Genomic DNA, 125797 nt, shown 5'->3' with positions numbered 1-125797 from the left:
AGTCAACAGTGTTGTCGGTGTTCCTTTAAAATCAAAAATGATGCAACAGGAAGCTGGAAGGTAGTCTTTGTGTTCATTAGGCAATCCTTTTCCAGTTGTTCAGTCTTTATGTATGGTGGTGAAAAGTGACTAAATGCTCTATCACCCTTTTCTGTGTCAAGCTTATGAGCGTCACCCCTTTCTCTGTCCGGTGTCACTCTCTGTCTTCGGTACTCCTCCCCTCTCCTCCCTTTGGCAGACTTCAAGCTTGCATTTGCATAACCATGCTCATCTTTGCAAGAGTTGAAGTCTCAGACAAAGACAGACAGATCTGTGTCAGGAAGTAGCTACCTGAGGAGTGACAAGAGCAGAAACTTTGCATTCAAAAGGCTGGCCTACACCTGACCACTACTTTCTTAAAAAAATAATAATCTCAAGGTATAAATTGTTTTACTTTACAACTAAAACAAATGACTGCGAGACAAGGGCTATTTCTGTCTGGTCTTTGATACTGTATGCTCTGCCAGTTCTGGGAATACGAGGTATCATATGATGATGATGTATGGAATGAAATACTGTTCCCGTTAGAGGGCAGATCAATAGGATGTATTTATAGTGGGGTGGGATATGTTACATGTATTCTTTTACCTTGGTTTGGGGAATTGATCATTACTTCAGCTCCATATTTCAAGATTTTCTCCCTTCAAGTAACTCAGAAATAGCCTAAACTGGTTGAAAATAACACCAATCCTACTGCATTTACCAGTGGACACAGACACCAAGAGAAATGTTAACCGTCGGAAAGGAAAGTCCTTTGCCCATGGCAAAAAAAAGGCAGGTGCTCTAAATAAATGCCACAAAGCACAAACACACAATCTCACACAGCCACTGTAGCAGACATAAACAACACCTTCTGAAAATACATATTCCACACAGCCAAGGTCGAATTGCCACTACAGGCTATCAAGGTCATAACTACATGTAAACATACTGTACATGTGTCCTCCAACAGGGAAGGGTTGTGTGTATGCGTGTACCGTGTCACTCCATTGTTTTGCATCAAAGCAGACACTTCTAAGGCAAGGGCCCAAGCACCTCTGAGAGTATTTGCTGTGATCTGTTTGAACAAGACCAATCTTGGCACAGAGTTGTTTGTCCAGAGTAATCCACCATAATCCCCGTGCAGCCTTCACTCTTGGGTCCACACACACACACTAACCTGATCTTTTTCTCTCTTTTTTTGCCATAAAACACCAGGCCACGTCAAGATATTATAAACTCACACACAGCCGTCACGGGACACTCCGGTACAAACAAGCAAATACACGTTTCGGCGTGTGAAGCAAGTATGCAGGAAGGAGCAGCTGTTCGTGTGATATCAACTATTCAACAGTGTTGATCCGTGAATGATCTGCGAAAACACAGCCAACGAACTGATATCTTGTTTTCATGACCTGCGCAGTTCAACACCAAAGGACAAAAAGCGTGCAGAACCTAAATCGGGTTTAATATAAATATATGAATGGCACATGGAAAGAAAAAACAACAACTTTGCAGCCTAGAGAGACAAAAGATGGATCTCCTACCTCCCATTGGATGAGTTTCCTCCGTTTCTGTTATCTTGCTCGGCCTCAAAAACAAGCCGAGCTACGGTGCGGGAGGTAATGTTAAAATCCACTTTTTCACAGGAACACATCAACATTCTCAGCTGCGTAAAAACAGCATCTGCCCGGCTGTGAGCCTCTCGCCTGCTAACGCGAAACACAACCGAGTTTAGCCTCTGAAGGCCGACGGCTCATAAAAGATGGCTAGCAGGCTTCAACTTCCAGCACATAAAGTACTGCGCCGACGTCTTCCATTTTCACTCTAAAACCACTCCGATATAAAACGCCGTTATTACACTAAATTCAAAGCTAACGACCGAAGTTAGGTTGGCGTTAAAAGCGCACCAAGTTGGTGTTAAAGTTACACAAGATACTTTTTTTTTGTCGAAAAATGAAAAGGAACGCCAGTTAGTCGGCTGGTTGACTTAGTACGTAGGGTGGGGGGGTCGGTGTACGATCAGTCTCATCAAAAGAAACATTGTCCCTGCAACACGAATGTCTGATCTTACGCAAAGCCACCAGCTCTATCACTGTTCTTATTCTGTCATTAAAAAAGTAAAACCAGTATTATGTTATTAAATGTACACAGCCACCAGCAAAAGAAGACGAATACCCCTCCGACCAACTTTATGGTACAGTCCGGAAAAATAACTGTCCAGAGGATGTGGCGAAAGAAGAAGACGAGTCAGTGTTTACATCACACAAACCACGCCATTTGGAATTAGTTGTATCCTTCAACAACTTTAACCTCACGATTAAGTTAAAACAAAGCATCCACGTTGCAGGCGTGAATTGGGCGTGTTTAGGTTGTTTATTCTGCAGACAACCCCATGCAGTAGTCCCATACAGTGTCAATCATCGGATTTCTACAGAATAAACATGAAGTCACCTCAACAGGTTTTCTCAGTAACCTACACAATAAGCAACGAGTAGATCTACAGGTAACACCACAGTTTAAACATGATTTCTGAACTAATTTGAAGGGAGCTGTCTTATGAGCGAAATCAATGGGCATAAAGATTGCGACCCCTTGTGTCTATCACGGTTCTGTGCAGGCATTAGGCTATTTGTAACCTGATCACTTGCCTCATCATTACCTCACTAAATTGGTTTAAAACTGTATGTGAGGATTTCATATGAAGCAGACATTTTCCTAAAAATAAAAAGAAGGCAATTGATTATGGAAGTTGTTTGGTTGCAGCAACCAAACGGCAGTGTGGCATGTAGGCACATTCATCTCACCCCTCGCCTCCTGCAGCAGCATGGTGTCATAGACTATTATAGGTAGGATGCAGCCTGTAAGAGATTGGATATCCTCTCCTCCAGGACACATACAGTAAACAGGGCCAATGACAATTCACCTTGTCTGAAGCTGAAAACAAAAGAACATACATTGACAATACTTTTTCAGATGAACTCTGAGATTTTAACATGGGTTTAAAATACATCCTTAGATTTTACAGAAACACTGAAATGTGGCCTATTTTAAGGTGATTCTTTTTTATTATTGATTAATTTTCCAAATATATCGAGAAAGTAATGTTTAAAATAATGTGTTATTGTTAAAAACATTTAATTTTAGTCTCCTGAAGTCCAAATTAAGGTCTTCGATTTACTGGTTTTGTCTGACCAACAATCCACAACCCAAACATGTTCAGCTTTTTATCAAATAAGAAAACAAATCTTAAAAATATTTATAAGCTTAGATTTGTGTTGGCCAGCTAATTTATTTGTTGTCTAATAATTTCAGCTCTTGTGGATTTAAAAGAACCCAACAGTTTTACTGTTTCACTTCAACTTTATCTAATTCTGGTGCGCACACCCCATCCTGTTTCCACACTTGTTTCAGTCTTATTTCCATAATGCTGCACTCAATGTACCAGACATAAAAACAAACAAAAATACACATTATGGCAGAAATCCTCACATTTTAACAACTAAACTTCAGAAGCTACAGAACAGAGACATAGTCTAAATAAAGTCAGAGTTATCATCAACATTTTTAAAGGTATAAACAGTATATTTAACAATATGTATCCTGAAAATATGCTATTGTAATTGCCTTTACCTGCCTCTCAGTTTTGATTTTCAGCCAGCAGTTTGCCTCTGTATCCTTTCAAATCAATGGCAGAGCATCACAATGACTTTGCAATTTCACATTTTCCATAGGTTCACCGGGCATCTTCTGTCTTCTCACGCCGTGTGACCGCCTCCTGCGATCAACACGTCACCGGCTCAGAGAACCAACGTCTGTGTTACCCATTTAGCTAAGCGGGCAAGAAGCTGCTGCAGGATACAGGGAGTTGTGTTGCTGAGCACCTCAGGCTGCTGAATCGTGGGACTGGAAACTCGATCTGTGCTAAAAATAAAGAAACACCGCCAGCATAGCGAGAAAGGAGGTGTGTCACTCACTGTGTGTATACGTGTGTGGGGTCACAAAGGTGTAGCCCACCCCCCATATACATAACACACCTTATCATATGTCAACATTTCCTTGAAGTTTACTCCCTTCGTGTGCGTGTGTGCCAATCCAAGGTCTTTCTCTCACCCGCTTTGGTCACGTGCGGAATTTCCAAGATTGATCCGGCTGATTTTTTTATTGTCATTATCATTCACAGGCTACCACAAGGTTAAAAGAGGCGAGGACCCTGATCAAGTGTTCACTGTGTCATCTGGTTACAGCACATGACCTCCAGTGCAGCCAACACAAACACACACAAGCACATAGACCCAGCCTGGCTGGCCGAAACACAGCTTATGTTCTACCCACGTTCACTGTACATCTGTTTTTTTAATGTTTGTACGACCTCAAAGGGGGACATGTTTAATTTGATCTGACATGCGACAAGGGTATACCCCAATAAAAAAAAGAAAGAAACACAGCTCATTCCATTCGTAACGTCAACTCTGTTGACTGTACTGACCACGTGAATCTCTTTGTCACTGTAGTCAGCAGGCACGTTGAGGCCTTCAGTCAATGTCTGTTTTGTCAGCCTTGACTTCAGTGGCCTTGTTTTTCTGACCGGCAGACTGGCATTGACCTGTCAGACCCTTTGACGGCAGATATCAAAACTGACAAGAAGACAAGCTATGTAATTACAAGATGGGACCTTTTGAGGTTTTAGTAACTGAACCAGAAGAAAATTAAATGAGTGAATGATTTATTGATATACTTATTGAATACAGTTTGCAGCAGCCTCCGCAGAGGAAAATCTTGTTTTACTTATTGATATTAAACTCTTGGTTTGGTGATTCACCAAACAAGACGGGAATTGAAGGAATAATAAAGAGTGTTAATTGTCAGTTTAGCACATTCAAATAGGTAATATACATTAACAACATACTATGAGTGTATTGGCTAGAGAGCAACAAGTAAACAATAAAAACAGAAGATAAAATTAAGCTTGAATTATTATAGTTTCCGTAACACAAAATAAGTTGCTACAGGACACATTGAATGTGTTTTGCTCATGCTTAATGTTCAATACACAATCCCTAGCACTCACTTTATTTGAAAGGAAAGAGGATTTTGATTACAAAAATAGATAGGGAAGAGTAATATTGCAATCTTAAAGAGATACCTTTTGAATTTGGGATTGTGCAACTTTTCCAGTGAGATCTGTGGGTCAGAAAACAAGTCTGGAAAGAGTCTCAATTTTGAAACAACCCAAGCACACTTTGAAATGAAATGCAAGATAAACTGACAAAGTCCCACTCATCAGATTGTTCCTGGACAGCAAGCAACTCAACATCCGTCACATCCGTGACTGCATCTAGTTTTTGGTCTTCAACAGGGAGAGATTTGGACCGAAGACACCAGGTGAAGTCAGTTCACTGCATGGAATTATAGAGAACTAAATAGCATTAGCATAGACTTGTTGAATCCCCGAGATGCTAACATGCACGTCTAATCTAATAACATTGAAAACATTGGAGCAAACGCTTCTGTCCTTGAGCGAAGAACTGAATCCCTGCCAGCTGCAGGGTTCTATAGCTGACCATGACCTCTGACCTGTGGAGAGGGACAGCAGATCAGAGCATTTACAGACAAAATAAAAGCACTATGTTGCATTGTTAAAGCTAGCTATTCCTTTACGCCCTGCATGGTTAAGCATGTGTTTGTCTGAAAGGATTTGTTTAACAAAACCTGTAGGGAATATTTTTGCATGCCAGACCTGCTGCTTCTGTTTTTTACTAAGTAACAAATACAAAAGTATGAATACATGTTGGCAAAAGTTAAAATTAAGGAAAGCAAAGGTAAGGCATCACTGAAAAAGAAAAACAAAGACTTTTTAGGGGATGTTGGAAAGTTTCCCTGAGAGAACTTACCGAAAATCAGAAAAAAAACATGCTTGTAGTCCAGCTTTAGACGGTCAAGCCATAGCCGTGTCAACATCTCAGGTTTCCTGATGGCTTTCAACACTCACAACGTCCAACTCTCCTAGATTCACACACTCTAATTATAGCTGGCTTAAAGTCAGAAGGGACTGCAGGGGAGACTTAAAACTACTGCAAAGAAACACGGACACTCAAGTCTTTTTCAGTAAACATTTTCTGTGTTCAGTCATTTTTTGGCTCTTTTGAAAACGCAAGATTGCTGAACTAATGGACTGACACTGGAATAAAGGGTGAACTGTCATGAAGACAACGGAATTAATCAGGGATCAAGAGACATCATGTCAGTAATGTGATCTTAAACGCCACAGATATTCCTCCAGTTCTTCACAGGTTTATGTCAAGGAAAGTTCAACATTTCGTCCAACAGCTGGCCATAAGCTCCTCCAGCAGAAATGATTTGCCTCTTGACTCTTTTAGTTGTCTTCAATCTTTTTGGTAAGTCGTATATCATTAATGTCCTATCCTGTAATTATGAGATGTTGAAGTTGTATGTTTTTCAGTGAGTTTCTTTCTTTTCAGGGTCCTCAGATAAAATATTTAAACATGTTTTAAAAATGGGCTACATTGTAATCACTGCAATCAGGATATTAAGATACTATGCATTTATATTAAAACAGTTTGTTTGAGCATGATTGGTCAAATCTCAAGCAATGCAGTCACTGAAAATGAATAAATAAATGAGCAATAGATAAATGAATCTGTCTTCATTCTTTTGGACAATTTAAAATAAATCATATACATTCCTAATTGATTGGTATTTCCACTGAACGTGCCTTTTGTGAAGCATTAAAAACGTGAGACTGAGACGTTCCTCCATTTTATTTTGCTGTTAAATAAAACTCTCAATCAGCTTGATCATAAAATCTTATACTTTTGGACTATTTGCTCATGTCGATTACTGTTTTTGTATATGTTCTATTTTATTTTAACCATGGTTAAATCATAATGTGTATATATGTGTCTTTGCATATTGCTGTGTTTCTTCTACATTTTTCCTTTTTATGTCTTATGCAAGCACTTTGCTTTGTCGTAGAAAGGTGCAACACAAATAAACAGAAAACTTAAAAGTCCAGCATCAATTTATAGACAGGTATACAATGTTGTATCTGAATATATATATATATATATATATATATATATATATATATATATATATATATATATATATCTAAAAAATAAATTATTGCTTCAACATATTACCCTATCAAGTAAGATAAAGTTTCTGATGATTGTCACTGATCCTCCCCTCGTCTCCTTGACCTCTGCTTTTTGTTTTTACATAATTTTTTACTTCTGTGTCTTCATCTCTTCTTCCTCTCTGTCTTTAGTGTCTCAGTGCCATGGCGGCTGTGCGGAGGTGGACTCCATGACTGAAGCCGTGGCAGGAGAAGGTTTCCTGCTGGGCTGCATCTCCTGCAAGAGAAGAGAAGAGGTGTCTGCCCGAACCACTGTGGACTGGCACTTCAAACCGCTGGGAGAGGAGGAGTTCAGGCATGTGAGTTCACCAACGTCTTTGAGAGAGAGCTTTCACATCTGGTTTGGAGTGTGTGAATGAAAAGGGCTCTCTCAAAGATGGAAGTACATTTTGTTAGGCTCTTTGTTTTATTACTTTTCTTTTCTTAATCTAAGTCTTTCATGTACTCCTCTACGTTTGTACTATGTCAGCTTTCTGTGAACTTTGGAAACTGGACAGCTGTCGACTGCACATTTTTTAAGTCGGTCATTAAATACAAAAAAATCCAGATGTAATATACGGTATATTATATTGTAAATATATATATAACGTTCAAACATTTTCATGTTAATTGAGCTTTTGCATTGAACCAAGTAGATCTTTAAAACACTTTTTACATACATATTAATACAATATTTGTAGTTCTTCTGTTTTAAGACATGCTACATTGTCCACCATTTTATTGACTATATTTATACAGTAGGCACATGCAGTATATAGCCTATATTTAGAGCTGGGAATCAAAAAGAGGGTATGCTCATCCCCAACCCTTCCTTTATTTACAGGAATATTTAGAAAATGATATCCATTCTTTTCCATTACTCAGATTTTCCACTATGATCACCCCAGTGCCAACATCGTCCATGATGATTTCAGCGACCGTCTGGAGTGGCATGGGACAAAAAACAGAGACATTCAGATAGGAGCCATTTACATTCATAACGTCATCTTCAATGACACAGGGACATACCGCTGCACAATCAATCGCACCCTCTTCCTGCCGCAGTATGATGAGCACGTCATTGTGGAGAAGGAGGTGGAGCTCAACGTGGTGGCCATAGGTAAGGTGGGGTGTACCTGTGTAAGTGTAAAGTGTAAGGCTGGCTGTCATCAATGCACAAGTAGCATTATATTGTCGGAGCTTTGTGGTGAAGATCATTCTAGCCCATGTACAGTTTAATCTAGTGGTTCCAAAACCACTGGTTTAATTATTTTTTTTTAAAACACCTTGTCTTTGCAAAATATCAATCCAAAAAGTAACTAACTCAAGTAAAAAAGTTTAAAAAAAATACAATATGTTCCTGTGAAATGGAGTGGAGTTGCAGAAAGAGACATTACACGTAGACTCAAGTAAAGAACAAGCAACTCTACTTCAGTACCTTCGTAAATATACTGTACAGTCCAGCACTAGCTGTAAGTTTTCTTCTCTGTGTATTATCTCTTTAAAAAGTGCATTAACAAATGTTACACCAATTAATCAGTGTGTGGATCCGGAGAACTTTCTGCGTAACATTAGACGATAACCCGGTGAAAAAGGTCCAAGGTCAACTGTGCTTTCATTCCACTGCTTATCAAACAGCCAATCTCGCCGGAGAAGGACATTTCCACAGGAAAGACACAGCGGAGAGTGTCAAGGACAATTTCTCACTACTTCATCAGTCAGGCCTTTACTATTTGTGTGTGGTCATGTGAATCCTTCCCAAAGACTTTACAAAAATGACTAAGAGTCAACAGCCCTCTTGAGGCCACAATCCTTATTGTAAAGGAAGCCAGCACATTCATGAACATTTTAATTTTGACCTGATAAAAAGTCAGGGGACCCTCGAAGCTCCCAAACAGTGTGCGAAATACCCCCTGAAACCCCTTTATTAACCCGTCAGACCCCGACAGCCTCAATAGCACAATTTCGGTGAGGTCACTTGTCACTTACAATTGGCACTAAAATGTCTTAGCTTACTAATTCTCGGCAGTTTTTATTATTCAAACCGCAACAACTAGTTTACCAAAGCGAGCCCGTCTTCACGTCTGTTTGTGGACCTGAAAGAAACCCCTTTGGACAAATTTGATCCAGTGCCTTGCGTGAGAACCTGGATTAGAGCAGGACCTTGTCCCTCCTCTTCTTGGATACCAGGACAGCAACAACAACAAACCGAGCCAGGGTGTGTGTGTGTGTGTCGGGTTCAGGCGTGAGCATGTGTGTCCGGTTAGCAAGAGAGAGGCGAGTGTGTTGTTGCAGGCCAGAGGTGCAGCATTGTGGGATTGGTTTTATTGGGTTGGGGTTCCAGCCTACTTGCTTTGACTTGTGTTAAGTCTTTATATGAACAGGTATTTCACACACTATTCACAAAGACCATGAACGAGCTGCACCAAATTGTATTGTATTAACTCTCTATGATTCATCCTCTGGGGAACATGAGAACCAACCATTTGGCCAATCTACCGTGTAGATGTTGAGATATTTCTCTGGCTAAATACATTTTAGGCAGAAGAAAAGTCAGAGGATCACCAACACAATTTAATCATTCAGTCATTCTGTACATCATGAATGTCCCAAAAAATATTACTTGTTTTATTTCTGAAATGTTGTTCTGACACGGATTTGGGATAAACATTTTTTGCATTCTTGGTTTGTTATTAGTAAGGCAAAAAGGGGAGCCTGGATGAAGATGATGAGGGACAAACAAGGAGCAGTTACTACATTTGCACGCACGTAAACTTGATCAAAAACACAATACAGTGACTGGAATTAGCTATTGAGAGCCGAAGACGGGGAAAACAATACTGACTTTGGTTTTCAAGAAATACGTTGAACTTCAAATTCCACCAAGTTAACTTTAGGAACATAAGACCAAACCAAACAGAGGCAGCCAAAGTCTTTGTGCATGCTATGCTATTTTACCACCCAACATACTGTTTTTACAAGCTGGTCAAAAGCAAGCATGACAACTCTGAAACCTATTGAGTCTCTTTACAAACGGACACTAAAAGGACCGAAAGGCCGAAAGCTATCTCCTTTGCAATATAGTTCAAAAGTACAATCTATTTACCTTTGATAGTTTTAAACATTTTGCAGATGCTTGCCTATTTTCTACATGGGCTTGCACCTCCCACACTGAATCAGTTTATAATGCAGAAGGATGGTAGTGCCATGGTGACAAGGGAGAATGTCATGAGGACTGTGTTGTACAATACAGAAGTAGCAAGTTTGGGCAAACAGTCTTCTCAGTCAGAGCCACCCTCGATTGGAAAAGTCTTCCGCTTGAGTTAAGAGAGAGCATGAATTACCAAACATTTGAACAGAAACTGAAGAGATGGCTTAAAGCAAACCAAACCTGCAATCACGAGTAGTCATATCACCTCATCTGTGGCACTGCCATGATATACTCTCAATGATTTTACAAATCTGCTACTTTTGTAATTTATTTATGTATTTTATTGTATTGTTGTGTGTGTTATTGTTCTGTACAATGTTGAATTGATAATGTTAGGCCACTAAATTGTAATAACCTGCGTAGGGACTACAGACGAAAATGTGCTCTCTGGCACATTTTCATTGAGGTGGGAGTCCGCCTCTAGTGGCCGTTTGAGGAAATGCATCTCTTCACTGTTGGTTCCTCTTTCCCAGCCAATCGGGAGCTGACAGTGGTGATCTCGGAGATTATGATGTACGTGCTGATCGTGGTTCTGCAGCTGTGGCTCGTTCTGGTTCTGGTCTACTGTTACAAGAAGATTTCGGAGGAGCACGAAGCTCGGGATGCCCGTAAAGCTCTCAAGGATCAGGCAGAGTGAGTATAATTTGTCTTAATGTGATGTATTACTAAAGTGATTAATTTCAAATCAATTGTTAAGCCTTTAGTCAATATACTGGTATCAGGGGTCTTAATAGATGCCATGCATTTCAATACAGTATATATACAGGGTTGGGCAGTAACTGCATATCAGATTACCAAAAATATGAAACTATAATCAGCAAAATATGTAATCAGATAGTTTCATTGTCTACTTGATTGCGTCTTCAAAATATAGGTTTACTCCAACATGTTTTTATGAGGGTAATTCGAGCTGACCAATTCTAAATTAATATATTCTATATCAAAGTAAATTGCCATTTTTTTTCAACAAAAACAGCATCCCACATGTTGTAGAATATACACAGTGCACCAGTAATCATTTGTATTTGACTACCTGTAAATGCTGAATAAGCTAAATGCATTTTATTTGCATTGAAAATATTTTGAGATGTTTAAAAATAAAAAAAAAGAATATTTGTGGAACTTTAAAGGTGCTATATATGTTTGAACTAATCAAAAAAATAATCAAATTAGATTTTTTAAAATTGTAATCCAACAGATTGTTTGAAATTGCAAGAACTGCGTACTTTGTAATCAGTAAACGACTACAGTTCAAAGTAATCTGGCCCAACCCTGACTTTATATATAGACGGTTTCTAATTTTGAAATCACTACCATCAGCTTGATGTAACAAGAATATTACGCCTATTTTTTTGACAATGATGTTTAAATAAATGTAACTTTCTCACTCCTGTTTCTCACATCTAAATTATTCACCTCTTCTTTTATTCTTATTTCTAGGCTTTTAGAATCAAAAGAGATCTGTGACGATGTGCAGGTAGAGTGACATTACCGGTAAGATAGATTTATCTTTACTGGCTATGGCAACACAGAATGTAGGAAAATGTGATAATATGACTCTTTCAGAGATGATCATTTTACTTGTTTTTGAATAGTAATTTTTTTGTTTGACCGACGTGCAATCTCGAGCCTGTCCGTTTTAAGGGAAAATGCATCTCAAAATATGCATGTACTGTGATTTTTGACAGTAAAGTACAATTTGTACTTGAGCACAGTACTTGAGTAAATATACTTTAGTTACATTCCACCACTGGTTTCCTTACAGTATGAGCCAACATGTGAAAATAATCACCACACTTCCATGATTAACATACAACACATCTTATATTAACCTAATTCTTCTTCTGAAAAGACGTTTTGGCTTCGTAAACCTTCCCAGTGGTAATTCGTTAAAGTGAGGCTCACTCAACAGTTTATTGGTGCAATAAAGTCTCAAAATAAAACAAGTGTAAGGACATTATTAATGAACCTCCATTTCTTTTTATGACCAATAAGTGAAGAGATTTACTACCGTGTTTGACAGGTGCTGTACAATTCTCCTTGTGATTCCAGGGGACATTAGAGCGAGCACACGCACACGCACACACACACACACACACACACACACACACACACACACACACACACACACACAAGGACATTTGGAGGTGATTGTATTGTAACTCTAGTCTGAGCTGTGTTGCAGACAGTCCAAACTACCTCCGGTCTGAATGCAGCTTTGTTCTCCTCCTGCAGCCCGGCATCGGCACCTCCTGCTGCTAAATGTGAACGTGTTTTTGATATGAGACAATATAACCAACCACAGTCACAAACTGGGTTTAAACAGCAGCTGAGCCACAACGGATGATGGAAACTATCTACAAGCAAATCTTTATATGTGTTCGTCCCTAGTTACTTGTAGGCAAAATAAATACATTAAAGCCAATTGTACATATTTGTCCTTTCCATGACTCGTAGCAGATGAACACTTCAAGACTTATGTAAAAACAACATCATAACTCCAAACGTGCTCATTTACACTAAACCTGCTAGACCACTGCCTCACTACACTGAGCTGTTGACCTTGCCCTGTGACCTCCTCATTTCATTAAAGGTGTTGACAAGTTGAACATGCTGCATATCTCTTCCACGTCAAAGCATGAGCACGAAGGAGGGCAAATTAATATGACCAAGACAAGGAGGAGGGGGTAGCTTCTTTTGGAGGTCTAGTTCCAGACCAGCTTCTTCTAGTCCTACTGGAGATACGTGACTTGAAATGGTCGATGTCTGCAGATGCCAATACCAGCAGCAACAGATTCCACATCCTTGAAAGGTAGGCTTTTCTTTCTACTAAATCAAGCTTGAATAATTATGTACACCTCATTTATGGGAGACAATTTCTATATCACATAACCTTCACTCTCCTAACACCACAAGTAAAATAAAGAGTATCCAGCCTTCAAGCTCAGGTTTGTTGGGTAGAGTCAGAATAAATTTCCAATGTCTCATTTTGACATGTGATGACATATCAAAGTGTCACTTAAATACATGTTTATAAATTATGGATAAATGGGTTATATTTAAAAACACTTGTTGTGGGTCATTCTCTCACACTCATTCGATCAAAGTTGATTTGAACAGAAAACTCTTTTAGCAGCTTGTGAGTTTAGTAATCTACAACTCAGAAACCATGATTTGTGTATGTCTGTTGCCTCTTGGGCTGTTGTGAGCAGGTTAGGGGGAATACTTCAGATATTACCAAAACAACAACAACAATAATAATAATAATAATAATAATAATAATAATAAGAGTGAAATATTGAATAATTTCTGCAGAGATCAAGTAGGGGGGTTATCGTACCTGTGAGATCAATCTTTTTCATATGGTCTCCTCTTCCTCCTCAGTTGCAGTTTGCTGATCGTCCAGCAGAGGTCAGGCATGCCATACATCAACACCACCGAGCTGCAGTCGCTCCTGCTCTCTTTCCTGCAGCACTGCCTCAACAGCACAAGTCTACTGTCTCCACAGTTGGATCAGAACTACACTACCCAGCAGGCTGTGCACCACGTGGCTGGAGCCAGGGCCCACGCTCAGTCTCAGGGCATGATGTACATCCTCCTGGTAGTTGGCATGTTCAGCTTCTTCACATTCGGCATCATGTTCAGTTACATTCGCTCCAAGAAGCTAGAGAGCTCTCAGGATCCGTACCACCAGTACATCGCCCACGACTGGACCAAGGTGTCGACTCCGTCCAGCGCCGTCGCTCAGGCGCTTAACAGGGAAGAGCCCGTCGTCATCTGCAACCCTGCAACACTGGAGCAGCTGCCAGACTAAAATGAGACATTCAGCTATTCAACGATGTAAAACTCTGTAAACACAAGAATTTGGATCACCTTTACTTTTAATGTCACACAGCAACCAAAACATACAGCATTAGGTTTGTATTTTTAGATCAGAAATTTCATAGAAACAACTTGCAACAAAATTGTCTTGTGCAATCTACGTTATCAACCCATGCAGTTTCTGACACTTTAGTAGTAGCACCATTGTCTGAGTGTGTAGAAGTAAGCTGATGAACAAGTCTGTCGGCCTTGTGACTATAATGATTGGTTTAAGTGAGATAAAAAATAAATAATTTTCTGTTCACTAAGATTCTGAGATTTAGTTTTTCAATCTGAGCAAATTCTTCATCTAGGACACCAGGCCTTGTTTGGTATTTTTAGGCTTAGTTACTGCGTTGGCTCTTTTCTTCTCCTCCTTCCTCCTCTGCCTCTCCTTTTCTCTCTCTCCCTGCTGCTCCAGTCTGTGTTGGCGGGCTCCTTTCTCAGCGCGGTCAATCTCTCAAACTGAAGTGAAACATTTGCATTTTGAGCATCGGTACGATGAGGTTGTAATTGTCCACCGTCTTGTTAAGTTTCACCAACTCCTTCTCTACAGACGCACACAGCTGCTCCCATTGGTTGTGCTGTTTGGGGGTCATGGGGTCGCTGAGCCTGGCCCTCCCCGCCAGTAACCTATTTTGGATCTGAGCAGCGGCCTCTCGGATGTTGCGTTGTGTGACGACCCACGCTGGCTGGTAACCATTGTCTATGAGGATGCGGTTGAGGTTGTGGGTCATAGGATCAGCGTATGGATTGTACTCAAACTTGTTTAGGGGCTTTCCAGCTCCACTCAGGTTCCTGAAGTCTCCTCGGGCCATGGACTCCTGGATCAGGTCCTCCACAAGCCGTTCCACAGCCTGGGTGATCTTGATCTTTCGGCTGCGCTGACGTATGTCCCGTGCCACCAGCGCCCCCTCTGCAGCGGCTGCCCTCTCGTGCACCCTCTGCCGGTAGTTCAAAACCTGCTCGGATGCCCGGTCGACACGAATCTGCCGATACTGATGCTCACGCTGGCTGGGCGTGCCCAAACCCACACCCTCATAGCTGAGATAGTGTCTGTGTGGAAGTGCTGTACCTCTGGACTTATCCTCATCTTCCACTTCTACCCCTCCATCAGATTGCTTAGTCTTGCTCTGATGTGCCAGCACGGCACGGTAGGCCTCCTCAACCTGAGCAAACAGCATTGCATCGGCAGTCGGAGCCCCCGAAGCTGGGTGATACATTTTGGCGAGGCGCAAGTAGGCCTCTTTCACCTGCACAGGACTGCTGTGTCCCTTGTCAGGCAGTTGCAGAAGCCTGTAGCTCTCTTGCAGGCTACGGCTGATCTGGTGCATGGAGCTGAGTGCCCTGAAAAACAGGGACCCTCGAGACAAGACGAGCAGGGAACGGACATGGTAGAAGTCGCTGCGGGAAACCAGGAGGTGGAAGGTGAAACTCATTGCTGGCACACTCCTGTGGATTTGAAAAGCAACTTAGTTAAAAAGACAACTAGTCATATAAATGATCTCCAAAGAAAGATAGCTCATTCTGTCAGGTGGGAGAGATCTTATGGAAATAACACAGCAAATCTTTTGTCAGGAAGAAATAATGTATCCGAATAGAACAGTAGTACAAACGAATCTGGGTTAATTGGGTTTGGATTCACATTTCAATTTTTTTTTAATTGTGGCTCTGGTTTAATGATAATTGTGTCTCAATGGTATCTGTCTGCAAACCAATTTGGGAGCGATAAAGAAAGATTTATTGATTAAAATAACGGGGGTACCTCACCTTATTAAATAAAACCATATTTGTATAACATTACCAAAGTGGAACGAAATGAAGGTGACAATACAGGTAAATTATTATAAGTAATAAAGTGAAGATATATTTTTTATGTAAATTGTGCTTTGCAATGACAAATATACTGTATGTTGCATGTATTTACCAAGAGTCATTTAAATAAACATAAATGTATGCTACCTTTAACGGAGAGCTTCGAGATTGCACGTCGGTCACACAAATCCACATTAATAACTGCTAATAACGTAACAAGACCAACACAATTGATCTTGAAGTTGCTGCTAATTCGGTAACGGACCGATTTATCTTTCTTCTTCTCTCATTTCTATAAGTTTGTGTTGTTCTATCGCCCCCTGTCGCCCGTTTGACAACATGAAACCGCCCCGTTAAGAAGAACGCAGCCAGATATACCGGTTACACCCAATCTTGCCAACTTGGAGACTTTCTCGCTATATCTGGCGACTTTCTAACCCTCTTGGAGACTTTTTTTGTGAAAAGCGACTAGCGACAAATCTAGAGACTTTTTTGTGTGTAATTGGAGACTTCCTGGTGTCTTGGAGACTGACGAGAAAGCGCCGCAGGTATCGTTCTGCAGTTACTGTCCTGAGCCCCGCCCCCTCCGCCGTCCCAAAGCACTCTCAGGCGGCCTCACAGTTGCCGAGCGAGTCGCGCAGCAGTAAGAGAGGAGAGAGACCCACACGTCTCCGCTTCCAGACTAAACATTAATCGCGCATGCGCAAAGCCGCCGCTGATCCCGCCTTGGCTTACACAGCGGGATGTTTCTTCACTGTTACACTAAAATAAATCACCTCAGTCACCTTGTCCACTTTGTGTGCCTCTGTGACATCAGCTAAACATATAGTCATCATGTCTCAGTCTAACTGTCCACTCAAAAATACAGAAGGAGTGGGAATCAAACCCTGAATTCAAAGGCTGGCTGTAGCCGTTTATTGGAGATGATACACGGCCATACTGCCTGTACTGTGAAGCAGATTTCTGTCAAACTTTGTGTTATAAATAAACACATGACAACTAAAAAACATACTCAAAGGCAAAGCAGCCTTATAACAGTTCCACCCAAAGCAAGCTGCCATTAATTAGTAAAACAATTGCTATATCACTATATTCCTGTCTCCTACAGCTTACGTAAAAAATATGCAAATTAGGTGATGACGTCATTTACCGACTTCTAGCGATTTTTAGGACAGCCAATAGCGATTTTTCTTGCTGAGGAGTTGGCAACACTGGTAAGCCTAGTTTATGGTTCTCCGTCAGGTCGACGGCGTACCTACGCCGTAGCTACGCCGTCGACGCAGACCCCTACGCCGTAGCCTGACGCGCACCTCCAAAAAATCCTAACTACGCGTCGCGTTGATGCGGACCGCAAGCGCTGTGATTGGTCCGCTCAGAACGTAATTTCCGGCAGTTGCTTTTTCCCAGCCTCGACCGGTTTAGTGGTCGTACAGAGCACCTCCGCAAACGTCTTCTCTTTTCAACATTTGCAATATAAGCATTTGCTCTTCAATATTGATGAGCTCCAACTTTAATGTAGCCGCTCCAACTTGGTCGCCATTGTTTACTGTGACCAGAATTCGGCTATAACCCCTGAAACCACACAGACACCCCCCCTGGCGGCATGGTGGTTAATTGCAGGCAACGCATTCCCTCGACGCAGAACTTCGAATGCTCAACGATGGCGTCACGTCGACCCATAAACTAGGCCATAAACTACACCTCAAGGAGGAGCAGGAGGAGGCGGCGGCAGCCACAACGGGAAACGGCAGTTACTGAAGGGAAACACTAACGAGAGACAGGAGCAGAAGTCCTGTCAACGCGACGGTAAATTATTTCCGACAGTGGAAACTACAAGCTGTTTTAAAAAGGTTTGTGAAACCGCGTTTCACCGCTTTTTTCTTACTTTCACTTTCATAGTTTTAACTTTCTGTCGAGGACGTTAATGTGTGAAAACAGAGAGAGACATTATGGGAAATTAATAAGTTTGGGTTTTGCTGCTTTTGTTATGCTCAACTAAACAGGAATCGATTAATCAAAACAATTAATCACGGAATCGATCTATAATGAAAATGATCATTACTTTTAGTCATACTGTTCCTCAATCACTGTGTTGCCGGTAGGCTGAATTAATACAATAGTATAGCTTTAAATACGACCACACACTGCTTTGCCTTTGTACCTTTGTAGTGGATCAAAGCTGTGCATCAGAAGCCCATCATTAGGCTCGTTCGTAAGAGCTGCTTCTCGCCTGGAATCCAGACGAGAGCAGGCGGGAGCAGCAGGAGCCGTTCACAAAAAACTGCAATCAAGTCGGACAGTTTTCAGCTGACTTCAAAGTATACACAGGAAGTCACAGAAAAAAGGACTTCCTGTTAGTTCCGAACTTTTGTCTACTTGTAGTGTACAGATCACGTTTGGATTTATTCATATGTGTTTAAATATATATTTATGGAGAAATGAGTGTGTAGCTGCATCCTTTGTTCTTTTTATGTCTGCCTGTGAAATACTACTGGTTTTATGTGTATTGTATAAATAAGATTTTGTATTAACAACCACACACATATGTTTTTAGATTAAACGTGAGACTAATAGTCAACAATCAAGCGTTAAGTATTACAACTACACATAAAATAAGGATTTTCTACAACAGGTGGTGTTTGCTGTCAGATCTAGGAGCCAATCAGCTCTCTGATAAGGCAACAGCCAGGCGTTTCCCACCATGTACTGTGCCACGCAGTCGGGGGAGAGTGCAGCGCCTGGCTCTAAAATGGACGACTGTCTCGCTCTCGTGCGATTATCATTGACCACTTGTGCATGACGTCAGAGCAAGTCGGGACACAAATCTAACCAGCATGCATTGCGTGCCGATCGCCGGCGATCGATTCTGCGCAGAACTGGCTCATCTCGAACGAGCCTTGTGTCTCGGTTTTGGGTTGTTTCTGGTTTCCTGTTTTACTTTGAAGTCCCCAGTGTAGGAGATGAAGTTGCGACAATTTTTTTTTTTTTAAGAACGTGAAAGGAAACATTTGATTTGTTTTGTGTATTTATGGGATAACAGTAGTATGTATGCATAAACACTAAACTGGTCCATCGTTCAGACATTTCAATTTTCCATGAATTGGTTTCAGCTGCGAGACCCTCAGCTGGAGCAACTGGTGTGAATACCATGGCCGAAGGTGTCTGCTCAGGTAGTATGATGCCCTCTCAATAAATGCATTTTACGCCGTGATCAGTGACAGATTATCTAGAAACCCAGAATATGAATATGAAACCTCTTAATTTAACAGTTTGTCTGCCTCAGTACAAAAATCTACCTTCCAAACATTGGACGGACTAGCTATTCTCCCATGCCTCCAGTCGTTATACTAAGCTAAAAGTCTAAATGTATTGAACAAATTGTAATTATAAAAAAGATGTGAGAGCTTTACAGATTGGCATTTGGAGGAAACATCTCATAACCATGAAATGTAGACCTTATTCTTTCGGATGTAGTTTACATCCCAAATTGTAAATCCGCTATTTGAATAAAAAAAAAAAATGAATGGAAACAGCAAAATGAACACTTGAGTCACTATTATTAAAACACTTCAGTAAATGCAGTACCCAAACGACACTGAAACCTCGAAACAAAACAAACAAACAAACGACACTTAAACCTCTCAGACGAGCCCTCATAACACAGAGCAGGAGACTTGTCTTCTAACTTAAAGCGAAGCACCTCTCACAGTCTGAGGAGTGCAGCTCTCGGCGCAGCAGCGGTTTTATTCCCTGAGGTCAGAATTGACCAGTTTTTGAAAGAAAAGGACTGACCTCTTCATGAGCTGAGTGACACACTTAGGTTGGCAGACCTGGCCTCTAGTTGCTCTTATCATCATCTCACACTGAACAATAGCCTGCAAGGCAATGAGCAGGTAGTACCACAACCTCATGCGCACATGAACCCGTTCTGTGTGAAGCTCCGTCTCTTCGAAACTCAACAACGTAACGACAACGCTGCGCTCTTCCCCACGCTGTCTGAAGTCAGAGCAGCTTTTCCAGAGTTCAGAAATCAGTCAGCGCTTCCAAGATCTTTCTGCCTTTGAGAAAGAAATCAAGTTGTTCTTGACTCCCTTCCTGATGGATGCAGAAGAAGTGGAAGAGAGTCTGAACTAGAACTGATGGAGATGCTACCCGACTTCTACCAGAGCTTGGAAAAGGCCAAGTTTCCTCTGATGCGATTTAAAAAAATATAATATATAAAATATTTAAAAAAAGAATATACACTCACCTAAAGGATTATTAGGAACACCTGTTCAATTTCTCATTAATGTAATTATCTAATCAACCAATCACATGGCAGTTGCTTCAATGCATTTAGTGGTGTGGTCCTGGTCAAGACAATCTCCTGAACTCCAAACTGAATGTCAGAATGGGAAAGAAAGGTGATTTAAGCAATTTTGAGCGTGGCATGGTTGTTGGTGCCAGACGGGCCGGTCTGAGTATTTCACAATCTGCTCAGTTACTGGTATTTTCACGCACAACCATTTCTAGGGTTTACGAAGATTGGTGTGAAAAGGGAAAAACATCCAGTATGCGGCAGTCCTGTGGGCAAAAATGCCTTGTTGATGCTAGAGGTCAGAGGAGCATGGGCCGACTGATTCAAGCTGATAGAAGAGCAACTTTGACTGAAATAACCACTCGTTACAACCGAGGTATGCAGCAAAGCATTTGTGAAGCCACAACTCGCACAACCTTGAGGCGGATGGGCTACAACAGCAGAAGACCCCACCGGGTACCACTCATCTCCACTACAAATAGGAAAAAGAGGCTACAATTTGCAAGAGTTTACCAAAATTGGACAGTTGAAGACTGGAAAAATGTTGCCTGGTCTGATGAGTCTCGATTTCTGTTGAGACATTCAGATGGTAGAGTCAGAATTTGGCGTAAACAGAATGAGAACATGGATCCATCATGCCTTGTTACCACTGTGCAGGCTGGTGGTGGTGTAATGGTGTGGGGGATGTTTTCTTGGCACACTTTAGGCCCCTTAGTGCCAATTGGGCATCGTTTAAATGCCACGGCCTACCTGAGCATTGTTTCTGACCATGTCCATCCCTTTATGGCCACCATGTACCCATCCTCTGATGGCTACTTCCAGCAGGATAATGTACCATGTCACAAAGCTCTAATCATTTCAAATTGGTTTCTTGAACATGACAATGAGTTCACTGTACTAAAATGGCCCCACAGTCACCAGATCTCAACCCAATAGAGCATCTTTGGGATGTGGTGGAATGGGAGCTTCGTGCCCTGGATGTGCATCCCACAAATCTCCATCAACTGCAAGATGCTATCCTATCAATATGGGCCAACATTTCTAAAGAATTTTTTCAGCACCTTGTTGAATCAATGCCACTTAGAATTAAGGCAGTTCTGAAGGTGAAAGGGGGTCAAACACAGTATTAGTATGGTGTTCCTAATAATCCTTTAGGTGAGTGTGTGTATGTATGTATGTATGTATGTATGTATATATATATATATATATATATATATATATATATATATATATATATATATAAAAGCAAGCATAATTTACCTAATTTGATTAATTTTGTGATATACCTCACATGAGTGGCCCAGACTTTTGTATATTTTTCTGTTTGTGGCCCTCGGTGAAAAAGTTTGGACGCTCCTGGTCTATACAATCTCACTACCTATTTTGAACACTCACCTTTTAGACACGCTGCAAAGTTTTCAACCAGGGTTCTTACCTTAAGTTCCTCTGGCAACGTCGGTCGTCACCTCAGTATCACACTTGTTCAGGACAAGGGAAGAAGGTTAGATTGATAAACAACTATAGTCTATAGTTTAAGTTCCAGCTTACTAAATGGTAAGACTGTGTTTTTATTTCAGTTTTATACTTTTTTTCTTTTCCTCTATAAATCACCAACTCTTTCAATTCAATGAAACAGTTACATTTTCACATGCAAAAGGTTATAAGTGTTCAGTGATTTTCTACATATTTGGTCCCCGAGTCAAGCTTGATCCTCTTCAGGGCAAAGGAGCTTGTCAAGTCAAGCCTGATCCTCTGACAGTTAAGTGGCTTGTTTAGTCCAGTTTGTTGTTGTAATAACAAATATTATTCATTGAACTTGAAGAAACCTGTTTTCTCTTTAATTTACATTTTAGTCTATGAACCTTGACCACAGTGTTTGATAGAGTTCATCAGGTGAGACCGGTAGTTTATTTTTATGATAACATATGATGTTATTCAGTAGATTTTCTGTTAATTTTGTAATTAATCCTCAACATTATAGTTCTTGTAGTCTGACGGTGTGTCATGATATAACCTGGTGTTAAATAAATCATCTTTATTTCCTTTCTCCTCAGAGAAACACTCTGTGGATGTTGCATGTTAACAATATTTATTATCAGTCGTTAGATCAATCACTCATGACTTTTACCACTTTTCTCCTCAGAGAAACTCTCAGATGAACACCGATCTGCACTGATCCAGAAAGTGAGTAATGTCACATCTCTGACTTCATACAACACAGCTTTTATTCAACCAATTCAAAGATGTTGTCATCTTAAAAAAAAAAAAAAATGATAAGACTTTTATGATTTATGATTTTATGATTGACTTATTTCTGTTTTTTTATTAATGTACTTTTATTTTTATCAGGTAGCAACACAATCTGCTGTTAAACAGCAGATTTTGGAAACCATGAAGGAATTTAAGCATTTTGAGTTAGGGAAATTCCTTAAATTCCTGCAGTTGATCGTCTCACAGAAGAACCTCCCAGACATCTCATTGAAGTTGAGACAAACGGAAGACAGAGCAGGGACAGTGGATCTGATGATGCAGACCTACGGCTATCAGTCTGTGAATTTAACCAGGAAGGTGGTTTACAGAATGAAAAGGGACGATCGGATGCGCCACTCAGGATTCAAAGGTCAGACAAAGATAGAAAAACGTGTCATACTCGTCCAAATTGAAAGTTCAAAGGTATAATATGCAGTGGCGGGCCGTGCGTTTTTGACTTAGGCCTTCAATGCCGTATTGTCCACATCAGGGGGGGAAGTGTCCCGGGAGTTACTGTCAGACACTCAATGCACGGCGCATGTAGGGAGCTCACACAGGGCGTGGAGACTGACCCGCGGAGCCACTCCACCACTTTGAGAGGGAAAAAAAGAGAAACAGCGGACACTCCAGTCATTCTGGGCTCGGGGGTTCACACGCGCCCCGTGGACCGACCCACAAAGCCACTTCAACCACCAGCGGACAGCCCCGCCGAGCAACGTGCATTTACGCAGCGCCTTTCGGTCGTCCTGACCAGCCCACCTGACCAGCCCAACCCCGTCAGCCCACCGGGAATTTCTCTGCATCAACAAGAACCACACTTAGTTATAACATGACAAAACAATCCATGATAAAAAACAGCAACATAGATACATCAACAGAACGCCACCGCAGATGCAAAAACATAAAAAGCAGGCAACTTACCAGAATCAGAATCAGAAACCGTTTATTTGCCAGGAATGTTTACACAAACGAGGAATTTTTCGTGGCGGAAGGTGCATAAACATGAGACATTAGACGAGACAAACAACAATCAACAACAACAGTGCAATGGGTATTAAATTAAGTATATGATGAAGTACTCAGACAAACAGATAAAATGAATGTAAGTGTATGTTAAAGTGACGTGTGTTTAAGTTAAAGTGTATGTTAAAGTGACATGAGTGTTTAAATATGAAGTGTGCAGGGGAGTGACCGGTAAGAAGAAAGAATAAATAGTCGTGGGGGTGATAGACTCACTCAGTGGGGGACTCTGTTGATGTGCCCGACTGCCGGCGGGAAGAAACTGTTAGTGTGGGGTGAGGTCTTGGTCCTGATGGACCTCATCCTCCTGCCAGAGGGAAGGGACTCAAACAGTTTGTGTCTAGGGTGAGAGGGGTCGGCGACAATCTTTCGTGCCCGCTTCAGAGTCCTTGAAGCGAACAAGTCCTAGAGGGACGGCAGATTGCAGCCAATTACACTCTCAGCAGAGCGAATGATGCGCTGCAGCCTGGCCTTGTCCTTGGTAGTGGCTGCAGCGTGCCAGACAGTGATGGAGGAGCATAGGATGGACTCAACGATGGCAGTGTAGAACTGCACCATCATTTTCTTTGGCAGGTTGACGGATGGTACAGAGGCGTGAGCCCCTGATGGAGCTGTAGGGGATGGCGTCAGGACTGCTCCATTGTCTTTCAAATCTACAGTAGAACTCGTTCAGCTCTTCTGCCAGGCGGAGGTCATTCATGGCGTGGGGGGGTTTTCGGCTTGTAGTTGGTGATCTGTCTGAGCCCTCTCCAAACAGAATCACAAATTTAGTCGGAAACGGGCTTAGCACTGTGGCTGGCTGGAGCCGGTGCCGCTTTTGTTTTTTTTTGGCGGTTGCACCGGGACCAGATCTAAATTGTGTTTTCTTTTTTTTAAGTGGCGACCCCGGGCTGTTTGAGGTGTGGTCTGACTTGGTGCGAGGCCCTGCAAAGCATCAACACACGTCTGCTCAGGCTCCAATGCCTTCAAGCTGGAGGCGGAGGGGAACTATCACACCAGGCAGCTCCAATCGCCCCCCATTATAGATGATGAGTCACTTGCTGAGAGCTGTTGTTGCAGTTTCTCAGAGTACAGTCGTTTAGCATCTCTCACCGCCTTGCTAAACCTGTATTTTGACTCTGTGTACAATCCTTGTCGCCACTCCTGTAAAGTAATGCGATAGAGGCTTCTTAGTTTGCTCAACTGGGTTTAATGGATCACCGTGTGTCGCCATTACATGCATAACGTTCACTTCCCATATAACTTCTGGTATATGCGCAAGCGCATTAGATTACCGTATATGACATCTCCCCCTCTTTTTAGTGTTATGTCAATAACATCAAAGGAACACTTTAACTTAAAATGGCTATTCAAACCAGTGACGTGCGGTCAGGGGAGGCAGGTGAGGCAGTGCCTCACCTGAGGCAGTGCCTTGTTTGTAGACGCAGGGATCCCCTCTACTACACTAGCCACATAGCATGCCACCTCACTGTGTGTGTGTGTCTGTCTCTGCGCACGTGCTGGCCAGTGGACTGCGTGACAGGGTGTCCGCAACGACCAGAGTTTTCCCTGGAGCATACTCTGCCACTGAATTGAATCTCATGAGCCTCATGAGGAGACGCTGACATCGTATAGGTACATTGTCCAGGCTGCGACTGTTAATGAGATGCACAAGCGGCTTGTGGTCAGTGATTAGCTTGAACTGCTCTAGTCCATTGAGGTATCTGTCGAACTTCTCGCATGCCCACACACCAGCCAGAGTTTCCTTTTCTATTTGGGCGTGGTGTGTTTCTGCGTCTGTGAGGCGTCTGGAGCAATATGCCACAGGTTTCCACTGCTCCCCGTGGAGCTGAAGGAGTACACCCCCTAGTCCATAACTACTTACGTCCGCTGACACAGCCGTGGGCTTGCTTAAGTCATAGAAAACGAGTACTGGTGCAGTTGTCAACAGCTCCTTGATGTGTTCAAAGGCTGTTTGTTGTGCGTGGCTCCATGTCCATGTATTCTTGTCATTCAGGAGCTCGTACAGCGGCTGTCCTACCGTTGAGAGTTTGGGGATGTATTTTCCCAGATAATTCACCATTCCCAGAATCCTTCCCAACTCTTGCACGTCTGCTGGTGGTGACAGCTGCCGAATAGCTTCCACTTTGTCTGGGTCAGGCCGGATTCCGGACCGGTCAATGAGATGCCCGAGGAACCACAGCTGACTCTGCCTGATGGAGCACTTCTCACGATTTAGCTTCAGACCAACTGTCTCTATGCGCTGCATTACCTTCTCCAGGCGACCATCATGCTCCTCCTTAGTGGACCCATAGACCAGAATGTCGTCCATGAAGACCTCGACACCCTCTAGCCCCTGCAGGGTCTCCATCATCTTCCTCTGGAAGATTTCTGGTGCGCTCGTTATTCTGAACGGTAGCCGCTTAAAGTTGAATCTGCCAAATGGCGTAATGAAGGTAGTGAGCTTACAGCTGTCTGGATGCAACGGTATCTGGAAGAACCCACTGGCAGCATCGAGCGAAGAGAAGACAGTGGCCCCACTCAGCTTTGCTGTAATCTCATCAGTAGTAGGCAGGATATACTGTTCTCTTTTCACCGCCTCATTCAGCCTCTTGAGATCAACACAGATGCGGGCTTTACCTGTGCTCTTCTTCAAGACTGGCACCATGGGTGCACACCAGTGCGTGGGCTGTATTACCTTCTCGATTATGCCATTTCTCTACATCCTCTGGAGCTCCTCCTTTACCTTGTTCAGCATAGTGAGAGGTACGTGTCGTGCTGTTTATACAGCATATGGCTCAGCGTTGTCTTTCAACCGTATTCGCACCGGTTCAGTCTTTAATGTCCCATGCTCGCCATATGCCTGTGGATGTCCTCTGTCGCACACCGTTTCATCCACTCTCCTCACCAGATTCATTTCCACAGACAACGGCCTGCTGAGTAGGTTGTTTACAGTACGTCCGCGGATGACATATGCTGTGAGTGGGTGAGTTTTTCCTTTGTAGGTTACAGTGCTCTGGATCTGTCCTATGCACTGCAGCTCGCCGCCTGGGCTGTCCAGGGGCTTATCTGCAGGCTCCAGTGGTCTTTTGGGGATGAGTGAGTGGTAGGTCTCCTCGTGGATGATGTTAACATCTGCCCCTGTGTCGATTTTGAAGTCAACTGGTGTAGAGCCCACCAACAACTCGACGGCCCATTGCTCTGGTGACCCGCCTACTTTACACACAGCCCCAAGAAAGTATGACTGCGGTTGCTCTGCTTGCTCTGTAACCTCACTCACTGCCTTCATGCTCCTACATACTCTACTCCAATGGCCAACTTTGTTGCATGTATTGCATGTGGATTTTCTAGCTGGGCAATTTTCATCTTTACTGTGCCACGCTTTCCCACACAGTCCACATTGTCCTTTATTTCCCCCATCTGGGCTTACCGTAGTGGCTTGGGTATTTGCTGCGCTCGTGAGTGACTTCCTGTATCACCCCCATTGTCTCTCCTTGCATGCTGACTTGCGAAGCAACCTCCTCTGACTGTCTCTATAGTCAGCGGTAGCGTCAGGTCCTTCGTCAGCTGCAACTTCCGTGACGTGTCTTTGTCAAGTATTCCCACGACGATCCGGTTGCGGATATTCTCATCTCTGCTCGCGCCGAATTCGCAATGCTCCGCCAGCTCGTACAAAGCCCTGATAAAAGTCTCAGCTTTCTCTCCCGGTCTTTGCGTGCGCAGATGGAAACATGCACGTTCGTGTATTACGTTCCTTCTCGGCACAAAGTACTTGTCAAACTTTGCAAGCACCCGAACAAAATCATCTACGTGTCCCTCTTCGGCAAACGCAAACAAACAGAAGATGTTCTCCGACTCGCTTCCCATTGCGTATATCAGGCTGCACGGCGCCATCTTCTTTGTCCAGTTTAGTGGCGGTTCTGAATGTTACAAAACGCTGCTTCCACTCCGGCCATTCTCCTGGCTTATCGAAGGAAAGGTTCGTCGGGGGATTGAACTTTGCCATGACTCCGCTTTTACTTCTGACACCATGTAAAGTAATGCGATAGAGGCTCCTTAGTTTGCTCAACTGGGTTTAATGGATCACCGTGTGTCGCCATTACATGCATAACGTTCACTTCCCATATAACTTCCGGTATATGCGCAAGCGCATTAGATTACCGTATATGACAACTCCTAAATGCCTGATCCTTGTGCAGCCTTAGCTTTCTGAGTTCTGCTGTGAACCACGGTTTGTCCTTGTTATAACTCACCCTGGAGCTGTTTTGAACACAGCTGTCCTCACAGAAGCTGATGTAGGAAGTTACAGCCTCTGTGTATTCATCCAGACTGTTAGTAGCAGTCCTGAAGACATCCCAGTCTGTACAGTCCAAGCACGTCCAAAGATCCTCCAGAACGTGAGGTACAGTGCTGTGAAAATCACTGTAACAGCGTTACACCAGCCGTTGTTGAGGTAGAAGCAGATTCCTCCGCCCTTAGTTTTACCGGAGAGCTCCGTGTCATGGTCTGCTCTGAACAGCTGGAAGCCAGCCAGCTGGAAGCCAGCCAGCTGGAACGCGGAGTCCGGAATCGACCCACAGAGCCAGGTCTCCGTGAAGCACAAAACGGAGGATGAGGAAAAGTCTCTGTCTCTCCCCACCAACAGCTGGAGTTCATCCAGTTTGTTTGAACAAGAAGGAGCTGTTTCGTCTGCAGTTAGTGCAAAACTCTGCAGTGAGAATTCTGACCCGCTCTAATAGGTGGACACACATCTCCCCTATTCTTAAAGCTCTTCATTGGCTGCCAGTTTCCTTTAGGATCAATTTTAAAATTCTGGTTTTAACTTTCAGAGCTTTGCATGGTCAGGCTCCATCTTACATCAGTGATCTGATCCAGCCTTACACCCCAGCTCGGGGTCTGAGGTCTGTGGGTCAGAATCTGCTGATGGTTCCGCACACTCGTTTCCGGACCAGAGGAGACCGATCTTTCCAGGCTGTTGCTCCCAGGCTTTGGAACGATCTTCCGCTCTCTCTGCGTTCAGTGGAGTCTGTTGACTCCTTCAAAAGGAAACTTAAGACCTATTTATTTGTTCAAGCTTTTGCTTAATTGCCTTGGGGCTGTTATGATTGTCATTGAGTTGTCTTGGCCTTTTTTAAGTTAAATGTGTATGTACTTCTTAACTGTGTATTGTTTTGTTATAATTATAAAGCGCCTTCTGCGAAAGGCGCTGTACAAATAAATCATACTTACTTACTTGTTGCACAGTGATCGGACATTGGAGAGAAATATGCCCGGCAGCGCTGTACGGAATCCCCGTTTACGGAGACTCACAAGCGCGCCGGCACGTTTCCCTCTCCTGCGGCGTTTCACTGCGTGAGCCAAGGTGAGCACACCTTTGAGGAGAATGTCCAGTAATTCCACTGAAGGTAACAAAAAAGTTGGAAATAAGTCCGCTTGTGTTGTTCCCCTGATGTTCGTGGGCTCATCTCTGGTGAAGGAGCTCCGGGGAATCACAGCAGAAAACCAAAGTCCATCCGCTTCTACAAAAAGTTCAGCGACGCTTTGTACAGTTTATCAGTGCGCTTCAGTTCCAGCAATCAACAGGTGGCCATGTACGCTGGTGAGGACAGCCGCGCCTCCCCGCCGCGCTCCCGGAACACCTTCACACCTCTAGGGCAGAACATATCAGCTCGACAGCGGCAGTCGACACCCGGGTCATCATCGCAAACATGCGTTGTCACCAAATCCGCTTCGCTTCCTCCTTCAGCCACACAGTGCCAAAACATGCAAAACACTAAATCACAACTTCTATCGCTTCAGCCGCCGAACCATTCCAGCTCCAACTGAGCGGCGACCTTTTGACACACTGGCCAATCACAGTGCATGTTAATGGTCACGCTGGGCCACTGACCAATCATACGTCCACGCCATTTTGCAGGCCTGGTACGTCAAAGAATACACCCAGCTTGTCAAACTAAAGATCTGATTTGTTGAAGTCCATGATAATCAACCACAGCATCCACTCTCTGTGTACTTTAATCTGCTAAAGCCTGCTTAAACTGCTTTGCTGACATAGAGACACAGGAGAAAAAAAATCTGATTGGATGAAAGCCTCTCCTTCAAACCAGCTGAAGGCTGGAAGCAGATCAACAGAGGAAGGCAAAGAGCTGTGCAATGAGAAAATAAACTGATAGGGAAAAATAATTATAATACATGTAGTGTATTTGTGAAAAACAATTAAATTATAAAATAGTGAGAATGTATTCTTTAAATCCCGGGTGATCATGGGAAGTAATAGTCCGGAATTCGATGAGGTATAATTAAAAAGTATATTTAATAAAAAATGACAGACAGCTTATGCTCCCGCACGGGCTCTTTAAATCCACGGCGCACCTCAGAACACAGGTCCGAGTGGTTCGCTGGGCGGAATGGAAAGAGGCCGAGCGTTTGCATACCGGTTAGTTTTCAACTCATTCGCGGGACTTAGAGTCCTTCCTATTCGTTTAATGTTTTATTACCTTTATAAACATATTATTGGCCCTGCCGTTTCAGGGGCGGAAATAGACTTCGCCTTCTTCTTCTTCTTCTTCTTCTTCTTCTTCTTCTTCTTCTTCTTCTTCTTCTTCTTCTTCCCCAAAAAGGGTAGTGTCCATTGTCTCAAAAGTCAATATTCGGCTCCGCCCCCTCAGGTGAACAAGAGAACTACAACTCCTTAAGGCGGTAGTCAATATGTCATGCAGCATGCAGTATTTGTCTAACATTCATTCACACATCAATCATTCTACAGTAATAAAAGTGACCTTCATATGCATACAATTACAAATCCCTCATAATATCCCTTATTAATTATCACATTTCATGCATTGTAATGTACACACAAACAACTTATTTTACATAGATGTGCAAGTCCAAATGTGACAAACTAAGCTTAAAAAACACTACAATAGCTATAACTTTGTGATTCTGTTTAGGCCAGGAGTGAGGGCTTAGAAGGCCCTGAAGGCCTACCATTGATAATATGTAGTCACTGTTTTGTAAACACAGCATCCAAAATTCGCCCCTCCAGTTCAACGTGAGAGAGTGAGAGACCACAGCAGTGGTCGAGTGAGCTAGAGAGTGAATGAAGGGACCTTGAGAGGGACTGTTTTATGGGATTTTTATTGAATCAGTCTATACATTGTTTTTGGAAATTGCTGCATATTATACCTTTTTTTTAATGAGTTTAGTTTGTTGCAGAGCCTTTGTGTTGAAGGTGTTTATGATCTGTCATTTGGAGTGAATTGGTTTTATTTCCTTTTTGAAGCATCTCTGCCTTATTAAAGTCAACTTTACTCTCTATGTTGAACTAGGTTTGTATCCCCAGAGAGATTTTAAACAGCTCGTCCCCTCGAAGAAACCCTCTGTGGATGAACAGCAACCTACACTGTCAGAGAGCGTGAGTCTGACTTTACTCATCACAGCTTTCATTTAATAAATGCAGATTAAAAAACATCTTGTTTTTGAACATTATAAATGATGACACAAACCAAACCAAGTGTTTTAAATTGGTTCACACAACATTAAGATTGAGCTCTTAAGAACATCACATCTGCTGTATAAGTGAGGAGAACATGTGATCAGGTCGCTCATTTTTGCTGTTTGTAGCAAAGTGTGAGAGAGAGTTAGAGATGGTCAATAAAGAAAATTACTCATAAATCATATTGTGTTGTGATGATGCGACACAAGTAGCACATATAGTAATCTTAAACTCACAAAATGTGCCATTGTGTCTCATGTGGTAAATATCAATTGTTGCAATACTCTTGACTTGCTTAATGTTCTATTACTACAATTATTACATCAATGCCCTCTGATTACTTTGAATCCACCAGGAAGCAATCATGGCATCAGTGATGGAGGAGCTTTTGGAAACACTGGAAGATTTAAGTTTCAGGGAGCTCGAGGAATATAAGTTGCTCCTGCCGCACACAGGAATGGAGACACGCCTCCGAACATTCTCAGGACACAGATTGGAGACGGCTGGCAGAGTTGGAATAGTGAAGATAATGATGAAGATCTACGGCCAACAGTCTGTGGAGGTGGCCATGGAGGTTTTAAAGAAGATGAACAGGGGAGATCTCGTAGAGAGGTTGTCAAAAACAAGCGTAGGACTCACAGGTAAGACCATGAATACACAAGCGTTCACACTACAATATGTTTCTCATAAAATAGATTGTAGAATTTATATCAATCAATAATAATCAAAGTTATTTATTGCATAATGTGACATATGATAAAATAGAGGGTATGCAGCAATTCAACAATAACACATTCATTACTTGGACTGCAGAAATCATGGACTTGAATCTAGCCTCGTTGAATTATATGAAATCATTACTGACAACATTTTGGTCCAATTTTGCAGCAGTGAATTTGTATTTTCATTTATGTAAAAGCACCTGAGCCTCATTTGGAGCAAAATATCAGGTACCGTTTTCAATATGATAAAGTACATGAAGGCCAAATACTTTGAACCATACAATAACAACTTCAATCAACACTTATATTACATTCTGAATATCTGAATTTGACAGCATTGTAATATTTTGACACAAATTCAACATTATAATCTCGTGCTCGTGCCTCCTCGATCATGGCTCCTCCGAGATCCTCGCTCCTCAGAGCAGAATAAGAGCTTTGGGACGGCCGTCAATATGGCGGCGCAGAACAACTTCTGGTTCAATCGGAACGACAATTAAGAGACTTGGGATGCACTAGGGGTGGGAATCACCAGAGGTCCCACAATTCGATTTTATCACGATACTTGGGTCCCGATTCGATACTATCACGAATCTGCGATATATTGAATATTGCGATTTTATTCCCTTTTTTTCACCGCAAATTGTCCCCAAAGGAAAACGTTGTCAACATTGTATCTAAGAAGATAACGTTTTCAGTCTGTTCATCTCACTTCAATCATTTTTATTGCAGCAAAATGTGATTGTCAAGCAGACAAACTGACCAACACTTTCATAAATGTTGCACCTGACAAACTGAACTGCTTGTGTTACAGTCTGCATTCGCGTCATTCGAGCTGGACGTGCCAGAGAGGGGGCGGGGCTTATCTCTGTGGTTTATCTCCGTGCAAAGAGTTTCCATTTCTGCCATCCACCATGAAAATAACTACTATTTCTGCGTTATACTTGTTGTGGAAATCTCAAAGAGGTCGTAGCATCAAACGCCGCCGTGTCTGGGTTCATAATATTACTTCTCCAGGAACTGCGTCGGGATGACGGTGTTACGGATTAACAGGCGGCCGTGTTAACTGCCGACTTTCGGCCGGAAGTCACCAGTTAACACGGCCGCCTGTTAATCCGTAACACCGGCCGCTTCCAGCACTACGAGAGCACCAGCAGCCAGTTTGATTCATGCTTGAGTTAACGTCTTTGACCAGCGCCATGTCCTGTGCGCCGTGCAACAGCTGTGCAGCAGTGCTGCTACGAGTGACAGGAAGTCCAGACGTCTGATTTACACGCGGACGGCGCATTTCTCATTTCTTTCTCTGATGCCTCCCATAATTGATTACATAAAAAAAGAGATCGATACTTGGCTTCCGTGTATCGATACAATATCGCCAGGCAAACTATCGCGATACTATGCTGAATCGATTTTTTTCCCCCACCCCTAGAATGCACCCATTCTTTCTACCTGTGTGTGTAACACCCGTGTCTTCCCTGTCTTTTGATTGTTCATCCCCTTCACCTGTTCAGACTCTTCGCCCCTCGTGTTCCTCCCCATGTGTGATTACAAGCCTTGCTCTCATTGTTTCCACCTGTGCCTTCCCCTGTGTATTTGGTCTGTCAACTCCTTGTTCAGTGCCAATTTGTCTCTTTACATAGTATGAGCTTACCAGCGATTTCCCCAGTGTGCCTTTGCGTGTTTCGACCAGTTTGTGTTCACCAGTGAGTTTTGCCTTTCTTTCCCATGTGTGTATCGCCTGCGACCAATAATGTTTGTATCGGTCTTCCCCTTGTTTTGTTCCTTTGTTTAGTAAATACCTTGCTTGCCTCACCTCGACTCCTGTCCATTCCTCTGCACCTGAGTCTCTGCCTAACCTCCCCGGAATCCCCAACAATAATCTTTACAAATCTGGGACACCAGTAACTATGAGCAGTTGGTAGTGGTTGCCGTAAACCTTCTCATTGTCAGGGTCGTAAATATTCCGTCTGAATCCACAGTATCATTTATTACCTGTGATATCTCAGCATTGAAAAGTGTTTTGGAAAAAACCTACTAGTCGACTTCTAGAGCACGATATTAGTCATTTCTGTGTTCGCAAGACTACGAGTTGGAAACTGTCAAAGGGAGGCTAACGTTATTAACTTCTGTAATGAAATGGCCCAGCCAAACTTTAAATCCAGGCCTGCGGTACAGTTAACTAACCAAAGAGCATTTACAGTGAGTGAGCTGATGATGATGATGATGACATTACGTTAAGTATGAGGAGTCAAAATTACACGGCAGCTCAAATTATGTTCCTAACCTAACCACCTACTTACTTCCTCCTCTCCATCCCCGATGGAGCATGAGGCTGCACATGAGATCTCTCAAGCACTCATGAATACACATGACGTCTGCATCAGATTTCATATTCATATAAACAGGATCGAATGCCACTTTTTGCTACCACAGCTGTGGTCGAGCAAGCTAGAGAGTGAATGAAGGGACCTGGAGATACTATACTTTGTTTTTGGAAATTGCTGCATACAATACCTTTTTTAATGAGTTTAGTTTGTTGCAGAGCCTTTGTGTTGAAGGTGTTTATGATCTGTCATTTTGTAGTGAATTTGTTTTATTTCCTTTTGAAGCACCTCTGCCTTATTAAAGTCAACTTTACTCTCTACGTTGAACTAGGTTTGTATCCCCAGAGAGATTTTAAACAGCTCTTCCCCTCAAAGGAACCCTCTGTGGATGAACAGCAACCTGCACTGTCAGAGAGCGTGAGTCTGACTTTACTCATCACAGCTTTCATTTAATAAATGCAGATTAAAAACCATCTTGTTCTTGAACATTATAAATGATGACACACACCAAACCAAGTGTTTTAAATTGGTTCTCACGATGTTAAGATTGAGCTCTTCACACTTTTATCCAGTATTGATATTAAGATAGAAAGGCAAATGTCAAGTAGAGAAAACAGATTATTTGAGCCAGTGAAGCAGAAACCAGACGTTATGTTAGATCAGGTGGTAGTAATCAGTTTACTGGAGTTACACAATGAAAGGAATCATCTTTTGCTTTGATGTTGCAAAACAAATAAATGTGTTTATTGTTATGCATCATTCACCGAGCCAAATCCCTTGTATGTGTAATGTACTTGTCAATGAACAGTTTTGATTCTGATTATTTTTGTAAAGAAAACAAGATAAAACAAACAATATAACATGTTAGTGTATCATTGTATTGAGGGATCATGCAGACAAATACAATGAAGCTCATTACATCTATATGATACATCTCACTGACAAAGAAATTAATGTTTCATCACTACAGTGGAGATATCACATAAATGCCCTCTGATTACTTTTAATCCATCAGGCAGCAACTATGACATCAGTTCAAGGGAATCTTTTGGAAACACTGGGAAATTTAAATGAAGAGGAGCTCGAGAAATTCAAACATGTCCTGCAGTACTCTAAAATAAAGAAAGGTCTCCCAAGAATCTCAAGACGGAGATTGGAGACGGCAGACAGAGTTGAAATAGTGAAGCTGATGATGGAGACCTACGAGCAACAGACTGTGGAGGTGACCATGGAGGTTTTAATGGTGATGAACAGGAGAGATCTCGTAGAGAGGTTGTCACAAACAAGCTTAAGACTCACAGGTAAGACCATGAATACACAAACTTTCACACTATACAATATGTTTCTCATAAAATTGAAGAGATCTGGTAAAGACGTTGTCAGACTTCAACTCAGGTTTCAAAAGTAAGTTGTGGGGAAAGGTCTGTCCCATTTTTTTTTTTTAAATGTATTAATGATTAGCTATGTTACTGGCTCAATGAATGGCACATCCAATGGTGGTAGTTCTTCAAGGTTTCAACAGCACAGCAACAACAAAAGAACATTTTGTATTTTTTTTGTAATTTGTTAACTACTGCAAGATTTTTGTGAGAACAATTTAGTCATTAGCAATTTCTGTTGCTGCATCAATAAAAGTAAAAATAATTTACCTTTTGGTTTTTGAAACCCGTTTTAGAACAAAGGACACGGCATTGACCGTATAGTATGACTACATGAACACCCTCTACTCTACATGTGTGATTTCGGCTACTACCACAAGATTAATAACATTCTGTATTTTTATCGTATTATTTTAGCTTTCATGAGGCATCATGAGGTTACTTTTACAGCTACATGTCTGTACTTTGTGGAAAACAGTACACTTCATTCAACAGTATATCCTGCATGACATATTGCTCTCATTAAAGCAGCATATTAAGCACATAGTGCTATATCTGCTAAACATATGAAAAACTACCATATGATTTTATATATCAAAATAACTATTTAAAACATATTCACATGTGTCTTCACAAGGACCTCCTTGCTTGGACCATGAGGATTGTGGAAGCATTATGGTAATCTCCTACATTAATCTATTTGTGATTCATTCATTTGTTCATTTATGTGATTTAAAAAGATGCATCTCCACGTATTTTCCATAAATATTGTCCTCTGTAGCAGGTCTCCAGGGACTGGACTAAACTTAATCCTGAAGTCAACAGTAAAGATGCAGACGAGGCTCAAATTTACAGGTAAAAATAACATCTTAAATACTGCGTCACAGCAAACTGGAGCTATGGGGAAACAATATGACAATTAAAAGCAATACATGTTGAACCTAATAAGCTTCTATAATTTGCCTAATACAGTATTTTTGTGCGTATAAAAAAAATAAAACTCACTTGTTTTCTTTTTTCACGACTTAGCCTCCAGTCTGAAGCAGGAACCTTTGAATGCAGCGTCTCTGGCTTGCGCTGGATCTGTATGGGAAAGGTCAGCTTTAAGTACCAGTTTTGCTCTTTAGAGGAACACATGGAGAGCATAAGAAGCCAACAATACATGCCTGCAGGCCCCCTCATGGACATCACAGTCATTGCTGGGAAGTTGGATGAAGTGCACCTTCCACACTGGATCTGCATCGGTAAGTGGACATGAAGAAACATTAACATATTCCTTTTCTCCTCACTAATTGTTTGCTTTTGTTTCGTCCAGATGACAATCCTACGCTATTAGACAAGTTTGCAGTCCTACACATAGATGACTGTGGAGTTGTTGTGGAAAAAGTGTCTGAGGTCACATCGTCCCATGTGAAGCTGTGTGAACCAGTCTTCTCTCCAAGAGCGGTCCTGATGAGAGTCGGCTTTTCAGTGAAAATAAACTGCAATGTGTTAATCTACAAGACCAACACAGCATTTCTCACACTCCATGTTTATCTGATCCCACGTGATCCTGGTCTACAGCAGGTAATTTCATATCTTGCCAATCATATTTCGGTATAGAATGGCACCAACAATTACTTGATAAATACACTGAGGAAAATGTTGGCTTTTCGTTTTTTTTCTTCCCTGTTTCTACAGGAAATGGACAAGAGGGAAATGTCCTATGGATACAAAGTAATCCGAAAGCCACATCCAGAGAGGTCTCTGAAAATACATGATCGTTTCATCTTAACTGCAGATTTGGAGGATGCAGAAATGAATCCGAAAGTATGTTTTGAACTTCTTTTCAATCTCTGGAGTGAACCGAGATCGATACTAAAGAATATATATTAAAGAAAAGGGAAATCAAGACAAAATGATACAACTTTACTTTCACTGTTTGGTAACATAGTGTAAGTCTCGTGCCAAAGTCAGTGAAAATATTCCATCTTTTATGTGGAAGCCCAGTCAATGCCGATGGTAAATGAATCGGCAACTTTGGTTTGGTCGACTTAAACAACAACTTAAAGGACCTGTATTTAACATTATAAAGATGAATGTAGCAGCAAACAACTGTATACTATGTAACGATACAGTGGAGTAATGTCTACCTGAGCAGAGAATGAAGTCCCTCTCCTGTGTGGTAATTAGAGCTTCTCCCTGTTTTGTTGAAATAGCCAGGCTAGCTGCCTTTTGTTTTTAAGCACGTGAGGTGAGTGTGCACCACTGGCTAGATCACAGATACTGGTCTGCACTGCTCTAATATGGCGGATACAGCTGATAAACCCGTCCAGACTGACGGCGTTGTCGCACAATCTTAACCCCCGCCAGCCTCCGCTTCCCCCCTCAGAGCAACACTGTCAGTTCTGGAAGCACTTTTGCCGTAGTTACGGTGCTGTTGCTGTTAGCCCCGTTAGCTTTGGGCTGCCATCTCGCCGGTGATGTTTTTATTTAATGTTTAACATGATTCATCATTTTCTCCTATGAGTTTTGTATAGATGCACTATCAAAGCATCATGGTAGCTGAAGTTCTTAGAGGATAGGTAATCAAGTTTGCATTTAAATAATACCAACATGCCCAAATGTAGTTGTTCTGTGTAAAAATGTGCAAGTTCAGCGAAAAGAAAATTGAAGGCCTCAGTAATCTGTGTTAGACGAGTCAAGTGGGTATCTTCCAAAATCAGAGTTTCTTTAGTACTAAACTCCCTCTATTTGTGACTTTCCCTCTGCCACAGCTCAGCATGAAACACTGTCTGAGGAAATATAAAGGGGCAGTTTGGATCTATTAAGGTTCACAGGTTCAGTTGCCACGTGACTGATTATATATCCATGCATGATGTGTTCCCACCGCTAAGTCTCCTTATTCAAGACCCTGACATTCCTCACCTGAGCAGCAGTAGCCCTCACCCCTTCCCACCGGTCCCTTGTCACCTGAAGTCGGTTTCACAGATTTTAGATTCCAAAGCTTTTGCTTCCAGTTCAGCTCCCTCTTCACAACCATGGTCTTTTAAAAAGCCTGCTTTACTGCTGACACTACAACAATCCGCCTGTCGATGTCACGCTCCATTTTACTCGTGAATAGTTCTACAAGATACTTTACTTCCTTCACCTAGCAAATCACTCTCAACCCGATGGAGTAATCCACCGTTGAGATTCATAGCTTTCGACCTGGAGGTGCTGACTCTCATCCTGAGCGGCCCAGTGTGTGCTGAAGGTCACAGTCCGATAAGCCAAAACAGCCACATCGTCTGCAAAGAACAGAGGCGCAATCCTGATGTTCAGCTGAACCTCAGTACAACAACAATATAGATGAACAAAACTTTTACTGACTTTACTTACTTTTCCAGAGAGACTTTTACTGTGCTTCAAACCTTAAATCTGTTGGGAATCATCTGTTAGCTTTTGGGCTTTCATGATTGATTCATCATAAATACTTCATTTTTGTATCATTATAATTATCTCACAACCTTCTTATTAAATAAATATCTCTGAACAATATGAGCACTATTTGTTATCTTAATATAATTATATAAGTAAAGAATACATACAATACCCTTGTGTGTTTCCTTCACAGGACTTAAAGCTTCGATATGAAAGCAGAACCCCTAATTTCTTTGAAGTATACACACAAAATCCAGACAGAGACTTTGTGCTTAAGCTCAACCAAAAAAAGGAGCCTCAACAAGTTTGGACCTGTACAATTCGAAAAGGTCAGTTTTAAATGAGACAACAAGAATGTATCTTCACAGCCTATGTACCACTTTCATTTCACTGAATATGGATCATGAGTGAAGCAGATCTCCATCTGTTAAAAAGGTAATAAATCAGCTTCATATCCATATTTTCTTATCCTCTGCATTTTATTTTCAGATGAATACCAAAGCACTGGTCATAAACAAGGTAAGACTTTTCAAATTATTTGTATTTAGAAGAATTGCACTTTGAATGTCAGACTGTGGAAAAGCTCTGCTAAGAATGACACTCCCCAAACCAATTAAAACACAGCATCTTCTACAAAGTTAAAATGTAACACCACACTAACTGACTGTAGAACTAAGTTTGATCCTAATTTATATTTGTCCACACCTTGCGAATGGTAAAATGTATGATAATAATCATATAATGTACAATACCTGAACATTTCGCTGCCCGCCAACCGACCACACCTGAGTGGAGGCCACCAGCAGCTGCAGTACTCAAAACAAAGAAAGACCGAATTAAAAAACGATGTAAAATCAAACCTAAAAATTATCACTGCAACAGTTGAAATCAGAAGGAAGTTTGGGGGTAAGTGCACGACAACGCACTGAATGATCCCACATGCATTTCCAGTGTCTGAACATTTTCCTGGTAAATTATCAAAGTAGCCGTAACCACTGGATCAATTATAAAACACCAATATTAATAATGTTTAAGCCTTTTCTGCTTACAGTATTATTATTGCCTGACTATCAAAACAAAGTTCTGCGGAGCATGCACTCGTTAATATTTCTTGTTATTTATTTCTTGTTATATATATATATATATATATATCTATAACAAGAAGTGGAGTGTACAATCATTTAAGATCAGCAGATGTTTGTGATTTTCATTTTTTTTAAATGGGAAAAAACTGACGTCATCACCTTAATAAGTTATTTCCCCCCTCTTTCCTCAGGGGAACACTTTGTAGATGAACATATGGCCGAGCTGATCAATAGAGTGAGCAACATTGCATCCATTATGGATGTGCTCCTCAATAAAAAAGTCATCTCACAGGAGATGTATGATGAAATCTTGGCTATCCCTAACAACAGGGATAAGATGAGGAAGCTCTACTCTGGTCCCCTGAATGCTGCTGGACGTGACGGCAAAGAAGTCTTCTACAAACATCTTGAGGAAAATGAGAAATATCTCATGGATGAACTCAAGAAGAAGAGATGAATGTACTTCCCGAAGTTCAACCTGCCAAAGACCATGATGGTGCACCATCTACACCTCCATAGTTGAGTCCATCCTGCTCCTCCATCAGCGTTTGGTACGCTGCAGCCACCATCAAGGAGAGAATACTGCAGCGTATCATTCGCTCTGCTCTGGGTGATTGGCTGCAATCTGCCTTCCCTCTATGACTTGTTCGCCTCGAGGACCCAGAAGTGGGAAAGAAAGATTGTAGCCGACCGCTCTCACCCTGGACACAAACTGTTGGAGTTCTGGCAGGAGGCTGCGGTCCATCAGGACCTGGACCTCATGCCACAAGAACAGTTTCTTCCCGTCTGCATTACATTACATTTCATTTAGCTGACGCTTTTATCCAATGCGACTTACAATAAGTGCAATTCAACCATGAGTACAGACTCAGAACAACAGGAGTCATGAAAGTACAATTTCTTCAACAAAGTTAAACCACAAAGTGCTATCAGTAAGTGCCATTTAAGTGCTACTACGGCGCTACCGTTCAGATAAGAAAGACAGTACAGACTAACAATCTAGTAGAACCCAACACAGCAGATACAATAGTTATTTTTGCAGAGAACTCTACAGAGTGTAATCAGGCAGGATTCAGGTAGTTCAGCAGTCTGAAATCTCAGGTAGGTAGAGCTTGCACGCTGCAAGTCGGGTGCAGTCGGGTTCATCAACAAAGCCCGGGCCCCCCACTGACTCAGACTCTTACATCCCCAGGAAAACGTGTCACTGTTGCACACTCTTTTACATATTCTTTTTATTAATTAAAATATAGTTGCCACTTTGATAATACACTTGTTTTAATGTACTGTTATTTGTTTCTTTACCATATTGTTATTGTCATTATTATCATTATTATTATTGTAGATTTTTCTATTGTTCTATTATGCCTCATATTATTTTGTTAATTGTTAAACAGTTATTATTATGATTATCAATACAAGACCCCTGATGTTTGAACAGAATTTGAAGTATTATTGAATATTTTTCCTCTAAAAATAATGTGAAAGCACATTTTTCCCAAATAACTGTTGTAGCATAACCAGGAGGAGCCCATTGATGTATGACACACTTTTTGTTCACACTAGTTTATCACAGTGAAGTTGTTATATATTTCTTCAAATAAAGAACCCTCTACATTTTATACAAAAACACATTTGTATATTATAATTAATAACCAGGAGGAGCTCATTGATGAATGAAGTGATCTTTGTCACGATACACTTTAGCAATTAAGTGTTAATTACTATATATTTTTCTCAATAAAAAATAACCAATCAAAAGTAGCTTTCCTAAATAAGTGTTGGATATCTACGGGGAGACTGTTAATGTATGTGATGTAGGGAGAATGTGTTATTTCTTTTTTGATTGATACTGTAATAAATAATTAATTAAAGTGTTAACTGCTAGTTTTTTTTCAGAAACTCTGAAAAACTCAGTGTTAAATAACAATTTGGCATTTGATGAGTATTTCCATAACATTAGAGGTTAAGATGAAGGAATGGGTTTAAAACCCCATGTTGTAATTGGAGTCTCACCTCAGAGGCAAACTTTGAATTCTCAAACAGTAAAGTGTGCCATATAACACACTCAAATGAGAATAAACTATACAATTATACTAGGATGTGTAAAATTGCTGCAGGCCAAGAATCGGCGATTCGTGCATGTACAAGCGTAGTCAGCAGGCTCATTGTACGGTGCAAGTGCTTGTACTTTGGCTCGTTTCTGCACTTGCACCCGGAGCAGGAGCGCTACTCCTCGCAGGAGAGGGAGTGTTGCCATCTTCACCCTGTGAGCGTTTAACCTGTGTGCGCGCACATGTCTGTGTGTGCGCATCTGGGCGGAACTCCGCCGCGCGCGATACAGAGAAGAGTTGTAAACACGTGACCACGTAGAGACAGAAATGGCATGCCGTCTTGTAGATAAGATCGATAACATATGGCCGTTAAGTTCGTTTAACAAAAGAACAAGGTACCTAAAATGATTTCTGTTGTGATCTGGTGCTATAGAGACAAATGAAAGGGGGGCAGGGCTATAATGGTAGGGGAAACACTTGAGAGCATATGCCTGCTTATATTTTGAGCGTATTTCTTTTAAAAGCATAATTATTTCAAACTCTGCACAAATGAACTACATGAATACATGATCAAATTTCCATGACTTTTCCAAAACTTTTGGGATTTAATTTTTTTTCAAGGACTTTTTCAGGCCTTGACATAACCATTTCAAAATTCCATTACTTTTCCAGGTTTTCCAGGTATGAACCCTGCCAAGTGTTTTCATACCTCTCCTCACATTCACGTCACATACATAAATAGATGTTCAGCTCAATATGATATAATAATAATATGTAAAAAACAACAGGGGTGACTGTGGCTCAGTGGTTAGCATGCCCATCTTTCAATCAGAGGGTCTGTGGTTCGAGTCCCAAATTGCTCCCCGTTGCTGTGTCTACGGTGTTTAGAGCAAACATGTAAGTCGCTTTGGATAAAAGCGTCAGATAAATTAAATGTAATGTAACAGGAGTGGAAGACTCATTTCTAAACTATTATATTTGCTTTATATACTATTTTTAAGACTCCATTCGCTGAAAATTTCACAACCACAAAAGGTAAACATAAGACTTTATTATGAATTTATAAAAATGTCCAAAGAGAAAACATTTCGAATGACCCTCCAAAAGTAAACTTATTCTTATTGGGCAGAATAAAAGTGCTTCATATTACATCAATTAAAGGTTATACCTGCTTTACATGCAAAACATATAATCATTCATGATGTTTTAATTCATATTAAAATAATTAGGTTAAAAACAGACTTTCATTCCATTTGTTCTTTGTTGGATAAAAACATCACGTCTGGTGAGAACCTCCATACATTTTTTTGACATGATTGTCTGATAAAAAGGTTTTGAACCTTGAAGGAAAACTCATCTCATCATGAGCCTCACTGATCAGGCAGAAGAGGCACCACACCAAATACAAACATTACACACATTTATATGTAAGAGGAAACAGCTGTTTAAACATAAAGCTGAAAGGCTTTTTTTTAACTTTTTTTTAGAAAACCCACACAGAGCCATCACATTAACATTGAAATCCCCCGTTGTTATTGTATTAAAACAAATGGGCCCAATTAGACTGTATATTTGGTCTAAAAATGAATTTCACCACAACATTCACTTATTTTTCTTGAGTTCATCCATGAGATATTTCTCATATTTCTCAAGAAGTTTGTAGAAGACGTCTTTGCCGTCACGTCCAGCAGCTTTCAGGGGACCAGAGTAGAGCTTCCTCATCTTAGCACTGTTGGTAGGGATAACCGAGATTTCATCATACATCCCCTGGGTCATGACTTTTTTGTTGAGGAGTTCATCCAAAATGGATGCAATTTCGCTCACTCTAGCGACCAGCTCAGCGAAATGTTTATCCACAAAGTGTTCCCCTGAGGAAAGAAGGAAAACTTACTCCATGATGACATATTAGATTTGGAGATAACACAAAGCTACAACTTGATGACACTTATTGGCTTTCTTGCCGAGAGTAAGATGAAAAGATTGTTTCGATACCGAAACACAAAGCTAGGAGACATTTAGCTTAGCTTAGCATAAAGAGGCCCGGGAGAGCAGCTGGTCGGTCCAAAGTTTGTGTTTTTTGTACCAATTAAACAAACAAGATATAGACCAATGTTTAAACTCTAGACAAACATCACAGAGGTCTTCTCATCCAACTCCAAGACAGAATATTTAAAAAAAGAATATTTCTCCAAAGTGTCAAACTATTCATTTGAATAGTGATAATACCTCGCAGCACTCATCTGTTCCTTTCATTGCTCCTGAGCCTGAGCTGCGTTTGGAGAACAAGTTAGACCTGTTCTAAATATCCAACCATGCAGCAAATCAGGGATATGGCTTCATAGTCAGATTCTGGATTTCTTATTTTCTAAACAATCTGATCAGTGACTGATTTCAGATAGCGTGAATTAAATTAGGTAAGAAGACATCATACTACCTGCGCAGTCACCTTCTGCTCCAGTTTCTCCTGCTGAGGGTCTCACAGCTGAAACAAATTCATGGGAAATTAAAATTGCGTAGTGATAGCACGGTCTAGTGTTCATGCATACCTACATACTACTATTTTTTCCAGGCGCACAGCAAATAAAAAGATAATCTTTCATGACAATAGAAAACAAATAAAAGGCACAGACTTTGTTTCTCAAATGCTCTTCCTGCACTTAATTTGTCCTCAACTTCATCTTCCTGTTTTTAAAACACATTGTGCGAGTTAGTGTCATCATCATAAATGTAGAGGGATGCAGTTTGCCACAGGAAACGTAATCCAGGTGTTGTCGATATTGCTTTAAAATGCCCCTTCACTCATATATCATTAGTCTCTCCCAAAACTGGTCTGCAAACCTGCAAAATCAAACTTGTTTTAATGATTTATACTTTGTTTTTAAGTATTTTATTGACATTTATTATGTCAGTCTTTTATACTCCTATATGTTTTGTTGTCACCACATTTGTTCAATATGTTGCGGTGTATGCGTTCATGTTTTGGCAAGCTAAAGACAAAAATTCCCTCTGCAGGAAGATAAAGTTGTATTATATACTAATCTTCTATTCTACAATACACATAAACTTGTTTGACTTTACTTGTCGAAACTTCTGTTCACTAAATGACCTTCTGAAGTCAAATCCCAAAGCACAGTTTTTCATCTTAATGCGGGAAATACTGTATTATAACTCAATGCAACTCCTTTTTCTACAACAGCTAATCTGTAATGTCTCACGTGAACAAAAAACTGTAAAAAAACAACAACAACAACTCACTGTCAGTGGAACCGGGTTTTGAGGACCATACACCTGTCTCTTGAGCTGCAAAAACAGGAAGACACTATTAGATTCTGATCAAATTAACACACAAAAGAAAAGATAAGCCCGCCCTCGACTCAAGTGAGATCTTCACACACACAGGAGAGAGACCCGGTAGTTGGAAAAAGTCCGTCGTGAGTCAGAGCTCTTTTGATTAACATCAATTGACGCCCGAATAAACTGAATTTGAAGCTGCATGACAATTATTACATTTATTTGTTTCTAAAATAAGAACATTTTAAATGTATTCATTTAAATTATATAGTCACATTTTTCAAAAGCTTTCTGTTTTAAATCCAGCCTTTATTTTCCCTGAAATAAGAGAAGATAATGTATGTATTATTAGAGTATGTATTATTTATAAGTATTTCAGTTAAATTAGAAATCTGTAACAAATATCGTTTAGATGTTAATTAATTAAACTTTATTTATTTTGACAGCAGTTGTTGACATACATACGTTAACACAACTGTTGGCTACTTCAATACATTTGGCACAAAATCATAGAGCACACATTTGACATTATTGTTATGGTCCGGACCTTTGCATGAGGGAATTCTCTCCAAGTGGACGTCGCTGAATGTTAGTTGCATACCTCTGCTTTACGTACAATAAGGTGGTTACGTTTTCTTCAAGTCTGTCTTAACCCTGTGAAGCCTGACACATCAAATAATATTCAGAAAATTCTGATTTTGTTTTATATTGAAATGTTTATTGGACCTGTAGTCCAGAAATGTAATAATTTGTTTTTGTACATATATGCTATATACATATATGCTATATATATATATATATATATATATATATATATATATATATATATATATATATATATATACAGGATATGCTATATATTTTATCACATTTGAAATATCAGGCATATTTATCAATGCATTGATCACAACCATGTTTATTTTAGAAACAATTACAAATGATGTTCACTGCTTTTGGAACATTTCAGTTGGTTTGGTTGGTTCTTATTTTTCCCCAAACACTATTTCACATTGTGGTCAGAAAAACAGTTTCTACCATGCTACCTTTTTGCCATCTAGAAGTAAACAACAAACAAATGATTGATGCCTCTGAATTTTTTTTTGTTAATCAGGTAATATAACAAAAGATTATGATAGCCAAGGATTTTTTATTATCTATAAAAAACATAAATGTCAATTCAATATATCTTACTATGACATTTCTACCTTTAATTAGTTTAATTAAATTAACAGTGTATTTGGCATTGTGAAATGGCATAATCCTGATTGCAAAATGAAATACAATACAATGGCGCTGGCATAATTTAAAGGTGAATTATTACTTTATATACCTGCTGTATCATATGTTTTCAAAACGATTTTACTATAAAATAAGGAACAAAACATTAAGTAATTACAGGTTGCTTCAATACAATAAATATTCATATTGAAATATAAGTAACAATATAAATGTTATTCTTACTGTAACCTTTTCAAAATTAGCAATGATTTCCCTGGAAAAAACAAATGAGTAACTTTGTGACAGCTGCCATTTTGCAAACAACATTTAAATGCCTGCTACTGCCTGCAGTGCATGAAACCTCCACCAGATGGCAGAATACATGTATAAATTGTATGTAACAGGTTTTTCAGTAAAGTATTGCTCACATTAATGACATAGAGGTCTCTGAAACTCATGTAGCAAATATGATACAAATGGCACTACTTAAAATGATAATCACACATTCATATGTATATATGTATTAAAACTGTGCCCAGTTTCATATATCTGGTGCTCTTTTATTTGATGGTTTCTTGCCCGTGGCCCTCAGACAGATGAGTCCGCCACTGCTCCAAAATCGAAAGTAAAAATGAAGCGGGATGGTTCAAACTTCATTAATGTAGAAAATAAGCTACACTGCAAATGACCACCTTTTCAATTCGACGTTAAATTATCTACAAGCCCACTTTAAGAGTGTATTGATGTATCAACTGTATACACTGTTGCAATTGACCACGTAAACACAGCAGCCTGAAGGCGGCTCCTCTCACCAAGTCTCTCCGCCTCGTCGTTGCAGTTAATCTGTCTCAGTATTTCCACGGACACTTGAGCAGCTCTGGGCTCCATGAAAGTGGAAACCAGGACGTCCGCGATTTGTAAACGGGATTTGCCGTCCACCCTGTTGCGTCTGATTGTCGGCTCTTCTCTGCGGTCCAGAAGCTGGTGGCGGAACTTTTCTAAGTTGTCTTCCAATAGGTCATCCAATATGTCCACTATAGCCATCTTAATAGTTTTGGGAGGCATTTCTTAAACCTATTAACTGCGAAGAGATCTGATTATTTATTTGTTTGCCGTTTGGCTTGCAGGCAGTCGATATTTCGCTCCTTCACCCAGATGTATAGATCAACAACCAGTTTGACTTCTCCGAAAAGGATGCGTTCAGTGAGAATCGGAATTATGAGAATCTATCCAGGTGTCCGTTTCAACAAACAAAATATGACAACGCTGCTTGTTTTGTACTGGTTTCACAGACATACACATATCATTGTATATATTATGTGTGTATAAATATGTCATTTAAGTTGGATAATAGGACATTTGATCGAATTTGTTGAACCACGTACGAGGAACGGGTGCAGATGTTGTTACGTAGCAGCTCAGGACCCAAAAGTAAGACAACGAAGACAAAAACATCTTCAAACCATAAAACTGCTACTTCACATGTGTCTCATAAGTTGTGTCATGAGCTTCTTCTCTTTGCATTATGAATAATAGGATTGATAATGTAGAGAAAAGACACTTCCTCTTGTGTACAAAATATGTTGTGTGACTGCTATGAAGTATGCAACATATTTTGGGATTGGAGGCAAAAATGACTGTTGCAGTGGTTTAAGTGTAAATTTGTGTTGTTTACATTTTATAAAAACCTGTATGTTAACAATGTTTATTATCAGTCGTTAGATCAATCACTCATGACTTTAACCACTTTTCTCCTCAGAGAAACTCTCAGATGAACACCGATCTGCACTGATCCAGAAAGTGAGTAATGTCACATCTCTGACTTCATACAACACAGCTTTTATTTAACCAATGCTGCTTCAAACATGTTGTCATCTCTAACATGAAAAAAACTCAAATTCATGATTTACTTATTTATGTTTTTTTATTAATGTACTTAATTTTTTTAGGTAGCAATATATACTATTTAATAGACTATTTTAATAGCCAAAATAGGCTCTTAAACATCTGCTTTTGGAAACCATGAAGGAGTTTAATTATTCAGAGTTAGAGGAAATCGATGAGTTCCTGCAGTTGATCGTCTCACAGAAGAACCTCCCAGACATCTCATTGATGAGACAAAGCAGGGACAGTGGATCTGATGATGCAGACCTACGGCTATCAGTCTGTGGATTTAAAGAGAAAGAGATCACAGCAGTGGTCGAGCGAGCTAGAGAGTGAATGAAGGGACCTTGAGAGGGACTGTCTTTTGGGATTTTTATTGTATCAGTCTATACATTGTTTTTGGAAATTGCTGCATATTATACCTTTTTTAATGAGTTTAGTTTGTTGCAGGGCCTTTGTGTTGAAGGTGTTTATGATCTGTCATTTTGTAGTGAATTTGTTTTATTTCCTTTTGAAGCATCTGCGCCTCCCCGGAGAGATTTAAATTGACTTTTCTCCTCAAAGGAACCCTCTGTGGATGAACAGCAACCTGCACTGTCAGAGAGCGTGAGTCTGACTTTACTCATCACAGCTTTCATTTAATAAATGCAGATTAAAAACCATCTTGTTCTTGAACATTATAAATGATGTCACAAACCAAACCAAGTGTTTTAAAGTGGTTCTCACGACATTAAGATTGAGCTCTTAATACTTTTATCCACCATTGATATTAAGATAGAAATGCAAATGTCAAGTAGAGAAAACATATTCTTTAAGCCACTCAAGCAGAAACCAGACGTTATGTTAGATCAGGTGGTAGTAATCAGTTTACTGGAGTTATACAATGAAAGAGTTGAATGATCGTAGGGTGAATGAAAAGTCTAAAAGTATACTTGTGTACTTGTGTACAATATAACCTGAGTGTCTATAACTCGTCGTGGGAATACTGCATGTATTAGGTTCCTAACCCTTACTAACACTTTGTGGGTAAAACTGTATCTGTTTCATTGAATGTGAACATACTGGTGAAATTATATAGGAAAAGAAAAAAAGTATTAAACCACAGTCTTACCATTTTGTAAGCTGGGACCAAACTACAGAGGACTCTAGTTCTTCAACGATGTAAACCTTCTTCCCCTGTCTGGACAAGTGTGATACGGAGGTGACGACCGAAGCGGCCAGAGGAACTTAAGGTAAGGACCGATGGTTGAAAACTCTGCAGTGTGTCTAAGATGTGAGAGGGTAAAATAAAATAGGCAATAGTAACTTACAGACGAAGTAAATTACTATTAATACTGGGTGTTAGGGCTACATCCTACTGGAAGCGCCTAGGCCCAATAAGCCAAATAAGAGTTCCAGGAAGACAATTAATTCCGAAAATCCTAACGATAAAACTGCGAGGTGAGATAAAAGGCCGAAGCGTTATACCTAAATTGGTGAGCATTATCATTTGCTCCGGGATCACTGGGATAATACAGCTGAGGAGTGACCACCGCGTTAGGTGCAGAACCTGTTCCCCCTAAATCTCTTCCTCTCCTCTTCCTGGAGCAGGACCTCTGCATACGTTACAAAAGGAATCCTCTTTTGCTTTGACGTTGCAAAACAAATAAATGTCTTTTAAAAATAAAATCTTTTGGAAACACTGGAAGATTTAAATGAAGAGGATCTCAAGAAATTTAAACATGTCCTGCAGTACTCTAAAATAAAGAAAGGTCTCTCAACAATCTCAAGACAGAGATTGGAGACGGCAGACAGAGTTGAAATAGTGAAGCTGATGATGGAGACCTACGAGCAACAGACTGTCAAGGTTAACAAGGAGGTTTTAATGGAAACAGTGTCTAAACCAGGAACATCACATCTGCTGTATAAGTGAGGAGAACATGTGATCAGGTGGCTCATTCCTGCTTTTTGTAGCAAAATGTGAGAGAGAGCTAGAGACGGTAAATAAAGAAAATTACTCATACATCATATTGTGTTGTGATGATGCGACAAAAGTAGCACAAACTCACAAAATGTGTCATTGTGTCTCATGTGGTAAACACCAATTGTTACAATACTCTTGACTTAATGTTCTATTACTACAATTATTACATTGATGCCCTCTGATTACTTTGAATCCACCAAGAAGCAACCATGTCATCAGTGAAGAAGGAGCTTTTGGAAACACTGGAAGATTTAAGTTACAGGGAGCTCAAGGAATATAAGTGGCTCCTGCCGCACATGGGAATGAAGACAGGCCTCTGAAGAATCTCAAGATGGAGATTGGAGACGGCAGACAGAGTTGAAATAGTGAAGCTGATGGAGACCTACGACCGAGGTGAACAAGAAGGTTTTAAAGGAGATGAACATGAGAGATCTGGTAGAGAGGTTATCCTACAAACAGCTTAGGACTCACAGGTAAGACCATGAATACACAAACTTTCACACTATACAATATGTTTCTCATAAAATTGAAGAGATCTGGTAAAGACGTTGTCAGACTTCAGCTCAGGTTTCAAAAGTAAGTTGTGGGGAAAGGTCTGTACCTTTTTTCTTATTTTCAATGTATTAATGATTAGCTATGTTACTGGCTCAATGGATGGCACATCCAATGGTGGTAGTTCTTCAAGGTTTCAACGGAACAGCAACAACTATAGAACATTTTATATTTTTTGGTCATTTGTTAACTACTGCAAGATTTTTGTGAGAACAATTTAGTCATTAGCAATTTCTGTTGCGGCATCAATAAATGTAAAAATAATTTACCTTTAGTTTTTGAAACCCGTTTTATAACAAAGGACACGGCATTCAGTATATAGTATGACTACATGAACACCCTCTACTCTACATGTGTGATTTGGGCTACTACCACAACATTAATAACATTCTGTATTTTGATCGTATTATTTTAGCTGTCATGAGGCATCATGAGGTTACTTATACAGCTACAGTCTGTATTTTTTGGAAAACAGTATTCAACAGTATATCCTGCATGACATATTGCTCTCATTAAAGCAGCATATTAATCACATAGTGCTATATCTGCTAAACATATGGAAAACTACCATATGATTGTATATATCAAAATAACTATTTAAAATAAATTCACATGTGTCTTCACAAGGACCTGCTAGAAGCTTGAACCATGAGGATTGTGGAAGCATTATGGTAATCTCCTACATTAATCTATTTGTGATTCATTCATTTGTTCATTCATGTGATGCAAAAAGACACATATTTGCCATAAATATTGTCCTCTGTAGCAGGTCTCCAGGTACTGGACTAAACTTAGTCTGAAGTGAACAGTAAAGATGCAATTTACAGGTAAAAATAATATCCTGAATACTGCGTCACAGCAAACTGGAGCTGTGGGGAAACATTTCAGCGTGGTTCTTTCTCTATGCCGTTACTGATTGGAACAATGCAAAATGACAATTAAAAGCAATACATTTTTAATACAGTCTCTACATTTGATACAAAAACACATTTGTATATTATAAGCAATGTAGTATAACCAGGAGGAGCTCATTGATGTATGTGATCTTTGTCACAATAAACGTTATAACAATTAAGTGTTAATTACTATATATTTTTCTCAATAAAAAATTAGCAATCAAATGCAGTTTTCCTAAATAAGTGTTGCATATGTTACACACTCTGTTACAGTCTCCATGCAGTACCTTCCAGATGTATTTATTGTGCTTATCTTTCCTTTTCTCCTCTGTAAAACACAACAATACAGTTCAAATCAATATATGTATCTTGACATCACTATTTGGCTGATCTAAGTTGTTGGTTTTAGACACAAATATAACATTAACTGTGAACACATATACAACACAGTGCTGTTTATAGCCGTCACGAGACTGACACTACACTGGCGCGAAATCGCTAGTGCGCGAATAGCATCCGTATGCTAATTAGGCTAGCCTCAGTTAGCTGTCTGTGGGGCAAGGTACTAACACAATATAACACAATAACCCTTCTGAAACAATGTTAGCCCTTAAAATGTCCAGGGTGCCACACATATCTAGGGGGAGAATGTTGATGTATGTGATTATGTGTGACTTATTTTTCGATTGACTACTGTAATAAATAATTAATTAAACTGTTACCGGCTACTTTTTTTAAGAAATTCTGAAAAACTCAGTGTTAAATTAAACTATTGTTTGGCATTGAATATTTCCATGACATCTGTCAGAGGTTAAGATGAAGAGATGGGTTTAAAGCCCCAAGTTGTAATTAGAGTGTCACCTCAGAGTGAAACGACAAACTTTGAATTCTCAAACAGTCAAGTATGCCATATAACACACTCAAATGAGAATAAACAATAAAATTATACTAGGATGTGTAAAATCGATGCAGGTCCTCTTTAAAATAGGACTCTGCTCTCAGCCTCCTTCCATCCGGCCAGAGACAGATCCTCTCAGAGTAAAAGAGATAAATCACCAAGTGTTTTCATGCCTCTCCTTACATTCACGTCACATACATGAATAAATGTTAATCTCTATGTGCACTATAAAAAACACAACAGGAGCAGAAGACTCGTTTCTATACTCTATTACGTCATATTTGCTTTATATACTATTTCTAAGACTCCATTCACTGAAAACTTCACAACCACAAAAGGTAAACATAAGACTTTATTATGAATTCATAAAAAAGATTCCAAATAGAAAACATTTCGAATGACCCTCCAAAAGTGAACTTATTCTTATTGGGCAGAATAAAAGTGCTTCATAGCATATAATACATCATTTAAAGGTTAACCCTGCTTTATATGCAACACGTATAGATAATCATTCATGATGTTTTAATTCATATTAAAATAATTAGGTTAAAAACAGACTTTCATTCCATTTGTTCTTTGTTGGATAAAAACATCACATCTGGTGAGAACCTCCATTCATTTTTTTTTTTACATGATTGTCTGATAAACATTTGCTGAATCTGGTTTTGAACCTTGAAGGAAAACTCATCTCATCATGAGCCTCAATGATCAGGCAGAAGAGGCACCACACCAAATACAAAGTTCAACTAATTTATATTTAAGAGGAAACAGCTGTTTAAACCTAAAGCCGAAAGGCTTTTTTTCCTTTTTTAGAAAACCCCCACAGAGACATCACATTAACATTGAAATCCCCCGTTGTTATTGTATTAAAACAAATGGGCCCAATTAGACTGTATATTTGGTCTAAAATGAATTTCACCACAACATTCACTTATTTTTCTTGAGTTCATCCATGAGATATTTCTCATATTTCTCAAGAAGTTTGTAGAAGACGTCTTTGCCGTCACGTCCAGCAGCTTTCAGGGGACCAGAGTAGAGCTTCCTCATCTTAGCACTGTTGGTAGGGATAACCGAGATTTCATCATACATCCCCTGGGTCATGACTTTTTTGTTGAGGAGTTCATCCAAAATGGATGCAATTTCGCTCACTCTAGCGACCAGCTCAGCGAAATGTTTATCCACAAAGTGTTCCCCTGAGGAAAGAAGGAAAACTTACTCCATGATGACATATTAGATTTGGAGATAACACAAAGCTACAACTTGATGACACTTATTGGCTTTCTTGCCGAGAGTAAGATGAAAAGATTGTTTCGATACCGAAACACAAAGCTAGGAGACATTTAGCTTAGCTTAGCATAAAGAGGCCCGGGAGAGCAGCTGGTCGGTCCAAAGTTTGTGTTTTTTGTACCAATTAAACAAACAAGATATAGACCAATGTTTAAACTCTAGACAAACATCACAGAGTTCTTCTCATCCAACTCCAAGACAGAATATTTAAAAAAAGGATATTTCTCCAAAGTGTCAAACTATTCATTTGAATAGTGATAATACCTCGCAGCACTCATCTGTTCCTTTCATTGCTCCTGAGCCTGAGCTGCGTTTGGAGAACAAGTTAGACCTGTTCTAAATATCCAACCATGCAGCAAATCAGGGATATGGCTTCATAGTCAGATTCTGGATTTCTTATTTTCTAAACAATCTGATCAGTGACTGATTTCAGATAGCGTGAATTACATTAGGTAAGAAGACATCATACTACCTGCGCAGTCACCTTCTGCACCAGTTTCTCCTGCTGAGGGTCTCACAGCTGAAACAAATTCATGGGAAATTACACTTGCGTAGTGATGGCCGGTCTAGTGTTCATGCATACATACATACTGCTATTTTTTTCGAGGCGCACAGCAAATGAAAGGATAATCTTTCATGACGACAATAGAAAACCAATAAAAGGCACAGACTTTGTTTCTCAAATGCTCTTCCTGCACTTAATTTGTCCTCAACTTCATCTTCCTGTTTGTTCCTGTTACACATTGTGCGAGTCAGTGTCATCATGATTTATATTTTTAAGTATTTTATTGATATTTTTCTCTTTACAAGTCAGTCTTTTATACTCCTATATGTTTTGTTGTCACCACATTTGCGTTCATGTTTTGGCAAGCTAAAGACAAAAAGTCCCTCTGCAGGAAGATAAAGTTGTATTATATACTAATCTTCTATTCTACAATATATATATAAACTTGTTTGACTTTACTTGTCGAAACTTCTGTTCACTAAATTACCTTCTGGGGTCAAATCCCAAAGCACAGTTTTTCATCGTAATGCGGGAAATACTGTATTATAACTCAATGCAACTCCTTTTTCTACAACAGCTAATCTGTAATGTCTCACGTGAACAAAAAACTAGATTAGATTAGATTCTGATCAAATTAACACACAAAAGAAAAGATAAGCCCGCCCTCAACTCAAGTGAGATCTTCACACACACAGGAGAGAGACCCGGTAGTTGGAAAAAGTCCGTCGTGAGTCAGAGCTCTTTTGATTAACATCAATTGACGCCCGAATAAACTGAATTTGAAGCTGCATGACAATTATTACATTTATTTGTTTCTAAAATAAGAACATTTTAAATGTATTCATTTAAATTATATAGTCACATTTTTCAAAAGCTTTCTGTTTTAAATCCAGCCTTTATTTTACCTGAAATAAACAAACAACTGTAAGAAACAACAACTCACTATCACTGGAACTGGATTTTGTGGTCTCTTGAGCTGCAACAGGAAGACACTATTAGATTCTGATTAAATTAACACACAAAACAAAAACATGATCTAATTACAATTTATGGTACAGAATTAATGTAGGAGACATTCTGTGATTGGCTTTCTAAACTGGGTTTGGGCAGAAGATTACTTATTGCTTTACGTATAATAAGGTGGTTATGTTTTCTTCAAGTCTGGTTTGGTTCTTATCTTTCCCCAAACAGGAACCTTTTTACAATCGTTCTATTTAACATTGTGGTCGGCAAAACACAGTTTCTGTCCTTGTTCGGGCAAAGATGGACTTTACATTTCAACACTGTACCTTTGTGCCATCTAGAAGTAAACAACAAACAAATGATTGTTTACTCTGAATTTCTTTTTTAATTTGGCAATATAACAAAAGATTATGACAGCCAAGGATTTTTTATTATGTCAACTCAATATATCTTACTATGACATTTCTACCTGAAATGATGAATGATGAATGAAATGATCAAAACAGTGTATTTGGCATTGTGAAATGGCATAATCCAGATTGCATAATGGAATTCAATACAATGCTGATGGCATAATTTACAAGTGAATTATTACTTTATATACCTGCTGTATCCTATGTTTTCAAAACGATTTTACTATAAAATAAGAAACGAAACATTAAGTAATTACAGGTTGCTTCAATACAGTAAATATTCATATTGAAATATTAGTAACAATATAAATGTGATTCTTACTGTAACCTTTTCAAAATTAGCAATGATTTCCCAGCTGCCATTTTGCTAACAGCATTTAAATGCCTGCTACTGTCTGCAGTGCATGTATAGATTGTATGCAAAAGGTTTTTCAGGAAAGTATTGCTCACTTTAATGACGTACAGGTCTGTGTAACTCATGTAGAAAATATGATATGATGTTCATATGCATATTAAAACTGTGCCCAGCTTCATACATCTTTTGCTCTTTTATTTGATTCTTTTCTTTCCCCGTGGCCCTCAGACACTGCTCCAAAATCGGAAGTAAAAATGAAGCGGGTTGGTTCAAACTTCATTAATGTAGAAAATAAGATACACTGCAAATGACCACCTTTTCAATTCGACGTTAAATTATCTACAAGCCCACTTTAAGAGTTTATTGATCTTAAGCCGATTGAGTCGGAAAGTTGGAAAAGAGATTCACAGATTCGGAATTCCCGGATCAATAACTCTTTCGCTAAACGGTGTTACAACACAAACGATACCTCTCTGTAATCGTAGTGATGCAGACAACAAGCTACAACCTTCATTTTACAAAGACGGGTCGTTCTCCGAGCTGTACGGATAACATTGGTCTCTATGTGCAGCCGGCTGTGAGACGAGTGCGCACAGGGGCGCAGGGACCGTCTGCAAAGTGCAATACAGAAAATACATACAACAAAAATATTCAATGACTTCACGATTATGAATTGTAGCATTACCAAAATCATGTCCTACATAATTGGGCCCCCCTTGTTGTACTACAGTTGTTATTTTGAAGAAATATGATTTCTATGATTTTCTGTTAATTTTTATTAATATTGAATTAATATTAATATGATATAGCGTCACAGTAATACAGTTTAAAAAGACAAAAATCATGTCCTAGATCAGTGGGCTCCCCCTTGATGTACTACAGTTGTCCTTTTGAAGAAATATCATTTCTATGACTTTGTATTAATATTTAATTAATATGATATAGCGTCACAGTGATACAGTTTAAAAAGACAAAAATCATCTCCTAGATCAGCGGGCTCCCCCTTGTTGTACTACAGTTGTCATTTTAAAGAAATATAATTTATATGTTTTTTTAATAATATGTATTAATATTTAATTAATATTAATATGCAATAGCGTCACAGTAATACAGTTTAAAAGACAAAAATCATGTCATACATCTTTGGGCTCCCCCTTGATGTACTACAGTTGTCCTTTTGAAGAAATATCATTTCTATGTTTTTTTTAATAACATTTATTAATATTTAATTAATATTAATATGCAATAGCGTCACAGTAATAGTTTAAAAAGACAAAAATCATGTCATACATCATTGGGCTCCCCCTTGTTGCACTACAGTTGTTCTTTTGAAGAAATATCATTTCTATGATCTTTTATTAATATTTATTAATATTTAATTAATATTAATATGCAATAGCGTCACAGTAATACAGTTTAAAAAGACAAAAATCATGTCCTAGATCAGTGGGCTCCTCCTTGATGTACTACAGTTGTCCTTTTGAAGAAATATCATTTCTATATTTTTTATGATTTTGTATTAATATTTAATTGCAATTAATATGCTATAGCGTCACAGTAATACAGTTTAAAAAGACAAAAATCATGTCATACATTAATAATTAATAAATATTATTAAAAAAATCATAGAAATTATATTTCTTCAAAAGGACAACTGTAGTACAACAAGGGCGAGCCCAATGATGTAGGACATGATTTTGTCTTTTTAAACTGTATTACTGAGACGCTATTGCATATTAATATTAATTAAATATTAATAAATATTATTTAAAAAATCATAGAAATTATATTTCTTCAAAAGAACAACTGTAGTGCAACAAGGGGGAGCCCAATGATGTATGACATGATTTGTGTCTTTTTAAACTGTATTACTGTGACCGTATTGAATATTAATTGCAATTAAATATTAATAAATATTAATACAAAATCATAGAAAACATATTTCTTCAAAAAAACAACTGCAGTGCAACAAGGTGGAGCCCAATGATGTATGACAAGATTTTTGTCTTTTTAAACTGTATTACTGTGACGCTATAGCATATTAATATTAATTAAATATTAAAAATAATTCATAAAAAATCAAAGAAATCATATTTCTTCAAAAGGACAACTGTAGTACAACAAGGGGGAGCCCAATGATGTAGGAAATTATGTGTGTCTTTTTAAACTGTATTACTGTGACCCTATTGAATATTAATATTAATTAAATATTAATAGAAATTCATAGAAATGATATTTCTTCAAAATAACAACTGTAATACACCAAGGGGAAGCTCATTGGTGTGTGAAATTATTTTGGTAATGCTACAATTCATAATAGTGAAGTCATCGATTATTTTTGTAGTATGTATTTTCTGTATTGCACTTTGCAGACGGTCCCTGCGCTCCTGTGCGCACTCGTCTCACAGCCGGCTGCACATAGAGACCAACGTTATCCGTACAGCTCTGAGAACGACCCGTCTTTGTAAAATGAAGGTTGTAGCTTGTTGTCTGCATCACTACGATTATAGAGAGGTATTGTTTGTGTGTTAACACCGTTTAGCGAAAGAGTTATTGATCCGGGAATTCCGAATCTGTGAATCTCTTTCCAACTTTACCGGACTAGCCGATTGGAGCACTGCGGTCAAGTGAGCCCACATCCGCCGAGTAAGCCGCAGTTGCCATTCTAAATGCACCTCTATTCAAGGTGTTACGGTACGGGGGCCAGCTCAATGTCACAATATTCAAACAGCTATAAAACAGTTCCATAGACTTCTACATAGATATTCCACTGCAGTCTTGTTCAGGATGACCTCTGCTATGCCCATGCACATGGCCTCAAAATATTACTGTACAGTTTTTGAGCAAATTGAATTCAAAGTCTGCTTGAATTTCATAATAATATTCATAATTTCACAATATCGCAATATTCTATGTAGAAGTCTATGGAACTGTTTTTATAGCTGTTTGAATATTGTGACATTGAGCTGGCCCCCGTACCGTAACACCTTGAATAGAGGTGCATTTAGAATGGCAACTGCGGCTCACTCGGCGGATGTGGGCTCACTTGACCGCAGTATTGGAGATTCTGCTCTCACTGCGCGTCAAACCAAGTTACTTACCGAGTTTGTCTGCATCATTGCTGCAGCCAATCTCTATTAACAACTCCACGACGACTCCAGGAGCTTTGGCCTCGTTAAAAGTGTCAACCAAGACATTCCCGACATCTAAGTAGTTTTTACCCTCCACCATGTTGCGATTGACCCGCGGCTCTTCTCTGCGGTCCAAAAGCTCTTCGCAGAAACGGTGAAAGTTATCCTTTGACAGGTTCGCCAGCGCGTCTCTAATCGCTTTTTTTGCGGTTTTGGGGGCCATTTCTTAGTGAAAGATCCCAGACTGCCGAGCAATTGTTCTGATATCAGCCGAAGGAAGACGAGTGTCACGAGTGGCTCTTCTCTTCCTTATCGTGCAGAGAAACTGCTGCTGCCGCGTAAAGAAGACAAATATGATGCCTTCAGGTGCTGCCGGAAAATGTGATGAGCAAGATGTATTGATAATAACATAATTATGTGTTGATAATAATTATTAGAGTTGAATGTAAAAAAAGTTGAATAAATGAATTAATCAGGCGACTAAAAGTGAAATTCACCCTCCTGTTCTGTTCCATGTGTTCACTCTGTCACTGTCCACACTGTCCACAAACAATTACTTTTATGTTGCCGTGGATTAATGCGCATTTGCTGCTAAAGTGCAGGGCTTGTGTTCACCGTAATGAAGAAACTAACCTGGTGGAGAAAACATGTCACCCACTGCAACGATGTGAATCAATTACGTGTTTTAAAAAGTGTAACAATTAAGCTATGTGACGCAGAATAATAAGATAAAAGACGAGCAGGCGTATACACAGCCAATAATAGTTTACTTTGGTCTTTTCATGGGATTAATTGAGTTGAATATTGGCATGCAGCAAATGTGCAAAAGAATATGACAAAGGCTCACTTGACGCACCAATAAGACACAGCTGGAACCTCTGGCCTGCTTACACTGCACTAAATAGAGGGTTTTGCTCCTGCCTCACATACAAAAATAAACAAACATGTGAGGAGGAGACAATCCTTCCACACTGAAAGGTGCAGGTTTGATAACACAACAACACACAGCACGTGCATCTTGCTGTCGAGGTTCAGATCTTCGCTGCTGTATCTAATGTAAAGCATCATAATGTGTTCACTTGTAAGCCTGAAGACAGTCATTTACCCGTAGGCGTATAGACATCGCACTCTATGGTATTTGTGATTTTCCTGTGTTTAGCCGACAAAAAAGTATAATAGCACAATTGCTTTTTTAATAAATGATAATGTAGTAGTAATCGAAATTTTAAAAAGCCAAATATTAATATTTGATTCAAATTCAATCCTGATTTATTTTTTAGTTCATAGAGGTTTTTGAGTGGGATTTAAATTTGATTTCTGAATTATTCCCATTACTATCTACCCAAGATTGAGACTTTGATAGTGTTTTGGTTCTTTTATTAACTCTTAGGCTAATTGTACAAATATAACGCGAAGTGTAACGCTCTGACTGGGAAACAACGAATCCAAAGGTTGATCTGTGTGTACTCATCTCTCTTATCTCATGTACAGTATATGGCCCGTTGCTTGTTACAGTAATGCCGTGTTCACACCAAAACAGTTGCGAATTTTCGCAACGCCACTTCGCCTATATCGCGCCTCAGGTGAAAAATTCGCTCTGTGTGGTTAATCCGTTTTTTCGCAACCATCGCTGGGGAAAGGGGGCGGGGCTTATCTCTGTGTCTTGAAAGCATTTACTATTTCCGCCATTCAGCATTGAAATAACCTCTAGTTCTGCTTTATAGTTGTTGAGGAAGTCCCACACACGTCGGGACATCAACCGCCTCCGTGTCTGGGTTCATAATAGTATCCGTAGTCGCACACAGCTCCGACTCTTCCAGGACGAGTGTCTGAATAATGAAGCCGTTTCCAGCGCTCCTTCAGCGGGCCAGCAGTTTCATTCAGTAACGGCGGTGATGCCGGGCGGAGCTTCTCAACGCTGATTGGCTTTCGCAACTCCGCCTCATGCGAATTATTCGCTGGAGTTGAAATATTTGAACGCCAGCGAAAAAGCGAAAAAGCGAAAAAGCGGCGTTGCAACGCCGTTTCGCTTCTATCGCGACGCCCGGCGAAAAATTCGCTTTTTCGCAACCTAACGCGGCTGTGCATTGACTTAACATGTAATCTGGACGCGCGAATATTTCGCAACTGTTTTGGTGTGAACACGGCATTAGGCTATGATTGGGAGGGGTTTAGCGAACAGCTGGTAATAGTATTTCCGACAGCATTGAAAGCAGCACTTTTTTTTATTATAGGCGGAACATGAATTTTAGGCGCGCAATGATCTAACCTGCACTTGAACTAGCCTCCCAGAAGGATCTAAAATGGTTGGCACAACTATTAAACGCGCAGTGAGACGCGCGCTGGAGAATCTGAGTAAAATAGACGTTCTTAAGTTTTGTCAGGAGCTGAGAGACCGCAGAGAGGAGCCGCGGGTCCTTTACAGCGACGTGGAGGATAAAAATGTTTTGCAGATCACAGACCTTCTGGTTTCTACCTTCACCGAGGTCAAAGCGCGTGAAGTGACTCTGGATGTACTGAGGCTAATCAACTGCAACGAGGTGGCAGAGACTCTTGGTGAGTGAAGATGATGACTGACCGCATTAACCAGTATACTATGTATCCAGGCCGCCTGCAGGGCGCTGTAAGTGTGGTCCATGCTGTAACTTTAGACTACTACTTCCTGCTACAATCCTATTTATAATAACAATGCATCAAATAACATTCTCGATAAAAAAAATCCTCCAAGCACTCGTGTTGTTTTGCATAGTCAGTGTCCGTCACTTCCAACAGGTTTCATGTCAAAGTTACAATAAACACAGATACGTGTTAACTGTCACAGTCAAAGCCCCTGTGAGTATTGGCATGAGGCCAGCTGGCTTGTACCACAACACCTGCTGCTTGTAGGCATGTGGCACTTGAATACATTGGCTCCTAAAAGTTAACTTCAAAATAAAAAGTGACATGTCTCCACTGTCCTGATATGGCTAAGGAGGGTCTATAGATGGGACGCCAAAGGTTAACCTGGATAAATGTTTTACAAGCATTGGGACATGCACTTAACTGTATTATTTGCTTTAAAGTATTGTAAAGTCAATACTGCAGATCAGTATATGGGCTTTATGTCCAGACTGTCTTATATCAGCCATTCATCATATCACCTTTCTCTACAGACTCAACAACCAAAGTCTGTGTGGACGTAAGTTAAACTTGAAAACTCAAATATTCAAAATACTCTCTTTAAAATGGTGGTAGTTAAAATTATCCTGGTGTTGTCATTTTTGCCCCTCTTCTTTAGAAAGGCGACCCCACCTTCCGGAAGACCTCGACCGGGGAGCTGGAGATGAAGCCCTCACAAGAGGCTCTGAACCACCAAGCTGCTGGACCCGGAGGACCTCCGGCGTCGGCGAAGAAGCCAAAGGAAGTGGAGGCAGAAGCAAAGGCGCGCGTTCTCTCGGAGGGCGGAGACCCTCGCAATGGAACGCTGGTTCTGAGCAGGTGTACGATTCAGTTTGGCAAGTACAAAGGTCAAAGCTTCAAATGGCTGTTGGAGAACGACGTGAGCTACACTGCCTGGCTGGTGGCTGATCACCAGAAACAGAAGGACTCAACGTGTCAGAGCCTGCTGACGGTCAACAAGGTACTGCGAAGAAAAGCACATTAGCAAGCCTCCCAAACGTTTTTTGTTTCAAGGTATTATTATATAAAATAAAACACAGATAAAACAAAGCTAAAGATGAATTTGATGGATAGCATTTTTTTTTTTTTTCATAGACACAATTCAATTGTTAAATTCTTTTGGCAGCAATTTATAATGTAGCAAAAAGCTGATATTGTGACGCTACGCCACCACACACCTACTAATCCCACTTTAAAAAAAGTGTTTATGTGTATTTGTCTCAAGTGTCCTTGAGGAACAAATGAAGTGTTTCTAATTTTATTAAATACTAACTGTGTATAGCTTTATTAATAACACAAATTTCATTGCTCATTTCTTGTCATTTGAAGGATTATTTGACCCGATACGCAATTGCTTACCCTGAGGTTTTGAAAGAAGTCACATTTAAGTCAGGCAGAGGAGAGGCCCTTGTTGGATTTGGTTATCACGGATCGGACACGCTGCAGGATCTGTACGAGTCGAAGGACAAGACCAAGATCAGGTGTGGTAGAATGCATTAGTAAATCGCTGTGTTAGCAACACTGGCAGACATTTAAAGCCACCACTCTCCCCTTTTCTACACAGCTACGTCAAATTCCTCAGGACCAAGAAGTCAACCTGCGTACCAGGGTCCAAAATGAACTTCGCTGTCGGATACATCTTGCAGCGTGACCAAAATCTGTCCGTAGCTGCAGCGTCTACCACCAGGCGGACTACCAGGCCGACCAACAGGCCGACCACCAGCTTCAGGGTCCAAAGACGCCAGCCAACCAGTGCCTCAAGGTCTGTGTGTAAAGACTATTTCAGATTAGTGCACTTTGAGTTGTTAAAAACCTCTTTCTCCTGCAGGTTTTCTACATGAATGTCTACTGCAGAAGTAACTTTAAAGAGTCTAGAGACTTGCTTTACATTAAGTACTACCATTCCCCAAATAGTGTTTTTATTTCAAGATGTATCTACTTCTTACTACTTTTTAAATGGGAACTCCGGCAACTTAGTGAAAAAACGATGTATAAAACTATTGTGTTGTGCAAACCACTATTCCCTGTTTATCCATCCAGCTAGATGCCATTTAGTGGGAGGAAATATATGAACCCCCAGAAAACACCGTAAAGCTAAAGAAAACAAATCCCTGCACCGTAGTTCAGTACAATATTGCCCTTGCAATATTATTTTTTTAATGTCATATAATTGAAGCAGCAAAGGTTAAATCCACAGTCACTAGAAAGCTCCTGCAGACACAAGACAGTATACAACATTTTTTATAAAAGAAATACAGCAACTGAACTTGATGTGCTGCTCTTCTAACTCCCCTTCCCTCTGCCTCCCCTCCAGGCTGACACGGAGGAAGCTGAGGGGCTAGAGGAGGACGGCATTCCCCCCGCTGCCCCGTTAGTGACCCTCGTCAGCAGCCTGTCGTCCTGTGGCACGCACCGACTCTTCCGACTAAAATAATGAAGGAGTCACAAGTTGTTTTCACCTCTAATGCATAATTTTTTCTTTTGACAGTGTGGTCTTGTATGCTGTTCAGATTGTAAAGCCCCTTAAGGTACATTTGTGACATTGAGAAATATAAATAAAATGTGCCAAAACATCATTCAATAACATTAATAAATGCCTTTTATGACAACTCTTTTGCCATGAATGGTGCCTTATTTTTTTTGTAACACTATGAACACTCATTGTTATTTATTGAAAAAGCATTTTCTTAAATGCAATCCTTCTTTTTAGATAAAGGTCATGTAAAAACATCCGGCTTAGATGCAGTAAAATGTACACAGAGGCCTTTCATACATGAAGCCTGCTTTGGTCGTGTTTTTTTTTACAATAAAAGGTTAATTTATATAAACTAATATATTGTAGAAATGGGATCAATGTTGATCACTATGGTCTAAAAAACACTGAGGCACAGAGGGAAAAGACTCAAGGAAGATAGTTTATTATGACAAAGTACAAAATATGGATTCGTCTTTCAAGTTGGTTTCTGCTGACATCCATCTTATGGCAACAGTGTTGCTGGATAGTTTGTCCAATATGGTGCCACGCTGTTCATGTCCTGGATGAGCACACGTGGCTCAAGTGATTCCCTGAGGCCAAAGAGAACGACACTCGCTCAGTAATGAACAATGGGAGTTGATAGTTTATGTCTTCTATCAGACTTCATCCGTACATGAATATAGATTTAGAGATCCTGTTGCAGTGGATCATGTTTGCATGTTGTACCTATCTTAATTTAGATGGAAGCATTTGAAACATGTAATTGCTTCTCTTTGCTTTACATGTCAAAAACGTCCATGCATGCAGTATAAAACCATGTTTAAGGTCAACTCACTGTCAAAGCGGGATGTCTACAGTCCCTCTAGTCGCTCTGTCTGTAAAAAAAGAAGAAAAAAACAGAAACAAATGTTACACAAATGTTAAACAGCACTGACAGATTTCCTGCATACTGTTGACTCCTCAGTAAACATTAGCCTGGGTCATTGCCAAATAATTCATTACATGCCCAGATTGTTTCAAGTTCAGTTCAACCGTAAGGAAAGACAGCTCGTCAAGCATTTCGTAATTTCCAGGAAACTACATTTAGCTGCTGTGTGGAAGTGAAGAGCCAGAAACAACGTAACGATGATTCTCTTTTGGTATTTAGACTCTCGCCAGTGTTTCCCAGCCTCTGTGTAATCTACTTGTAACGACATGAAAGCAGACGCTGGGGAAATTAAAATTTAAAAATGAAAGTAAACTCGGAATTCACTGTATTTCTTTTGTTTGTTCATATCGCCCGAGCAGGAATCACGTTGCCGCTTGTTGTGGTGGATTATAGACTAGTGTGGTTTACAAACAGCATCAACAGCATGATATGTTTCATATATGTATATTATATGTATGTATGTATGTATACACTGTTGCAATTGACCACGTAAACACAGCAGCCTGAAGGCGGCTCCTCTCACCAAGTCTCTCCGCCTCGTCGTTGCAGTTAATCTGTCTCAGTATTTCCACGGACACTTGAGCAGCTCTGGGCTCCATGAAAGTGGAAACCAGGACGTCCGCGATTTGTAAACGGGATTTGCCGTCCACCCTGTTGCGTCTGATTAGCGGCTCTTCTCTGCGGTCCAGAAGCTGATGGCGGAACTTTTCTAAGTTGTCTTCCGATAGGTCATCCAATATGTCCACTATAGCCATCTTAATAGTTTTGGGAGGCATTTCTTAAACCTATTAACTGCGAAGAGATCTGATTTTTATTTTATTTGTTGCCGTTTGGCTTGCAGGCAGTCGATATTTCGCTCCTTCGCCCAGATGTATAGATCAACAACCAGTTTGACGTCTCCGAGAATGATGCGTTCAGTGAGTATCGGAATTAGGTCACATCTGCAAATAGGATGTAAATTCAAAAGTGTAAATATTACAATGTAATATGACAGACAGTATAAATACCCTATTATAATTAATATATACCCTGATGTATATATCTCTATATATCTCTCTCTCTCTCTATATATATATATATATATATATATATATATATATATATATATATATATATATATATATATATATATATATATAATACGAGTTCGCACAATAGGTTGTAAACGCACTATACCTCAGACGAGCAGCACTTGAAGGCAGCAATAGATACGGAAGAGCCTGTGGCCTCTTTATGAGATATGGCAGCACTGTGTAAAGCTGTACAGTCAGCCTCGAGCAGGAACCGAATAGCATCTCACTTTAATTCGATTAAAAGCTAAAAAAAAGCTCAATCTGACTACAAAAATTAAAAATTAAAGTATCTTGCCCCCCATTGTCTTTTCTCTAGTGCAGCCCTAACTTCTCATATCAACTTATACATGTCAAATACAAGTCTGAAATATATCAAACTTAAAAATATTATAGCTATTCATCAAAACGTATGAGCGAAAAATGCAATTTAAGAAAACCTGAAAGTCATACTGATACAGATTAAAAAGTGTGTGTGTGTGTGTGTGTGTGTGTGTGTGTGTGTGTGTGTGTGTGTGTGTGTGTGTGTGTGTGTGTGTGTGTGTGTGTATAATGACACTCTTCACACAATTCTATGTTTATATACAGTTTATTTACACAAAAACAATCATCACACAGGCTAAAACATTCACAGTGCGTGCCTGGAAATGATCTTGTTTACGTTATTCTGATTAGCAACAGAGGTAGACATGAGTTTTGTATCAAACAAATAATATTATAAATGCACAAAACTCTACAAGGCGGTCATATAAACACTATTTACAAATCGATTCCCTTTTTCAAATGAAAAAAAATATCCCCTGACGTTGCGAAAGAAGTATCCATTCATCGTGCTTTAAGCGCCCCTGTGCTGCGGTTATTTCGCCCTGAGGTGCTATGTATTCATGGGTCAGGTGTTATGAGACCTACATTTGAGATCATTATTTACGAAAAGACTGAATATGAATTTAGGAGTTTGGGGTTATTTGACTCCCTGAATTTGCATCATCTATAATCCGTCTGTCTGTGACATCATCACCCCATGAGGATACGTAGCAGAGCTCGAGGAGCTCAGCGTTCCCTTTGTAGACTGTCGGCCTAGTACTCCTGGTAGTCCTGGAAACCATTTCCTACTGAGACGCCGCCCATGTGTCGCTGCTGTGCTCAGGTACCCCAGGGCACGACTGCCACGACTCTGTGTTTGTGGGCAGAACGTTCAGACTGGTCAGCACCTCCTGTGCCGTCTTTCCCAGCATGCCCTGTATGTCGCAGACAAAGCGGTAGACGTAGCGTTTGCCCGCCGTCTTGTGGATGATGTTCTTGTGGTAGTAGTAACGCAGGCCACGGCTCAACTTCTCGTAGTTCATCTTGGGTTTGTTCTTGCATTGACCCCAGCGCTTCGCCACCTGCAGATCAACAAAAAACACATGTGTGAATGTGTGTTTGTGTCTCAGAAAAACTATAAATAACCCTTCCATGTAGTAAATGTGGAAGAAGTACTTAGATCCTTTACTTAGGTGGCAATACAACAATGCAAAACATCATGCATTCAAAGTCCTACATAACTAAAAGTAAATGTACTGCTAGTATCAAAGATGAAGCATATTCAGGTTGTAGCTGCCTGAGGTGGAGCTGGTTTTAACTGCTTTATACACTGTTATAATACACGCTAGTTTAGCCCTGTGGTTTCCAATCTCGGGCTCTGGCGTCTTCAAAGGCACAGAAGATAAATGTGAGCAGTCATGAGATGATTCGTGAGCAGTGATGCTGAGTTAAGATACTCTTTAAGGTGAACGACTAAAAAAACAAGACTTATTGTTGTAAACTTGAATAATTTGATATATTTGGGCTTTAAACATGTATCTAACTTGCACCATCTGAGAAGTTTAGAACAGAAATCTGCAAACAACTCAGACATCTGACATGGGACAAGAGGCCCTGAGGAGATGTTGATATTCTGTAATGTCCAAAAAGGCTGGACACCACTGGTTTAATTCTTAACAATGCATTTTTGTTATTGCTTGTTAAAAAAAAAAAAAAAATATATATATATATATAAGTTTAATTCTAAAGCAGCATGAGATAGAAATACTCAAGAAAAGTAACTCCACTACTGTAGTAGTCAAAGACAAGATATTTCCTCACCTCTGAAGGGTCGGACATCTTAAACTCCCAGCCGTCTCCTGTCCAGCAGATGAAGGTGCGACAGGCAGAGTCCAGAAGTAGCTCCAGTAAAAACTGCCACAGCTGGATTGGACCAGAACCTGAATTAATTAATAAAAACAAAGTCATTTATTTGGTTACACAACTGTTGTTACAATGACAATCCATGATTTTAGTTTAACTTGTTATAATCAATCAAGTATTGTGATCCTTTACTTAAGTAAAAGAAGCAATACAGTGGCATAATAAATACTATATTACCAGTTAAACAACAATTTGCATTCAAAATTCCATTTAAGTTAAGGTACACGAATATGTACTAAAAGACTTGAGGCACCTTGGAGTGATTTACTATATATGTAAATGTTGTAGCTGGTCAAAATGGTGCTATTTTATTTAATAATTCATATACTTTTTTTAAAAGCAGCTCAGAAGTGATGAGAGATCAAACCTGGATAAGTGGACATCCCTGTCATCTGGCCCTCCCTGTCGGGCCTCTGTAAGTGGGTGTTTTTGCGTTTGACCACACGAGGGCAGTACTGCTCTGAGGACTGAGGGCCGTGGGTGGAGGGGCAGGGGCCCGGAGGCGGGTGAGGTGGGGGGGCAGTGAAGCTGGGAGAGGAGAACGAGGGCCAGAAGGATGAGGGCTGCCTCTGTCCGTCAGAGTCGTACAGTTCCACCGAGTGACAAGAGTAGCTCGGATCTGTCTCACCTGGAACAAAGAGACAGTATTACACACTGAACTGCAAACATTAGACCAGTCACAGGGTGTTTGTTTAACCTCCACAGGTGAACCATCTTACTTTGTAATGTATTTGATCCTTTTGCAGGTAGAAAGGGGCTGTGGCTGCCCTCCACGGCCGGGCTGAACTGTCCGTTCTGGGCCACCAGGCTCTGGTACGTCTGTGGAGACTCCTGGTATCCGGTTTGTGACTGGTCTACTGTCAGCCCATCTGAACATCAAACAGAGAGTTAGCCACACAAATAAACACAGACAAAAGAAGTATTTTCAAGTACAGTGTGAGTGTGAGCTCACCGTGTGAGTACGAGGTCCACCAGTTGAACTCCTGGTACGAGTCCAGGTTGAAGAGTGTAGTGTCGCCGGTGCTCACTGCGTGGAAGAAGAAAAATCAGCAAGAAAAATAAGTGAGATAAGTCTAAAACATGTGGTTTGTTATTGCAACCATAAGGGGTATGTGTGTTTCTATTTGTATTTTGAGGTTTCACCTTTAGCGTCGTATGGGAGAGAAGCTTTGGGCGGCTCTGGGTAGCTGCTTTCTGCTACATAGTGCTGCTGCTGCAGGAGTGCTTTACTGTCTAACAGAAAAGACAGGTCTTCACCAGGGTAGTCTGGAGGTTAAACACAATACAGACACATGGAGTCAGGAGAGGATGATGAAGGCAGGATGGAGGGAGAGGTCATGCTCGCAAAAAGGACCACACCGATTGTTTTACTCGACATTAAATGAAGTTATTTGATTGATTTCATCCCACTGGGCCAGCTATTGGTTTCCATTTATTTCAGCAGGGTGAGAAAAGTCACTTGCAGAGACTCAAAATAAGTCACACGTCAGCTGGAACAACCTATTGTTGTTGTTTCGTCCAAGACATGTTATCATGCAGCAGGACAGCTGTGGCGATGGCCTATTTATTTGTAATATGTATATAATTAGCATTGAGTTGCTGTGGGGGAAGTCAGACAAGAGAAATACAAGACACTTTTTTAGGATGATCACTGTTTGTCTGATTTTTGGGAATTCAGATGCTGGAACGTCACTGTATGCACCACCGAGCAAGACCTGGTCCGGCTCACGGCTAAGTAACAAGGTAACTTCTACAGCATCTCAAGCATGTGTCAAGTCTCCGCAAGTGGATATACTCACAAATGATACCAGTCTGCCTAAAAATGGAGGATATTCATCTAAAAATGTATACTGTGTAATTAAAAAATGGTATGGCCCTTCAGGCTGGAGGTTTATTACAGCTCAGCTCAGAGAGGCAAGATGGAGTGAATTTGTAAGTTTGTTGGTTTTTATCTTGAAGGTGGGTGTTGACACAAAAAAGGAGCGTGTTTACTATCAAATCAGCACCAGGCACTCAGGTTTTTACAGCTCTATGGATTGAGGCAGCTTGGAGGAACCGAGGGAGGGAGGGGGAGGAAGAGACGGGAGGAAACGCCAGCGGAGGGAGTGTGACAAAGTAGTGATGGAGGTCTGGGGAAGGGGGATACTCTAAATCTGTTGGAGGAGGAAGTCTGGAGGAAAGGATTAGGGAAGACAGAGAGGGGAGTGTCTTTAACCTGACCACCCTGTTTCTGTCCGTCTTTGCCTACCTCAGCCCATTCAAGCGTTAGTCTCACACACACACACACACACACACACACACACACACACACACACACACACACACACACACACACACAGCAGCGCCCCACTATCCTGGGTTTAAGCGAGATCCCCCGGGTGTCAAGGTCTCATCGAGAAAGCTCTGACAGATGTGATGATACAGTCTGCGTAAATATTTCCTCTGTCCTTCAGCTGCTGGTTCAGAGGAAACAGATTGCGCAGATATAAAAAAAAAAAAAATTAATAACTCTGTCAGGGCATCGCTGAGAGTTTAAACCTTGTGCCTTCATAAGTCATGATGCTTCACTTGTGTTGGAGTAAAAGAAAAAAAGAAAGATATCTAGTGCAAGTGATTGTCTGAACTCACCATAAGATGCAAAGTCAAAGCCAGCCGGCACTTCCTGTGTCCTGAAGTCTTCTGTGTAATATCCAGTCTGGCAAATCTCCATCTGTGTTGAAAGAGTCGTGATTACAACTTTCATCATCATGGCAATTCTCCATGTTGATCAATATCTAAAGAACAAGGCAACATGAAAAAGCCTTGCACTTTTTTTGAAAATTAAAAATGTAGTACTTTTATACTTGAAATAAGCAATGCATCAGATTGAACATTCATCCACCGGTTTTTAAATGATCTTTTAGTCAAACCCATGTTATCGTGCAGTAGTACAGCTGCGAGGAGGGTCTATATATATATATATATTTTTTAAACCTTCATTTTTGATGCATGGTCAGACATGGGAAACGTGAGTCACCTGCTGGAAAGACACCTTTTCTTTTGTTAAAGCACTAAAGTGTTGTGGTCTTTGGGTTTTGACAATGATCACCTTTTGTCTTTTTAGTGTGATTCTCCTACAACTTAACTTGAGTGCATTGCTTTTGGCATTGAACGCAGAACCAAAGATGATCACAGATAAAAGACTCATGAATATTTTCATTCTAAAAAAAGAAAAACACATTTCTCTGGTTGTTAGTTTACAAATTGTCAGGAAATAGTTGTTGTTTTTTTAAACCTTTTTTAACCTCCTGCTCTTTCTTTCTGCTTGTCAAATGAACCCAATATTTGCATTTATTGTGACTGTATTGCATGAAATGAAATGCAAAGTGAAAGCCTACCTTTATTTTCGGGTCTTTGCTGTCTGTCTTTCTGTCTCCAGGTTTGATGATAGTGTCCCAGTACATCTCTGTCTTTCTCAGATTTACACAATTTATTTACGGCTGCACGCACAGCAACGAGTGGTCAGTCTCCGGCCGGAATGGTCCCGTTATAAATGCAGCGGAGGTGGGAGGGGCGCGTGCGCGCTCTGCGTCGTGACCAGTTTGTTTAATATATCGTGACGTCAGAACCCCCCCTTCCGAGCAACAAAAAAAAAACACTAATCATTCATTCATAAAATACGTAATCTTCCGGCAAAATATATCACGACGAGTTTTGAATCGATTAGTGGCGGAAGAAGTATTCTAGAACTTAAAGTTAAGTATCAATATCAAACTTTAAAATGCTATATAGTATACAACAAATGACACAAAGTAGATAATGAAAAGTAAAACAGGCAATTAGGTAGCAGCATGCCATTAAATGCTTCCTTGTCGTATCCGATTATTAACATAATTAATGTCCAGCCTGTCCAGCTTCCATACTTTATAAAGTTAAACTACTGGTTGCATTTATGTAGTTATAAGGCCTAAATGTTTTGTGTGTACACTTTTAAATCTGAAAAATAACTAGGCCTAAAACTGTCAGTGGAGTAAGAATATATAATACACAATATGTCCCTGTTACATGTAGAAGTATCTCAAATGAAGAATACTCGCGCAAATACACCAACATGGTGCTTTAGACAACATGGAGTCCAACAGTCCCAAACGAACTTAATAATATCTCTGATTATGTTTACTTATTTGTTCAGTTCATTTGTCAGGGACAATGCTGAGCAACAGATAACAACTTAAATAAACAAACAAAAAACAGAATAAAATAAATAGAGCTGAAACTATTCAGCGATTAACAGTTGAGGGAACATCCTGTTGCCTGACAATCAATAACATGAAAAAGTAAATCCTTTAAACGTTATTTTCAGACTTGTTGTTGAGTAAACGATACAATTGATTAATCGAGAAAATAACATGAATAACATATAATGAAAATAATCGTGACGTGTTTATGAGGCAATATGAAAAACGATGCTTGCTACAGCAATATAGTATCACACGATAGTTATTACAGTTCAGGTAAGTATTTATACATATTGTTTAATAGGCCTATAAATGGATATAAAGGGAATGCATAATTCAGTTAAGCCTAATTATGGTTTAATACAAAAAACCCTAAGAGGAAAACCATAAGAATTGATTACATGGCTGAATAATAGCAGTCAAAACAACCATCGGTGTTATTTTTATTCTCTGAATGGCCTCGACATCTTCCAAAACTTGTGCGGTCACTCTGATTGTCTGACAGGCGGGACTAAATAACCGAGACACAGTTTGGGTGGGGACGAAGTGCAGGCTTTTGAAATCAGAGCAGTCGGTTTCTAATGAGGTGGGAGGAAGAACAAAAAAACTCTGTATCTTTAGAACCATCCGACAAAACAATGGCCCGTAAAAACACACACACACACACACACACACACACACACACTCACACACACACACACACACACACACACACACACACACACACACACACACACACACACTCGCTGAAGAAAGTCTGAAATCACGGCGTGAGTGGCTGCAGCAGATAAGGCCGAGCCCAGGGCCTTGTATAAACAAACAACTCTCACACACACACACACACACACACACACGCACGCACGCACACACACACACACACACACACACACACACACACACACACACACACACACACACACACATCTGGAAAAGTGGAGCCGGCTGACATCGTGCGCGTCGGTGCGAGACGGGAGTCGTGCTTGGAGCCCCACCTCGAGACCTCGAGCCCTCGAGACGAGGACACAACCGGGATAAGGTTACACAACACGAGGTGATTAACAACCGTCTGCAGTCCACGATCAGGAATCCACCTGGGAAAAAGACAGCGAGGGGCACCGAGCTGCAGTTAACAGTCACGGAGCAACACGCCTGCAAGCGGCTTTAAAATAATAAAAGTGTGAATGGCCCTCTCGAGCAGACGGCTCGGGGAAACAGTCGTCGATTAAATAAATGCTTCGGCAGCGTGTATCCCCGGGGTCTAACTTAAATATGTCCTAATGTTCAGTGTCACTGTGCCCAGTGGGGGAGAAACTATTCGGATCATTTACTATAAAGCAAAGTAATGCAACGCTGTAAAAATGAAATGTTTATAGAAAAAGTAAATATGTCAAGTAGTCAGGAAAATGCACACGAAGTATCAGCCGTGTAGAAAAATGTCCCTTGTGACAGTTTTACTATTAAATATTATACACGGTTATATAACTACTGATCGACATAAATGAATAATAGAAAGAATGAACTGAGCAATTCAAGACAAAGTTATGAGGTAGTGATGGCTACATACCAATAGCATACATGCAGCAGTATAAGAATAGCAATGTAGTAGTATATCATATAATATAATATCATTGGATTGTGATGCATTGATGCAAAAGCAGGGTCCTAATGTCAGTTTGTAGAGCTCTATTTTGTATTGAATAAAATGTAGTTTTGAATTGAACTGCAAACTTATTGCTTTTCCATTAATCAGTTGTTTCGTTTGTACAAATGAGAAATGTCAACACATCTATAGTAACACCTTCACAATGTTTATTCTGCCCCACCAACAGTCAAAACCTCAAGATTATTAAGAATAAATCAAACTAATTTAATGGATAAAGAACAAATCTTCAGATTGGTGAAGAACCAGGACATCGCAAACGATTATCAATAGTTTGCCCATTCATTTTCTGTTGAACTAATGGATTCAGCTGTACTTGTATACACTGCTTGGTACTTTAATGTATAACTTAACATCATATTTTATAAGCTCTTCATATGTTTTGTTTTGCAAAAATGTGAATTTGAAAAGAAACTAAAGCTGTAAATGTAGTAAAGTGAAGAGATCAATATTCCCCTCTGAGATGTAATGGAGTAGAAGTATAAAGTGGCATGAAAAGAAAATACTCAAATACCTCAAAGTAAGTAATTTTATATAAACTTACATTCCACCATATGTGTAGTTTTTAAAGCCATTTATTGTGACTCACTTCACAACTTCCTTTGGCCGTTTTTGTATAAAGTTGAGTGTTCCCGAGGCTAAAAAGTGAATAACTTTTTTAGAATTAAAAATTGTTCATCTCAAGCAAATCAGATTGAAAAAACTATATAAGTGCCCAACTGATACTTGACTATTATTTCTGCTGGCTTAAGGACTGAATGTAACAGGAAGTGAGGCTGAAAATGGAAATTACCTGTAACTTTGTGTTAAAGGATCCTTTGGACCGGATGAACTGATCTATTTGTGTCCATGTTCAATAAAAGGATCTTTGGAGAATAAAGTTCCCTGCTTTAAATATCCAGTGCCCTTCTGTTATTTTTATGAACGTTCAGGAAGTTGATTGATATAAAATGTTTGTCTTAAAACCAAAAGTCAGATGCCGAATTAAAATATGCGTTTGTACTGCAGTGATTCTTGTCACCAGTCACTAGTCATGTGGTACAATCTACAGTCCTCGTCAATGTGCTTAAGTTGATCTGAAATAGGCTTCAGCAGTGGGAGTTAGACAAGTGGATATTTTCTAAAGTTTGTTTTTAGTAAAACAAAACGCCAAGTTTTTACACCTGTTCCCAGTAATATATGGTGAGCTGTTCCATTGAAGGATTTAGATCCTCAAGCACCATTTTTATGTATTTTCACCTTATGCTGCTAATGTGCCATTTTAGACCGACGTGTATGGCATGTCTGCAAAAGCACAGGTCTTGTAGAGATTGTCTTTTGTTTTACCACAAAAAGCTATTTTTTACACTGAATCCAGTAGTCAGAGGCCTCCTTTAGTTTTCACTGCGGTTAAACTATTGCAAAAAAAACAAGAAATACGTGATTTTATACGATCTTCTTATGCCTTCAATATGATTCTACACATAAACAAACAAACAAACAAACAAGTGTTGGTTTCATGAGAAGCAGCTTCGGTGCTTTCAGTGTTATAAGAGTGACTTCACTTCCCAATTTAGAGAGAGAGAGAGAGAGAGAGAGAGAGAGAGAGAGAGAGAGAGAGAGAGAGAGAGAGAGAGAGAGAGAGAGAGAAACGTGTCATCCGGTTATGGTCTGTGAGCAAAAAAAAATTGCAACTGCAATGGTTTGCGCCATAGAGCAAATGCACCCCTGCATGCATTGAAGTGCGGTTAGAAGACAACTATAGCTGCAACATTTACAAAAACGACTAAATGAAAAAGACTGCGAAGCTGCTGCAATGGACTGTACGATAAAGGTAAGAGTTTTATAATGTTTTAACGATGCTGCCGCCGGGGAGACTGACAGGCAGCCACCCACACCGGAGTCTGTGAGTGAGAGTCGAGGCGGTGATGCGAGTTCCCCACTCTTTCCTTCTGGTACAAAAGTTCCTCTTCCTTCCCGTTCGTGGTTGTATGTCGGCTCTATAATAACACAACTAACCACTACATCGTTACACTCAGATATAAACACTAATTGGTGGCCGGTTTCGCGCGTTAAAAGAGGATTTCCAAACGCGTTTCGACTTGTTTTTCTTCCCTTCTTCTTCTAATTATTGTGTTTAATGGGAGCTGCACCGCGCACTGTCCACGGAACCGCAGCGCAACAGAGACAATAACGCACGGAGAGCGGGATTATTTCACTTTTAGCGGGGTGGACAAGCTTTTGACCAAGGTAATGGGGGGATGCTGGATTTTATTGGTGCGCACAAGGCAGGTGTCCCTGAAGGCGCCATGGATCAACGTGGATACAGCGAGAGCCTCTTTTCGAAAGGAGCATAACCCATTTCCATCAGATGACTGGTATTGCACATTTCACACTATTACAGCAACTGTTCATCGTCTCCAGACGACCACAGCGCAGGAATCGCTTCATTTAAAAAATAAATAGAACATGCAGAAATAAAGGCCTTCAGGTCAGGACTTCAAATCAAAAATCACCTTTTAATAAAGTTAGCAATATACACTGATTATTGCGCAACGAGAGAAAAAGACACACGTTTGTATTTGATGATGGAGATCACAAATATACACATGTATGTTTTTGTTTTTAACGAATGTGTGTCTTTACATCATTGGCCTGTAGTCTTTTATTTATATGTATGCATTAAAATAGTCCTGCAATCCTCTGAATAAGCTCCTCTAACTTCGCCGCAATATTATTACCGTCATTAATGTAATAATGAATTAATGTGTTATAAACGATGTATTATAACGAATGACGGGATATTTCAACCAAAATGAATTGCTCAAGCCTAAACATGTATTAGAATAAAACGGGACCTCTGTGGATTGAGGAACTAACAATATATATATATAAATATATATATATATATATATATATATATATATATATATATATATATATATATATATATATATATATATATATATATATTTGGGTCATAGGTTACAGGCTGTATTGGTGCATGTTGGATTGTTCAGTAATTCAAGAGTTACATTATTCATTCGTTATGAAAAGGAACATGAAGTTATGGCATTAAAGGGCCAGTGCAGGAAAATGAGTACATCCTGAAACAAAACACTAAATAGATCATTTAACCTGTTAAAAAGTGTGTTGTATTTTATATTTTGTGTTTACATCATGGCACATATACATAGATTATTCCTTGATAAAAAAATTAAATAAAAAAAACGTATTTCTTCAGATACTGTGTCGCAGCAGTTTGTGCGTTTGAGGTTATTTTAAGTCTAATTTATAGCTGCAAACGGGAGCACTTGTCAGGTGTCGTTATCTGAACTCAGCAGGCTTCCTGTCTCAAACCTCAGACTTTCCGCACTCATTTCCGCTCATGGACTAGAAAGAAGAAAGAAAAAAAAAGAAAATGTCGAAAGGGCAACAAAGCCTCTGCAGCAAGAAGCGGAGTGGACAAACTGAGGCGTTGCTTTGTGTTTGTGTCACTCTACATTGTCCGCTCACAACAGGCCGGGCCCCTGGCTGCGTATCTGCGGCCCTGCGGAGGCCCGCGTGCCGCCAGGCCCCGAGCTGTGGAAACCGCGCCGTTGTTTGTGAAGCAGAAAGCGCAGCTGCCTTAACTTTTACTTCTGCTTTCTGCCACTGGCCTCAGACATGGCGAGCAGAGGGCTGTGCCTTTTGCACAACTTGCTCTCTGGCCTGTTATTGTGTAGCTGCACGTTGAGTTCACAGGTTTCAGCCCATTTTAATATCCTCCCATCCTCTTGAACACCCCATTGACATATTTATTAAAACATCCTTCACCTATCTATCTGGAAGCCATGGTGGATCCAAATATCAAACAGGAGCTGAGCAACAGCTTAAAACTACCTTCAATAAACACAGTGAAGAAGAGTAAGACTCACACATCATTAGGTTATTATCAAGGTAATGCCACAGTTTTAATAGTCAGATTAGTTGAGTATATCCGTCTCCAACTTTTAGATGTCAATTCAAATCTTCATCATCAACTTTGACGATGAACAAAAGAGCATGAATGAAGTGAGGGTGACTCATAAGGCTGTTGTGCACTTCCGCCGAAAGAGGGAGGATAATGTTACCAAATCAGCTTCTACAACATAACGAATGAAGTCATTTGTGTTTCCAAAGCAGACTTTAAATAATTTATAAATATAATCGGACGATGCAACAAAGTTGATGTTAACTACATCCCTGGTTGCAGTTCATAGGGCAGCAGTTTCCAACCCTTTTGGCTTGCAGCCCCTTAAATCAAAGCAATGTCTGCCTGTCTGTTTTATTTGTATACGTTTTTACAGCACCAGAGGTGTAAAGTGTACCATTAATTAAAGATTAGAAATACAATAAAAGTAAGTTGATTTTCTGCTTTTCTATGTTGCTAACATTTTGCCATCCCTCAAGCTGTTGGGAAGGTTATAGAGCTGAAAGGATTAGTTAATTCATCCGTTTGTCGATTGACAGAAAAATAAATATCATATTATTTTGATTATCGATTAGTTGTGTGTCAACAAACAAACAAAAAGATAGTTCCAGCTTTTGAAAGCAAACACTTGCTTTTACGTGTCAGAACAATATCTTTGTTGCTGTTTCCTTTTTTTACTTTTGGATTTCAACTTGGGTTTTCGTTGATTTTTCACAGTATTTTGATGTTCTACAGAGAAAATGATTAAATCAAGAAGAGAACCAAGCAGGTTCATCCACACTGAACATAACCAGTTGCAGCCCAATAGATGTGGTTCCCAAATTAGGCTGCAGCCAGACAGAAAATAGGTCACTCAAGCTGCTGCAACATGTTTTTGTTTGAGCTAAATGATCCAATTTGGTTAAAGCCCCTTCACGTCAAAAGTCTCTGTGCAGGGCTTCAAGCTTGCAGCAAGTGAAACATGTTTACTATCAAACTGAACAAAACCGCTGTAAACTTGAGGACATTAAGGCACAAGCGCAGCATCAGCCTCAAGAAGGTCATGTTTTTCTTAAAAACTTGTTTTGTGTCACTGAGCAACACATTGAACAGGAAGTCAGTTGTGGCATTAGCGGTCAGGCCACATTTTGGTAAATTTGTATCAGTGTGCAGAGGAGAAAGAAAGAGAGAAAGAGAGAGAGAGAAAGAAAGAGAGAGAGGGAGAGAGAGAGCGCAAGGGGAAGATAAAGAAAGAGCGGGAGTGTGTGTTTGCGGTTGTGAAAGCATGAGCTTGTCACACTGAATGTGCAAAACTGAATGTGATGAGCGGCTGCAAGTCACGATAATATCAACAGTTTCAGTGCTGAGCACCAACAAACTAATCTTTAAACACAACATACAACTATTAACTATCATGTCTTCTCATGAGAGTGTTTTATCAGCCGCCTGTTTCACTTCTGCATGGAGAAAAGGGCCTCTGAAGGCAGCCGGTGTGTGAGAGGAGGGAGGGACAACATGACAGAAGTAAAACAAAGCTGAGGAAGAAGAAAACAGGGAGTGCGGTCAGAAGAAAGCTGAGCAGGACAATATGAAGTCCTGTGAAACACTTCAGTCACTTGAAGAAAATGCATGTCTTTTAGCACAGACAATTAGAAAATCACTTCATACAGAATTCAACATTTTAAATGTACACATCAAAGTTGACCTGTTTACAGGTCTTGGGGAGTACTACTACATATGTAAAATAAAAAGAAAGAAAAAAGTTTTGAGTATTTTGTGGCTCCAGAGGAAGCTGCACGCAATATGATGAAAAGAAAATGCCTTAAGTGACATCACTTGAGTCAGGGTCAATTTGGGCAAAAGACAGATTTGAATAAAAAAAGAATCTGGAGGTTTGGGATTAGACAGACGTGAGTTTACTAGACCCCTGTGGCCCGTCATGGCTGCATTAACTGCTCCTAATGCACCCAAATCTGACCAAAACATAGGGACTGAACTGCCTGTGTTCAAGCTGCATTCTAGGTAGTGTAGGCGCCACGTTTTTAACAAGGAAGAAAGAAAATCATAGAATATTAAAAAAGAGTTTATTTTCTTAACCGCCCATCGTGAGTAAAACAAGTTTATGAGTACAATGGTACATCTTTTGATTTACGACTTACATGTTACATGTTGAATTAAATGTTTTTTTGTTGTTTAGTTTTGAACTTAAACCTTTTGTTAAAAAAGGAAAAGAAAAAAAGGGCGTATCCATTACACATCAGCAAATGTTCCATGAAGCAACATCAGCAGGTTGCTGAAATCCTACACACTGCTGACTTCTCTATCAGTTTGTCTGCAGCCTCGAGGAAATGCCAAACTGTGTGCCACGCATTAAGATGTGGTTTACAATGCTCGGGCAACAATTGAGCTAAAAAAAAAGACAGGCAAAAAACAAACAAGACACAATGCGAAGGCGGCACTTCAATCAAGGCTGTAGTCTTCTTGCTGTCCAATGAACCCGACCCCCTCTTCTCCCCTGACCACACGCCTTTAGGGTTGTTTTCCAGCTTTAAAATGACCCACATTTTTTACATTGTGTCCCCCCCCCCCTCCCCTCTCCTCCTCCACTTCCTCTCCCTTGGCCTGTGCCAAAAGGTTCCTCTGCACATGGCGGCCAGGTTTCCTGTAGGCCACTGACAAAGTACGGCACTGACGTACAAGGCCCAAAGACAATGCTCAACTCCTCTAAACAAACACGCACTTGCACCCACTTAGACTGCCGTGGTCGCATCACACATGCACTCATCTTAACGTGAGAAGCAGACGGAACAACAGGTCCGGTGTTTGCCCTCACGAGCGCGTGGGATGAAAGTGCCATCTTGGTGTGGTTTTGAAGCCTCGCCATAGGTGCTGAACACAGGAAGACGGACTTAAATCTCAAAAAGACTCCACCTTTAGCTAACACCCCCAACCCCAATCCTAACGACAAAATAAAACTGTGGTTAAAGTTGCTGATGTTCTTTGAGATTAGACAGCCTCCTCACTGCCTGAACAGTTTACTTGTGATTTCACTCATGAGTATTTTTTGATAACCACTTTAACGTTTTAATCAAATCACATGGCAATTCCACTTCATCTTAAGCAACGTTTTGTTTTTTTAAGGTTTGAAAAGAAAGCATGTCCTCAGAAGATTGACAGTTTAAACCTTTACACAGACAAAAAAGATTTTGAGTGGAGAAAAGTGAACGTGAAATGTCCCAACTCTCAGTCTACTTCAAAGTACCTCTCAGCAAGTCATGGGTTCAATTCCAGAGCACTGCTGACAGCACATCTTAAAGTAGCTCAGCATGTATACTCCATGAATGGGAAAGTATCAGGAGGATGTAATTCACTCAACAAATGCATATAATACAAAGTTTGTCAATTTGTTTAATGCATTGCTAATTTCTCACTCAAAGTATTAAAGGCAGTCAACAAAGCTCTAATCTCTAAATCATTCTGTAATTTACAACTGCTTTCTATTTTTTACTGTTTTGGTGAATATTTTAAGCAGATATGATTTTCTGTAATTTATTTTGCTATAATTCTCTACAAACTTTGGTTTCTGATTTAGTTGATTCTGAAAGAAATTTCAAACAAAGAAAAGGGATAAAATGTACAAAGACATTCTGAGAATGTTTTCCTGTGGAAATCGGGTTGTATCCACACTGTAAAACGAGTTTCTAATTTAAAACTTCAGATACAAGTCTAGTGTGCCGTTATTATTACTCTTACAGCACTTACAGCTATTGAGGGCGTACGTCTGCTCACTGAAGCGTCAAAGAAACAGAGTTCCTATGTGGAAAAAGACAGTTTCCACAGGTTGTGACCCGGCACATTTAATGGCAGACACTGACCGCTGTGGCTTTGTTGAACAGGAAGCGCTGACCGTGGTGAGCGAGGACCAGCCCATATTCGAGCCGCCCTACACCGCAGTGCACATGAAGGCCGAGATGACGTCGCCCGGCGGGTTCAGCCACGCCTCCAAGCAGAGTCCCGAGCCCACCGAGCCGGAGTGGGTGGTGTCAGCGGCACAAAACCCTGGGAAAAGAGGCGAACACGTCAATGGAACCAGGTGAGTCAGGACCGGCCGAGGCCACACGGGAGCACAGGTTCCCGGATGATCTGACTGTAGATTTGTCACGGTCCATGTCAACATTTTGGGGGGTTTCCAGACCCTAAACATGTTTGTTTATTGTTCTCTTCCAAAATACAATCCTGTGTCCCTTCTTGCTTTCCATTATCATCCATCATAAGAGGAAATGTTTGAATTCCAAATGTGGTGAAAGGTGTTTGACTTTAACTGAAGGATTACATAACATCACTGGTGGAAAGTTACCAGGTACATTTACTAATTTTAAACTACTTTCTATTTTCTGCTACTCTATACTTCTATATTTTCAGAGAGAAATACTGTGCTTTTAAGTCCAGTACATGTATGTGACAGTTATAGTTACTAGTATGTTTTCAGAGCAAGTTTTTACATAAAAAATAGTATGAAACAGTGAAACAGTATGGGACTAAATGCATCTCCTGTCAGCTCTTGCAAGCTGTGGAAGAGGAAATACATTTGATATATTAATATTGCCAGATTAGCAGCCACATTAAACCTGTAACTATTTGAAATTATAGCAGTTCCTAGACCTGGAGAGATTGAATTGTACCAACACTAATGATCGAATTACACCTTTCTCTAGCCGTGAATCCCCCGTCGACTGCAGCGCCACCAAGCGCTCCAGACACATGAGCAACGACGGGGCCCCGATGCCGTACCAGTCCTCGTACCCGGAGCCTCGCATCAGCCCACAGACGGCCGCCCCACCCACCAGCGTCACAGAGGAGAAGAGGGTCATCGTGCCGGCAGGTGAGCTGTATCACTTAACCTCAATCACCCCCCACAAGGCCGACGCCATCACAGGACAGTTTCCTGAGAGCTGGCACACACTCGGCTTGTGCAATATCAATAGCTGAATCAGAGACAAGCGCAGCGTGGGGTTTTTCCACATACTACCATCATTACCCTCCGGCGCCACAAATAAACAATAGCAGGTTTCCGTTTGTCTGTTTGTGCATGACATCAGGTTTGAAATTAAAGCTATTTTAAAAGTGTGGAGAGAGAGAGAGAGAGACAAGCAAGAATAGATGTGACGAGCAGATGGGGACATTTTTTAAATCCTCCTGCTTCCTGTAGCTACATCTGAAATCACATCAATGATTTGTCTCAGGCATTGAAGATGCTTTTTTTTTCAAGATATTCATTGTGTCAAAGGATCAATCTGGCGATAATCAAGTTTTTGTATCTTACCAAAATAGAAGTATTGTTGTTTTAAATCCAAAATCTGATCGTAGACCTCTGTGCCAGAGGCCTCCATTGTTGTCCAAAACACATCAATACCAGCAATACTACTGCTGTAAAAACTACAGTGCTCAGCTGTTTTAGGAAGTTATTAAGCCTTCTAAAAACATGAAACTGCAAATAAGAATAATTACAAATTCTTAGTCAACTAACACCTATGACTTTGTCAAGAGTCACACAAAAGCAAAACTATGCATTTTGTGTTTACCAGAGACGTGTTCTTAAGTTTTCATTCAGCCGGAGAAAAGCAGAAATCTTAGTCAATAAGATCAAAACAGCCGATGAATCGACTAATTGACTCATAGGGGGCAGCCCGAATAAAAATAACTGTATCTAAAAGGTGCTTATTTATTTTAAAAAAAATTACAAAGTGCTTCAGTCAGCAAATAACTCACAACACATAGCAATACATACTTACTTGGAACGTTCCCTAAATAACAAGTCAGATGAAATCATAGAAGGCGGGTGTGATGAAGGTTTCAAGCTTGGATTTAAAAGGAAGCTTCTAAACTATTTGTGTCCTATTTTTAAAGATGTAGGGGCTAAGAGAAGTGCAGTGGGAAATGAACTAAGGCATTTTCATAAGGGTTTGTTGACAATATTAAAAGTATAGAATAAAGTCTGCCTTATCTTTGGCCAAAACACACTCATAAATAAGGCTTTGTGACTTCAGTGCCATGGGGTTATTCTATCAACCTTTGCTATAGGTGGGCAGTTCCCTTTTTCTTAGCGGAGGACAATCACTGAAATACAACTTGAAGTAAAAACAGTGATGTGTCACTACTATCAGATTCGTCATAGTCAAGGTACTGCACGTGATCCATTTCATCCGATTAATCACTGGTCCAACCATCTGAAAACCAACCTGACGACATACGTTACGGTCCCTCTCTTGCAACGTTCCCATATGGTTATCCTCCTCTGCGCCTCATTACTCAAGCAGTTAAAAGCAGCATGTTTCAGTGAGTCAGTCTCTCTCTCTGTAGAGGGAACCCACCTCAAGACGATGTGAATCTCAGCTTTGTGGAATCACCAGGAGTCACCAGCCCAGAGTTATTCTGCTTCATAATACCCGGATGTTGCGTCACAGTGGCATGTGTTAAGCAAGGACAATCAGGACATGAGGGTGCGGTGGCCTCTGCTCACGACTACAGCTTCTGCCTAATATTACGAGAAGCCATTTAAGATAGTCATTGTTTGCTAGTGGAAATGAGCTTACCTTCCTGAATCAGACTCATGCTGTAACGAGGCATTGACATTTATTTCACCAACGGCTGGGCAATATATAGATTTTTTAAATTATATTTGTTTACAGCATGATCATTTTAATAATCATCAGTAATGTGAATGTAATGACTAAGTAAGTATAGGCAAAAAAAAGACCAGCTAGAACAGTCAGTTCAGAAGATTACATCACTTTACTATAATGCAGCCTTTAAAACCGGGAAAAGACAATACTTGTGCCATAATACAATATTAAGATACCCAAAATCTAAGACGATATCTAGTCTCACAGCACAACATCTATATATAGTCTAATTTTAACCTAAAACGCAGCAATTAAAAAGTGTACAAATGTCAGATTCTTAGAATCATTCTGGTACCTCTCGGTGTATATAAGCGAAATAGTGCCTTAGATTTAGTAGTGAAGAAACATCTTCTCATATTCTAATAAAGAGTAACAAAACACATGTAGAAATGTAAAACTATTCAGTATCAACCCTTCAAAGAATGATTCATATTGTTCCAATAGGATCTTTCCCCAAACTTCAGCGAATTCCTGTGATAAGTTGCCTTAATATAACCATTTATCGCGCTTCAGTAGTTTTTCTGTAATTCTGCTCGCAAACAGACCACCCAAACCGAAAACATAACCTCTTTGGCCGTGGTAAATATCCGGGTATCTACACAACCTCAACATAGAATTACATGAAAAACTTTTAATTGCAGTTTGCTTGAAATTCTTAATTTTGACAATATAAATGTGTAAAACAATAAAAGTAATATGGAATACATATTATTGGCAAGTAGTTTGACTAAACCATGCTTGGTTTTCACAGAATGAGTATACCCACCCAAGCATCACAACTGGTACTCATATCCGGTTGTCGCCGGTGTTATTCAACACTTTCATGTCTGACAAACAAATTGCGTTTGCCAAAGAACTCTGCTGATTATTTGTGTGTGACGCTCTTCTCTCCATCCTCTAGTCATTTTTATTTTTAAAGAAAGCAACAGAGCAGCATCCCTCACCATGTAAAAGATCAGATAATATACACTAGATAGCTTTCATCCACAGTGACAGTAAGAAGCATTTAAAAAACACATTTTGAGTTCAGTAGGCTATTTGCACTGGAAATCTATTATTTAAATGATACAAGTTTGACTAAAGTAATTCATGATCATTTCTGTATGACTCTTCAACATCCTATTCATGTCACTTTTTAAGAGGCAGAACAAAACATTTTACATTTTAAAGCCCAATAATGCACCCAACAAAGTAAGACACTGTGTTGTAAATATATATTAGAGTATCCGTAGTCTTTTTTTTGATAATTGTTGTGCCTCTGACACCAGATCCAGAGGTTTGGACACAGGACCACGTGCGGCAGTGGCTGGACTGGGCCATCAAGGAGTACGTCCTGGAGGAAGTGGACGTCATGCTCTTCCAAGCGCTGGACGGCAAGGCCCTCTGCAAGATGACCAAGGACGACATGATGCGTCTCACGTCGGCCTACAATGCAGACATCCTGCTCTCGCACCTCAGTTACCTCCGGCAGAGTAAGACCGAGAGATCTCTCTCTTCAGCTGATAACATTGCTTGGTTCTCCTCGCCCGACTGATCTCAACAATGTAAAAAGGTTTTTCATTGAGGCCGAACATTTCTACTTGCACGTCATTATGAACATAACTATGAATCAGAGAAAGATATGTAGCGCTGAAATGATTGGACAATAACAAGACATAACATTGATTGATGTTAAATGACAAACAATAAACTGATTAATCAAAATGAACAAACATTTGCTGTTTCCAGCATCTCAAACCTGAAGATTTACTGGGTTTTATTGTTGTGGTTTTTCTATGTTGCTTTGGTCTCTTAGAAATTGTAATTGGTCCCAATTTTCTGAAATGATATACACTTGACGATTAATCTAGTACAAAGTAATTGCTTTAATAATATTTCTGCACCTACTTTGAACCTTTATTTGAAAATATGATTCATGAAAATCCGATTCTACCGAGGTACCATGGTCAACAGAGGGTGTGGACAAAATAATAGCAGCTTGCATGACAGTACAGGAACCTTCCTTGGAGGCTGACGTTTGTCATGTTGTTGCCGTCCTCTTTAAGTGTTGTGACCACGGTTCCTCTTTTGCTAATGCAGGTTTCCTGTAGTCTTTATACAATGTGTCGTCATGATTTCTGATACTTGCCGCATTACATAATTTTGCAGTGTTAACGCTTCTGCAAATCAGTTTTACAAATGCAGCTGAAGAAGACAGCCACCATGTTCTAGTCGGGGTTACAAGGTAACATCACGACACACTGTGGTGGATGAAATGCCAGCAACATCTGACAGTATAACACAGCACGACAGCAAAAACTCAACAGAGTCAAATCAACACCTCTCGAGTCTTTCCGTCTATTCTTTAGTACATTACATTACACCTGAAGAAAATTAAATCTTTACTTTTTTTTTTTTGCTTCAGGTAGCCCTACGTTCTCATACTCCACAACTCCTACCAACACCACACCACCACCACCACCACAGCCCAGACTACAGGTGAAAGCAGGTAAGATAGTCGATTCTGCATTTTAAAATTCTAGAAATATTGATTATAGCTGCTTCAAAATTTGAGAATGGTAATATAGTGGTAATATATTTGGCTTTTCGAGTTTGTGGTTGGAATGAAATTTACATTTCAATGTTAATCATTCTTATTTTTAAGTTTATTTTGATAAGTTTCTGCGTAGTACATCATACAGTACAAGCAGTTACACTTCAATTACATTATATAGTCCACTGGACTACACCGTGTGAATGTATTTAAAGTTGTTCAAATAATCTCCACCTGAACGGCTACAATAGTAAAAGTACTTTTGCCGATGATACTTCTGTACTTTTAAGCATGAAGCTTGAATGAAGGACTTTTACTTGTGATAGAGTATTTTTACATTGCCACCACCCTTTAGTCAAACAGTCAATATCTGTCTCAGTGTTTCTGGGTCAAAGCTCAGAATTCAGGGTCACATTTTAAAGCCAAACACAAAATAAGAGCAAACTACTGGAATGATTTAGGGATATAAAAATAATGTGTTGAGTTTCAGAACCTTGGTACATAGTTTCAAGAGTCAAAAAGGCTCTTTGGCCCAACACTGGCCTCAGTTGACAAAACACTGATGAGTTCAAAACTCAACAGGCAGTTTCAGACAGGAAACAGCTGCACCGGCGCAGGAAATGGGGGGTATGGGTCCTGCTCCTGGGACACAATTCACAATCTTGTGGCAACAGGGGTGGCCTGGACAAAAGAATTTTTTTTGGGTCATCAAATTCATTCAGACCTCCAAACTCTTAGCTTCTAGGTCTCCATTTACTGACTTCCTTCCTACTATAGCCGAACCATCCTTCTGTCCACATCAAAGCCTTTTCATACCACGTGCAGGGCAAAGTCTAGTCTCATCCTTGTTGTGTTTTTTTGTGTGTGCAGAGAGCGGTTTTGAAGAGATCAGCTGCAGGAACAGCTGGGCGACAAACAACATGAGTGCAGTGCCAAAAGGTATGACAGCAAGAAACATGGATGATATGAAATGAATGATATGGGTCAACTTTTCTTGCACAAACAACCAAATGATTTTAAATAGAAATTGTAAAATATAAACCAGGCCACAGCTGTGCCAAACTATTGCACAGAAGTAATTTTATTTTTGATTTGTAGGTCCCTCCATGGAGCACCAACACAGCTCAAGAGTTACAGAGCCTGCTGCAAGAATTGTCCAAGGTATAAAGGCCTTGTCCCAAATATGTTCATCACACATGGACCTTCACAGCAGGCCAATTCCTGCAAACTCACATTGTGCTGGAAAGGATTGCTCAAAGCTTTATAAGAAACAATCCCAATGATATTATTATGGAGATTCATGGGGGTGTGTAGACGAGACTTAAGAGGGTAAAGCCATGCCAGCTGCTCTGAGGCATAATTTATCATATTTAATCATATGTGTTTAACTCGTACACCAAATTAAGATAGTGTAAGGTGAAAAGTTAAGGGATCACCAAAGTTGTTCAAATCCATCCCCAAAAATGTGGAGATAAGTCGTTGACCGACACACTGATATTGCCATCCCTTGAGCAGGTAATTTCATCTTTTTTCACGACAAACACATTTTAGAGGGTCAGAGTTGATATTCCTGAGCACAACAGCAGCCCTGTTTGAATCGCGGAACAAATCTGGGCTGTGATTTGAATAATTTGCTACATTAAAATGAGCGCTTACTTCAAATACTGGCACAACAGGACCAGAAGTGGGACATGTGATGTCAAGCAACATGGAAAGATGTTCCATCTAATCTTGAAGGAACTTGATATGAAGTGTAGTAGGGGGATTTGCGAACATAAAAACATAAAAAATGTTAAAAATGTGAATAAAGTAAGAAAGGTGTAAACATAATGATATGCCTTTTTTTCTTTGCAGACCCATATCAGACATTAGGGCCCATAAGCAGTCGACTTTCCAACCCAGGTAAGAATCTATAGCATCACAAGATAAAACCAACAAGGAACACAGAAATGAGGCCTTTACACTGTCTGCCCTGGCAACATGAGCGAGAGAAAAAAAAACATGCAAGGGCTGGCACAAATGCATTTAATTTCCAAAATGGAATAAACATCATGCAACACCTGTTGTGTCAGCAGAATTGCATCACAAAATCTGGCTTCCCTCTCATCAAAATGACTGTTTGCCCTGCTGTTTCCTCACAGAAGGCCAAGCCCTCAGCACATCCAAGAACCGAACAGCCAAACAAAGTCCATACAAGCTCCCTGACCCCAGCGCTCACAGGCCTGTGGGTAGGTTTCTGCCCCGATGTCTGTCACTTCCTCCAAGCCACACAGTGAAAAGGTCACATTTGGTGGAAAAAAGAAAAAAAAAGGCATAATATTACTAGTCCACAACAAAACTCCTAAGAACTTAGGGAAAATACAAACTGAGGCGCTGTCCAAGGTCCTGGAATAACTGTATCAAGTGGAACTGAATCTTTTCTTGTTGGTCTCTTTTATTCAAAACTCTTTTGCTAACTTTAAAAGGTTGACTGTTGATTGTGGTTTGGCATTAACACCGAGGATTAGATCGTTTGAACTGTTCCAATATTTATTTAAAGAATTAAGATGCAAAGAAACATTTATCACAGCGACTAATTGCGTACATTCCACGTCTTGCTTTGTGTGACCAATCGATGAAGTCAGCCACAGATTCCTTAACTCTTAATTTCCCCTCCCAGGTTCGGGACAGATCCAGTTGTGGCAGTTCCTGCTGGAGCTGCTGTCCGACAGCAACAACGCCGGCATCATCACCTGGGAGGGCACCAACGGCGAGTTCAAGATGACCGACCCGGACGAGGTGGCCAAGCGCTGGGGCGAGCGCAAGAGCAAGCCCAACATGAACTACGACAAGCTGAGCCGCGCACTGCGCTACTACTACGACAAGAACATCATGACTAAGGTGCACGGGAAGCGCTACGCCTACAAGTTTGACTTCCAAGGCATCTCGCAGGCCCACCAGAATCACTCGGCGGAAGGGTCGATTGTTAAGTACCAGACTGAGATGTCTTACGTCCAGCCCTACCACAGCCACCAGCCCAAAATGAACTACATGGCGGGCCATCCTGCCCCTATGCCGGTCTCCCCCGGGAACTTCTTCAGCCCTCCCTCGACGTACTGGAACTCACCAAACAGCCCCATCTACCCTGGGTCACCCATGACTAGGCATCCCACCACCCACTCCCACCTGAGCTCGTACTACTGAGGACGATGCATTTCACACCTGAACGGGATAACGCGAGAGGAACCCAAAACGTCCTGGAAGACACATTTACGCCATTCAGGATGCACCTGAGCTGAACCCTGTCTGAAATGAAGGAGGTATGACGCGAGGGGTCTGATTTTATAAGGGCGTTGTTTTTGTTTTAGTCTCATTCCTTCCATGAAAATGGATAAAACTCAAGGGTTAATTAACTGTGAGGAATGCAAGGGATAGGTATTGTACGCCTCCCAAGAATTTTATAAATATACTGATTAACGGTTATTCAGATGTTATGAAACCAAGTGTATTTTGTAAGTACCTTGTTTGATTGTACCTGTTGTAAATTCATTGCCTTTACTGTGCAAGTAGTTAATGGTTTTGAAACTGTTCTGCAGATATCACATTCAATGACCTGACATTTGTAAAAGATAAATTGTATAGAATGATGGTTATGTAGCAATATAACATTTACTCACAATGTAAAGCTAATAAACTGCTTGTATCTGAAAATTGGCTCCTGAGTTTTATAAATTAGAGATTCAGTATAGACACTTGGCTTTATGTTAACTCAAACAAAAAAAGTTGCACTTTGTTCAAAGAATAAAATAGAGATTTGGGGAAATGCGCCTTTTAGAGTCCTTGCTGAGAGTTTGAAGATTAACACCACCCTCATATTAATCTGTTGAATATTATGCTGCACCAGATTGGTTGCAGATAATCAGATAGCAGATTAGCATATTAGCTAATCTGCAGATTATCAGATAGTTTACGGGCAAATGCCCGTAAACTATTCCTTGATTTGATTTCCCACCATCTTGTATACCATTAGTCAATGGTATAAAATGCCTAAACAACTTGCTTAATAAAAAAAATAAAAAGTGGCTGCAGCTTAATATTGAAGCACATGGCTATGAAAGTGATGTCTCCCTCAGCAAGAAAGTGAATAATCGTATTTCCCAAAATACTAAACTATTCCTTTAAATAAAGGATCAATGTAGGTTTTATGTTGTAAGTGGCAATCCAGTTTCAGAGTTTTTAAACCAGCAACTACTGTCTTGTGTAATAATTCAGATAACATTTGGGAAAATAACCCATTACCCTCGACTTCTAGATTATTGCTTTGAGCGCATTTAGGAGTCATGTAAGGAGCCACCCGGACTGAATTTATCACTGTACCAACGTCAGCTTTATTCATCAAAACCAAAGATGTCATCAAATATTGTGCGAGGTTCTATGCTCTTCTCTTCTTCTTCTTCCTCCTCCTCCTCCATCTTCTCCTCCTCATCCTCCTCCACAACAGCATAGCCCGTCACCTGCTTCTCCTCACCCTCCATCATAACCCACGACACTCCTTCGCCTCCGAACAGCCACTCTAACTCCTGCACTGTGTCCTCCATCTTACCGATCAGAGTCACTGCCGTCGCGTTCGGCTGTGAAGTTGTCGTCCACTCAGTCACCTCTCTGGTCGTCTCTTTTTGTGGCGCTGTTGCTGCTGCTGTTGTGGTGGTGGTGGAGGAGGATACCTTCTTCCTTTTTGAGGCTGTGCTGGGCTTAACTTTAGGGTCTATTGTCCACGGCTTACTGCTGATTATTTTGGTCACTGGAAAATATTGAATATTGGAAATTAGAATAAAATGCTTTAAAACTATCAATCCAGTTCCTACTCTTTTGCGCAATAAACTACGATAGGTTTTGGCTTCACAGACAACACTTGTTATAATCAAGTGATTCTTGCTTTTTGAGCTTTTCATGGGATTAGTTGACAATGTCATTTCTCCAGCCATTTCCTTTAATGGTAATAAGATATGTGTAATTATGGAAAATAAGGGAATCAGTGACTCGCCTGTGGATGCAGCAGAGCTACAGTTGGAGTCGCAGCAGGCGCACACCAAGTCTGGTCCATACAGCTCAACCCATCTGAGAAAAACAATGTTGGAGAGCCGAATCCCTTGTGTGTCAAGAATTGTACAGCACGTTTGAACTTTTTATTCCTTATTCAATTTCTCCAAGCAAAAAAAGAAACTTAACCTTTTTGTTTTTGTGTTGTAGTTGCAGGACTTCGCCGTAGTTGTGGGGACAGAGCTTTCCACAGACATGGAGCAGTGCATGTAGAGATCCTACAAGAGATCAGAAAACAATATATTTCCAATCAGTTAACGATTTTATAGTCTTTTAGCATGGTATTAAAACAAAAACCGGACCAGCAAAGAAATAAGACAATTTTGCACAGGTGATAACTTGAAGCATTTTTGCTCACCTGGTTGGTCATTCCCATGAAGTAGAAGGAAGCCACGGAGAATCTCACAGCATCTCTCTTGTATGGGATGAATCTGGAGGGACTGTCCTTGCTTTCAACCATACAACTTCAGAGGGAGAGAAAACCTGACTATTACAATGCTATTTTTTTTTTTTTTAAATAAAATCTGAGCGACAATAAATATTTTTTATATATATATATATATATATATATATATATATATATATATATATATATATATATATATATATATATATATATATATATATATATATATATATATATATATATATATACACTCTTCAGTTTGTGGGAGGGTGAGGTGTTTATTACCCGAAGTTTTGCACGACTGGAAACTGAGGTGTGGAGGTGTGAGATTTCTTGGGAGTTGCGTAACACAAGTGCACGTACAGTCTTTTGTCTCGGGCCATGGCCAGAGCATTTGCCTGAAAGTACATGGACCTCCCGAGCATGTACCGATGTGATGGCGAAAGCCTTTCCCAATGAGCTGAAAGGCAGAAGGAAGCAGCGTTAAAATGTTAAGACTGAGAGAGAGTGATTTTTAAAAAACGATTTGTTTGATGATATTCAAAGGCTGAGGTACATGGTACCAACTAGAATTGCCTTAAAAAAAAAAAAGAGGAGCAGTGTGTAGGTTTTCCGGAGATGTACTGGCAGGAATGAATTATATTAATTAGTATTATTTCTAGTAGTCTTGAAAGGATAAACCAAACGCTCTAGAGAACCCGTTTTGACGTTGCCTGAAGGCCACTGGTGTTCTCCGACATGCTTGGAAAGGGAAAGATGAGCGGAGGGATATTCAGTTAGATGCAATCTGTAATCTCACCACTAGATGCCACTAAATCCTACACACTGGCCCTTGAAACTCTAAATTTGTATTTAATCCTTCAATTGTTTTTCTCTGCCCATTTTGGAGTTGGCATGTTTATTGGTACTTTAGTGTCAGAGGACTTACTGGAATTTTTGTAATAATACAAATATAATTTTTTTTCTATTCCTTTTTACCAGATGGGACCATTAAAAGGGCCATGGCCATCAATCCATGTTCCAAAAGTTCTAAATGCAAGGACTCTTACGCTAAACACTAAACGCTAAGACTTTTCAAGAGCCCATAGAAATAGGTTGATAAAACACACTTTTTTGCAGGGTTTACCATTTCGAGGAGTCAGAATGAATTTTGCTCTGTTCTTAGTTGGTGTGAAGATCTCATGCAGCGGCATCTTTGGCATGTAATCGGAGTATTGGTACCTAAATATTTAAACATATTCAGATGTAATAAAACAGCGCCAATATAGCATGTCTATGTTACAGGTTGAAAAAAAAAAAAACATGCCACAGAATCTCATCTGGTCTGGTCTGGATCCATCTCACCTGTTATAGTAGCATGCAACAGACCGGGTAAAGGGCACAGCTCGCCTGATTGGTCCTTGGAGCCTTAAGGGATCATATTGTAGCGTATTTGAATAGGCCACTTGGTTATTAATCATCTGCAAACAATAAAAATCAGCTACATTGTTAACCTTGCTCTAACAAGACTTGGGAATCTAAATCAAAGTATTGGACGAAGTGAAATTAGTTCTCGCGAGACCACAAATGTTAAACTAAATTTGAAAAATCAAGGGATGACTGGAGCCATTAAGATTCATCCTCTTTGCACATGGATATTTGAACCCAAATGTCATGACAATCCATCCAAAAGTAGCTGAGATATTTAATGTGGACAAAACTGGCAGACTGATTGGCCAACATTGCCAGAACCATACCATGGCTAGAAATAAGTTATTACAATTTATCCTGAGGGGGGAATAAATGTCACAAAATGAATGACAAACCACCCGATAGTTGTTAAGACTGTTTTTTTTTCTTAGTTTATTTTTAACGTATCAATTTGTTACATTGTTTCATACATTTTATCAGGGTTTTTCTACCTTAGTTAATCTTGCTTTGTTGGGCCTCACTGTTGAGCTTTAAGTCGTGTTATTGCCTTTTTGTTGCTTTGTAAACGCTGTCTTTAAGAAAGTGCTACGTAAATAAAGTTATTATGATCAACAAAATGTGTGGGATAAATCCTATGTGAACCCTGAAGGTCTACATCAAATTTGGTGCCAGTACATCATTTAAATGTTAAGGTATTTCAGATTGGACCAAAGTGGTGGACCCCCAAAGTAGACCTAGATTCCTGCCCCTGCAGCCACCTGGGTAGCATAAATAAAACATGCACACATGTTAACATGGCTAAACTATTTTAACACAGCTGAACACATTAGGCTATCGCCAAAGCTCACCGCGCGTTTGGTTCCACACATGCCAATGTCATATTCAAAATAGACGTAATCCCTCGTGGATCTACTGGCTCGGCATGTCCCCAGTTTGAGTTGAGAGTCCGATTCACCAGTGCCTAAAATGCTCCTGTGCACCTGCACGAGCATCTTGTTGAGCTCGCACGACGTCCTCACGGAAACACCCGAACCTTGGGGCGGACTGGTGTTGGCCCGAACCGGGAGCAGGACTTCCCGGGCGGGCTCCTGCCCGGTGCCTCTGGACGGAGAGAGCTGCTCCTCCTCCAGCAGCAGCAGCCCGGAGTCCAGAAGCCCGGGAAGGTGACGGTACGGCGGCGGCGGGAGGGTCGGCGCGTCCCTGCGGGAGACGTTTCTCGTCACCTGGGTCGTTTGTTTGAATGCGTCTAACGTCGGTAACGTCAGCTGCAGCATGAACATCAGTAACGGGGAAACCATTTTTATTTTCCGGTTTAACAATTCAACCTTATCTGAAATGTCGTCACTGATGACCTTCTCCTTCGTTGAGGCCTAATCAGCTGCACGTGGGAACGAGGAGCACGCAAACGGAAACAGAGTGGCGACACTCAACTTGATGCGAGTTGTCCAACTCCTAACAGGTAACTAAACCCCTTGATATATCCTTCCTCCGTTTGTGTGACAAGTAGGTTGATTCTGTTTTACCGTGTAAACCATTTTTAAACCCGTTTAATATCAAGAAAAGCACAAGTGGTGGCTTCTTTCTAATCAGGCAAGCCAGTTTCCGGTGAGCTCACTGGGACATTTAAACGGAACAGAGCTATAATTAATTATTAGTTATTATTAACAACACCTGTGGTTTTCCTGCTATGACAAGTCCAAAATAGCTTAAATGATGTGAAAAGGGTTTAGAGAGCATTCAATTATATAGCGATAAGTAAAACATATGCAATGTATCCTTTTTGAAAAATCTAATGGGATAATGTTAACTTCTTCATTATGCAATACAATATACATTACTTTTAGTTAGTATAAGTTTGTGTACTAAAACATATTCATTATTTTGTTTTTGTTTTTTTAAAGAGGTAGGTGATATTGACTTAAATATAATGCAACACAGAATTTGACCCCCCCCCCCAAAAAAAATTAGGTCCAAACAATGTTTCTTATACAATTCTGTCAAAAATATAAATAACATTACTAATAGACAGCATGGCAATGTTCCTACATTTTCAGGCAAGTATGCAACATAATGGGACTCTCCCTCTGTCATGTGACCACGGCATTATTCGGGTGGAATACCATCTTCTTAGTTCTGGAGTGATGATCGGGAAAATGGAAATGTATTTCTCAACTTATCTTTAACACAAGGTCTATTGCTTCCATACAGTTGAACTATTAATTTGGGCAAGCCACATATCTTCTGAACATTCTGACACTGAAATGTCATTTATCAGACCAACAAATAGCGAAAATTCACCTTGTTTGCAACCTTCCTGTGTCAGCAACAGAATCTTGTGAGATTCGGCAACTAATGCATAGCAAAATAATTTTCATTATGCTAAATATGCTTTCAGCCGTGTAAATATCAGACGTTAGTAAAATAATCTGCTTTTATCCATCCACACATTTCCAAACGAGATGGAGTGATGGAGAGAGAGAGAGGCCAACAAGCAATGACCACCACTTGGGCGACAGGAGGTGTATACCATTTCAAACCCATGGTGGAGCTTGTAATGTGATATCCTTGTCACAAAGTATCTTTGGTTTAGCACAGATTAGTCCACTTAAAGTAATTGAGCACAATGTCAGTCCATTAGAGGGCAGACTCCACCTCATGTGTGTTAAACTAGTTCTCAATGTTTTTTTCAATTCACCAAACTGAGTATGAAATAAGAAGTGAGAGTAGTGTGCCAGTCCAGTAAGGGCTCGCAGGTATTGCAGCATCGTTGCACAGGTGTGTGTTGCAGCATTCATTGGTGAAGGTGAAGTTGAGTCCCATGGTGTGTTTTTTTCCCGTGACTCCACACAGGGAGGGCAGAATGCAGCTCTTCTCATACAACAACACACGGAAATCTCCTTTAAAACCATCAGAAACATCAGTTTAGAAAAGACTTGCAGATACTCGCTCAAAATAAAGCACATTTCCCTACGTGCTGCAGGTCTCGGTTCTTTTTCTCAGTTTTGATTTATTTGAATTTTGTTCAGTGACTTGAGGCACTCTCACCTTTCTCACCGACAGCGCTGCTGGACAGACAGACCTGCCCGGGTGGACACATGAGAGGGAATCTGATGCAGTCCAGAGGTGAGATGGCAGGGAACACGCAGGTGTAACAGAAGAGGGGAACTGAAGGACAGGCATTTTGTTTAAAACGACAACATTTCTGAAGAGTTTAGTTTAGCAACTGAGCTTAAATTATGATCCAAAACATGGTCAAATTGTGCAATCCGTATAGGCTCAAAGAATATTATACAATTACCAGTGGTAATGGGTTTCCTTGTCTTATGTCATAGTAAGATTATGCATTTGAAGACAAAATGTGGACAAAACATATTCTCTATTTTTTTGCAATTGATATATAGCTTAATCAGTTGATTGAGAAAATAATTCCCAGATTATTCACCTCTAAAAAATAATCGTTAGTTGCATTCCAACTATTTTCTATTGCTGCAAAAGATAAAATATGTGTTGGCAATAGCATGCATGTTCGGCGCATACGTACCCACAAACAAACACACACACTTGTGATTTGTTCACTTACCCACAGCAGGAAGTAAGCTAAGGAGAAGCAGAGAGCAAACCAGCTTCGACATCATTGACTGTTTCTGTCCCACAGGGAGGAAATATGCTTGCAGCTTGAATTTTCAGCGGTTTAACGTTGTCTCTTACTTGTTATATTCTAGAATAAACCCGCAGTTTTCATCCCAATCGCAATAAATCTGTTCAATTCTCCATCTTTTTGGATTTAAGTCAGTTTCCTCTAGGCTTTCTGATCTTCCTTAGCTGACCCAGCTGCAGAGATCTGAAGGTAAATCTCTTCTGGTTTCTCTTGATATTCGGTTTGTGGACTCCCAAGAATCTCCACACCCAAACTTCTCATTCAATTAGGCTGTTAGGTTCCTGGTGACAGTCATGACTCTACAGCGCTCACTGTCCTGCAGAGAATAACCCCATTCAGATGTGAGAGAAACAATAAGGCTTTGTGAGTGAACTGCCTTTGAGTTTAGGTTGAAAACCATATAAAATGTCCACTTATGTCACGCTTATTTTACAGACATGTGGCGTGTACGAGGGTAAAACAGTGCAGGTTTATTAAATCAGGTCTTATTTCTTAATGAAAGACGTTGAGTTTGGAAGGAGGGCTGTCAAGTGACATGCAGTCCCATGACTAGATATCTGAGCAGGTCAGAACTTTCTGGAAAAGATGTTAAATTCACAGAAGTTTTTTGTTCATAACATTTTACCTATACTTTAGTTTAAGTAAATACTTTAGTTTAAGTAAATAAATGTGTTTGTGAAAAATCTGATAATCTTGTGAGATAAGATAATCATATTATACACTATTTCCTTTCTTCTTTTTCTTTTTTTCTCCTGCATATAGAAGGCCATTGTTCCCATCTTGGCTATGTTTTATTGCAGTAAAAATAACCAAATTAGACCACGATGAAATGATTATGGCAAATATTTCTTGAAACACTGAAATAACAGTTGGCTGGTTCCTGCCGCATCAGGGAAGATTTTGTCACATACAGATACAGGTCATTTGTCAAAGCTTACTTTAGTTACTGGAGAAAAAGCCTCAGCACTTTTGTTTGAACTTTAATAAAATGTCAGTGTTTAATACATTACTGCACAAGAGGGGAAAAGAGAAAATGTCCAGCTCCATGTGTGCGGCTCAGTGCGGGATCATGTGGTCAAGAGTACACAAGAGAATGTCTGTATACCTTTTGGACACAGTGCATCACATTTTAATCGTCATGAACCAGTACATTTTGCACACGACTGCCTCTTTTTTCTCACAAAGCTCACTTTTCTCTTGCATGTTTGCAGCAGCTCTACTGAATACAAGACAAGAGGGGTTTGCTTCTGCACGCCCCCTGCTGGAGGACAGAAGGCATGGCTCGCTTGTCGACCTGCTGACGCCTCATGCGGATGACCGCAGCATCCACCTGAGCCGCCCCTCTCTTGCCGTGCTGGTCGTCCAGCAGCTGCAAGCAGGTGCGCTGCAGTCTCGCCATCTCGCCCTCGCAGGATGTTAGACATCGCCTCAGCACTGCGCTGCCCTGAGACACACACACACAGGAAATACATTTAGCTCGGTTTGCTTTGTTTAAGACAAGAGCAGCAGGCGACTAAAGGACAGATTAGTGTTCGACCACTGGATGTTTAAAAAAAAAATATAGTGTGAACATCTACCATGCATGTTTAGTGTTTGTCTTTATTTTCACACACGAGGTGAGAAACTCCTATCGTATATGAAAGACAACTTCCAGATAAGTTTAAAGTTTGTTTACTGTTATTTCCTGTATACAGGTCAGTGTTCACCTGACCTTATTTGTGTGGAGGCAGTTTCAAGAGATGAGTCCTGGTTTTGGTTTGGTTTAGATTAGTCATTCAGGTTGTTGTCTGTAGAGGTGTGATTGCAAGCTGACATATATCCCCTTTTTTCAGAAAGGTTTGTTTGTCAACTGACTGTTTACAAATTCCGGCACCACTTTCTAATAAGACAATCTTTATAATATATAACTTGTGGTTAATGGCTTTACAAATGCCTAATAATCAACTAATCCAAAATTTAAACGTCAGTAATAAATAATTTACAAAAACAACTAGTAGTTTGCCAAATTGTGAAAAGATTAACTGGAGCTGCACGAAATAATATTGTTTATAGTATCACAGGATCAGAAACCTATATGTAATGGTAAAGGTGTTGCTCTATGGAGTGTTTTACCATCTTTCGGTTCAGTCATGCAGCTGTTTTCAGCTCAAAGGCTCTGATGAACTCACTGCACTAAATAGCCGGCAGACACAGTTAACAACTAGCTGTTGAACATAGTGGAGCGTTGAGCAGCTAAAGACCCAGATATTTCCCTCCGGGGTTGGTGGAGACCAAGACAGAGCAAAAGGGAGAGTGAAAATTGGACTTTAATTCACCAAGAGGCCACACTCCTTTCAAATGTTGCTCTGTAACTATTGGACGTGTAAATGGACTGTTTGGCTCAACAACTGATTTTGTCAACGTTGTGTTAAAAACTGGTCAAGGGACCCACAGTGGCCAAAAAAAGATAAATGAATACTGCTGCAAATAGGTTTGTTAATAAATATAGTGTGTATGTATGTGTGTGTATATATATATATATATATATATATATATATATATATATATATATATATATATATATATATATATATATACACATACATACACACTATATATATATACACATACATACATACATACACACTATATATATATATATGTGTGTATATATATATATATATATATATATATATATATATATATACGTATATATATATATATATACGTATATATATATATATACGTATATATATATATATACGTATATATATATATTAGTTTTTTTTATGTATAATTAATTGATTAAGGTCTGCATGCTTTTTGCCAGAGGATAAGTGGTCAAACAATCGGAGGGTTCTTCCTCATTAATTAGAGTTAAATAATAAAATAAAGATAAATACAAATTGATAATGAATAAAAATAAACTAGTTACAATGACTTATTAGTGATCTCCAAAGCATTGATAATGTTTTCATTAAGAATACATAAAGCCATTATTAACAACTCAAAACCCTTTAAGGAAATATGAAGAAGACACATTTCTATTACAATCATTTATGAGTGTGTTGACCTTGAATAAGGAAGGTAGCGCTGTAGTAGCACTTTAGTGGCACTTAAATGACACTGATAGCACTTTGTGGTTTAACTTTGTTGAAGATTGTACTTTCGTGATTCCTGTTGTTCTGAGTCTGTACTCATGGTTGAATTGCACTTATTGTAAGTCGCTTTGGATAAAAGCGTCAGCTAAATGTAATGTAATGTGTTTGCATGTATATGGCTCGATATTTTGGTCAGACTAAACACCTGTATGAGATGATCAGCCTCAGGTAACTGTGTCCCTGGATGTCTCTGATAAACCTGCACCAGAGGCCTGTTGAGTTTCTCTCTGGACTGCACGTCCCCGCTGTACACCGGACCCTGTAAACACACAATAACACAGGGAGAACTTCACCTTGTGCATTATCTCTGAATCTCCAATAAATCCACGGATCCTGTTCCACAAACTGACCTGCAGTCTGCCGTGGCTGTGACTAATACAGTTAATTTCCCTCTGCTTGCGGAACATGGCCTGCCTGGTGGCTGCAGACATCAAAGTCAGGTTTTGCTACAAAAGACAGAATTAAATGGAAACTGTGTTAATATTCCGATACCCAAAATGGTGTCGGAGTATTTTTGTATCGCATGCAAAGATGTTTAACACGTTATATTTGTGTCCACCTGCAGACTGATTGTCTCTGCAATTTTCTTCACCAGGCCATCGTTGACGGTGCGGTGAACCGCTTTCTGCCTGCTGATGGCACTCGTCAGCATCTGCCTGATGTTTTCCCTCAGCAGCTGTGACTGGTTGACTGTCAAAGTGGACGACTCTAAAACCTGTTCACATTCTGCAGGCAGATAAGTCAGTGATCTAAAATGTGATGTTTTATTTAAACAAGTTATGGTGGACAAGTGAGTGTTTAACAAGTAGGGGACCTTCTAAAGTAAATAAGCCCTTCCTGCATCTCTTTTGAGAGTATAAGCAGGTATGTTGTTAGGGGCAGTGTTTATTAAGTACACAAGGGATAGTGGAAGTTATTGATGAAAGTATGTATTCTATGTTTTATAGACAGATACTATGATAATAATGATCAAGAAAATAAATATTTACACTCTGAACATATTCAGTAGTTACTCAGCCTGTTGTAAGACACAATAAAGGACAGCTACTCATGCACAGATCATAATTACATTTTTGGTTCAAAAGCAAATTCATTTAATTAAATAAAGTGAAGGCACAGTTTTTAGCCATGCTCGCTATGTGGCTCTAGTGGACTAGAGTTCCAAACTGAAAAACACTGTTGGATGGATTGCCATGACATTTGCAGCAGACATTTGCATAGGGATAACATTTAAATAATAATAATAAAAAAACTAAGATGGTAAACATTAGCATTGTCACAATGAGCAAAATTAACACACACAGGACCTCTTAAACTAATTTCCTTATTCTAAAACTCTACAAATACCGATGTTACCATATTGACTTCACTAGGCACATCTTTGAATTTACTAGTTCCAGTATTTGTATTGTTTTTTTGTAATTAATTATTTTCAGTTTTTTGGGGTCTTTTGAAGATTCCCAAACATCAATTTTGACTTGACAAAGATCAGTAATTTCTCATTTCTCCTCGATAGCTGCTTTTTCCTGCTGCAACAACACGTGTGCAGGCAGGGATTTGATACCATTTCACTTGATGTCCTGAGTGTACCTGGTGTAAAGGGGCTGGTGGGGTCTGTTTTGTTGAAGGTCTGAGCGGCGCTGCCGTGTCCTCCAGCAGAGCCGCTGTGAGGCAGCAGCTCCAGGACACGAGCCCTCTCACTGGCACAGTCCAGCAGCTGTCTGCTGCTCCGACTCAGGGCCTGGAAGACACGGAGAAAGGGCACAAACAGGACACATTAGGGCTGCAACTAACGATTATTGATTCATCTGCTAATTGTGAGACAAAGAAAAGCAAATTATCACACTGAAACTAGAATATACTGGATGTATTTTTCCCTTGAAGGAATTACTCAAATGATGAATAAATGATCACAATACCAATTAATGAATTATTTCAGCTCTAGAACAAATGTCGATGAGATAATTGTAAGCCGGTGGGAAACCTGTTGACAAGCTTATTTAAGTCAGTTAAATGTAATTTAAATTTAAATCAGATTAAGTCAAATCAAGTGTTTGGCTTCCAGGTAGAATTTACTCCAAGTTCACTTGAACTGTTTTTCTTATAAAGAGGGTTTTATTGTAGTGAATAACATAATCATAATGGGTCTTGGCAGGTACGCATTAGAAGTAGTGCTACGTGATTTTACTTTGCATTCATATCATTTGATCCCCGTTCAAAAGGAAACTTTAGGAGGTTATTGGTGCGTGAAGGCTTTGGCAGCGTTGTCTTTCCTCCATCACTCGTGCCAGTAAATCACATGGAAGGGCAAGTGGAAAAAAGAGAAAGAAACAGAGACACCGTGGGGGTGGGGGAGCTTGAAAGGAAAATGAGTCAACCGATGCAGAACAGTGACGTTGTAAATCACCTGGAGCTGGGTCAGTGTGTTTTTCAGCGTTCCCTCCAGATCTTGTTTCAACTGGGCCAGCTCTCTTCTCTCACACGACAACAAGTAATCAGCACCATCTCTCTCCTGCAACAGAGTGGACCCGTCAGAAGACACACCTCTCTTTAATCTGGCAATGCCGAACTTAAATGAATGAATCCGTCTGTTGTAGCATTTACACGGCGTCTGCTGTTGGATTAAGTAATGACAGTGAAAACCTAACATACTTTGTAGTACTTATTGAAAGGACTTTAAAATGATTCAATATTAGCTGTACTTTGTCTGAATAGAAGAAGTGTAATAATAATGTGTGAGGTGCGTGTGGATTTTAACAAAACTTTTGTATTTTTCCTACAGGTGAAATCCACTAAACATTACCTGTGCAGAAGATATACTAAGAATTGGCTAAACTATCTATTTATTTAAAATTAAGCTATACATCTATTATTGTTGTCCTTAGATAAACAAGGACAAAAAGCTATAGGGATTGAGACCAAAACATTAAATATTTAATTCTGTGCAAATGTTAGACAACTTCAGCCCCGACTCGTGTGCAACACCCAGTCTGATAACCGGACCCACAAGGAGAAAAAAACACTGAATCATTTATCGCTTCACGGCTGCTGTTTTGTTTTGACCTTCCTGTTGAGAAGAAACGGCAGAAAGAAAGTTTCTCCATGGCACCACTCGCACTATTGCCCAAAGAATAAAGCACAGTGTTGAGAAGAGCAAAGAGACGGTAGTAAGCTTACGGTCTCTGCAGCGGACGGCCTCCTGGTCCTCCCCTCCGAGCTCCTCCTGTTGACGGTCAGATCGGTCCTGAGGCTGCGCAGCATCCTCTCCAGGTGACCCCGCTCCCTCTCCAGCTTGACGCCCTCCTGGGTCACCCTGCCAGCTTGCCTGCGCAGCCGGCCCTCCACCTGCCGCACACCCCGCATGTACTCGCCGACCACGGCGACACTGGCCCCTGCACACTGCTCACGCAAGCTGGAGGGCGGGAACGGGGCCACGGATGTTCTTTGGGAGCCACGAGGGAACTTCAGGAGAAAGTTGGACGACAATGTCTTAATGTCTGAGTGAGTGATGGAAAGTTATTGAACACAATTGCTCAAATATCGTGCTTATGTGTGGTACTTCACTCAGTAGTTTCATTTTGTGCAACTTTTTACTTCTACTCCACTACATCCTTTTTACTCACTACATCATAATATTGTGCTTTTTACAATATTCAATATTAAACAGCTTTAACAGTTACTTTTCAGATTAAGATTATTTCCAAAACACATAGGAATATAGGATTTATAAACTGAACTATGTTGAAGCATCCTCAATGACAATCCAGTAATGTAATTAATGTACTTTGCTCTGAATATAGCCTTTCAGTATAATGAATGTACCTATACTTTTGATTGCCTACTTCCTATATTTAACTGTACTTTTCAATGCAGGACGTTTAGGCTACTTGTGGCAAGTACATAACTGTGATACTTTTAGATCTACAGTATATATATATATATATATATATATATATATATATATATATATATATATATATATATATATATATATATACTTCTCCATCTGAAAACATATTACCTCATCCTAAAATCAGTCAGACCAGTGAAGTGCTCTCTGCTCCCTGAGGGCAGCACATATTGGGATCATATCTCTCTGCGCGCCTGTGTTTTCTCACCATCGCTCCTGTGGTTTTGGGCCTTTGCATCTCATTTTTGCAGACGCAGTCACGACTCTCTCCGCATTCCACCGCTGTGATCTTATCTTCTGCCGTTTCCGCTGTGCCGCCCGTGCGCTTTGGGGTGAAGCCGGCGGTGGCGCTGCAGCTCCCTGGCCGGCTGCAAGTCCCGGACCGACCGGCTCGAGTCTGCCGCACCAGGCGCTCCGCCCGCCGGATGGAGCCGACCGATGCATCGCGCCAAGACGTCGGTCCGATGGTGACGGAACCGAGGGGCACTGACTGGACCTGCATTCCTGGACGTCCACTTTCCTTCAGCCTTTGTCCCTCTGCATGTGATGCACCTTTCTAATGAGTGAAAACTTTGTGAGAACTGTTGAGGATATGAGCTCCATAGCAACAGTTCCTAAAGTAACCAGAACCTCAGAGCCATTAGGTGATTGGCTAGAGAGGAGACGGCAGAGGGCGCTGTCATTCAACACCGGCTCTCCATATAAAGCCCCATCCATCTCCCACAGAGAGGTGGTTCAGAGTTGAAGCACATCTCCAGGTTTAATCATCAGCACAAGCGATTAACAACCATAAGATATCTGGTTCTTTGATGGAAAAGTCAGACTTAAAAAGCATGTGAAATTAAACAATTTTAATAAGTTAACTAAGATTCACTGTGTGTTTCGGCAAGAAACATCCAATCACAGAGCTTATACTTCTGTTTAATGACCAATGGCAGGTGAAAGAACAGGTCATCAGTTTACTTACTTTATTAAAATTTATTTGTAAATACATTTTAGGAACTTTACTGTTGTGTTTGGTTCATTCATTTAATTCACTACTTGGCTGATTTTCTATAGCATCGGTGGGAGAGGCTCATGGGTATTGTAGGCTTTCGATCAGCTATGCCAGAAGGAAGCACGACCGCACATGATTGAGAAAATAGTTAAAACACCTATATGATCCTTACATTATCTGGGATATTTATATATATTCCAGACTATACATTAGACTGGAATTATACCTTATATGATCACATGTGACGAAAACAATTGTTTGATTGATCGTTTAAAGACAAATGGGGAAAAAAGCCTTCCGGTACCAACGCAATCACCAACCGTGTATGATAGTTAACGAAATAACAGCGTCTATAGACTTACTGTAGATCAGAGTGTTTAATTCTCTTGAGCTAAAAAAGAAAAACATATCCAGTAACAAAGTCCCACACTAACATTACAAAACTACAAATTACAAAAAAAAGTACACATTTAAGATAATAGAGCGGTTAAAAAAAGAAAAAGGAAGTGACATAAAAGCAGAAAAGGGGTTAAAATATTATTTTGGTCCAAAACGATTCCCTCCAGGAGTGCTATGATAGCACTGTAAACAAAAATGACAGTTCTGTACCGAGAAAGTGAAGACCAACAAAAAATAAAGAAACTGCAAATAAGTTACATTTTGATTTAAAGCATTTCATACCCACGCCTGTCCTAAAGTACATAATTAATGTAACTTAGGATCCACTAACAATCATACCAGTTAGAAATGTTTGCGTCAGCAACCCTACTGCATGAAATTAAATCCAATCAAAGCCTCATCATTAGATCCATTACATTCAAATAACTAAATACAGTAATCTGGTGATTTTTAAATCAAGTATTAGACATCCAGTTATAAGCAGCTAGACTTGACATCTCTCCATACTGAAAACAATCAGGTTGTCGGACTCTCTTAAGTCTGAATTTACTGATTCACTCCAGAGAATCAAGTTGTAACTGTGGAAAATTGACAAAACAAGCCAGGAATGCAAATGCAAACCTAAAAAAAAAATAAAAAAAAAAAAAAAAAAAAAAAAAAAAAAAAAAAAGCAGAGATAAATATAAATAGACTTAATTTTCACCACGATAAATATGCTGGAGAGGCAAAAAGGTGGCGCGGAAAGTGCAAAAAGTAATCTTCTTCCTCTTCCTACTCCGTGCAGTTAGTTTGCATCCCGTCAGTACAGTCGTCGCCCTCTCACAGCGTGTGCTTGGTGGTGGTCAGAGGTTCACGTTTGTTCTGCAGGTTCTGCTGCAGCTCTCGGAGCAGATTGTCACGCTCCTCAGCATCCAGCAGGATTTGCTATGTTGAAGAAAAATTAAAAGATCTCAGTCACCATATCTAATCCAAGTATTCACAATGAATTTTTAAACATAATTGTTTTGCGGGATCTATTCATTGTTGTCGTTTTATCCTTTACTTTAAGTGTTGCACTTTATGCTTTTGCTGACCCACTTTTATTTTGTTCTTTTACACTTCTAACGCACTACTATTGGTGAGAAATACAAAATTTCGAACTCCAACTAATTAAAAAATGTATTTATGTCACAATATTTTTTCCGTTGCAATTTGAATCTTCCAAGTCCAACTTAACGTCTTCGAACATCTTGTTTTGTCCAACCAAAAGCTAAAAAACATTTTGTTTGCATGTAAAGACATCTTAAAATTCTTACAATATTATGTATTTATTCTTTCTTTTAGGGGGGCCCGGCACGGAAGAAAGGTGAACATGGATAGGGTTGTGATGTGTGGGCAATACAACGTGTACATCTCAGAATATTTCAGTGTCACACTACTAATATCTGGTATAATATATTTTAAATAAAGAAAATGTGTCTATGAATATTGAGACAACAAGCATCAGATTCCTGCACTTTACCTCTATGAGTTTGTCTCTCTTCCGCAGGTTGTCCCTCAGTTTCCTCTCCTCTCTCTCGCTGTCCTCTCGGTTGTTCTGCTGGGCTCTATCGGCCTCCTTCTTCTTCTTCTCCTTCGCCCTCAGCTCCCGCCGAGTGTCCCTGAGTTGATCAGTCAGAGAGGAGACCGTCTGACTGTGACTTCCCTGCTGAATCTGGTGAAAAAGGAAAAAGAAGGGTTAGAAAGGCACAGATGCTGTGTTGTCTGTGTGTGTGACAGTTAGCTAAGCTTTGCATAAAGACTACAAACTCCGCACTAGAGCAGCAACTACCTATGAGTTATTGAGCTTAATATTGTTTTTTTATGAATTGTTTTATCTATGAAATGTAAAAAATGTCGAACATGACTTCTGATCCTGACAGGTGTTGTTTGGTTTGACCCCAAACTATTTCATTTAAAATTACTTCTGGCAAAGAAAAGCAGCTAATCTTCTCATTGGAGAAGTGGAAGCAAGATCATTATTTTAGGGTTCTTTTTACAAATGTTGCTTGAAAAGAAATGACTGAAACAATGAATTAATTATCAAAATAGTTGATTATTATTTCTGTTGATCGTTTCAGCTGAACTCCACACCCTGCAATCATGGTCTCGAGTCAAAAAAATAAATAAAATAAACACACACACACACACACACACACACACACACACACACACACACACACACACACACACACACACACACAGTTTTCCGTCACATCTAAAGTTCTGTAATACCAAAGTCTAAATCATCTATAAAAGTGTTCTGTTTAAGAAGTTGAAAAGGGGATGATTCTCAACTCGTAATGTGTAGGCTGCCTTTTATAAAACATGTTAAAATGTCTTTCAAATCCCTCCTCAAGCTAATATCTCACCTGCACCATGTCCTGGTACTCAAGCAGGGCTGTGGTGAGTTTGGTGACCTCCCTGCACAAGGTGGCGCCATTTCCCTCCGTGTCTCCTGCCAACCCCTGACAAATCACAGTTGGAGAGACCATGGATGAAAATGACATGTTGTGAGCAACAGTTTCCCTCATAATAGAACAGAGAGAAGGAAAGCTCTGCAGATTCATTTCAACAAGGTGGACAACATTAAATGACCACTCATGTAACTGTACATCCCTTAGAAAAGTGAGGGAGACAGGCCTCTCCTCCCATTCTAGCCAGAAGTTACACCCTTGTACATTACCTGCACGTCTTTCTGACAGCTTGCCAGCTCCTGGATCAGAGCCTCCTTCTCCTGCAGGACAGTGGCGAGGGCACAGTCCCTCTGTCTCCACACCTCCCTCTCTTTTGCCACCTCCTTCAGCAGTCGCTCTTTCTCCTCCAGAGCCACTCGCAGGTCCTGGAGATGCCAGAGACGAAACACAGTTCTATCTAAACAAAATGTCCGAGTGCTTGTAGAGGGAACCGTGTCTGAATATAGTTGGATTGTGTTTTGAACTGCAGCGCATGCACTTCCATCCCCGGTTTCTAATGTGAGTGTGTTCCTACGTTGAGAATATCCTGGTTGCACTGCAGCACGGTGTTGAGTGTGTCGAGGTCTCCCTCTCTGTCTCTTCCGGCCTTCCGCAGTGCCTCGATCTCTTTCTCCATGCTCTGCTCCTTCTCAGTCGCTTCGGACCTCAAAGTCTGCAGGGCGGCCTACAGATCACAAAACTTGGTCATGCGAGACAATTTAGATTTAAATGCAACGTCTGTAGAGCTGGAACAATTAGTTGATTAACTGATGGACAGAAAACGTCAGCGCCAAATATTAAGTACATTTTCAAGCAAAAATATCAAAAACATTGAAGACGTTGTTTTTGACTTTTGGAAGTTGTAACGTGCATTTTTCACTATTTTTTTAAAGTAAAAATAATAATAAAATTCGCTGTAGTCACTCTGGAAGCTCCTCCTTTACTGCCGCATGGAGCAGGTCCAAGAAAACCTCTGGTTCAACCACTTCACTATGTACAGTTGCTGGTAAAGCAAACTCAGCTTATTTCTGAAAGAGGTGAAGAAGCATTTATCCTGTGAAAAACGGACTTATGCTGCCTACACACTGTTCACTACTTATCAGATCAGGGTTCATCAAGTGACATTTTTAATACCAAACAGAATGTTAATTTCAAAATCATACCGGCCACAATTTGAAAAGTATAAATGGGAAACCAGTAACAATATGGTTGTTTTCAGTACTTCTCAAAACGTTTTCTATCTGTAAACATCCAAAATCGTAATCTGCATCAAACATAAGATGTTGGTCTTTGTGTGATTTAATGACAGAATGGAGTTAACTCAAAACATAGTATTTAATGTCAGCCATAATCCTTCCACACAGCTGGAGGAAATTGCTGAAATACTACTGCTGGACTGATAAAACTTCCTATAGGCCTGAGGTAAAGAACAAATACCAATCACAAGACCTGCTCCGCAAATACAAAAAACTCCAGGGAGCGCAGCAAGGAGTCTGATGACTATCAGCAAAAGTATGTCTGCTCATGCCGATTACCACTACGCTCCAGTGAGACGGTCATACGTGTCATCAGAAGCACACCCAACAATAAGCACGTCAATAACCAAGGTGGAAAAGGACAGAGTCGACTCTCACCTTGTTGTCAGATTGAGTTTCCTTCAGATTCTCAGTCAGCTTGTTGGCCAGCTCTGTCCCCGCTCCTTCCTCCACACACAGTTTTCTGATCAGACCCATGCACTCCTGGAAGAGAGGAAACATCTGTCTGCTTCGGGCAAAATGAAGACCGTAATAACCTGGGCAGTGAAGTGAAGCACTGTAAAAGCCACCGCCAATCGGATACGTATGCAAAAAGAGAACCACTGCAAACATAAATCTACAAGCGTCATCAAACAGACGGCCTCCTTTATTACTCGTCTACTTTAACTCAAATCTGTTCAAAGCCACAAGACTCAAATTAAAGAAAACTAAAACTCAACTCTGAAAACTGAATGTTGGCGACACATTTGTTCCGACATTATGAGACATTTTTAGGGGCGTGTTATATGTTTCCAACTCACTGTTCTTACTGCATATAAAAAGAGCTTAGATTTGATGTACTTCCTTAAATGTCAAACTATTCGCACATTTGCTTTCTTGGCAAAAGTTCGAGGAGAATATTGATACCGCTCTAATACCTGTACAGTATGAAGCTACAGCCAGCAGCTGGTTGGCTTATCTTAACAAACAGACTGGGGGAAACAGCTGGCTCTGTACAAAGTCAACACTATCTGTCTACCAGCCCACTAACTGACACGTCACAGTGTGTGTTTGCTAGGTTTGAACAGAGCCAGGCTAGCCGCCCACCCCTCCTTTCCAGTCTTTATGCCAAGCTAAGCTAACAGGCTGTGGCCTCATATCGGGTGTGGTATTGATCTTCTCATCGAACGCTCGTTATGAAAACTGAAAATGTTATTTATTTACATATTAAAAAATAAAAGAAGCCGTGAGTGTGACACCACATAAAACCACAGGTAAAAGTGCAACATCGACACTGGATTGCAGCCTATTAAAGATTATCAATAAGTGACTGGGATCCAGTCAAGCAGCCTTGACGGTCCTGTTTGCTTCCACCACCTAACTATCACGTTCATCCAGAGTGACTTACAATGAGTGCAACATTCCAATGAAGTCTCTGCTGTAAATCATCAACCTACCAAGTAGCTAAAGATAAAAAAGCAATCATAATCAAAGCTTAAAATTGTTTTTGTTAAAACATACTTCAGTGTCACCGGTACAATGTCGTGCATAGACAAAGCAGTTTTGGCACTGCCACTTTAAGGGCGCAGACAAATAACATTCCTCAGCTCCAGCCGCAGAAGCAGATCCCACTGCTGTTTGCATGACCGAGTCCTGTCTCCCCCATCACCTCACCCACCTGGATCACGCGCTCCCGGCTGTGCAGAGAGTGGCCAAGGCTCTGCAGCAGGGCGCTGCCACCCTCCTCCTGGAGCAACTGGAGTAGAGAAGGAAAACAAAGGAGGGAGGTTTCTTTTACATGTCAAACTGCATTACTGAAACAATTCTGGAGTAAAGCTGAGAAAATTATCCTCCATAAATCTGAAAAGGTCTGGGTTTAGGTGCTGCAACTACATTTTTTAAATCATGTCAGCACAAACATATCACATTTACTTTAACGTAAGATTTAAAAAAATACATTCATACGCTGAGTCTCCAGGTCAGCCCTACATTGAGGGGAAAATTCAATAAAGGAGTGCGCAACCAATTAGGTCTCAGGGCTCCTGTTGGTGGTAATCGAAGCACATTTATGAGGCGTTTCATACCCAAACTTCCCACTGATCATGAATATAATATCCACAACTGTTTTCATTAGTGTGAATTGAATGACCTGTAACTAAGAATCGTTGGCGTTTGTTACTATGTGCGACTAAAGCCTTCACACTGGTCCTTTAAAATCCCAAACAAGGTTTCTCTTTGTCACGTTTGGTTTCCCCGCCTGAAGATTTGAGGAATGTCTCTGCTGCTTGTCAGTCAGGACATGTAGCGCTCTGTCATTTTTCTGCCTACTGTGATCTTGGCCACATGGATAATTGCAAACGGCAAATTTCACTCAGCTGCAAACCTTTATGGCGCAATATCTTATTTTTAAAATCGGCCTTTGAGACAGGGCAGACAGCGGCCGCAATCCTTTCAATTGAGAGTTTGCCAATCAGTCTGTTAGTCCCAGCTGTCACATTCAGTTCAGCATAAAACTATGCACGATACATAAGGTTCACATTACAGTAGGCTTTAATTCATGACAGAGGTTATGATTTTTAATGATAGCAATGGACTGAATCACAGCTGAACTGACAAATTCATGAAAAAACAAGTGCTGAACACTTAATGTTTAAACCTGCAGCTGCTCTCACAAACAACTCATTAATTCTTCCTAATATGCAGGACGAGGGGTGTTTAGCTTTGTGCTCCCATGAGAAGCAGGGATCAGGTCATGTGGAATACAAAGCAACCGAGACGCTATTTAATGATATACTCTATCATAAGACTGCTAAGCTCCGGGCAAACTCCACCGGTCGGGGAGGATTCCAGAGAGGAGAGAGTCTGTGTGTGTGTGTGTGTGTGTGTGTGTGTGTGTGTGGCTGTGTGTGTGTGTGTGTGGCTGTGTGCGGGTGGCTGTGTGCGTGTGTGGGTGGCTGTGTGCGTGTGTGGGTGGCTGTGTGCGTGTCTTTATCTGCACCTGTAACAAGGAAACGCTGACACACCCTTCATTGGACACAAAACCGTAGTGCACCCACCCTCCATTCCTTTCATAATGCTGTATTTGTGCCATGTCAACATTCGCGGTGTGGTTTTGGAGCTGTTTGGACATGTGACTATACGATGTTACACGGTGTAAAAAAAAAAAAAACACAGCCTGTTTTTCTTGTGTAAGGGGAAAAAATTTTTGGGGATGCAATTATTTTATTCATCTTATATTACATACATTTAGAAACTATTCATGTTTAAATTAATATTATTTTTAGGAGCAGTTCATTGTGGGAAACACACTTATAAATGTATTGTACAGAAGGTTAGGCCTAGGCCACTTTTGAACACGTATATATATATATATATATATATATATATATAAAAAGAAACGTGTAAATTTGGCTCTTTGTGGTTTAATTGCCACTATGATATACACATATGGGCACCCAACTAATGTTTAAAGTCAGTATGTTATATTTTTTAGCTTCAGGAGGTGTTGGTAGGCAGATTTGTTACCTTTGGACAGAGCAAGGCTAGCTGTTTCCCCCCTCTAAGCTAACTAGTAAGGGAGTGAACACACTTCCCAAAACTACTCTTTCAACATATAATCGCCTCCAAGTGGAGTGTGTGAGAGGACAAACTGAACACTTACAGGGACCCAGTCGTCTGATCCATTGATTTCAGTGTGTTGGCCCCTCCCATGTTTTAGCTTGGCCTCCAGGGTCCTGATGTGGGCCACAGCTTGGTCCAGCTGGCCTTGCAGGTGCCTGACAGCATGGTGAATCCTGCCAGTAGAGCCCTAAAATGACAGACGATTTGGCTGTGGTATTATTTAGTAAAAACAGAGGTGAAATGTGTAGCCCTGATCTTGTTGTATTGCTGGACTGAACTCGGTTGCTCCCGGATTACCTGTTGCAGCACACCGAGTCAATATTTACAATGCACACACACAGCATTTGATCAGTCATATACGAATGGATTAGTCCTTCCATTCGTATATAGTACACTTTAATAGTCGCGGGCATGCTCAGACAGGAAGGAAAACACTCACCTCGCGATGAAGAGGCATGAACTCATCCCTCAGCTCTGACAGCGCAGCCCCGTCCACCTCATCCATTCCCTCCCCTCCGTTCTCCACACTCCTGAAGCGCAGCGCCCTGTTCACCGAGGGCGACGGTGTCCCTCCACCTGTCCCCGAGTACTTCCTGTCCAGAATGGGGATCCTACTCCCCGACGGCGAACTGACCGACGTCCCTTCAATGCCTTTCAGCTCCATCAGCAAAAAGTTGACCGACCGAACACCCGGCGGGTCAAACGGGTCGTTGCCATCAAGAGAGTCCAGAGACTGAATGGACTCTGTGCGGGAGGACGCCTGTAAGGACACAGTGGACCCCGCCAGGGAGGAAGGGCTGGAGCTGAAGGATGTCACCCTGTGCCAGTGGAGGGGCATGCTCTGGGATTTGTCCCGCGACAACGCCAACGGGGAGAAGGGTTGGAGGGGCAAACGGCGAGGGATTCCACAGACGGACTCGTAATCCGAGTCGGACACCCGCAGAGAATCGCAGCCTTCACATCCTTTGCCCTTTCGGCACCTTTTCCCCGTTCTTACAAAATACGGGCACGTGTCCCACTTTTCTGACCAGCACTCGTACTCCGACAGTGCCATATTCTCTTTGAGCATCTCCCTGTAGCCTTCCTTCTCCGCCTCGCCGTCCTCCTCGCTGGTGCTGCCCCTGCTCTGGAAGTCCCTCGGGTGTCTCTGGTAGTAGCTTTGACGCACCCACTGTCTGATCTTGTCCTTCTCCTGCGCCAGCTTCTGAAGCCTCTCGGACGAGAGCACCCTCACCCTGGCTATCACCGAGTCGAACTTGAACACCCGCTCGAGGACGCACACGCATTTGCCGCACACAAACTCCCCCTGACCGCTGCCTCGGGTCACAGACTGGCCCAGTATGTGAGTCAACACAGAGAGCAGATCCATCCCTTTGGACGGGGAGCCCAGGGAAAGAGACACTGAGGAACCCAGAGACGTTGTGCTGCCTGCAAAGAGGAAGAGAAAGTTCAGACTAAAGATTTTTCTTTACTTCATCTTAACATCCTCTTAACTTGCTCTGGATTCACCCCAGGGGCTGCTCTGCGAGGACAGGCTTCCTCCTCTCAGGGACCTTGTCGGGGTCTGAGCCTGATCCGTCTTCTTATTTTGGGACCCAAACAGCCACCGCCTTTGGTTTCCCTGGAGAGCTCCCCCACACAGTCGGCACAAATCATGTTTCCCTTTGGAGGACATCGTGGACAGAGGGCTGATACTTGTTCCCTTTTGTTGACCAGATAGATGTTGGAAATTATCTGTGAATTAAAAGCAGAAGGAAAACAATAAGCAGGGATGCATTTACAGACGTGGTTCACAGCCCGAGAGGTCAGGGACTCACATGGGGTAACTTGGCTGTAAATTAAACAGTATTTTACATAAGAATGACGTTTAATTTTTTACCTATTTAGGCCTCTAAAATTCTTCAAGTTAAACCACTCTTAGAGGAGAGGAGCTAGAAAAAGTAGTTTCTTAATCCAAGTCATGATGGCCTGTAGCCCAACAGCTGGCAGTGACTTCTGTTCTTAAGAAGTTGAATAGAACTTATTTTTCCTGCTAAAAACCGGTCAGATACAGTTTGAGTGAATGTAATCTACCCAGTTTGACAAATTGAGTGTCTCCTCGTCGCTTTGATTCATGCTTTTCTTTTTATCTCTTCCCTGCATGGATGTTTTGGCCGTTTTATTGCAGCTCACAGCTGCTGGGTGTTTACAGTAGAGCTTCCCACAGGGCGGGACACGTCGACCTTCAGCCACGCCGACAGTGAATTCAGTCAGACTGTCGATGAATGAAACCCTCTTTACCATCCAGACTCTCCGTGAACCTTTATGAGACATCCTTCAACCATTGAACCCGTTTAAGACTAAATAACACCATGGATTTAACTTGAACATGTTTTTGGCATACGGAAACCACGAGGTAAACCCGGACACATCATAAATTCCATGTATCCACGACTGCTAAATTACAACAATTAAAAAGCTTTTTTTTCCGGGAGCTGCAAACAGCATGCGACGTTTCCAAAAAAGGGGGAAACTATTCTTCTTCGTCATCCAGTGGAAAACAGTTGAACGACAGTGAATCTGATGCTATTTTAAGCCACTGACGTGCAGCGATTCAATGTGAAAGTAACGTTAACCTCCGCGTGTGAAAGTGGAGCAGCAGGAACACAACTGTTAGAACTCACCGCCACCGGCTTTGAGAGCAGTCCTCACTTCACAAAACACACAATTAGCTTCTTCTTTTTTTAAGTCTTACGTTCAAGTCCTCCGAACTTCACGCGCGGACAAAAGTTGAAAGTCCGACACGCGAGGGAGAAATCTTCTTCATCGTCGTCTCGTGACAAGTGAAGCGCATAAAGTCACATATGTAAAAAGTGTAGGCTGAGGTAAAGTTTCTTACATAAAAATCTCCACCGGGAGCTGAGCTGGAGCCGCGTTGCACCACACCGGAGGAGCACAGGCAGAGAGAAGGGTGTCACCTTGCTGGCGTCATCGCTCATACCTGTTTAGAGCAGCACGCGCGCGCGGCGAGCGCAAAAAGGAGGCGGGTGTTGACTCGGTGCAGGGAAGACCAATCAGGGTCCTGTGTCACCAATCAACCCAAGGGGGGTTATCAACCTGGCTGTGAGCGCGTTCACGAAAAGGGGCGGGGTTTGCAGCGTATTGACCAATCACAAACACGGACAAAGTCTGCTGCAGCAGAGCGGCGCCTTTAAACAAAACAAAGAGCGACATAAGGAAGTTTAAACATATACTACAGGCTTAAAGTAACACAGTTTAAACTGCCACATGCAGGAAGGACACCTGGCAAACATTGTTTGACTATAATTACATGTGTGTATACCGTTACATGTATAATAATTATAATAATAATAGATTAATTGACTCAAAGCAGGGAAATGGTCACAATGGCACATTTGAGTAACACAACATGTAATGTGTGACATTTAGGCCTGTTAAATTAATTTCCTTTATATTTGTTATGAATATATGTCATTATTCACTGCACTCAGCTATTTTATGACATTGAATTGCTTATAGTATAATATTCTTATATTAAATACAATAAACCTGTGTTTAAATAATTACATAATTATCATTAAATTGTGTATAGTATGCTATATATAGTATATTAGTTGTGCTATTCTGCTACTTGACCAAGCTTGGAGAATAAAAAGTATCTCACAATTGGGATTTATGATCTCATAATAATGATCCAGCCATAATTCTGACTTTGTATTCCATAATGATTTGCAATGTATGATGTGTAATCTCATCATAGTTTATTAACACAGACAATATACCCAGTATGCTTAATACATGCTCTTGCATGTTTTTCTTTCCATTTACATATTTCCATACACAAATAATACGCCAATAATCTAAACTTCTATGTATAAGAACCATTTGCATAACCATAACATATGTACATATTTTAAAATAGAATGTATGATTAGATAAAGTCTCTGTTGTTCTATTACCACAATCCATAACTTGACCATATGAATTAGTTTCTGTAGGACAATCAATTTGTTTAATTGATTGACCACAGCCCCTATATGCTGCTTTAATCTGTTAATGTGTAAAGGGCAAAGAGTCAACATGTGCACTCTACAGTGTGTTCAGGACATGCTGCAGAAACATTTGAACTTTCATCAATGAAACAGGATCATGATAGATCAATCTGAAAGTATTCAAATAAATATAAAACAGAGACAGACAATAACTATTGAGACTACTGGTTTCTGTTTGAACTCAATCCGGTGGGGTTGGTGTGCTTATAAAATACTTTATTGAAGATATAAAACACAACATTTCAGATATATTCTTAAAGGATAAATGAATAGCAAGTTGCATGAGGCAGAAACATCACGGTTAAAACTCTCCATATCATGCTCAAACAAAGAGAACCGTAAGCATCCACCAGAGGGCAGAGAGTGATCAGTCAGTGCTCATGTATTGCCACAATGCTGGCTCATTGGGTCTCTTCATTTGCAAAATTAAGGACCACCAGAGGATGATGGGAAAGGACGAAAAAGGCAAGACCACAAAGTTTTGGTCGAATATGAAAGCCTTTTTTGAAGGTGGGGGTTCAGAAGAAAACTAAAACGAGCAGATTTCTACACAAATTCAAAGTCTGAACACAACAAATTGATTCATGGATAAACATTTACGCTAACTTTTCCTGAAGACCAGACAAATTCTCATTGGACAAATGTACCCTGTAATTCTCTATTTTATGAATAATTTGGCACATTTCTTGGAGAAAGTAATACGTGAATGTAGTGAAATACAATACTGTATCTGCACTCCCAACATTTAAACATTGTTTAAATGAACTCATTTGAATGCTTCATAAGGAAATAATCCATTCTAATCTTGTATGATTTTGGGTTGCTGCCTTGTATCAAAGTAAAATAAATCAAATATGTCTATTTCAGTGGAACGACACCTTGCATTAAAATTCCCTCACACTCTTTGTTTTCATGTCAGCCACTTCTCTATGCAGCTCGTGAACACGGTGTGGTTCGAGTGCCACTGAACGTGCTTCACTCCAGAGTGAAGGCACACCGCCACGTCGCCACGAGCCTCCAGCGCCTTCAGCCCAAACGTGTCGCTCTTGTAAAACTTTCAAAGGGAGAGAAGAAGAGAAGGAGCGGTTATTAGGAAATAGTGAGAGAGGGAGAGAATAGGAGAGAGAGCGATGGCTGCCATTCAACAGAGGTCCCAAAGTAAAAATGGGTTTCCAGTCGATACAGAAGTGATACAATGGTTTACATAATACTTTGCAACTCACCTCCTGGTTCCTCATTTCTACGATATTTTCGTTGATGTCAAAGAATCCAAAGTGGCTGTTTAGAAAAGAGGAAACAGTCCATTCAGGTGAAGTGGTCTCAGATCCTTTTGCTGCAGTTTTGGCCAGAAACAGTTCCCTCAACACATGTTTTGAAGGCTTTGTTAGTAACCACTTGGTTATAGAGTATTTATCTAAACAAAAGGTGTCATCTCCACTGAGGATGAGGGAGACATGTCCTTCTCACATGCACATTTCTTCCTGTTTTAAAAAATGATTTCAATTCATGTTTGTTGTAGTATTCTTCTAAAAAAACAAAACGCTATATGTAACCACAACCAAAATAATTCAAGTTTTTAAAGTTGTTGTTTGTTTTCTTTAGAAAAGAACCTCTGACTCTATGTGGGTTGTGCATTTATTGGCATATTTCCAACTATACACTTTCTCAGATTTTATATCAAGTTGGGTTGAGAGAAGAGAGAAGTTGGGTAAAAAGGGAAGGAAAGAAAAATGATGCTAATATTCTTCAATTCTTCCAGAAGATATAGTGATATTGATTCTCTATATATATTTATTGTGTACGAGAAAACCATTATGAGGAACATTTGATAAGGAGGGTGTTTTATCTCTTTACAAACTAATTAAGCCTGTGTATCACCGGCGTATTAAAATGACAGAGAATTAACAGTGTGTGTGAGAATTATAAAACTTCAGTGAAACCTGGACTGCCACGGTGTGATGACGCCATCGTCTGGTCCTCCAATCAGCACAAGCTTCTTGATGCGCAGGAAGTTTTCCCTCCATGCTGTGGAGAAGAGATGGAGAAATGCATGACGTCACATTATATACTGTACGCACACACAAGTACGCCGCACACAACGGACAGTCATTCATACCTTTCATGTTGATGTGAGGTCTCTCGCCGTTAAGCATCGGCAGAAAGTTGTTGCTCTGCAGGTAGCGGTACCTATGGTGAGGGTCTGTGGAGAAAGGATACATATATGTATATATAAGTGTTGTTAATGCCAGATGCCAGATCTCCTCAGTTAAAGGTGAATATTTTCTACTTTTCAAATCATCATTCTCACCGTTCCAGTAGTCGCAGATAGACAGTTTCTGTCCCACTCCGCTGTAGCAAATACGAAACACCGTCCTCTTGATGCAGTCAGGAAATACCCACTTCAGGTATTCTGTGTCTGTGGAGTGAGGCAGAGTTTAGAAATGTAGCATCTCTGATAAAACAATACTGTTTGAAGTTGTGTTAAAATGTGAAAAAGAGCTCGCTGACCTCCATACTGCCCGGCCTGTGGCGATGACAGAGAAACGAATGTGTGCACATTGTGGTGTGGAGTCACGGAGAGAAGGGCCCGACAAATTAGACCACCTTGAAGAAAAGAGAACAACATCAAGAGAGTTCAGACGAACCAGGACATACATATGGTATCAAATCTGCTGCGGTGATCTTTAATAATCGAATCCCTCGCTAGAGAAGCATCTAGAATGCTAAGCGTGGAGAAGATATGACTGCTCACCAAGTGGGTGCCTCCCACTGAATCTAATTAAAACAGGTTCTAGTAAGACGGTTTATTGTTTCCAATTTATTTCCCCTGCCAACATCAAACAACATGCAGCTGTGTGCTATCAGCTGTGAGACTTTAGTAACATTCTGACTGAGGATGACAATGCTAGCATGTAACGTTTACCATGTTCGCTATCTTAGTTTAGTGTGTTAGCAGGCAAACGTTTGCACGTTGGCAATAAAGCAGAAGTAGAGCTAAGACGTTTTGCAGTTATAGGCTAGAGAGAGGGAAAGTCCCGCCATCTCCGGTGGACCACCATATGTCGGGAAAAATATGTACGGTAAGTCAACGCAGAGGGACAAGAAATAGTTTGGGCCTATTTGAACTGTGCCATTCATTACACATGGGATGTTTGTCAATTTAAAATAGATTTGATGAAAGTCAGTGTGTCACTAGAGTCATCATCTGAGAACCAAAACTGTAATATTTGTATTGTGGCAACAGGTGATACATCCTCTGGGGACCATACATCTCTACTTAATGTAATAACATGTTCGACATATTAATGTGGGCCAACAACTGATTGACTGAACTGACCTTGCTACCTATATATAAATGCTATTAATAGCATGGCTGATAAAACAAAATATTAGCACTTTTGGGGGGAAATCACCTTAAAGCCAAAAGTTGAAAGAAATAAAGAGCAGATTTTAAATATCTCTGTGAATAGGACCCATTGGAGGAGATGCCATTTTAATGATATATACATATGAATTGCTTTCCGATGTACATTTTGAAAAATTAAAATGAGTACACAGCTGTAAGGTGGAAAGTTGAAGGCCAGTGGTACATCCAACTTTAATGTGTGTGTGTGTGTGTGTGTGTGTGTGTGTGTGTGTGTGTGTGTGTGTGTGTGTGTGTGTGTGCGTGTGTGTGTGTGTGTGTGTGTGTGTGTGTGTGTGTGTGTGTGTGTGTGCGTGTGTGTGTGATGACTGTGTGACATTGTTACAGGAATTACAGTTGAAAAGTATGACAGCCATCACAACCATTGGTAATAGAGAGACTCCCGTGACCTTAAAAGAGGATTCTGTTACATTACCAGACTCATGATGCTTTAATAAAAAGGATTGATTTTGATGCAGCAGAACCAGATATACCGTTTCATCTTTCTAACTCCACACTCAGATCTTTGTTTTCATTTTAAAACATTTTAGCCTTCAGCCCAATCTGACCCGATGACTCAAGTGACATCACTTGAGGCAATCAATTAGACTTTGCACAGCTCCCTCCTAAGAAGACTTAATTAGTGCACACAATAATTGTTATATTGGTCCTATTTATGTTGCTCTTCATTTTAAAGCTGATGCTTTAGTGACCACTTTTAAGTTGTAAGAACAAAGGTTCACTCTGCTCTTGCATTTCTAATTGGCCCGAGATAAATACTACGTGAGTGGGAGAGAGGACCTTGGGAGAAGCACAGCAGATGGACGCCTTCAGGAGCTTTTCGCACGATGGAGTCAAAGGCTTTCCTGAAGTCTTGGACCTGCCTCCATAACGGCCTCAGACTGGCCAGGTTATCATACAAGTCAATCACCGACACCTCGGTCCCTGGATGCGTCTGGGAATACAATTTTAAAAGAGAACTGAGTGACAGAAACACAGTAATCGCTGATTAAATCAACTGCTGGCAAACTATAGGCCTGATTACTGATAATGTTATCAGCCAGAACTCAGTTCTTCCAAAATAAAAATCCTCTTGAGGAAGAGAAAATAAATTGTTGCCTTAAAACTCTTTGAGAATAATCTGTAATCTCACCTACGGTAGATCTAATTTCCGAAATAAGATTAATTAATGGAAATTTGGGGATTAAGTGGGAAGTTTGAACGCTCACACAATTATTTAGCCTCCCTGATGAGTGTGATGTGAAAAATAGATATGGACTAAGATTTGGAACTCAAATGCAAGTTTACTTTGAATAAAATGCATAAACAGGTGCACCAATAACGTTCTTTGACAAATTATGTTTCATTCAATGGTGCAAGTAATACATTTACTCAAGGACTGTAAGTACAGAATCCTACTTTATACTTTTACTCCACTTATTACTCCACGATGCCAGTGGCAAATATTATACTGGTTCTCCTTTCATTTATTTGATAATTTAGTTCACCTGTACTTTGTGTGTTCTGGCAATATAATCATTGTATACAATATGATATTATAGATTACTGCAATCTAACCAGCTCCACCTTTAGGCTGCCAGCTGCAACATAAAAGTAATGATCACACCTTTAGCATATCATTATTATTAATGCAATGTACTTTATTCTGAAATGAGCCATTCTGAGTATGGTCTACTTTACATTTGTTATTGTGACACTTGATGCTAATGCTTTTATATTGTATATCTGATATGAATGCATTACTTTTAACTGTAACAGAGTTATCGCTGTAATATTATTACTTTTACTTAAGTCAAATAAAAATGATGAGCACTACAATGTTTCTACAATCAATGACAATCTCCAGAAGTCTCTCCCAAAGTGAAACACTGTTTGTATATCTGCACGTTGGCTTTTGAGACGTCCTACCTTGGTTATGTAAAGAGACAACGTATTAAACTGTTTGGGTCCATCAAAAATCCCGTGCACGATGATGACCGGCCGGTACCCGTCAATGCGGACGGTCCCGGACAGCAGCAGCAGCAGTAGCAGCACCGGAGATCCCCGCACGATCTGCGCAGTCTTCATGTCTCTCGGGCCGAGCAAACTGCAGGACCGAGAGAAGGTCCGGAGTGTTTGGCCTCAGTCCTGATGAGTACTTATCGATCTCTTTCAACTATTGTTTGCACACTTGGAGAGCATGCGCGCGCTTCCGTCCTCATCACTCTTACTGGAGCAGTGTGTCGTGGTTTCTTAAATGGTGCTTAAGAGCACATCCGCTTTCGATATTCAGCTGCTAATGACTCAACCAGCTTTTACATCGACGTAACTATTTATTATAGCGTAAATGTTCAAATGATTATTAATATTTGATAATACTAATAATTATATTATAATAATAATAACAAAGTAAATGAGTATTACAATAGTACATTGTTATGATTATGGTTGCAATTTGTTGTAATTATTATTATTGTTGGCGTTATAATGATGATTATTGTTGATACTATTATTTTGAACTAGGCCCCAGTTGACCAATCTCTGCAGCACCATTTTAGCCAATGCATTTACATGTTTATGGAGAAATGTAAGTTATGGAAGTAGATCCACATTTACTCAAGGACATACTTAAGTACAATTTGGAGGTACTCATAGCCTGCTTTACTTCTACTCCTATACTTCTACTCATCTACACTGATGCAAATATTATACTTTTTACTGCACTTGCTTGCACTTTTAGCCACAAATTATCTTAACAGTAATGTCCATCAGCATTACGAGTATAGTGCAGACGTTGTATGTAATTTACAGAAACTGTATTTGTATATTGTATATGTTAACATATTAGCAGTAGTGTGACCAGAAGTTAGGATATGACCACAATGTTGTACTAGGATTTGGTTTGATTTGATTTGGTTCATCATGGGCTATTTATGTAATAACACTATGCATTTTTCTCTAATTCATTGGTTAAAATAATTCATTGCATTTTAATCTATTAATGCGTTTCAAATAAAATAGTCAGTGATAAACAACAGTCATACAACTAGTTGGTCTTTTTTTTCAAAAACAAGGCAAATAAAATTAAGTCAACTATTTAGTGTCAGCCCTTAAGATCAAATCCCGTTCTGCTGTAGTTCTTCAGATGGCCGCACGAGGGCAGTGAACGCTGCAGCCTCTCTGACCTGACGCGTCATTTTGAAATGACGTGTATCCGCTTCCGGTATCAGCGTGCGTTGAGCTAAGTTAGCAAAACATATATTGATACTTTTATTTACGTGGTGTTTTGTTTGGAAGAATAAAGCCACAAATATATTTGTATACATGGCAATTGAGGGATGTATCGATTAAGTGTCCCGACCGGAAGCTCGTGAGCCAGAAGTCAAGTCTTTTGTAGCTGGAGTTAGCTGAGTTAGCTAGCTTAACTCACAGCCCGCTACTTCTTCCATAACAACAACGTTGTCGAAAAGTGGTAAGTGAAGTTGACAAAGGGCTAAAAGTAGAGTAACGGTCGTGCTTTTTTATCACAACTTTTCAATTTTAAATAAGCAGAATAACTTACTAGTGTAGGTAAGTAACGTCACTCAGATATTGTAAGTTAGCTACTTAAAAGTAGCTAACTTACATACATAGCTTTCTTACATACTTAAAAGTATGTAAGAAATGGTCTTAAAGTACTTAAAAGTAAGGTTACTCATACAGCCAAATGGTCCATTTCAGAATAATTATGTTATTAATTACAATTATTGATGCATTCGTGTATTCAGCACTCATACATGTTCCAGCTGCTGTTGAGCTAATTGTTACATTTATATCCTGGGTAGCTTGTGAAATGTGTAGTCCAGTACCGCCAGACTGTTACTAGGAACTATTTGTGCAGGGTTGTGGGACATGTAGTGCAAGAGTGCATGCCATGGCATTGCAGTGCAACTGTTAATGTACTCTGTGGTGCTCCGTCTGATCAGATTTCTGACTTAAAAAATGTATTCACTTTGTAATTCATCATGCAAAAATACTCTGTAAATGATGCGTGAAATAGATATATGTCTATTATATATTTATATATGGTCTAAGTATTGCAACGTATGTAGCTTACAGCCAATTTATCGTTGTGCGTCGTCTCCCTTGGGGATCAATAAATCTCAACCAAGACATAATCTGTGGACATTCTGTCATTTTCTGCAGCTTCTTCAACTACGTGGCTTACACCTAACATGGATTGTGGTTAACAATGTTTTTGTTTTGTGCT

General features: G+C 40.3%; 14 protein-coding genes and 2 long non-coding RNA genes across 18 annotated transcripts in view; 7 read left to right on the top strand and 9 right to left on the bottom strand.

The window, feature by feature from the left end:
- The first annotated feature begins 6091 nt into the window (after positions 1 to 6091).
- On the top strand, positions 6092 to 12803 carry LOC306744344 (sodium channel regulatory subunit beta-1). Of its 2 annotated transcripts, none has more exons than XM_079226964.1 (6): positions 6092 to 6416; positions 7310 to 7476; positions 8042 to 8276; positions 10841 to 11000; positions 11808 to 11844; positions 12603 to 12803. In XM_079226964.1, exons 1-6 carry the CDS (start codon positions 6374 to 6376, stop codon positions 12627 to 12629), a joined length of 669 nt encoding a protein of 222 aa, XP_079083090.1. In that variant the 5' UTR covers positions 6092 to 6373; the 3' UTR covers positions 12630 to 12803. The 2 variants fall into 2 exon arrangements, with proteins under 2 accessions (XP_079083090.1, XP_079083091.1); XM_079226965.1 differs by having other exon boundaries at positions 11808 to 11861.
- A 326-nt stretch (positions 12804 to 13129) lies between these two features.
- On the top strand, positions 13130 to 14181 carry LOC306745270 (uncharacterized protein; the record flags this gene model as incomplete). The annotated part of the gene is made up of 2 exons (XM_079228023.1): positions 13130 to 13179; positions 13752 to 14181. The coding sequence occupies 2 exons, from the start codon at positions 13130 to 13132 to the stop codon at positions 14179 to 14181; spliced, it is 480 nt and encodes a 159-aa protein (XP_079084149.1).
- Positions 14182 to 14538: 357 nt separating this feature from the next.
- dnajc28 (DnaJ (Hsp40) homolog, subfamily C, member 28) lies at positions 14539 to 15667 on the bottom strand (the record flags this gene model as incomplete). Its single annotated transcript, XM_079226960.1, is given in 2 exon segments — positions 14539 to 14689; positions 14691 to 15667. Coding segments are annotated over 2 exon segments (1128 nt in total).
- A 2201-nt stretch (positions 15668 to 17868) lies between these two features.
- LOC306745269 (uncharacterized protein) lies at positions 17869 to 34708 on the top strand (the record flags this gene model as incomplete). The annotated part of the gene is made up of 8 exons (XM_079228022.1): positions 17869 to 17893; positions 19154 to 19213; positions 22484 to 22524; positions 22690 to 22960; positions 30918 to 31003; positions 31440 to 31725; positions 34462 to 34547; positions 34703 to 34708. The coding sequence occupies exons 2-8, from the start codon at positions 19192 to 19194 to the stop codon at positions 34706 to 34708; spliced, it is 798 nt and encodes a 265-aa protein (XP_079084148.1). The 5' UTR covers positions 17869 to 17893; positions 19154 to 19191.
- Positions 34709 to 37193: 2485 nt separating this feature from the next.
- On the top strand, positions 37194 to 39425 carry LOC306744350. Its single transcript, XR_013771098.1, has 3 exons — positions 37194 to 37318; positions 39105 to 39240; positions 39401 to 39425. It is a non-coding gene; the product is annotated as an uncharacterized lncRNA (long non-coding RNA).
- A 3664-nt stretch (positions 39426 to 43089) lies between these two features.
- Positions 43090 to 47669, bottom strand: LOC306744346 (apoptosis-associated speck-like protein containing a CARD). Its single transcript, XM_079226967.1, has 4 exons — positions 47369 to 47669; positions 45303 to 45347; positions 44482 to 44529; positions 43090 to 43915 (listed from the first exon to the last, which is right to left on the bottom strand). Exons 1-4 carry the CDS (start codon positions 47619 to 47621, stop codon positions 43650 to 43652), a joined length of 612 nt encoding a protein of 203 aa, XP_079083093.1. The 5' UTR covers positions 47622 to 47669; the 3' UTR covers positions 43090 to 43649.
- A 5414-nt stretch (positions 47670 to 53083) lies between these two features.
- Positions 53084 to 59628, bottom strand: LOC306744347 (apoptosis-associated speck-like protein containing a CARD). 2 transcript variants are annotated; one of them, XM_079226968.1, is made up of 4 exons: positions 59374 to 59628; positions 55485 to 55517; positions 54509 to 54556; positions 53084 to 53942 (listed from the first exon to the last, which is right to left on the bottom strand). In XM_079226968.1, the coding sequence occupies exons 1-4, from the start codon at positions 59624 to 59626 to the stop codon at positions 53677 to 53679; spliced, it is 600 nt and encodes a 199-aa protein (XP_079083094.1). In that variant the 5' UTR covers positions 59627 to 59628; the 3' UTR covers positions 53084 to 53676. The 2 variants fall into 2 exon arrangements, with proteins under 2 accessions (XP_079083094.1, XP_079083095.1); XM_079226969.1 differs by having other exon boundaries at positions 54521 to 54556.
- Positions 59629 to 61706: 2078 nt separating this feature from the next.
- Positions 61707 to 64653, top strand: LOC306745268 (uncharacterized protein; the record flags this gene model as incomplete). The annotated part of the gene is made up of 6 exons (XM_079228021.1): positions 61707 to 61959; positions 62556 to 62581; positions 62681 to 63022; positions 63391 to 63542; positions 63626 to 63823; positions 64376 to 64653. 6 exons carry the CDS (start codon positions 61707 to 61709, stop codon positions 64401 to 64403), a joined length of 999 nt encoding a protein of 332 aa, XP_079084147.1. The 3' UTR covers positions 64404 to 64653.
- Positions 64654 to 64962: 309 nt separating this feature from the next.
- LOC306744349 lies at positions 64963 to 66354 on the bottom strand. The gene is made up of 3 exons (XR_013771097.1): positions 65989 to 66354; positions 65373 to 65412; positions 64963 to 65127 (listed from the first exon to the last, which is right to left on the bottom strand). It is a non-coding gene; the product is annotated as an uncharacterized lncRNA (long non-coding RNA).
- Positions 66355 to 67208: 854 nt separating this feature from the next.
- Positions 67209 to 71471, bottom strand: etsrp (ETS1-related protein; the record flags this gene model as incomplete). The annotated part of the gene is made up of 7 exons (XM_079226963.1): positions 67209 to 67920; positions 68660 to 68778; positions 69129 to 69389; positions 69481 to 69630; positions 69714 to 69788; positions 69905 to 70027; positions 71390 to 71471. The coding sequence occupies 7 exons, from the start codon at positions 71469 to 71471 to the stop codon at positions 67645 to 67647; spliced, it is 1086 nt and encodes a 361-aa protein (XP_079083089.1). The 3' UTR covers positions 67209 to 67644.
- A 10937-nt stretch (positions 71472 to 82408) lies between these two features.
- On the top strand, positions 82409 to 91411 carry fli1rs (Fli-1 proto-oncogene, ETS transcription factor-related sequence; the record flags this gene model as incomplete). The annotated part of the gene is made up of 9 exons (XM_079226970.1): positions 82409 to 82641; positions 83264 to 83430; positions 86500 to 86703; positions 87636 to 87719; positions 88635 to 88703; positions 88863 to 88925; positions 89619 to 89666; positions 89906 to 89992; positions 90424 to 91411. 9 exons carry the CDS (start codon positions 82409 to 82411, stop codon positions 90945 to 90947), a joined length of 1479 nt encoding a protein of 492 aa, XP_079083096.1. The 3' UTR covers positions 90948 to 91411.
- Positions 91412 to 97350: 5939 nt separating this feature from the next.
- On the bottom strand, positions 97351 to 98294 carry LOC306745267 (uncharacterized protein; the record flags this gene model as incomplete). The annotated part of the gene is made up of 3 exons (XM_079228020.1): positions 97351 to 97556; positions 97705 to 97824; positions 98240 to 98294. The coding sequence occupies 3 exons, from the start codon at positions 98292 to 98294 to the stop codon at positions 97351 to 97353; spliced, it is 381 nt and encodes a 126-aa protein (XP_079084146.1).
- A 1239-nt stretch (positions 98295 to 99533) lies between these two features.
- On the bottom strand, positions 99534 to 105869 carry tektl1 (tektin like 1; the record flags this gene model as incomplete). The annotated part of the gene is made up of 8 exons (XM_079228019.1): positions 99534 to 99761; positions 101603 to 101716; positions 101808 to 101903; positions 102017 to 102183; positions 103048 to 103198; positions 103865 to 103969; positions 104635 to 104919; positions 105576 to 105869. 8 exons carry the CDS (start codon positions 105867 to 105869, stop codon positions 99534 to 99536), a joined length of 1440 nt encoding a protein of 479 aa, XP_079084145.1.
- Positions 105870 to 107558: 1689 nt separating this feature from the next.
- On the bottom strand, positions 107559 to 114616 carry LOC306744342 (uncharacterized protein). The gene is made up of 9 exons (XM_079226962.1): positions 114533 to 114616; positions 114134 to 114280; positions 112151 to 112228; positions 110872 to 110976; positions 109773 to 109922; positions 109468 to 109623; positions 109154 to 109249; positions 108265 to 108456; positions 107559 to 107687 (listed from the first exon to the last, which is right to left on the bottom strand). The coding sequence occupies exons 1-9, from the start codon at positions 114596 to 114598 to the stop codon at positions 107583 to 107585; spliced, it is 1095 nt and encodes a 364-aa protein (XP_079083088.1). The 5' UTR covers positions 114599 to 114616; the 3' UTR covers positions 107559 to 107582.
- Positions 114617 to 119055: 4439 nt separating this feature from the next.
- Positions 119056 to 123636, bottom strand: LOC306745264 (lysosomal thioesterase PPT2-like; the record flags this gene model as incomplete). The annotated part of the gene is made up of 8 exons (XM_079228017.1): positions 119056 to 119199; positions 119369 to 119423; positions 120086 to 120170; positions 120262 to 120345; positions 120454 to 120561; positions 120654 to 120749; positions 122350 to 122503; positions 123478 to 123636. 8 exons carry the CDS (start codon positions 123634 to 123636, stop codon positions 119056 to 119058), a joined length of 885 nt encoding a protein of 294 aa, XP_079084143.1.
- A 1208-nt stretch (positions 123637 to 124844) lies between these two features.
- Positions 124845 to 125797, top strand: part of dhx16 (DEAH (Asp-Glu-Ala-His) box polypeptide 16) — a 13439-nt gene continuing 12486 nt past the window's right edge. The window contains exon 1 of the mRNA XM_079228059.1: positions 124845 to 125020. The gene's annotated coding sequence lies outside the window, so the exon portion shown is untranslated. The remainder of the gene's footprint in view (positions 125021 to 125797) is intronic.

This window comes from Taurulus bubalis (assembly GCF_910589615.1).
Source record: "Taurulus bubalis genome assembly, chromosome: 12".
NCBI classification, from domain to species: Eukaryota; Metazoa; Chordata; class Actinopteri; order Perciformes; family Cottidae; genus Taurulus; species Taurulus bubalis.
Note: the sequence above shows the minus strand (reverse complement) of the source record. Positions and strands in the feature narration are given on the sequence as shown.

Bases quoted from the DNA above. Each gene is read 5' to 3' on its own strand.
- LOC306744347 (XM_079226968.1), bottom strand. From the start codon at position 59,626: ATGGCCCCCAAAACCGCAAAAAAAGCGATTAGAGACGCGCTGGCGAAC. The intron at 55,518-59,373 runs GTAAGTAACTTG...TTCCTGTTGCAG, and splicing joins CAATGATGCAGACAAACTCG to CTCAAGAGACCACAAAATCC. The intron at 54,557-55,484 runs GTGAGTTGTTGT...AATTTGTTTCAG, and splicing joins AAAATCCAGTTCCAGTGATA to CTGTGAGACCCTCAGCAGGA.
- LOC306744346 (XM_079226967.1), bottom strand. From the start codon at position 47,621: ATGCCTCCCAAAACTATTAAGATGGCTATAGTGGACATATTGGATGAC. The intron at 45,348-47,368 runs GTGAGAGGAGCC...CTGTTTTTGCAG, and splicing joins CGACGAGGCGGAGAGACTTG to CTCAAGAGACAGGTGTATGG. The intron at 44,530-45,302 runs GTGAGTTGTTGT...AATTTGTTTCAG, and splicing joins AAAACCCGGTTCCACTGACA to CTGTGAGACCCTCAGCAGGA.
- LOC306744344 (XM_079226964.1), top strand. From the start codon at position 6,374: ATGATTTGCCTCTTGACTCTTTTAGTTGTCTTCAATCTTTTTG. The intron at 7,477-8,041 runs GTGAGTTCACCA...TCCATTACTCAG, and splicing joins GAGAGGAGGAGTTCAGGCAT to ATTTTCCACTATGATCACCC. The intron at 11,001-11,807 runs GTGAGTATAATT...TCTTATTTCTAG, and splicing joins GCTCTCAAGGATCAGGCAGA to GCTTTTAGAATCAAAAGAGA.
- LOC306744342 (XM_079226962.1), bottom strand. From the start codon at position 114,598: ATGGATGAGGTGGACGGGGCTGCGCTGTCAGAGCTGAGGGATGAGTTC. The intron at 109,923-110,871 runs GTGAGAGTCGAC...TGTGATCTGTAG, and splicing joins AAACTCAATCTGACAACAAG to GCCGCCCTGCAGACTTTGAG. The intron at 107,688-108,264 runs GTAAAGTGCAGG...TCTTCAACATAG, and splicing joins AGAGAGACAAACTCATAGAG to CAAATCCTGCTGGATGCTGA.